The sequence below is a fragment of the Cheilinus undulatus genome, linkage group 21, assembly GCF_018320785.1.
Source record: "Cheilinus undulatus linkage group 21, ASM1832078v1, whole genome shotgun sequence".
Lineage (NCBI taxonomy): Eukaryota > Metazoa > Chordata > Actinopteri > Labriformes > Labridae > Cheilinus > Cheilinus undulatus.
The window spans coordinates 4698291-4842469 of record NC_054885.1 but is presented as its reverse complement, the minus strand read 5'-3'; the positions used below and the strand labels follow the sequence as shown (position 1 = coordinate 4842469).

General features: G+C 40.8%; 4 protein-coding genes across 6 annotated transcripts; 1 reads left to right on the top strand and 3 right to left on the bottom strand.

The window, feature by feature from the left end:
• Positions 1-10690: 10690 nt before the first annotated feature.
• On the bottom strand, positions 10691-35129 carry smarca4a (SWI/SNF related, matrix associated, actin dependent regulator of chromatin, subfamily a, member 4a). The gene is made up of 34 exons (XM_041817227.1): positions 35016-35129; positions 29578-29841; positions 28573-28705; positions 26773-27231; positions 26502-26600; positions 26097-26352; positions 25635-25761; positions 24929-25102; positions 24491-24664; positions 24233-24400; positions 24092-24142; positions 23865-23995; positions 23697-23760; positions 23495-23607; positions 22409-22556; positions 22151-22314; positions 21993-22059; positions 21798-21908; positions 21220-21462; positions 20897-21010; positions 20670-20777; positions 20487-20573; positions 20348-20394; positions 20096-20262; positions 19848-20011; positions 18838-19065; positions 15568-15645; positions 15275-15493; positions 14929-15191; positions 14733-14838; positions 14540-14641; positions 14296-14428; positions 13677-13816; positions 10691-11363 (listed from the first exon to the last, which is right to left on the bottom strand). The coding sequence occupies exons 2-34, from the start codon at positions 29797-29799 to the stop codon at positions 11331-11333; spliced, it is 4893 nt and encodes a 1630-aa protein (XP_041673161.1). The 5' UTR covers positions 29800-29841; positions 35016-35129; the 3' UTR covers positions 10691-11330.
• Positions 35130-40316: 5187 nt separating this feature from the next.
• LOC121529534 (galactose-3-O-sulfotransferase 2) lies at positions 40317-44505 on the top strand. Its single transcript, XM_041817465.1, has 3 exons — positions 40317-40447; positions 40553-40867; positions 43596-44505. The coding sequence occupies exons 1-3, from the start codon at positions 40329-40331 to the stop codon at positions 44503-44505; spliced, it is 1344 nt and encodes a 447-aa protein (XP_041673399.1). The 5' UTR covers positions 40317-40328.
• Positions 44506-49738: 5233 nt separating this feature from the next.
• LOC121529091 (cysteine protease ATG4D-like) lies at positions 49739-58887 on the bottom strand. Its single transcript, XM_041816781.1, has 11 exons — positions 58736-58887; positions 54134-54364; positions 53822-53911; positions 53548-53721; positions 52862-53150; positions 52700-52764; positions 51755-51882; positions 51124-51202; positions 50949-51025; positions 50573-50692; positions 49739-50379 (listed from the first exon to the last, which is right to left on the bottom strand). The coding sequence occupies exons 2-11, from the start codon at positions 54324-54326 to the stop codon at positions 50206-50208; spliced, it is 1389 nt and encodes a 462-aa protein (XP_041672715.1). The 5' UTR covers positions 54327-54364; positions 58736-58887; the 3' UTR covers positions 49739-50205.
• A 2985-nt stretch (positions 58888-61872) lies between these two features.
• On the bottom strand, positions 61873-142319 carry LOC121503682 (microtubule-associated serine/threonine-protein kinase 1-like). Of its 3 annotated transcripts, none has more exons than XM_041778201.1 (27): positions 142025-142319; positions 117207-117238; positions 92042-92136; positions 91737-91812; positions 90993-91065; positions 87003-87163; positions 86594-86669; positions 85714-85923; positions 83546-83647; positions 80615-80747; positions 78998-79065; positions 76173-76249; positions 75843-76051; positions 75284-75422; positions 75056-75188; positions 73785-73950; positions 73579-73680; positions 71545-71667; positions 71324-71433; positions 71075-71235; positions 68299-68558; positions 67633-67857; positions 67291-67520; positions 67014-67136; positions 66770-66903; positions 66501-66688; positions 61873-65222 (listed from the first exon to the last, which is right to left on the bottom strand). In XM_041778201.1, the coding sequence occupies exons 1-27, from the start codon at positions 142061-142063 to the stop codon at positions 63652-63654; spliced, it is 5016 nt and encodes a 1671-aa protein (XP_041634135.1). In that variant the 5' UTR covers positions 142064-142319; the 3' UTR covers positions 61873-63651. The 3 variants fall into 3 exon arrangements, with proteins under 3 accessions (XP_041634135.1, XP_041634136.1, XP_041634137.1); XM_041778202.1 differs by having other exon boundaries at positions 117207-117235; XM_041778203.1 differs by lacking the exons at positions 117207-117238; positions 142025-142319 and adding an exon at positions 112842-112923.
• Between the last annotated feature and the right edge of the window lie 1860 nt (positions 142320-144179).

Sequence of the window (144179 nt, the reverse complement as noted above, 5' to 3'; positions counted from 1 at the left end):
AGGTTTCCTAAGCGAATTTGAAATTTATCCATGCAATAGATATAAGAAACTGTCTATCTGGCATCCGGTTACGTCTGCCATCTTGCAATGCTTTAAGCTGATAGTCAGAGAATGATCAGACCAATCAGCGCCATTTAAGGAGAAAGAGGCGGTAGCTACGGGGATGGTTAAGATGAAGCCTGTAATCAATGGCTGGTGAAGAGATTGGTGTGAATGCAGCTGTAGTGACAGTTTGATCAAGACTGGAAAACATCTTTTTTTAAAAAGGAGAACCACACTAAAGGCCTTTCTTGGTGGAAAAAATGCTCTTCTCCTGACCAGCTTCAGCTGGCTCCACTGACAGTGAAGAATCGTGTATTTACATGGCAAAGGCTGCACGCTGACGTCTACAGCTACGGCTTGAGTTTGTCAGTCTATCAGCGTAGATCGACAGCCCCCTAACAGAAAGGTTTACATAGTTTATGTTTGAATAATCCAGATGCTTCTTTTCAGAACGATTCCTAGAAGAGAGGTGATGTTTTACGGCAGTAAGAAGCTCATAGAGGATACATTTCTGCTCAGTCATACAGCTAAATAAACACATCGACCGTGCTGTTCACGTTCAGATAACAGCGACCTCCACTCAGACCCCAGGATGGCTTTTATTGTCCAGGTCAGATATTATCACGTTTGGCCTTCAATGTGCTCCAGATAAATGTACACAACACAATTTAAATGTCAAAAGAGGCCTAATAAACCCACAGGTGTGTGTCCAGTCGACCTGAACACCTGAGGCATCAGTCAGGGTGAAAACAAACATCTGGAGGGTAATGACAGAGTCCAGATTCCTCTGAAGATCTGCCTCACAGAAGCACGGATCAGGGCCAAGGCTGACACGCTGCAGTTGTAAAATATGAAGAGTCCACGCCAAGAGTGTGTTAAACAGATATACGGCATGGATCAAGTTCACTTTAGAGCTTCTGGGTAAGTGGAAGGACCGTGGAAAAAGACTCAGAGAGCACATTAAAGTTCCTAACTGGAAACACTTCCTGTGTTAAAGCACCTATGAGGAATTTTTAGCTGGTTATGAAACGGACTGAGATGAAAACATATGAGCTACAAAAGTAAACCAGACCTGCATACACACTGAATATTTCATCAAGCCATCTTTGGAAGCATCCACAAATGAGATGCATTAGCTCCTACATTTATTTCTATTGACAAAGAAGAATGTGTTAAGATTTTATGACGAAATATCTCATGTCTGTCTGAGTCAGACGTATCGTTCTCTGTGCTGTGGAAAGTAAGCTAAGCCTGTTTCTTCTATACTGCCTCATCTGACACCGACTCAGTGACACACATTAAAAACTGACTGCATAGAATTGATATATTTTCTTCCTGATGCTCTTGTTTACTTTTATGGGTTATTCAAAGGCATCAGTGCTCATTTAAGTCAGTTTCACAACCAGGTAAAACTTATTTGACTGAATGAACACAGTTGCTCTCTAGCATGCATGCAAATATTTACATCTGACAAAGGATCTATGAAGACATTTTCTCCTATGTTGTTGTTTCTATTTTTCCCTCTCTTTGACTTCTCTTTCTCCAGATGTCTCTGCAGATGTCTAGTCAACATGATTCTGCTTCTGCTTGAGGTTTTTGCCTCTTTAAAGTTTTTTTTCCTTGCCACTTTTACTTTGCCACGATGCAACTCTGCAAAAACTCAAATGGAAGCTTGGGAATTTGCAAAAATCCAGAAACACAATCAGCTTTAATGGCCAAGTATGAGACGCAACCTGGAATTCAACTCTTGAATACAACTGAATTATGATTAAAAATGCACAAGCTCTTATCAGGTGACTCTGTGACTGTTGAGTGGTCATCATTGTAACAGCCTGGGGGACGAAACGATGTCTGTGTTGTTGTTGTTGTGTTGTTTGTATCTTGCCATAAATACACTCCTGATCAAAAGACCAGCTGAAAAATTGCAAGAATTAACATTTTGCACTGTTGGATCTTAAGAAGGTTCTAAGTAGAGCTTCAAAATGCAAAAAGAAGAACTGGGAATGAGACAAAAAAACTGAGTAAGGAATTTAACAAATAAATTCAACAATTAAACTGAAATAAAAGTTTAAGACCAGAGCTAAAAAAAAAAACCAAACCTCCCAAAACAGACATAAATGTTTCAAAAAAGGACTCAGTAATGAGTAGCTCCACTGCTCTTGGTGATCACTTCAAAAATTTGTTTGGGCATGCTTGATGCGAGTGTTTCCAGGAGGCGAAGAGCATCCACTGTCTGGAACTGATGTCCATTTTTGTAAGCTTCCATTGTCATCCATCCCCAAATGTTCTCAGTTGGATTTAGATCAGGGGAACACGCAGGACGGTCCAGAAGAGTGAGGTTATTCTCCCGGAAGAAGTCGTTTGTCAGGCGGGCGTTGTGAACAAAACCCAGACATTACCAAACAGACGAGGGCCCTCAGTCATGAGGGACGTCCGCTGCAACATCTCCACATAGCCAGTCGCCGTTTGATGCCCCTGAACAACCTGAAGCTCCATTGTTCCACTGGAGGAAAAAGTACCCCAGATCATCATGATGATGCTGCATAGAAAAAAATCTCAAGTGGGATCTTCTTGTCATGCCAGTAACGTTGGAAACCATCAGGATCGTCGAGGTTACATTTTTTCTCATCAGAGAATAAAAATTTCTTCCACCTTTCAGTGTCCCATGTTTGGCGCTCCCTTGGAAAGTCCAAACGGGCAATTTTGTGGCGTTGAAGGAGACGAGGCCTTTGAAGACGTTTTTTGGTTATTGGGCTGCAGTCGTCACCAGTAATGGCCTTAGTTTGGCAGACAGTCAATTGGAACCGCCGGCTCAGCGCTGGTGAAATTTTTTTCGGTCTACCACTTGACTTTTTTGTTCCAGAACTCTCAGGATCTTTTAAAAAATCCAAAATGACTCTTCTACTGTGTCCAACCTCAGCAGCGATGGTGTGTTGTGAGAGGCCTCGCTTCTGCAGCTCAACAATCCGACCACGCTCAAAGACAGAAAGCTTTATAGCCTTTGCCATCAGAAGGTCATGATAGAAAATGGCATTGACTCCACATATACTATATTGCCAAAAGTATTTGCTCACCTGCCTTGACTCACATATGAACTTCAGTGACATCCTATTCTTAATCCATAGGGTTTAAGTCCACCCTTTGCAGCTATAACAGCTTCAACTCTTCTGGGAAGGCTTTCCACAAGGTTTAGGAGTGTGTTTATGGGAATTTTTGACCATTCTTCCAGAAGCGCATTTGTGAGGTCACACACAGGTTGAGGTCAGTACTCTGTGCAGGCCAGTCAAGTTCATCCACACCAAAGTCTGTCATCCATGTCTTTATGGACCTTGCTTTGTGCACTGGTGCACAGTCATGTTGGAACAGGAAGTTCACTGGAACAAAGGGGCCAAGCCCAGCTCTTGAAAAAACAAGCCCACACCATAATCCCCCCTCCACCAAACTTTACACTTGGCACAGTGCAGTCAGTTCTCCTGGCAACCGCCAAACCCAGACTTGTCCAACAGATTGCCAGATGGACCTCCCTCTAGAGCCCAGTGGTGGCGTGCGTTACACCGCTGCATCCGATGCATTGCATTGCACTTGGTGATGTATGGCTTGGATGTAGCTGCACCTCTTGGAGGTCTGTAGCGATCGACTCTGCATAAAGTTGGCAACCTCTGCACACTATGCACCTCAGCATCCGCTGACCCCGCTCCGTCATTTTATGTGGCCTACCACTTTGTGGCTGAGTTGCTGTCGTTCCCAATCACTTCCACTTTGTTATAATACCACTGACAGTTGACTGTGGAATATTTAGGAGCGAGGAAATTTCACCACTGGACTTGTTGCACAGGTGGCATCCTATCACAGCACCACGCTGGAATTTACCGAGCTTCTGAGAGCGACCCATTCTTTCACAAATGTTTGTAGAAACAGTCTGCATGCCTAGGTGATTGATTTTATACACCTGTGGCCATGGAAGTGATTGGAACACCTGATTTCAATTATTTGGATGGGTGAGTGAATACTTTTGGCAATATGGTGTATCTCAGTACACTTATCTTTTGCCACACTCACCTGAAAAGTCCTGATAAACATTTCTCAAGATAATAAAACCTTATTTACTTTGATAAGTAACTAGAACTACCAGCTGGCAGGTACACCCATGTGATTGACACAATTGCTGGACAATAAAATCTTGAATTTCTTTTATGATTCTTACCTTTAGTTATTTCAGTTCCTTCTTCTTTAGTATCTGTTATCCTGACGTTTGTGCACATTATGGCTTAGCTGTGAAAGCATCCACATTGTTAACATCACCAAATCAGGACTGATTTTTTTCATATTATGAATTTAAATTAGATGCTCATCTTGAATTGCATGCTTATGTTTGAGTTTTTGCAGTGTGCTGCAGGTGCTGATCTCACGGTTGATTATTGTATATTTGTAGATGATATAACAGAGTACGGTCTAGACTTGCTCTTTTTAAAAGTGTACTGAGAGAACTTCTGTTATGGATTAGCTCTACACAAATAAAGATTGATTCCTCTTTCATGCATCCTTTCTCTCTCCTGAATTTACACCCATTACTCATAGCTGTAGATAAATGAGAGGGATTAAACTGTCTGTTCATCTAATAAAACCTGTAGATAAATCCAGTTTATCAAACACTACCAGATACTGTATGAGCCTTTCACAGAGGGAGGACCCGCCCACATGCAACCCCAGTGTACGGTACAATCGGGTTCATTTAATAAGAAGTGACATGGAATTTTCTGGCCTCTGCAAAAACTGGGTCCTTTGGGTGACTGACTTTGAATCATGAGAAGTGTCTGAACTGTGCCGAGGTTAACCTCTAACTTCCTGTCGGGATGGGAGCCCCCATCCTTCCTTTAACCCATTCATAAAATGCTGATGAGAAGATAAATGCAGGAGTTCCTGGAGTATTCCTCGACAGAAAAGAGTGCGAATAGAAACTAAAGTGCATGTGAGGTGAGTTTCCTCTTACAGAAAGTAGGACACACCCCTCTACTATGACTGCTGGATGACTTCTGCTCAGTCTCAACCTCCTCACCCCGATCTCTCCAAACACTTTCTTGTTCTTCTAGTATGCAGCCCCCCCCCCACGCATCCACCAGGGCCCTTTTCACATTCACCGCTGCTGCTGACAAAACAAACATTGTGCTGGGCCGGCTACAACGGATTTTCTGTCTCTGTATCTTCCCCTTAAGGTCAAATCAGGTTCTCCCACAAGCACTTACGCATGTTCCTGGCAGCTGCTCAAGAGCCGCCACGCACAGCATAGAGCGGGAGGGTTCGGTTTCTGCAGCTGACTCAACTGACTGAGACAGATTTCTGGCTTCATGTCAATATTTAATATTTCTGGGGTCAATTACAGTGTGTTTGGTCATTTATGCAGAAAACGGCACTCACCAGCACAAGGGTGTAATTCTGGACGGCCGTGCTGTCATTGTGGCTCACGGGGAGTGGCTGCAAGAAAAAGGAATGCTGCTAAGTAAAGAAAATTCATCACCTTGGCCCTGACAAAGAAGATAAGAAAGAATCTGTGCGGGAAAGATATATAAAAACAAACATCAGTGTGCTTTAAGGAAGGACAGGTCAGCTATAGTAGATTTTATGACCAGAGAATATCAGAACTGACTGGTCCTTGAATTTTTTTAGATCTTTGCTCAAGCCGGAGTAATAAATTAGGGGTGAAAAATGTGATAAAATGTTTATTGTTCATAATAAACATAGCAGTGAGGATGAGGAGCAGACGAGAGATCACTAAGCAATTGATGCGTGGAACTTATTCCTGATCATCGATCTGTTAACAGAGACTGCAGTCTGCACTGCTCTTCACTCACTTGAGCTGTACTGAAAAAAAGATGATCAACTGAAGCTCATGCTTTTTCTCATCTCAACCTGTGCACAATTACATGCCATGCTCTTCCTCTCTCACTCGTCACCCGCTGCCTATTTCACTGTGTGCTTGTGTGGGCTGGCAGTGCCACTTTTTAACAGGTTTTCTCCCACATTATTTCAAAAACACACTTGTCCATCTATTTTCCATACCACTTATCCCGTTCGGGGTCACGGGAGGGCTGAGCGAGAGGTGGGGTACACCCTGGACTGGACACCAGGCAATCGCAGGACTGACATATAGAGACAGAAAACCAGGCACGCTCACATTCACACCTACCGCCACTTTAGAGTCACCAATTAACCCAACGAGCATGTGTCTGGTGGTGGGAGGAAGCCAGAGTACCCGGAGAAAACCCACACATGGGAGAACATGCAAACTCCGCATAGAAAAGCCCTGACCGGGAACAAGGACCCTTCTTGCTGTGAGGCAGCAGTGCTAACCCCTGTGTGCAGCCTCAAAAACACACATTTAAAGAAAACAGTGGTACAATGTTTAGTAAATGAACCACTTGGAGTTTACTTTATTGAAAAGGCTTATTTACAAGAAACATGACCAGCGGACCTGGGATGCACATCCTGTAATTTGTGCAGTGGGTCTGCACCGAGGAAAGTTGTGCTTAAATTACTACAAGAAAAATAGACAAAAACTCAAAAATCCAGGTTAAAATGTTATCATTCTGCAGTCTGATGGAACAATTTTGACTTTCTTGGCATGGGCCTGAGGAGAGGGGCAGAGATCCTGGCCTGAGCTGGTCTCATGCTTGGGCAGAGATTACAACCTCTAGTTCAAAAGCAGCAGCAGGTGATACCATGCCATACCTATCTATGGTATGACCTGAATTTTCTTATAGACCCGATGTTTCTATATCATACTCTTACAGAATTTTCCACTTATAGAGTAAGTCATCTCTGTGTATGGACCACACAGGCGTTCATTAAATTAATGTTTTTACCGCAGAGAATGAACTTAAATCAGGCCTAAAACCTCATTTGAATCCTTATCAAGCAGCTGTTAACACTAAAATGTCGCAAAACAAAACCTTTTGTTTTCTGTTTTATAGCTTGTTCATGTTAGTGTAACAATTAGCCCTTTTTAAAAGGCATTTCTACAAAGCTCTTTTACAGCAGCAGGTTATATCTTAGCTATGCAACACAAAGTTGGAAATTATCATAGAAATATAACTGTGGCTTTGTGCTGTTTCAAGACTTTCTCAGGACATTACAACTGAATCTGTCCATCTGAAAAAGATCTTGAAGAACACCAGGCCACCATTTAGAAGACGCAGCATCTCTGTTGTCTACAAGTTGGTCAAACTATTGAGTTTCATAAGGGAAACATGCAATAAGTCCCATAATATATCAAGGACATCTGCATGTGAGTAAGCCACACTTCAAAGAAAATTGGTCTGCAGAGAGAATTATGGGGTTACTGCTCCTCTTAAACCAAGCCAAGGTCTGAGAAATCACCCACAGAGCAGATTCACAGTAGATAGAAATCCTCATGTTTGTTCAGGTGTCGGGTCACTTGCCCCTAGATACTAGCATACTCACGTGCAAAAAGTAGGATGTATGTATGTCAGGGTCAACGAGGGACCTTTATGTAGAGAGGGTGGTGTTGGGAAACGGAGATCAGAAGATAAAAGATCAAAAGGAACCGCCGAGGATGCTCCTGTAAATACCCTGGAGGAAGAAAATCATATTTCTCTCATTAAAACACACCCTCATACTGAGTCAGCTGTAACCCAGAACACTGAAAAAATGTCGCTGAAAAGATGGAAAAACTCAAGAAGTTGAAGTAGAGTGCTAACAACTAAAAGGTATAAACATTTGAAACAGATTAAAGTAGATCTTATGTTTGGTTTACCTAACCATTTAGCTAAAAGTAATGGATAATTATTTAACACCTTTGGCTAAAAAGTAATGCTAGTTCTAAACTTGACCAAACTATCTACAAGGAACAGTAACAACATCAAATTTAACAGCTAAGGCAGTTAGCTAAGAATAGCCCTCTGAAATAAGGTAAATACTGACCAACCTTGAGTGCAACCAATAAATGTAAAAGGCTAATCTGAAGCACTGGATGATCCAAATAAAAGTTAAATGGTAATCATTCAGCTAGAGGTAGTTTGACGGTCAAAAAGTATAAATCACTCAGCAGTTCTAAAACTATTCAAGCTGTTTTCTTAAATAGTAAACCGTAAAAATATGCAACTTTCAGTTACTGGCAAAGCAAGCATATAGCATTGGGATGTTAGCTTAAGTGAGGCAAAGGTGGCTAGCTAAAAAGCAGTCAGTACTTTGCCCAGCTTAGGTGATAAATAGTCAAATCTATTAACTTAAGTATCAACTCAACCCAACTTAAAGTTATTCACAAAACGTTGAAAAAGCTAGCTTAAAGGACGAAAGTGTATAAGAACGCAATTAAACAGGCAGTTAGCTAAAAGTAGTTAAATGGCGTAAATAAAATAAATCAACCTTAAAAGTACAAAATATAAATGTTAGCTGGCTTAACAGTTAAACTTAATCAAGAAATTGATGAAACTAGCTTATAATATTGTGGCAAATAGCTAAAGTTACTCAGAGTTTGTAAGCTAAAATGTTCGAGTTTAACACTTTCCCTATTTAGTCTTACCCGTCAGCTAAAATAACAATCAATCCACTTTATTTATATAACATAACATAAATAGCTAGCTTTAAGTTACTAAAACAAATGATGAAAAGGCGAGCTTGAAGTAAAGACTAAAGTTTTACAGAGAAAAATTAAAGACAGCTGAAATGAATGTTTGCGCAGAATAGAAAATATAAGTGTTTGCTGGGTTTACAGTTAAAACTGATAAACTGCTTAAGCTACCATATAATGTGGTTAGTTGTTAGCTTAAAGCACAATGGTTGAACACTGTCTAGCTAAACTTATAAATCTAAACTATTAGCTGAAATATTAGATTAAAATAGCTAGCAGTAAGTTGTCCATAAAATGTTGATAAAGCTTGATGACGGACAAAAATTTTAAAATGATAATAAAGTGAACAAGCAGTTAGCTAAAAGTAGTTAAATGGCTTAAGTGCATGAATGGGCATAAAAGTGGGATAAAAGGGTACAACTTCACCAATAAACTACTGAAACTACTGTAAATTATTGCAGTGGTTAGCTAAAGTTAGGCACAAGTGTTTGGCTAAAAAGCAAAATGGTTGAATATTTTATAATCTTGACTTTTAGTTTACGAATCAGATTAAGATAGCTAGCAATAAGTTATACATAAAATGTTGAAAAAGCTAGCTTGAACGACAAGTTTTACAAACAAAAGTAAACAGGCATTTAGCTAAATGTAGTTAAATGGCTTCAATGAATGAATTTTAGCTCAAAATACAAAAGGTAACAGCTTGGTTAATAGTTAAAACTTTACCAAGAAAATGCTAAAGTAGCTGGGGAAGCAAGGGTATAACATTGTGGTGGTTGGCTAATGTTAGTCAAAAGTGGTTACTTGAATACTTTGCCTAGATAATTGATGAATAGTTGATAAGTACCAGATACAAATAACTTCAAATTATCATTAAAATGTTGAAAAAGCTAGCTTGAAGTAGGGCCAAAAAAGTTAAAAGAACAACAGTAAACAGGTAGTTACTAATAAATAATATCTGGCTAAAATACAAAAGATAACTGTTAGCTTGGTTAAAGGATAAAACTATATTAAGAGCTGTCTGTAGTAAGATGGTTAGCTAAAATTGGTTGTTATCTAAAAAGCATTGCCTTAAGTATCAGATAAAATTCCTAGCCTAAAGATAGTAAGCATAAAATGTTGACAAACTTGTGTTAAAGAACTAAATTCAATAGGTTGAAAAGTTTAATTTAAACATAAATTATGTTAAAATAGCCCAGTAAACTTTTAAAACACTGTAGCCAAAATTATTGATGAAAACTTGAAATAGCTTGATTGATGCGCTGTTAAAAGCTTTAGGTTATTTGTAAATGTTTGGGATAGTATGACCAAATAATATATCTAAATATAATAGATTTTTATTTCTTTAAGATTTAGAAATATTTAGCTATTGCTACAAGTTGGACCCAACTGCAACACTGGCAATAGGGTCAAATCTGACACAGTTGGAGTTATAACAACGCCAGAAATTCAACTTTAAAATTAATATGGTAAAATGAGGACATTGTTAATATCTGTTTCTAAACCACAGCAACAATAGGCAGCCAATTTGGGTGTTTTCTGGCTTTAAATGAGGGTAAATTCCTGTATTCTATCTAAATTGTATTATGTTGATGTTTTACTTCAATTTGAATAAAAAGCAGGCTTATTTGTAGCAGGTTTTGGTTGGAAATACAGCTAAAGATATGCAGTTTTTTATATTTTTTACATAATTACTCATTAAAGAAAACGCATATTTTCATAATGTGGTTTTGAAACAGCTACTGCCAAAGTTAATGAATAAATCTGGTGGTGTCACACTGTAAGTCCCATTTTTTCTTTTGGTATCAAAAGATTTACACTCTCTTTTCCTACTCTATGATTTACCATAAAAAGAACTGTAAGAACTAAATAAGTTCACTAACTGTAATAGAAGTTGATCCTAAACCATCATTAGCAGCAGGGATAAAAGGACGCTGTAAGATATTGAAGAGCCTCGTGTATAACATTACCTGGTCTCAGCTGCCCTCTAGTGTCTGAATATGATCAGTTAGTTAGCAGTGGTGTCATGGTGCATTTTGAACCCAACAAAGAGAAGACCACAGCTCAATCATGAGATGCCTTTATTGTACTTTTTGGAATCCAGTGACACTGACACGAGAAAATGGTCCGATCCCTCCCTCCCCCAAATCATACACAACCTGAGAGGGAGGGGCTGCAGGGTGGGATGTACCGTGATCCCGCTTGTAGTCTTAAATTAAACACAGAGATAATAGCGAAGACACATCCAGGTGCATTTTCGACAGACACGCACGACATGCATTCAAAAAGGGACTTCAGTTACACAGATTTCCTCCTGGTTCACATGTCTCAAAGTAAAAGACGACATAATGAATACCACTTTAAAAAAAACAGTTCGATGTCTTTATGGCCCACGCTCAGTCTAGAAGTCAAACTCTGCCGATTTTCCACTTACAGGAGAAAACAGAAAAAGGTAAAGAGACACTACTATTCATAATGGGGGGGAAATGGTTTAAATATGCAGGTGGACTTCATATTTTATTTTTTTATTGGTTTTAATAAATGGTTTACTTTAATGAGAATACAATAGTCCCACTAAAAATCAGCTCATCTAGGTAAAACTAGGCCTTTTCCACAAACCGTCTCCCTGCTGTTTCTAAGTAAAATATAAAGTCCAGTCAAGGGTCTCAGGGGGCTGTTGGTCCAATAAGGAGTGGGACTCACTTTAGTCCTCCTCGCTACCACTGGCTGAACGCTCCTGGAGGAAACACAAAACAAAGATTTAAGTTCACTTTTTATCATTAGAACACTGAGGCTGAGCAAAGACAGGAAGTCCTTTTGCTTTTATACAATTTAAGAATGCATGGTATCAGGTTTTTGAAGATATCTTCATTTCCAATCTTGTTCTAGCAAACAATAACATGGACTAGGGCTGGGCAATTAATCCAAAATCAGATTACATAGCAATATGGCCTGCTGCAATTTTCAAATCACAGCAGAGATGTTAGGCATTATAGATCATGCAATCATCCACAGGCAAGTTTTTTAGAATAGCCTACAAAAACCTACAAAAACATAATCTAATATTGTGATGGTTATAATATAGAATGATTTATGCTTGTGTTTGTTGGTAAAAAAAACAAACAAACAAAAAAACATAATATAAGACACTAACGAAATAATCACATATCAAATCGCAATTGCAATACTGGGGGGAAAAAAATCACAATTAGATTATTTTTCCGAATTGTTCAGCCCTAATATGGACACCAGTACACACCACGATTATTAGTCTACGGAAAATAGGCCAGCAATCATTTAATATAGTCGTTTATTTTTCCCGACTAAGAGCTCATATTTCAGAGGTTTTCTACTGATATTCACAGAAAAGCAAAAACAGAGGCCAAGCTGAAAAGAGGAAAACTGTCACACCGTCCACGAGTCACGCCGTTTCTTCCACATTTGTTTTTGTGTATTGACATAACAGCCCTGATGTCTTCCTTTAATTAGTGGCTGTGTAATATGGTGGCTTTCAGTCAAATCCATTCAAGGATGCCATGCTTCAGCAGCAAACTCGTCAGATTGTGTATAATCAAAACAAAACAGCTCAAAGTAATACCATGGACACACCTGACTAAGTCAGCAGTTTGCACAGCTGAGTGTTGAGCTGATACACTGATCTTATTTCTGACATTTTTACAGGTATAAATGTGGGCTTCTTAAACAGACTTTATCAATCCTGCCTGCTTTGGCAGGTATGTTAAAAAAAAAACGTTAAAGATGGGGAGAATGTGGGCTTGTTCTTTTTGTCTATAAGCCTTAGGGAAGGTTGTGTGCATGTTATGTTCTTTTCATTCTTTATTTTTTTGATCATTTTGAATTTGGCAATCAATTTTGGCAAGATCGTTATTTTTATTTGGCTTGTTATTTCCAGCTCAGCTCCTACAGTAATTTTAAAATATACTGTTTACAAGGGAGAGTTACACTCATGCTGTTAAGCACAAAAAATGCCCCATTTAAACCCATTCAAATTGCAATTTTTGATCTCACTACCATTAAAGCATAAAACATGCATTTTATTACATCTGGGTGTCAATCTGGGCTTTTGCCTTGGAATTTACCATTTTCACTACTCTCCACTACATGGCGCCATTTTTACAATATTTGGCATATGTAAAGAAAACATGCAAAAAATGATTATGCGTAAAAATCACCATGTTACTGCTATCATTGACAGGCTGTTATTAATCAACACACAAAAAATACTCTGCATGTAGTATATTGAAAATAGTTTTTCCAAATACATACTGCTATCATGACCAAAAACTGGCATTCAACAGGTTAAATCTTTAATAATTAATCAATATTTGATTTCAATCATTAGGTCAGTTGAGGGTGAAAAAATAGCTAAATGAAAGTAGAATAAAGTATTAATGTATAATTTTTTAAGCTGCATTTTTTGCACTCAGCAGCTCGAGTCTATCATTAAAACAATCCCTAAGAGTTCAAACTTGTGTCATTGTTGATCCTGCTGCTGTTTACTTTCAAATCCCCTCTGTCTCTGCACACCTCCACCACAAACTACACCGCATCTTGAGCCCATGCAGCAGCAATCATGCGCATGTGCACACCTAGTTAACATGAAGTACCTCCAGCATTTTGACAAGGTTGCAAACTATTTGGCCAAACTTCTTACAGGAAGAGTAAATAAAATGTAGTCTAAATAAGTAATATATACAGGGACAGTTACATTTATCCAGAAACTAATTTCATCTCACTTGAGAGTGAAAAACACAAAAATAAAACATTTTCCATGAAAGTATGAGATAAAAAAAAGGGCAAAAATCCACATTTGATGAGCTGGAGCCCGCTGGTGTTTAAATAAATCCATAACTATGGATGTTTTATAAGGATAGCAGCTATAAATCTTTTTGTGGGCTGTTAATTTTTATTTCAAATAACAAAATGATCTGCTTATGATCAGCTTGTTTAACAGAGAAGAGGACGAGTAAAGCTTGAGGTTAGAATGCTCAAACAAATTTGATTCCTTCAGTGATATTTTGTGCCTCACCTCCTCCTGGTCCTCCTCGCTGTCGTCGTCGCTCACCACAGGTTTAGCTCGAGCACCGCGGCCTCGTCGTCGTTGCCCCTTCACTCCTCGCTCTCCCTTCTCCTTCCGGCTCAGTTTGATCTTCACCTTCACTGAACGAGCTGGTGGAAAGGAAAATGTTCATTTACGATGTTCGCTGATGAACAATTTTGGGGATGAGTATTGTTCAGGTTTTTACAAATGCATATGTTACATTGATCGGTTTTAACGGTTCTGGTGCCTCAACAGTGCCTGTACTGATATGTTTAAGAGGTGGAATGCTGCTGGAAGTAAATGATTCAGAGATATATCTGCCCATGGGATACAAAAGGACCCAGGGGTCACTCAGTGTGACTGTGTCCTTGGTAGGAAAATGTGGGCAGAGCATGGATGTTATTTCGGACAACATAATGTTCAAAATAATGTCCGTACTCTGCTCAAACTAAATAACTCACAAATCCCATCACCTGTTTTCATGCCTGTGTTGCATCTGTGTTGCAAGTCTGTTTGACAGGTATCAGATAATTTGAAACCAGATCTGGATAGGCATCCCTTCTGATAATGTATAGGCATCCCTATTGATAATGTCTCTAAGACTCACATTCAGACTCTGAGCCTTCGTCCTGCTCCTCCTCCTCTTCTTCGCTCTCCTCTCCTTCACTCTCGTCCTCCTTCTCGATCTTCTGCCTCACGCTGGTGAAGACGGACTGCAGCACGATGGAGTCCTCATAGATCTGAGATATTAATAAAAGGATCCATTATACAAACTGACTTCTTCTGTGAGTTACTGATTGAGTATTTAAACTTTTTGTTTTTATCCGAGCATGTGCTCCCGTTTTACTCACCAGAGATCCCTCCAGGTTGAAGGTCTGAGCGTTCTGACACAGCAGCATCACATCCTTCTCCAGGTCGTTGAGGCTGCGGTACTTGTGACTCCGGATCCTCTCCTGAAGGACGAAAAGCAGCCATCAGAAACAATCAGCTTTCATTAGGTCTACTCAAACATGCAGAGCAGGAAGTCCTCTTTTTTCCCCTTACCTTGATTTTCCTGAAGTCGACGGGTTTGCGGATGAGCTCATAGTACTCAGGCAGCTCCTTACGAGATGGCAGCTGGATGAAGACTTCGCTCAGCTGTCTGCCATTACTGCAAGAAGGAGAAAATTACAGTTCATGAAGCTGGCTTGATATCTGGCAGCACTGTTTCTACGATATAACTCAGAGGTGTTCTACTCACCCGTCTTTGTATTTGATAACAGCATCAACGATCTTCTTCATCTTCTTGGTCAGGGACAGCGGGTTGGGTGAGAGTTTTTCAGCCGGAGGGCGGCCTCGTTTCTTCGCCTTCTTCCCCTCATCGTCTTTTTCCCGCCCTCGCCCGCTGCTGGAGCTTGGCGTGGACGGCCCACCATCGTGGTCTCGGTCTCGCTTGCGTTTTCTGGTTGTCTTTTTATGACGCACTTCCTCCTCAATATCCTCCAGATTCCCCTCCTCAATGGCCTGTAGAGGAATTATCACATCATTTCATATTGATTTATTTACACTTTCTTCTCTATTTTCAATTATTTCTGACAACATCCCACCTTGAGCCACTGTTTCTCTGTGAGCGAGTCGCTGTAGTCCACTTCCTTACGCTGACGGGATCCTCTGCCAAACATCTTCTCCTCCTCCTCCTCACAGGTCAGCCTCTCCACCTCAGCGTCGTCTTTCAGGATCCAGCTCGGCAGGTCATCCTCCTCCATCAGACGAGGTTTCCTCTTCGGGTTACGGGCCTCCTCTCGGCGTCTGTCCAGATCCATACGCTGGAATAAAAACAGCAGGTTAGTGCCATCCTTAAGAAAACGTCACACACTGTTTATGTAGAATTAATCCTCACCATGAACTGCTCAAACTCCTCTTCACTCCTGGCGATCATCTGATTGACGGTCTCATCGTCAGGAACCTCGTCTTCCTCCTGCAGGAAAAAAAGACAAAGTGAGTAAAAAGAGACTAACTTCAGATTCATGAGGCACCTCAGAGCCAAGTCTCTGAACTAATGACTCTACTGTACCCACAACCAACAATAATTCAATGCAAATGTTGCTTTAGCGTACGGAGGCACTGACAAATATCAATTCTAAGTCTGTATTGCATAAGTTAAAGTCCCACTCCAGTGTATTTCAGCATTTTTAGTACATTTAACCTTAAATCCACCATCATGTGAGATCAAAATAACTCCACAGGAACTGACTGAAAGCTTTTTTTTTAGTTTACTGTACTAAACGCTCACTAGTTTATCTTACAGTTGTGCTAAGAGAAAGCATCTCTAAAAGAAACACAACATGCCACCATCCAAAAAGAAGAAAAAGATACCAAGATATTCAAGAACAAATGGGAAACAAGGTGATTGAAATCTATCAGTCTGGAAAAGGTTACTAAGCCATTTCCAAGGCTTTGGGACTCCAGCGAACCACAGTCAGAGCCATTATCCACAAATGGAGAAAACTTTGAACAGTGGTGAACCTTCCCAGGAGTGATCGACCAGCCAAAATGACTCCAAGAGTGCAACGATGACTCATCCAGGAGGTCACAACAGAACCCAGAACCACATCCGAAGACCTGCAGGCCTCACTGGACCCAGTTAAGGTCAGAGTTCATGACTCAACCATAAGAAAGACACTGGGCAACAATGGCATCATGGGAGAGTTCCAAGGCCAAAACCACTGCTGACAAAAAAGAACACAAAGGCTCATCTCACATTTGCCAAGAAACATCCTGATGATCCCCAAGACTTCTGGAGAAATACTCTGTGGACTGACGAGACAAAAGTTGAACTTTATGGAAGGTGTATGACCCGTTACATCTGGAGTAAAAATAACACAGCATTTGATCAAAAGAACATCATGCCAATAGTCAGACATGGTGGTGGCAGTGTGATGGTCTGGGGCTGCTTTGCTGCTTCAGGACCTGGACCACTTGCTGTGATTGATGGAGCCATGAATTCTATCAGAAAATCCTGAAGGCCAACGTCCGGCCATCAGTTCAAAACCTCAAGCTCAAGCGCTCTTGGGTTATGCATAAGGCTGAACGATTTGGGAAAATAATCTAATTGTGATTATTTTCACCCAATATTGCGATGCAATTTAATATGCAATTATTTCTTAACTCCCTCATGTCATGTATTTTACAACGAAAACAAGCAATAATTCATTCTTAACTATAACTAAGACAATATTCGATTAAACTAGGCAGAGCAATTTCTTTCTAAACTGTTTTTTTTTTTTTTTTTTTTTTAAGATTTTTGGGCCTTTTCCTGCCTTTCTTAGAGAGGAGGACAGTGAATAGATTCAGAAACAGGGAGAGTGGGGAGAGACATGCGGCAAAGGGCCCCCCGCCGGATTCGAACCCGTGCCGCCCGTGTACATGGTGCGCGCTTTAACCACTTGACCATCTGCGTGCCCCCTAAACTGGTATTTTGACATAAATTTCAGATTAAAGAAATATTGAACCTTCTGCAATTTGAAAATTGCAGCAGGCTATATTGCAATTTAATCTAATTTGCGATTAATTGCTCAGCTCTAGTTATGCAGCAGGACAACAACCAGAAACACACCAGCAAGTCCACCTCTGAATGATTAAAAAACCACAAAATTAAAGTTTTGGAGTGGTCCAGTCAGGGTCCAGACTTAAATCCAATTGAGATGCTGTGTTGTGACCTAAACAGGCAGCTCATGCTGGAAAACCCTCCAATATGGCTGAGTTAAAACAATTCTGTGAAGAAGAGTGGGCTAAATTCCTCCACAGCAATGAGAAAGACTCATCACCAGTTATCACAAACTCTTGATTTCAGTTATTGCTGCCAAGGGTGGCACAACCAATTATTAGGTTCAGAGGGTGATTACTTTTTCACACAGGGCCAGAAAGGTTTGGATTTTTTTCCCTTAGTAAATAAAATCATCATTTAGAAATTGCATTTTGTATTTACTTGGATAGTCTTTGTGAGATATTAAAAGTGGTTTGATGGGGGTGCGCTGGTAGTCAAGTAGTTAACGCGTGCCGTGTACGCAGGGGACCTGGGTTCGGATCCAGCCCGTGGCACTATTTCCTGCATGTCTCTCCACTCTCTTCCCTGTTTCCGACTCTATCCACTGTCCTATCAGTCCACGAGTCTGTAGTAATAACGGCTTTAAGGACATGCTGTTAGAGGCTTTTAAACCGGTATGACAAACGCCATCGCCTCACAGAAGCCTTCTCCTGCAGCAGATTTTAACAGGGCATTATTTTTATTATTAGCAGGCTTATCTTCTCTACTCGGGTATCATCACAAACAACTAACTGATGCTAAAAGGGCAAACTGATCATTTTACTATGGAGCAATGTGTCCCTTGAGAGTTAACATAGCCGTCATTAAGCCGTAATTGTTGCTGTAACCCAACCTGCTGTGCTAATAAAGTCAGAACTGTGGCTGGAGAGGTTAGACCAGTTCTTGTACCCATCCCTCCCATTAACAGCCTGAACAAAATTGGCTTTGGACCAAAAACCAGGGAGGTTTTCAGGCCTGTGGTAAGGGAGACTCCACTTGGATTACTGATTATTAGCTACTAAAAAAGAGCAATGGAGCAGAGGGAACAACATCACAGAAACAGCTGCAGTAAAACTGCATGACCAGGAGGCATGGATGCATAAAAATCCCCCTTAGTACTAAAAAATCCTCCAACTATTTGTTAATTTAGCACAGCTTGAATTAATGTATGTTTTAAGAGGTTATTACTTAGGTTTTGCTGGAAATACCGTCTTGAGTGGGACTTTAATATGAGCACATTCATCTATTAAAAGGTTATCTAACATTTAAAAACAACAACAGCAGAAAGAGGAAAAAAAGGAGGAAAAAGGGAGACAAGTTCTATCATTAGTGTTGAAGATGAAGCGTCATTAACCATCAAACATTTGTGTAAAAGCAGAAACATAAAAAGGATAAGAGCTTGGATTGATGAAAACTCACAAATCCTGAGAAAAGAGGGAAAAAGGACAAGAGAGAGATAAAAAAGGAGAGAATGAAGAGGTGGGGCAGCGCACAGGCAGATGTGGGTGGGTGTGTGATGTGGGAGCAGGTTCAGATCACACCCACCCACGCCCCCCTAGTGCGGCAGCCTCCTCGAGCCCCGACCTCATCCTGCTCCTCGTGCTCCAGAATGGCCTGTAAGAAGGCGCGGCGCTCGTATCCTGAAGACTTCTGGTCGAACATGCCGGCCTGGATGACCTTCTGGTCCACGTTCAGTTTGTACTTGGCCGCCGCCAGGATCTTCTCCTCCACGCTGTTGACGGTGCAGAGGCGGAGCACGCGCACCTCGTTCTGCTGGCCGATACGATGGGCTCGGTCCTGAGCCTGCAGATCCTGAAGGGTACAGAGAGGATGTGTTAGACGACTGATTGACGGGGACCTTTTCACAGTAACGATGATGTTATTGGGACTATAAACAGCTCTACTCCCTTAAATATATAGTTTAATACTTGCTTTTTAAAGCTGGCAACAGCTCGGGCGCCTGTAGGGCTCTCCCACACATTTTAAAAAACTGTGTTCTGGTCTTGTTATCCCTTTAGTGCAAGGATAGTAGGGGTGAGGGAAATTTGATACAATCTAATATCACAAGTTTTTGCATGGAGATTTTGAATTAATTTGCACCCACCAAATTCTTTTTTAATTCTTTGCTAATATGAACTGAAGTCTATGATACTGGAAAATAAAATCAACAGCTTTTTCCAGCACTGTGGCGCCCTTTGTCCAATGAGGTCAGCAGCGGCGACCACAATAGAGCAGGAGAAAGTGACAAACATGAGGGCTTGCCTCACTCGACACCACCCAGATATATATAGATAGCTTATGGGGCGAGGGCAAGGCTAATGCTAAATCAGCTAAATCAACTAAACAGTTGAAAAATGGTATAGATCGCATTATAAGGTATTACACTACTGGCACTACATCAGAGAAAACAAAGTAAATTTATAAGTCAGTGTGACTGTGCTCTTGGTAAAAAAACACAAGAGGACACTGCTCTCAGAAGGGGAAATTATCACCCACCACCAGCCCATAAATGATTTGAGTCTGGTGGGTTTGCATTTAAGGCTAGAAAATCTATAAGAATCAAACCCATGCAGCTTAAATTTGCATGCAGGTACCTGATGAGGGTTCCAGTCGCTGTCAAAGATGATGACGGTGTCAGCGGACTGCAGGTTCAGACCCAGACCTCCAGCCCTGGTACTGAGCAAGAACACAAAGTACTCAGAGGCCGGGTCGTTGAACGTCTTCAGCAGCATGCCACGATCCTCGGCCTTTGTGGTTCCTATCAGAGGACAAAAAAGTTAAGGGTTAAAAACGTTCCACAGGTGATAGCATTCACCTCATAAAAACACTCTGCAGAACTCACCGTCCAGACGCAGGTACTTGAAGTTACGGTAGGCAAAGTAGTCCTCCATGATGGTCATGAGCGAGGTCATCTGACAGAAGAGCAGCACTTTGTGGTTGGTGGCCCTCAGCTTGGGCAGGATGCGATCGAGGAGCTCAAACTTTCCGGAGGAGCGGAACAGGTCAGGACTGGACGGAGAGAAAAACTTGGTGAGACACGAGCATAAAGGTGAAAACTAGTAAGAAAGACAGCAACGTTTAAAAGTTCACATACCCACTCACGATTCCACCAGAGTAACCAAGATGTTCAGAGAAAGACTCCTGCAACACACAGGATTGGATATATTTATTTTCTGCAACAGTTTTTACACTTTTAGTGTCATTCATTAAGTGTTTGTAGTCTCTGTATTTACCTCAATGTGCTGGAACATGTAGGGGTGGTTGCAGATCTTTCTGAGCTGCATGATAGTGTTCATCAGGGTCTTCGTACCGCCTTTACCCTGAAAGTTCAAATGCAATATGAAAATCTGCTTCTTCAGCTAAACTCTACTTTACATCTAGCAAATGTAAAGACATTGCGTTAGTCTCCTCCTCACCTTCTTGTCTTTTTCCGACCCGTCTGTGAGTAAGACTCCTTTGGCCTGCATGTGTCTGTACAGAACCCTCTGCAGAGCCGACATGTCGCATTTTATCACGTACTCCACCTGGAAACAACCAAGGAGAGGAAACTTAGGACATTTATCAAACAGCAGAAGGAAACTTGTGAACTCTGGTGAGCAACTAGTGAGAGAAAAATCACTGAAAGAAATCATGTAATACTGACCTTCTCAGGCAGCTGAGCCTCCACTTCTTTCTTGAGTCGACGCAGGAGGAACGGCCGGAGCACTTTGTGTAAACGTCGGATGATGAGGATCGTCTCCTCTTCATTCAGGTCGACCTGACAGACAAAGAGAAAGAAGAGGAACATATTCATTTATGTTAATAAAAGGTATTCAGACAAAAGCATGGAAACAAAAGCATCTTTTTTAAGCTGTTTTTTGGCCAGTGAAAGATGGATAAATGTAGGGAAAGAGGGGGAAAGGTGGGGGCCATAACCACCATCCCTCCAAAATCAAACAAAATCCCCTTGAACTGCCTGTGACTCACCTTCTCTCCGGTCATGGCGAACGGCGCGTTGAACCACTGTTCGAAAGTGCTGCAGCTCTTGAAGATGGTGGGCAGCAGGAAGTTGAGCAGGGCCCAGAGCTCGGGCAGCTTGTTCTGCAGCGGGGTTCCTGTGAGCAGCAGACGCCGCGGGGCCAAGTAGTGTGTGTTCAGGACCTGAGTAAGCTTACAATGATGGTTCTTCATACGGTGGCCTTCATCCACAATCATATACTTCCATCGCAGCTTTGGGAGAAAACACAAGAGTTAGAAAGAGACAGAAAAATGCATACAAGAATTGAGTCGTGCAAAATTCTTACATTTTCAGATACTTCTACACTATACTTCTCAACTGTTCCTTGCAAACCGAAGGAAGAGATGACACTTATCTGATATGTTGCCACTGTTTGGTGCAATTACAGTCTGCAGGGGCTTATTTGCAATTTTTCATAATCAAGAATGAGAAATTGCACCACATTTGTTGGCTAAAACTTCTGCTTTTGTTGCTGTGGAATCAAAACAGGAGCCAACATCATCTGATTTCTACTTTTATGGTATCAAAGTTTAAAATAGCTCCCTACCTTTGCCAGCACTTGTTTGTCTTTAATGATGTATTCATATGTGGTGAGCAGGACGTTGAACTTTCCGCTGCGCAGGATGGGGACGAAAGCACGACGAGCAGCTGGAGACCCCTGAAATTAACGCCACTGTTATTAAGTCTTCTATACAGATTATTCACTCAGCACATCATTAGACTGGATACGAGAAGCACTGACCTTGTAGGAGACTTTGACGACGGATGGCGCCCACTTATCAAACTCGTAGACCCAGTTTGATAAGGTTCTGAGAAGAACAGAAACAAAAAAACTCACAAATCTTGAAGTAGAAGAGATGAGTACAAAGAGGAGGGGACATGCAGGGAATCGAGGCTTACGAGAGAGGTACGATGATGAGGAAAGGCCCGTTGAGGCGCTTGTACTCCATGAGGTAAGTGATCAGGGCGATGGTCTGGATCGTCTTCCCTAAACCCATCTCATCAGCCAGGATGCCGTTCAAGTTGTTGTTGTAAAGCGACACCAGCCACTCCAAACCTTTGATCTGAGCAGAGAAACGACCAGATTTTAAAGTCCTGTCCTCATAAACATTTCACTCCTCTTGTTTTTCTCATCTCAGCTTGGTTTTGGTGTCCTACCTGGTATTGCTTGAGCTGCCCGTTGACTAGCAGTGATGACTGTTTCTCCACTTTCTCTGTGACGGCGTGAGCCACGGCGTAGTACGACTGCAGGCCTCGGTTGAAAGATGCACTACCGTACTCATCGTCCACATCCTGCTTGGCATGTCTGCAGGAGAAAAACCCAATAAGAGTTTATAAAGAGGATTTAAGAAAACTAAAAACTGTCTGTTACATTATTTTCCTCTGTTACAATAAAAGAGGAGGAGCAGTCTCACAGATCTCAAAAAAGGAACAAAAACAACTTGTTTACAAAAGAACAGACAGGAAGAGACATAGCTGTGATTCTCTAGAACAGTGGTTCTCAACCTTAGGGTTGGGACCCCCTTGGGGGTCGCGAGACACTAAAAAGGGGGTCTACAGATTTCCTAAAAAAAAAACCTCAAAATATTTTATAAATTCCACTGTTGCCACTTTACACCAATTATGCCAAATTTTAACCACTTTTCATAATTTTTTCCCATAAATTTTAACACATTTTTGCTATTAACACTTTTTAAACCCTTTCCAACATTTTTTCCTGCCTTCTAAACCAATTCTTGCCACATAAGCCAAATGTTGCCTTTGTTGACCCATTACTGCTACCGCTAACGCCATTTTACCACTTTTTAATGCTCATTTTTGCCTATTTTAACCACATTTTACTATCTGATATGCCCATTTTTGCCAGTTGGACCAATTTCTGCCAATATCTGCCTATTTTTTCTTTCTCAGTTAGCACTATTTTGCCAGTTTATATTAATTTTTCTTCCAATATTACCACCTTTCCCATCATTTTTTGCCATTATTAACCCCTTTTTAAAATTTTTAACCCATTTTAATTCTTATTTTTTTAACAAATAGATTTACATTTTTAAGAAGGCTATATACTACACAAATGATTTTAAAAAAGAGACTTTTTTCATTTTTAAGAGTGGTAATTCTTCAGGTTAGGGTTAAAAGAGCTGAATCTCTGGGGCACAGTAACTCTTTCAAATACTCCCACCCTCACTGTAATTCTTAGAGGTTTTTTATTGCAAACAAAGAATTTCAGAGGCTGTTTCTTACTCGATGATGCACCGTACGTCTACTTCAGACACCTCCTCACTGTCAGGGTCGGGGATTTTCTTCTTCTCATCTGTTGGAGCCGAAGACGGCTGAGGGTGCTCATCGTCATCCTCCTGACAGGTGCAGTAATAAGAGATCAAACAGTTAGATAGAAATTACACGGGGAAGTTTTTACACTGACGCAGATCACTGAAGAAGTTACCTCCTCCTCTTCTTCATCATCTGAGCCGCTGTCTTCACTGTCTGAGCGCGGTGCTACTTCATATCTGCAGAGGAGGAAATGTTTAGACAAGGTTGGTGACACTTTACTTTAAAGCTGTGAATTCAACATGTCACTAAATTATTTTTAAAGTGCAGAATCGACTCGTACCCTGGGTTCATTTCCAGCCAGGTCTCCAGCTGTCCGGCTTTAGGAGCATCCATGCCTGTCAGGATCTTTCCACTGTCCACGTGAATCACCTTCACAGGCAGGTCGCTCATCTGGCTGGTTTCATCTAAAGGCTGAGAGAAGAAAACACAAAAGATATTATTAATCCCTACTTTTAAAGACATTTCTTAATCCTAAAGCTTTGTCTATAAAGCCAATTTCAGACTCACCTCTCCATCCGGTCCCAGACCAGCAGCACCACCCTCCACTGCCTCCGGCTTCTGAAAATGGGAAATATTAGAAAACATGAGTACAAAACACAATTCAAACCCACAGAAAGCACTCATTAAACACCCATGATGAACACCTACCTTCTTTTTCTTCTTCTTCTTCTTCTCTTTGAGAGCCTGAGCAGCTTTGTGAGCTCGTACCAGCTCTGTAAGGTTCGCCACATACTCATCGGTCTGCTGCAGCAGGTACGCCAGACGCTTGTCTTTCTTTTGGTCGATGAGTTTACGGTAACCTTCTTCATCTTCAGCCTGAGAGGACGAGAGCCACAGAGGTGTTACAGGATTGAACTAGACGTAAATAACCTTAACTCTGAAGGAAGACATAGATGGGAGTCTCACCATCAGCCTCCGCATTCTCTCCTTTTCAATGCGCTCGTTCTCTTTCTTCTGCTCACGCTCTGTGTTGGCGTGGTAGGTGGCGACAGCTTTGGTGGCCTTCTGAATCTTGGCGGTGATGGAGCGGTGGTACTCTTTGAAGTCCTTGGCGTGCTGCAGTATGCTGTTGAGGTATTCCTGTAAACAGGAGCGCACAAATACACCTTAGTTAATCAAATCTGGAAGTTATGAGAATAAACTCAAAGGTCCTCTATTTTTTGAACCACTGATTTTCTTCTGTTTTGCTTTTAGAGACCGTAAAATTATATTGAAAAATTTTTTAAAAATGCACGATAAGTATGGTACAGATTTTATAAAGTGAACTTAGTAAAGGATGGTTGTATCCTGAAACCTCTCTTTTCCTTTGCAGTAGGAAAAAAGGGTTCTTTCTCTGCTGTGTACCTGGTGTTTCTGCCGACGTTTGCGCTCCTGTTCGATCTTCTGCTGTTTCTCCAGCTTCTCTGTGATTCGGGCTTCGCGGAGAGACTGGCGTTTGCTGCGTTTGTAAGCCTTAGCGTTGAGGGCAGTCTCCAAAGCGGTGTCACGGCGCATGCAAACCACGACTTCCTGACGTAGCTGGGGGGACAAAAAAAGTCAACAAATTAAAAACCACATGACTCAGGTGTTAAAAACACCCACAAATCTTATTATCCGTTTGGAGCACTTAATATCAAAATTACACACACTAAAACTTATTAAGAAGTTTTTTTTTTTTTCAGACATCTTCAGCATCATTGGGAAGGCCCAACGGCTAGCTTCAAGAGGAAACACAACTAAGAGGCAACAATTTATGGTTCAAAAATTATTTAACTTTTGATAAACTGTGTCACTTCTTGTTGCGCCGATCTGGAAGGCTTTTTAACGATCACATTCAGAGAAAAACTGTCACACAGCCACCATTCTTTGCTGCTGCAGTGGGTCCTTTGGTTCTTCTTCATTAAAGAAAATTCAGTGCCTCCAAATTTTTACAACTTTTAATATTTTGATGGACTTTTTACTTAAAAATGTTTTCAAAAACATTACAACTAACTCATTCAGTCATAGAAGGTTGAATTTGTGCTCCTATCTATTAGTTCCTTGCAGGTAATTGTGTAAACGCATCAGTTACCTGTCTCTGGAAGTTTAGCAGCCTCAGAGCCTTCAGCTCGATGCTTGCCTTGGTCCGAAGGTCGTTGGCAAGAGAGCCGGGCAGATTTTCAAGCTCCTGGATGCGGTGAGCGATACGAGCCTGTAGCCTGAAAAAAAGTTTAATAAAAAGATTTTTTATTTCAGCATAAAAGCCCAGGCAGATATCACTGAACCTGCACTTCTCCAACTTAAAAATACCATAAATTATAGAGCTAAGTACAATCTCTCACTCTTTAGAATAAGAAGAATTCCAGTTGTATGTTCGTGATTTTTTAAATTTAAATATTCTAAAAGACTGGCAGCAAAAATGCAGTGAACTTAGATAACTGGTACACATAAAGGTATTAATTTCTAAAGCTATAACATTATAAATCATTGAAAAAAGTTGTATAAATATAGACACTGTGATAAAACTAAGAAGGACAAGTCCACACTGTCTCACCTGTACTCTCTCTCCTGGAGGATCTCCACTGGGTCCAGCCCGCGGGGTTTCTGGATGGGGGTGATACGGTTCTGTTTCTGGTGAAGCATCATGGGAGGAGGCTGAGCCGGCTGACCGGGGGACTGCGTCTGAGGGGGCATGACAGGGGAGGCGGCAGGAGGCACAGAGGGGGGAGCGGGAGAGGGTCTGCCTGTGGGTTGAGGAGGGATCAGCTTCTGAGGAGGGTTGGAAGGAGCAGCAGCGTTTACCATGGGTCCTAAAAGAGACAAATAAAGAGGGATGAGCAATCATAAGACAGACACAGAGCTGCACAAATTCCTGCAAGTTCTGTTTTTTTAATAAGATTGACCTCATATTTTGCAGAAATTTAAGGGATTGCACGTCTGAAAAAAGGCTTATTCTTACCTTCGGGCCATTGTTTCGGGGGTCCATTAGTTGGCTGGCCTTGCATACCTGGGGGGACTCCTGCAGGTCCAGGAGGTGCCATATTTGGACCCACCATACCTAAAACAAAAAGAAAAGTTAAATACAAGTTCTGCTTGCACGCTTGCACATCCTTAAACTCTTAGGATTTGTATTTTTTCTGTTAACAAGCTAAATCTGCAGGTTTCTTGATGCGGGCTGCAAATTTCCCTCAGGATAAACATTACACTGATTTTAAATCAAAGTTTCTCACCATGTGGTCTGTTGTAGTTTCCCTGAGCTGGTCCTGGTCCTGCCCCCGGTCCACCTCCTGGCCCTGTAGTTTGAGGCATGTTGGGCATTGGCTGCTGCTGCATCCCCGGCATGGGCCTCTTCCCCTGCACGGCCATCTGCAGGTGTTCAGGTAGAGGCTGGCTGCGAGCTAGCATCTTATAGGCCATGATCTGAGCTCTGAGCTGGTGCAGCTGGTTCTGGTTAAAGGGGGTTGGTCCACCTGCACCTCCTGGTCCGCCTCCTGCACCTCCGGGTCCACCTGGACCCTGTGGACCCCCACGATTAGGCTGACCCACACCCTGGTTAGGATCCCCGCTTCCTTCCATAGGGCCAGACCCGGGGCCAGAGGGGCCACCGGGCATCATGGGGCCAGAGGGGGGGCCGCTGGCTGGGACTGGGCTGGGTGCGTGCTCGGAGCCTCCCAATGGAGAGGGGTAACCTGGGAGGGCAAAACGAATGTATCATGGGTATGCATGAAAAACAACAAGCCCACAAGATATGAAACATACGAGATGTGCGTCATAGCGTCATTAGAAAGGCACAATGGAGAGCTTTAAGAGGAACAAAGAATCAAGTGGCTGGGATTTATGGCTCAAAAGTTATTTAACTTTGAATAACACTTGTCTCATCTTGCCATTTAGGACAACACCAGACTTAGAGGGTTAATACAAAACGCCACTTTTCCTCTCGCCTACATTCAAGATAAAACTGTTTTAAGATAAAACTTACTGTTTGTAAAGGGGGGATAACTCACAGGGCAGATAATTACATTTTAACAGATGTGGTGTGAAGAGCAACTGTGCAAAGCTGTGCAATGTCTGGCCATCAAAGGACTCCATTATGATGACAAAGGACCAAGACTTGCATAACTTTGCTTTCCTTTAGGTCCTACTAGACTCCTTCATACAACAGCTGGTGTTTTTACGCATACCAAAAGCTCCAGTTAAAGTTTTTACCTCAAATTTACCCAGGATTTTTCCTGTCAGGCACGTTTTTACCAATGTTAATCATGATTTTCTGGCTGCTTCTCTTACTCATGTTTAGTTTCCCCTCAAAAAAGCCACAAATTTTCTAACAACCGTCACTAATGGGGAAACTAACAAAAACTGCATGGATAAAACAAAATGAGGCTCTGTCTGCCCTGAGGTTGTTTAAATTAGATTTGCACATATGAAAAAATATCATGGTAAAGCACTTGAAAGTAATTCATACAATGGTTGTTAAGTAAAAGAAATTTGGTTCAGGGCTACTCTTTTTGGATTTCCACAACAAAAAAAAGTCGAAATTTATGTTAATTTGGCCACAAGTATCACTAATTTTTTTTGTGTTGGTCCTGGGGGGCTCAAAGGAAAAAGGTTGGGAACCGCTGTCCTAAACCATCTTCATAGCATTCACCTACGTTATAGATGTTTCTACGTAGCTCTTTCTTCTTATCGCTGCATTTAAACTCTGTGGTTTGAGGCTGCAGCTGCTTTTGTTGCCGTCTGAAAGGGGAAACCCCTAAACCCCGCCTCCTGCCGTCTGCTCGCGCCGCCAAACAAGCAGCAACACAAGAGAGAAACCGGCTGGATGGGTTCAAACTCTGCACACATATGCTCTGTACAATGTGTTTGCATGGCTACATTATCTCTCACTCTGTGTGGAGACTCTCAGGGACAAAAAGGGAGATCCTGAGTTCAAATCTTACCAAAGTTATCAAGGAGAAACGCCGACACCACATTGTATCTACTTCTGCCTTTTCCAACTTAAAATAAGGCATAAAAAATACAGGATATTTTACCTTGGGAATGTTGGTCCATTGGGCTTGGAGGGGGTCCCATCCCACTGTGCCCCCCTGGTCTCATCCCCATGCCCTTCATCCCACCGTAGCGAGGGTCATCGGGCATTCCCTTGTCATGCATGGCTTCCATGGGCTTAAAAAAAGACAGAAAACAAGCCTACATTAAATACACAAAACATAGACAATCACGTATTAAACATACAAGTGCAGGATGGCATCGAAAGCTAGCAGCTGCAGAAAAGTATTAAAGCAATGGCACAAGAAGCTTCAGCTTTATTGTCCTCATAGTCTATGTCAGTTTATGAATGGCTCAGTGCACATGTGTGGGTGGGAGAGCGAGTGAGGACAGAGAGACTGGAAGTACGGGAGTCCAGTCAATAGAGCGTGTGAGTTACACTGATGATACCAGGATCGGGGCAGCAGAGACTAGTCAGCAGTAAAAGTAAAATATATGTGCAGTTTGAGCCCTGCATGTGCAAATTCAATAAATGCACCAGCTCTTCAAGTCGGACTGTTGTCTTTTTTCAACTTGCTGTTGATGAGTTAGACACAGGAGTTGGCCCTGAAGTTGTCTGCAAATTCAGACCAATCAGTCTCCCCGTTATCTGCTGTTTTCCTGTCCTTTACCACGGTCAGAATGCTAAAGCGGGGAAACGAGACAACAGAACTCAATCTGTGATTTCATTGGAGAGACAAAGCAGCTGGCTTTTCATTCTTTCTTGCATTTACTTGTGATGGTGACCATGTTGCATTACGAAAAAAGGTCAGCAATTTCACTTTGGTGGCAATGAATATACCTAAGTTGCGTCAATTTAAGATTTTTTCTTAGGAGGGGAATGAATGACTACTAGTTCCAGCAATATAGAAGCAGGTATCAAAATATTTAAATACTAAATACTTATATAATAGCAACCCTACGTCCAGCATACTCACAAAAACTTAGAGCAAAAGAAGGACAAAAACATAGCTGAGTTAATAAATCCATAAAAAAACAGAAGTTAGTACTTTGTGCATCTGGTGCATGTTGTCCTGAGGATATCCTGAGGGTCCCTGTGGCGGGTGAGGGTGTCCAGATCCCGGGGGTCCTGGACTTGGTCCCATCATGCTGTGGGCTGAGCCCGGAGAGGGGCCTGGGCTTGGGCCCATCATGCCTCCTGGAGATGGTCCCGGGCCTGGGGAGGGACCAGGCCGAGGTGTCCCTCCCATAGGAGGGTCAGGAGTGGACATCTCTCAGGGGGAATGGGAAGTGTGTGGCAGCAGGAAGAAACCCTGGAAGAGAGGGGGCGAGAGAAAGATCAGAATACGACAGTGAACAAACAGGCATTGATGTCATTTATTTTTATTTTTTTAAATGTCCTTTCTAAAAGTTGCTGTTGTTACATAGCAGTAGGCCTCAGAAATATGAACCAAATATCTTGATTTTTTTTTTTTTAAGATTTATTTTTGGACATTTTTGTGCCTTTATTAGCTAGAGGAGGACAGTGGATAGAGTCGGAAACAGGGTCAAGAGTAGGGGTGAGACATGCGGTAAAGGGCCTCAGGCTGGATTTGAACCCGGGCCGCCAGCGTACATGGGGAGTGCCTTTAACCACTAGGCCACCTGCTCCCCATATCTCCATTTTTTAAAGCTGAATTCTTGTACATCACTTTTCCTGATGACATATGAAAAATAACTATTGCTGCACAGTTTGGAAACCTAAACTTAGGAAGTTAAAATCTCAGAAGTCAGCAGGCCGGGTGAGGACCATTTCTAACAGGCAGGTCCTGAGGGCTAAGGCTAAACTGGATTGTTCAAATCATCCACTGCAGAGTGAGTTTGACATTCTGCCCCCCAGTCATCATTTTAGGATTCCTGTGAGGAAGCTAAAAGACTCCAGGTATCATTTATCCAAAGTGTAATTCATTTCCTTAATGACAAATTGCCAGTAGGCTGCTTCTCCTGCACTATTATTGCTCATTTTCAAATCTCAACATCACTCTTTGTATTACTTGATGGTAGTTTCCACTGAGCTCTGGAATTATTTTATTGTTGACTTTGACTACAATTCTTTATTAGGGATGAATAAAATCATTGTCATGATATTGGTGATGGCAGATATAAACTTGAAAAGCTAATAATTACAGTAAATGTACATCAACCATAAACACAGGTCTATATAGTTAATACAGGCCTATAACAGCTGTAAATATCAGTCATGCACTAATAAGTTAGTGACGTTTTAGGCAGGACCAACAGACCTATGTCAGCTTAAGTCTTTTCATTTCTTTATCCCCATTCTTTAAATTCTAAAGAGTACTTTCTGGACTAAAATTTTAGGTCTGAACTACATTTATAAACCGATTCTGCTTGCAATTAATTTTGTGATGAAAACTCAGCTACCCTCAGATAAATTGTTGCCAATTTAGTCATAAAAGACAAACTGTTTGGGTTTTATTTTGGCCTCAGTGCTGTGTGGAAGATGAGGAAGAACAAATATTGACAAAACTACTCGTCATATTCTTGTTAAAATGTTTAAAATGTACTTTTGTAAATGTAAATGTACTGTATTTATGTAGCCCTTTACAACACCCCAAAGGTGATAAAAGCGCTATACAAAAAAATCATACAGCATTAAAAACACAGCATAAGACAAACCCATAAAGATAATAAAAAATAACGGCATTTATAAATACAGACTAAAAGGATAAAACACTCACTGCACTACTGGGTATTAAAAGCCATCCTGAATAAATAAGTCTTCAGTTTGATTTGAAGAGGCTCAAGTCAGAGATAATACGCATATCAGGGGAGATTATTGACAACATAATAACACACTGGTCACTTTCTAAATACGCGGCTATATTCAAGCAGGGATGCATGATACTGGACTTTTGTTAGGGATGCACAACATCATCAGTGTGATATCCATATCAGCAGATATAAACATTTCTGCCACTATGTACAACTTATATTTTGGCAATAAAAATCAGCCTGTATCAGCTGTACATATTGACTGTTTTAACAAGTAAATTAGTGGAGTTTTAGGCTGAACCAACAGACCTACGTCAGCTGAAGTCTTTTTCTTTATTCCTTTTCAAATTTAAAGTGTGTTGTCAGGACCAAAGTCATTATAGTTCACTAAAACTAACTAAATATCTAAAACTAAAATGTAAAAACCATTTTAATTAACTAAAACTACATAAAAACTTAGATTTAAAAGATGAACACTAACTAAAACTAAATTCTCTGCTTAGAAAATTAACTGCCCAAGCCTGGAGAGAGTGCAACCCCCTGATCTGGTTGGAGAAGACATCACACAACGGTAATTTATGGTCTTAAGTTGTATACAAACATCAAAATTGAAGAAACAAAATGAAAATAATGAGCCCTTTTGGATCTGGCCCCCTGACAGGTTTCCAATACTGCCAAAAAAACAAAACAAAAAAAAAAAGTAACTAAACTAAAACAAAGATTTTTTGCAAAATAAAAAGGAAACTTAACAAGCAAACCCAGCTAGAAAAATAACAATAACTGAACTAAAATGTAAAACAGAAAGAAAAAATAAATTTTTTTAAAAATATATAAAAAAAGACAAAGCTATCATAACCTTGGTCAGACCTGATTTTTGCCGATATCCAATATTTACAAACTCAACAATACTCATTTATATTAGGGATGCACAATATTGGATTTTTGCTAAAATACAAATGCTGATATTTACAAAATTGCCAAGTTGTATCTGTGGAAGTGACATTATTGAAACTAATTCTCCAAGTTAAAAATAACAGCCTTGCATAGTGATTCCCTGAGAAAATCCTGACAAGGTGCTTAAAATAACAACAAAAACACATTCTTCTCTCCTACAAGACAGTAAACTTTCTGTAGTTCAGACCTAAAACTTCAGTCCTAAGAACACATTTTAAGGTTTAAGGATTGAAAATGAAAACAGAAACAAACCAAAGCTGAAGTAGGTTTTCAGTTTCAGTTTTGCTTTAAATTTGACAATTTCATTTGTAAAATTGCTGGCAGGGTTCAAACACACTTTTAAAATCAAATTTAAGACTTTGCAAGACCTTTTTAAGAACTGAACAAAGAAAAATTAACACCACTTTTTGCACAGCAAACATTAAAAAATGAAAGGCATGTCAGATTTCTCAGCACACTTACATTTTCTGATTTAATTTACTGTTTATGAAATGTAAAAATGGTATAGGAGAAATATATTTGGGGGTCACAAATGCCCAAATCTGATAATTTCTGGCACATTTAATGTCTCTTATCTAAAGGTATACCATATATTGGTATTTATCATAACATCTTTCCAGCCAATATTAGGGCTGCAACTAATGATTTTTTTTTTTTTTTTTAATGTCGACTAATCTATCAATAAATTTTCCGATTAGTTGATTAATCACGGTTCTTTGGCATACTATTTTGGATACCCATTTTACATAAATAGTAGCAATTTAAATAGTAGCAGTTCACCTGCCTTGCAGGTTACAAACAACTAAAGGATGGCTTTCTTTAAAGTGACTGGTATGTCCACAAAAATAAGCCAATAGCCCATCCAAAGTCCAAAAGTACAAATAAAGCTTAATGTCAACAAATCCAACTTCCAGCCCAAGTGACTGAACAATAGATTATAATTTCTGTAAACTGCAGTGCAGGAACGTGAGCATGTTGACATGTTCTGGTGTGAGGCTGGCTTCCTTCTTTGAGTAGTGAACTGCAAGTACAGGTGAGTTTTTACTGGCTGGGATTTGAATTTACCAATATCAAAAACAATAATACGATGCGTCAACGCTCGACTAATTTTTATAGTCGACACAAACGATTATGGCGACTAATCGTTGCAGCCCTAGCCAATATAAGGGGGCCATGTATATTATTTTGGTGGGCATTTTGTTAGGCCTGAAAATTATAACACAGACAAACAAGTATGCAAAAAGTATGATTTAAAGCACATAAAGCTGGACAGAAAAAAATGACACATCTTAGCCAAAGTGCCATTTAAAATTCAAGACCTCTCACAAGTAAAAATCAGACTTTTTATGCCCTTAAATTGCAAAAGCCAAATTAAATACTTTTGAAGAATAAGCAGGAATCTTGTGCTGGTATGCAATCGCCAAAATAACAGCTGTAACTATGGGCAGAAATTTTCATGTCTGCTGAAACCAATAACTGAGGAAATATCTGCTGATACTGATGAGCTGCATGCATCCTTAAATGCAACTTTAAAAAAGGCACACCACATTTATCCAGGTTGATTCTGCGTGTTGTAATATCCCAGTTCATATCATACAAAGAAAGGATATCATGTAGCCTTAGCACCTTCCCATAACATCCATTTATTATACCTATTATACCTAAAAGTCGTGAAAATGCTGACAACCTTAAACATAGTTGGAGGTAAAGTGAAGGCAACAGATCAGACAACATAGGTAGACTATACCTACATTATGTAGATATACAAACAGAAAGAGGTCATTTAAACTACCTTATCATGGGTCAAATTTGTACTATAGGCCTACAGAGGACTTTCAATGTGTTTTCTAAAAGCTAATGTACTTCTCCATACTATCAATAATCAAAATAGCCGTGGTTATAGCGTTTTAAAACATCAGGAGTATAGAAATATCAAACATGCTAATAACCTTTATTTAAACTACCACATAATGGCGAAAACTTTAGATATTTAACATATAAATGTCTCTTTATATAGCAGGGCACAGTATTTACTCAAACACGCTCAATCTTGGGCAAAAACTGATATTAAGCAGGTAGAAACTCTGTCAGAAGAGACGCTTCAATGTTTACATTCGCAAACACAATACAGTTAGGTTAGCTTCTGTTAGCATTAGCTAGCGCTAGCCGGGCCTAGCCGGATTTAACAGTCATCGTTATATTTTCTACTTTCACTCACTTTAAACGCTCCATACTGTTCTCGTGTTTACATTAACACCAAACGAGTCCACTGGTATTCGTTTAACCTTGGAGAAGTCAGTACAGGTATCAAAAATTGAAGGTAAGGCTACAAAGAACCCCAGACTCAAGCTAGCCGGCTAAGTAAAAGCCCGTGTTAATAATAGTGAAGCCTAGCATGCTAGCGGGCTAGCCCAGCCGGCCATGCTCTTCCAGGCCAATTAGGCAGAAAAAATGTGCCGATAAGAGAGGAATTTGTCCAGATGCGGCGACATGTGAGAGGTCAGAGCATCTCTCATCGCCACAGATGATTGATCCACCTCGCCTCCCGTACCCTTGGCTCGGTGCTCCGCTCTAAGTTCATTTCCAAAAACAATTTTCATTCATTGCACACTGCCGCGCCACAGCAGCGCTACTGTAATGTCGGTCTGAGCTTTTTCCCAGCGTAAAACACCTCGAAAAGGATCACCAGTTCCCTCAAAAACACCACCAAACACCGGTTAAAGTATCTGCTTTTCGGCACAATTAAGAATCGACTTACACAGGCAGTAAAAGGGGATGTTTGAGTCCTCAACGGTTACAGCGTCTGTAGGGTTTCCTCCTAGCCAGAAACAAAGACCGATCAGCCCAGTCGGTTTTTTTCCTTCAACCCCCCCCCCCTCTCTCTCTCTCTCTCTCTCTCTCTCTCTCTCGGTAGATTGTATCGCAGGGAGCCGGCATGAAGCGACTCAGCAGCGCCCTCATCCGCCGGTTCATCCTCTCTCCGCATGCCCAGTGAAGGCTGCGCCTCAGTGGGGGAGGAAAGAGCGAGGAGCCGGCGTGGGGGAGGGGAGGGAGAGTCAGTACAGTTTAGTTATACATGCTTTATTCGTATGAATATTATTACCGAGGAATATAAGACTGAATACACAAAAAGAGCAGTATGTAGCCTTTGTTTGGGCTTATTTTGTAGTAGGCCCAATGACTGTTAAATAAAAGACAACCATGCAGAAAAAAATGAACATTCTTGTTAACTTATTTAATTTTTTACCTTTAACTAGGGCTGAAAAGTAACCAATTATATGTAATTATTACAATTGTGTAGCTCTTTGTGTACCTTTCATTTTCTAGTTGTTTATAAATCAGAACTTTTAGATTTACTTAAGTATACTTTTGGGGAAGTTCTGTTCTTCATTAAATGTTAGTTAACAAAAAATAAATAAATGATTAAAAGAGGAGGTCCAAGTTTTAATGAGGATCAAGGGTGGAAAAGGCTAAAGAATATTATATTCAAGTTAAAATCATTACTTTGATTATAAGTAACATAAAGTAAACTGACTGCTCCATATATAGAGTGATAGATTAATAGTACATTAATACTTATTCTATTTTCAATAGCATGTTTAATTTTATTAAAATAAATAAAATGTATTTTTTAAAGGTGTAATAATGATAATAATAACAATAATAATAACAACAAAAATAAAAATAATAATCACCATAATGATAATAGTTATATAATAATAATAATAATAATGTTGTTATAATAATAATATTAATAATTATTATAATATTTCAATCAGCCAATTTAATTTTAATTAAAATCTAATATTATATTAAATTTAGTCTTCTCATGATATTATATTTCATTTATTGTATTATTTGGATTAATAATAATAATAATAAAAATAATAATATAATAATAATATAATATCTTATTTTTTAAAAATGTATTATTATATTTTATGCATTTTTTAATAATCGATATACATAATAATAACAGAAACAACAACAACAATAACAATAATAATCATGATAATAATAATTATGATGATGATGATGATGATCATAATTACAATTATTATTAATTATTACTATTATATTTTAATCCTCCAATTTAATTTTAATTTATTTCATTTCAATTCTATATTTTATTTTATCTTTATCATATCTTAATTTTTTTAAATTTTTTTATTATACTTTATACATGGTGTTTATTATTGGTATAGATAATAATAATAATAATAATAATAATAATAATTATAACAACAACAAAAAAATAACAACAACAACAACAACAATAATAATATTTTATGATTCATTTATTATTTATAATTTTTTTTTAATATATAATTTTTTGGTTTTCCTGTAAGTGAAAAAAGACTCTTGGCCATATTGTTGTATTAAAGCTAAATCTTTTCAATAGAAACAGTGCGCCTACAAATTGCAGATGTGGGGGTAAACTTTGGCTCAGTCCCATTTCTAACTTTTTACCTTCAGTGCCCTCTGGTCTCTTGAAACAGAGTTACGAAGGGTAGTGATGAAATCTTTTCCTCCAAAATGGGACGACCCTTCAAGTTCCTGACACACTGCTGATGGCACCAACACAAACAGATGTGACAATAAGACGAGTCTTAAATCTATGTTCTTATAATGTTATGTTTTCTTATTGGAGACAATCTGGAGCAGACAGGGAAGATTACGTGGAGATTTTGTCTTTGCCAGAGAATAAAACACAGTCATTGAAGAATCCTGGTGAGCATTATTCAAAACTATCTAGAACAACACAAAATCCCACCTGTTACTCTGACCAAGATAAGACTGAAGCCAAGAAATATGACTTTATAAGACACCAAAGAAAGAAAACCTCACATATTATCATGGACTTGTGTTGTTGTTGTCTTGGAAAGCTATGGCAACCAATTAAAGACTAATGGGTTTCACCTGGCCTGACCTGTAGTCACAGTTCCAGAGGCTGTGAGAGCCGTTCATTCTCTGTCAGACCTGACTGCAGAGGCGAGGAGACACAGCTAGAGAGGCGCTGGTCCTCTGAATGTGGGGGATGACATGATGGACCAAGGACCTATCATTACTGGACTAACGGTGGAGGAGTTGGGATCAGTCGTACTGTCATGGCATCCACTGGAGCGAGGATTTCTACTTGGGTTTCTACTGCACATGCACCACATGTACCACATGTAGAGTCACATGCCTCGGCCTGGTCAAGTTGGACAGTTAAGTGGACTTTTTGGACCCAAACGTTTTTATTATTGTCTTTTTTTAATAACACTTTATTTTTGGTTTTGTTAAATTCTGTGGCCAGGTTTCAGTTTTTCAGGATGAGTTTGATATAAAAGCCTTAAAATGTGAGCAAACTTGGTAGAAGTTGGTGTTAAAAGTTTGGGTAGGGGGACACTGAGGGGGTTGATGTAAGGTGCCGATCCGGGGTCAAACCAGGCAGCACACCTCTGACTGCTCTGAGCTCTGTGTGTCCATATGTTAAACACTCTTTGCACACTCACGTGTGTTTGTTTGTGCACACGGTTGTGAACTCACACGTTGATTGTCTTAAGCTGCTTTTCCACAGAGCTGGACTTGGCTCCACTGAACTCTACTCTGAACTGGTATTAGTGCCGGGGGGAGGACCGTGCTTGGGAAATCCCTCCACCTCCGTCTCCATTCAGAGCATCTTCCTACAGCTTTATATGAATACAGGGTCTCAAAAACAAGAAACCTGGATGGACAAGCACCTTCATCACAAACACCCTTCCTCTTCTGATATTTTGGCTCTGAAGGGAAATAAAGGGTGCCAGACTGAAGCGCTTTGGTTTCCTTTTCCAGGACTACTTGAGTTTTCAGGTTTTTGAAATTGCTGTGTGTTATTAGTGCCCTGATTACAATGGAAAGAAGAAATGCCACTGTCAAACCACTTTTTTGCCCTGATAATTTGCCACTTTCATCAATTTTGCACGATTTATGCCAATTATACCCAAATTAACACCTTTTAACTACTTTTCATCACTTTTTTCCATTCCATCTTTGTCACTCAACTATTTTTTGTTAGGTTAATCTCATTTTGTAACTTTATTCCCACTTTGCCCTTACTTAATCCAATTTAAACACCTTTTCAACACATTTTGCCACTTTATTCCAATTTTTGCCTCTCTTTTATCCCATTTCACCACCCCTCTGCCCATTTTGCCTCTCTTGACTCATTTTTGCCACTCTTTAATCCTATTGTTGCCACCTTTTCTTCCTATTTTGCCACTTTAATCCCATTTTCCCACTTTAATCCCATTTTTGTCACTCATAAATCCCATTTTTGCCATTTTAATCCAATTTGTGCTACACATCAATCTTATTTGTGCCATTTTATCCCATTTTTGTCACTCATAAATCCATTTTTTTGCCATTTTTATCCCATTTTTGCATCTCATCAATCCCATTTGTGCCATTTCAATCCCATTTTTGCATATCATCAATCCCATTTGTGCCATTTCAATTCAATTTTTAACCACTTATAACCAAGGTTTGCAACTTCTATCCAATTTAACTCCTCTTTAATCCAATTTCACCACTTTTCTGCCCATTTTGCCATTTATAGCCCATATTCCACTCTGTAATTCCATTTCTCAACTTCTCTGCCATTTATAACCCATTTTAGCCACTCATCTATCCAAATTTTGCCACTCATCAACCCCATTTCACCACCTATTCTGCCCATTTTGCCACTTGTAACCCATTTCAGCCACTCATCAATCCCATTTTTGCCACTTATAACCAAGTTTTGAAACTTCGATCCCATTTTACCCCTCTTTTATCCCATTTCACCACCCTTCTGCCCATGTTGCCTCTGTTGACCCATTTTTGCCACTCTTTAATCCCATTTTTTCTATATTAATTCCATTTTTGCCATTTTAATCCCACTTTTTTACACATCAATCCTATTTGTGCCATTTTAATCCCATTATTGCCACTCATAAATCCAATTTTTTAACCATTTTTATCCCATTTTTGCAACTCATCAATCCCATTTATGCCATTTGAAATAAATTTTTAACCACTTATAACCAAGTTATGCAACCCCTATCCCATTTTACCCCTCTTTAATCCCATTTCACCGCCTCTTCCTGTTTTGGTGTCATTTGGAGCAGCTCTGCAGCCACTTCAAAACTGTACAAGTATTTCAAAGTTGTAATCTGTTTCGATCGTTTATTTTAATTCAGATGTTACTGATATTTCGCTTCTTCTCTTCTCACTCCTGTGTGCCTTCTGTGTTTGCACACTGCCCTGCAGTCTCATGCCCTTATATGGGCATAAAAGCGATGTTTCTCCATTCCAGTTAGGATAAATGTGCACATGCTTCCAGCTCACAAGCACCATCTTTTTTAAAGAAGGTCCTACAGTTTTCTTTTTTTGTGTAATAGGTTTGCTGTGATTTGAAGTCTAAAAGTTGAGCATAAATGTGCAGATTAGGGATGCAGCTGATCTGACTGACAGGTGGGTGCTTGTTAACTATCAGCCAGGAGGCATGTGCTCCACCTCACCTTCATGTTTTTGCCTTTTTGAGTTGACTGAAGTTTATTTTGGGGCAGCATTTTCAATATGGGGACTGCCATCATTGGTATTTATCACACCTCTTTGGAGACCAGTGAGCGAGAGCCACCAGTGAGGCCATGCCGAAGTTGAACAGTTTGTGTCTCAAATATTGGAAATAAAGATTTCTGATCTTCTAGCACAAAAATCTGAGCCTTCTTTAAAGTTATCAAGCATGTCATTCCTCATATCTATTGATCATATTTGTAAATTTAAAAACCACAAACATCACATTCACTCAAACCTCTAAAGCACCCTCTATAGTTTATTTAATGTGGTCTATATTTACACACCTATTTGTTTTTCTCATGATCAGCTGTTATTTACCGCTCCAAGCTGGACGCTGTTTGACAGGCTGACTGATCAGCTTAAGGAGGCGAGGTCAGAGGTGTGTCCGTGGCGTTAATCTGAAGAGTGGACGCTCCATCGCTCTTCACAGAATGCTGGCGGAAAGGAAACCGGCAAAACACCAAGTCTGGTCAAACTGGACCGCTGAGACATGATCATCCACCAGCTGGTCAACCAGCTCTGGAGATACCGGGTCACAAGTCTCCTCCTGACCTTAGGAGTTACCTGTCTGCTTATATCTGTGGGTACTTACCTGCTGCAGCACTCGAGGTAAGTCACCTGTTAAATAAAACTGTACTCTCTGGCAGTTAGTAAGTGTTGCTACTATTATAAGACACTCTCTTGAGTTTTTTATTGTGCATTTTGTTTCCAAAGCCGCCATGCTCACCACAAAGGCTGGAACAAGAAGCTCGTGAAAGATAGAGCACCGGCAGCCAATCCTGGCTCCTCAAGACATGACAGCTCTTACCCTCAAAGAAGTGAAGCTCATCCTTCTAACGACCAGGCTCCTAAAGATGGCAGCCTTTATAGTATCATGAGGCCAAGGACACAAACTCCTCCTGTAGTCTTCCTCAAAACACACAAAACAGGAAGCAGCACTGTCCAGAACCTGCTGTTCCGTATGGGAGAGAGGGACCGGGCCACGTTCGCTTTCCCTCACCACAGCTACCAGTTCAACTACCCAGATAAGTACGGAGGACTACAGCCACCATGTTTGATTATATTCCTTCTTATATTCCTCTGTCACACTCAGACTGGGAAGCTTAAAATAAGTATTGTAGGGAATTATCAACCTCATTCCCAAAAACGTCAAGCTTGTTTTATGAGTGCGAGTGCGCTGCTCAAGCATGGTACACTTCCTTGCTTCTGCACAGTATGATTGCTCATGCATGAATAACATAAGATATCCCAGGAGTCAGTACTGGGCCCACTGCTTTTTAACATGTACGACCCCATTTCCAAAAAAGTTGGGACACCATGTAAAATGTAACTAAAAACAGAAGTCGATGATTGCTGTATCTCATAAACCTGTATTTGATTCACAGTGGAACATAAAAACATATCAGATGTTGAAGCTGAGAGATTTTATCATTTCAGGAAAATAGCAACACATCTCAAAAAAGTTGGGACAGGGCGATGTTTACCATTTTGTACCGTCCCTTTTCTTTTAACAACATCCTATAAACACCTGGGAAGTGAGGAGACTGGATGCTGGAGTTGTGGGAGAGGAATGCTGTCTCATTCTTGTCTGATGTAGGATTCTAGCTGCTCAACAGTCTTAGGTCTTGTTTCCTGGGTGTTTTCTATTGGTGAAAAATCTGGACTCTTCTCCTGTGAAGCCATGCTGTTGTGATGGATGTGGTATGTGGTTTAGCATCGTCTTGCTAAAATAGTCAAGGCCTTCCCTGAAAGAGACGTTGTCTGGATGGGAGCATGTGTTGCTCTAAAACAGTGTTTCTCAATCCTGCTCAACGAAAGAGCCAAATTTTTGAAAAATACAGTGCTTTACAAATTTATTAGACCACCACCTAAAGTAAGGTTTATGCCACAGCTGCCCTAAATTAACAGCATTGGTAATTACCAAAATCATTTTTTAAGTTTCTGTAGTGGTTAATACACCAATATGTAGAAGCTCTTTAACCCAACTGATATTTTAATTGCTAAAATATAATTATTATTGTTATCCATGAATTTTCAAATTTACTGATTTAAAAAAAAAGAAAAAATAGTAAAGCACATTATTATTTCTTGATTAAAATGTCAAATTATAGTTATTTACTGTCATTCCTGAACAGAAAAATGAGTTTTACTGGTTGAATGTTATGCTTGATTCATTTCTGACTTCTCAGAGAAGCCCAGTGAGCTGGCTCAAATTTGGGTGAATACAGTTTGAAATTCCTCATTCCTGTTCAAAATGGTAAAACGTGGAGAGCTGACTGAAAATGAAAGAGTCCGCATTAAAGCACTTCATGATCTCTGAGACAAATATGACAGGTGGTCTAATAAATTTGTTAAGCACTGTACATTTGCAAGAGCCACAATCCAAGGGGTAAAAAATGGCAAAAAAAAAGGTTAAAGTGGCGATAAAGGTAAGTCAAAGGTGGCAAAATGGTCAAAAGTGATTTTAAAAAAGTGGCAAAAATGGGGGAAAAGCAGCAAAAGCATAGAAAAATAAATTGTGAAAATTGATTTAAATGGGAAAGAATTTGGGGGAAAAAAAAGCAGCTAAGAGTATCAAAAATGGGGAAAAAAAGTGGCATTTAATGGCAAAAGGCAGATTAAATGGGCGAAAAATGGGAAAATCACAAATAGCAAAAACCAGGTTTAAGTGATGAAAACAGATGAAAAATGTCAAAAAGAATTGGCAAAAAAGTGCAAAAAGCAGTAAAAATGTATTAAAAGTGGCAAAAAGGCCCACGCCATAGGCACTAATGCAACCCCATACCATCAGAGATGCAGGCTTTAGACCTGAGCCAGGAGAACAAGCTGGATGCTCCCTCTCCTTTTAAGTCCACAGGACACAGCATCCCTTTTTTCCAAAAAGAATTTCAAATTTTGGTTCATCTGACCACAGAACAGTTTTCCATATTGACTCAGTCCATTTTAAATGGGCTTTGGCTCAGAGAAGATGGCCGTGTTTCTAGATCGTGTTCGCATGTGGCTTCTTCTTTACATGATCCAGCTTTAACTGTCAGTTGTGGATGGCACGGCCAACTGTGTGGACAGACGATGGTTTCTGGAAGTGTTCCTGAGCCCATGCAGGGATTTCCAGTACAGAATCACACCTGTTTTTAATGCAGAGACGTCCAAAGGCCCGAAGATCATCAGCAACTGATGTTGACCTTCAACCTTGTGCTTGCTCACAGAGATTTCTCCAGATTCTCTGAATCTTTTGATATTATGGACCGTAGATGCCTATCTTTACATCTGAAAGACTCTGCCTCTCTAAAATGCTCCTTTTCTACCCAGTCCTGTTACTGATCTGTTGCTAATTTACCTATTTAGTTGCAAAATGCATCTCCAGCTGTTTTTCATTAGTACCACTTACTTTTCCAGCCTTTTGTTGGCCCTGTCCCTATGTTTTTGAGATGCGTTTCTGTCATCAAATTCAAAATGAGCTAATATTTTTCATGAAATGGTAAATGTCTCATTTCAACATCTGATATGATGTTCGTGTTCTACTGTGAATAAAATATGGGTTTATAAGATCTGACAACAATGGCATTACGGTTGCACAGCGCCCCAGCTTTTTTGGAAATTGAGTTATACTACCTGAATTAGAGCAGGGTCACATTTTCACATTTGAGATAATGATTAAGTCTGTTTAGCATTTAGCATTAGCCTCTTTCAGCTAACTCCCAGTGTTTGCTCTGTTTTATGATGGTAACCGTTGAAACGGTTCTGATCTTGGTTCCAGATTCAGAGCCAAATTCGTGGATGAGTTACCCGATGGCTCCTTCCAGTTTGACCTCCTCTGCAGCAACATGCGTCTGGACATCGATCAGCTGAAACAAGTGATGCCAAAGAACACCATCTTCATCACCATCCTCCGTGAACCTCTACGAACGTTTGAGTCCGTCTTCTCCTACTACTCCTCCTCGGTTCCTGCTTTCATTCTGGCCAAGAAGGTGGCAGAGATGACGGGGCACAAATCTGCTCTGTCTCTCTTCTTAGAGTCACCTGAGGCATTCTGGGACCCCAAAGAGCCTGGAAACAGCCTGGGGAAGAACCCTATGAGCTTCGATTTGGGCCTCGATGGCCAGCGGTGGAACTCTACGTGGCGGACTGACCTGGCTCTCCTTGAGGAGACGTTCCAGCTGGTGATGATCGCCGAGCACTTTGACGAGTCCCTGATTCTTCTGGGATCTCTGCTCAACCTGGACATGGAGGAATTGGCATACGTCCGCCTCAACACTCGCTCTCCTCAGAGTGTTATTCCCTTAGATGATGGAACTAAAGACCAGATCAGCTCCTGGAACACCTTAGACGTGCTTCTGTATGACTTCTTCCTCCAGATCTTCCTGGAGAAGGTGGAGAAGCACGGTCTGGAGAGGCTGAACAGTGAGGTGGCTCTGCTGAGAGCAACCACTAACAGAATCAGGCGGAAATGCTTGGCTAGGACCGGGGTGCATCCTGAGGAACTCGAGGATCTTGTAAGACCTTGGCAAACTGATACAGTGACTATTTTAGGATATCAGATACAGAAGAACCTGACCAGGCCGGAGCAGGGATTCTGCACTCGTCTAGTTCTGCCTGAACTTCAGTACCACGCCCATCTGTATTTCCAGCAGTATGGTCGAGACATGAGAGCTGTGCCTACAGAGTAATGCATACATTTAAGTCAGTTTTCACACATGCACTCCGGAAAATTCCTTTGAAATTTCAGGGGAATCAGCCAATGAAACTCTGAGGCTGTTCCTTCACATAGCGAGAGGTTTTCTCTGACGTGAGGAAAAGAAGAAGCTGCAGGATAGCTAGGATGGTGACAGAGTCTGACGCCATGCTGGTGGATTTAGTTTTTTTATCGATGCTGCATATATTTGGACATATTAGTCTTAAAGAGTAAAAGAAAACAACATATGGTGTAGAAGAGTATGCAGCGACTTCATTACATGCATTAAAATTCCACCAGTCATGCACTGGTTGCAGAATAGAAATGTCATTACCCCTGTCTGATTGCTTGCTCTGAATTTCCCCAAATATTTCAGGAATTTTGCAAAGAGGTCTGCAGAGAAAAACAGGAAAAAAGGTAAAACTCAAGAGTTGTGTGCATGTAGGGAGCTGTTTTTTTTTTTTTTTAATGGAATCCAATTTCTGCCCGTTAAAACAGAAAAATGTTAAAGTGAGGCAGTCTTAAAAAAGAAAAGAAAAAGAATTCTAGGTACAACATCATAATTATGAGATAAAAGTGGAAATTAGGAGGTAAAAATAATAATTATGACTTAAAAAGTCGACCTTATGAGATAAAAGTTGAAATAATGAGACAAAAAGTTGAAGAATATGAGAAAAAAAATCAAAATTATTAGATAAAAGTCATTATCATGAGGTACAATGTAGAAATTATGCGGTAAAGATCATAATTTTGACATGAGAGTTGAAATTATGAGAAAAAGTCATAATTATGAGATACAACATGGAAATTATGAGGTAAAAGTCATAATTTTCACATTAAAGTTGAAATTATGAGATACAGAGTGGAAATTATGAGATTAAAATCATAACTTTGACATATAAATCGAAATTATAAGATAAAAAGTTCAAATTTTGAGATAAAAAGTTAAAGTTTTAAGATAAAAGTCATAATTATGAGATACAACATGGAAGTTATGTTGTAAAAATCATAATTTTGACACAAAAGTTGAAATTATGCAATAAAAAGGTTGAAATTATGAGATAATAAATAAAAAAGATGACAGAAAAATTCAACATTTTGAGATAAAAGTCATAATTATGAGATAAAAATTCATAATAACGAGAAAAAAGTCAAAATAATAAGATGAAAAGTCAAAATTATGAAATAAAAGTCAAAATAATGAGATATAAAGCAGTGAAAACCCCAGACTAGAGCCAGCAGGCAAAAATGACAACAGAATGACTCTGATTAAGTCAGAAGCAGAATAAAGGAGGAGCTGGGGTGGAGGAGAGTTACAAAAAGTGCCTTGCATAGGGAGCAGTAAAGAGGCTAGACTAGACTAGCCAATAGTGCTTAGAAGCAAATCAGCTGGACGTCAGTTGACGAGGGTCTGCGTGAGATCAGCTGATCATAATTATATGGCAGGACTTGACTCTGTGGCCTCTCTGAACTAACGCTATATCCCTAATTTGAACAAAGATGGAGGCATTTCCTTAAGAAAGAAAAGCACATCATACACGTTACAAATTTTTCCCTGGTGCACATGCGCAACCCACTAATAATGGCTTCATGGCCCACTATTGGGTTCTGACCCACCTGTTGAGAACCACTGCCCTTTATGATGCTATAAAGCACTTACTTTTACATCAGTGCATTTAGACAGGGGCCTCGTACTCCAAGAGGCCTGGAGGCATAGTGCATCAAATGTGAGGTCTACATCAAAAATGATTCCATCAATCAAGATATTGTTTTATGATGCATTCAGAATAAGAAAAGGTGTACGGAGTGAATAAAAATGCACCATGATAGAGTTTGAAAGTCCAAAAATAGTCCTTCGAAAGCTCCAGGACCTCCTGCTAAGTCCAGACCTTTCTAGAAGCCCCATATTTCATCATCACTGCAAAGTAGATCAATACAGAAAGGGCAAATCCAAATAAAAGTGTGTGGGAAAATGGTGCAAAATAATAATCGTGGCAGAAAAGCAAATAGTAGGACTGTAATGTGCATACTTTAAATGTTTTTTCAATCTTGCCTAGACACATACTAATATGTGGAGGCTCTGAGGTGGTACTAAAGGTTCTCTGGCTTTTCTGACTGAAGGGTGATGCTTAAAAACATATTTCTAAAACCAGTTAGAATTGCTTTAATCAAAGTGCAGATTATTTTGACTGTTTGCACAGGTTGCATTCATGCATACAGCTGATGGTCTTGCAGGATATGCCTGCACCAACCACCTCTGTTTTTTTTTCCTAAAATCGGCTTACCCTAAATTAACAGAAAAAGTACTAGAAGGCTGGCAGGAAAATTCCAGGTTAAGTTGGAGTGAAAGATTAATCTGTTTTCATTCAGCCTATTGTGAAAACTTCAGGAGTTTTCAGGAGTTTTATGCATGTGTGAGAACGCCATTTATTTTTTATTATCTACATTTGTGGAGTGTGATTTTTTTTTTTGGCATGTGACCGTCTTGATCTGCCTTGTTTCTGACGTTAAAGATGTCATGGTCATATAGTTTCTTGCCTAAAGCATTTCTCCTCTTTGGCCTTTCTTCTGGGATAAGACTGATTTATCCAAACAGATTTCACTGTTATTTTTGGTATATTTCTTCTTTATTTTTTGAAGGTTTCTTTGATGCATTCTTGTTTGTATGTTTCACTCTGTAAATAAATTTGTCTTTGACTAAAAACGTCTCTACAAAATGTTATTTTTCGGCTCTAAAATTCTCTAAATGTGTTCTTAGAGATGAGCACGCTATGTTCTTTTTATCGAACTAAAATAGTTTGTATTTCTCGGCCCTTACTTCCGCAGCAGCTCTTAAGCCTGTAAGCAGCAGCAGGTTTGAAGCTGGCCCTGTTCCAAGTTCACACATTAGTCCTCTCGTTCTTGTTAGCACTAAGCAGCTCTTATTTAACAGGGATCGTTCACAGCCGTGCTATTCTCTATTGGTGTGAGAGCTTAACAAATGTAAGCATGCCAGAATCCTGATGAAAGCAGATTTAATGTTTCCATGGTCATCGCCTTAATCCGACATATACGTCTCAGCAGATGGCTGCTCACCGATGGGTTTGGTTCTGCAATCAAGTGTTTGCTCACGGTGCATCATGGTGGCTGTCTAATTTTAAAATGCCTGCCTTTTTATGAGGAGAATATTAAAGTGAAAGATTGCTAGAGACAAACAGTTCCAGGGGTGGACTCGGGATGTTTGAGGAGCAGGAGGGTTAGACACCTGTTGTATATGGCGAGACACCACCAGACCAAATTAGTTTTCCTTTATGCACTCTAGAAGGAACTAAGAGGGCTTTTTGCCTACTGGGAGAGCACTTTATCATGTTCGCCCACTGGCATGAAATGTTTTAGCCACTGAAAGGACAACCTAAAAGGCACTTTATCGTGTTTGGCCTCCAGTTAGGGCACACTTGTGGGACTTGGTAATATTTCACCTACTGTGCTGGCACTTTATGGTGTTTTAGGGCACTCTAGAGGGCACTTTATCATGTTTGCCCTCTTGAAGGGAAACCCAAGAAGACACCTTAATGTATTTGTCCACTTGAAATGCTTTAAGCCCACTGGAAAGGCACCCCGAAGGGCACTTTGCTACAATTTGTTCACTGAAATTACAACTAAGAGGACACTTAATCATGTTTTCCCCAATAGAAGGCACTTTATTGAATTTTGCTGATAGGGATGGCAGCTAAGAGGGCACTTTATTACATTTTGTCCACCTAAATGGCAACTAAAAGAGCACTTCATCATGTTTTGGCCACCGGAAGAGCACTTTTTCAGCTTTTTGCGCGCTGAAAGGGCAATCTGAATTGCATGTTGTCATGTTTTTCCACATAAAGTGAAACCTAGAAGGCACTTTATCATGTTTGGCTACTGAAGGGTAACCTTGCACACTTTATCGTGTTTTTGCACACTGGAAAGGCACCTTGAAGGTTACTCTGTCATGTTTTTCCAACCAGAAGGTGCCTTAAAGGGCAGTATCATTCTGCTCACTGGTAAGGTACTCTTAAGGACACTTTACTCCATTTTGTCCACTGACATGGCAACTAAGAGGACACTTTATCAGCTTTTGCTCACTGACAGGGTACCCTGGAGATGTTTGACTACTGACAGGTAACCTTGGAGGGCTCTTTATCTAGTTTGCCAACTGGAAAGGCACCATAGAGGGCACTTTATAATTTTCCACTAGGAGAAGACCTTGGAAGAGCACTTTACCATGTTTTGTCTATCAGAAGGGCAATCTAGAGGCTACTTTATCACATCTTGCCCATTTGAAGGGCAGCTTAGAGGATGCTTTGGATCATTTTGTCAACAGGAAAGGCCCCATAGAGGGCACTTTATCATGTTTTGACCCTTTGAAGGACACCCTAAAAGGGACTAGAGAGCACTTCATTACAGTTGGCCTACTGGAAGGCACTATGGAATGCACTTAATCAAGCTTTCCCCACAAGAAGGCACTCTGGAGTGCACTTTATCCTATTTTACCCAATGGAAGGGAATCCTTGATGGCACTTTATCGTGTTTTTCCCACTTGAAGGCACCCTGGAAGGCCTGCTGTTGTACTTGGAGGGCACTTTTTCATGTTTTCCCCTCTGGAACACACTATTGAGGGAACTTTATCTTGTTTTGCCACAGGAAGGGCACCCTGGAGAGAACTCTATCATGTTTTGCCCAAGGGAAAAGCAACCTGTGGCATTTTTATCAGGTTTTTCCTGTAGGAGGGCACCCTGGAGGGCCTGGTATTGCAATTTGCCCACTTGAAAGGCACCCAAGAGGGCACTTTATTATATTTAACCCACTGGAACCTACCCTGAGGGGCATTTTACTACATTTTGTCAACTAAAAAGGCACTTTATTATGTTTTGGCCGCTTAAACAGTACTGTATTATATTTTTAAGGCACTTCAGAGGGATCTTTGCCAGGTTTTGACTACTAGAAATACACTCTGGGGGTATTTTATTGTATTTTGCCCACTGGACAGGCACCCTTTAGGGCACTGTATCTAGTTCTACCTAACTTATGGGCATCCAAGAGGGAACTTTTGCTGTGTTTTTGAGCATTAGAGTGCATTAGTAAGTTCATTTTTGGTTTTATGGTTTTCATATTTTTCATTAACTTCAATATAGAAACCTGCAATTAAATAAATATCAAATTCTGAAAGGCTTAGACAAGACTAAAAAATAAAACTGTAAAAGTGTTCTTTTTTCTTAAAAACTGTTTATTTGTAGAGAAGACAACAAAAATATCCCAGCTCATATAAATCAATTCCCAGCAAGAATCTATTAAGTAAATCTAATTTGTTCTCTAGTTAAGTTTGTTCTGAGCTTCTTGTGTGAGTCTCATATTTACAGAGATCTAATTTAACAGAAGCAAATCCTGACTTTAAAAAGAGACTCCTTATGCCCATGTTGGTCCCTGGAGAATATATTTTATCTTACTTTACAAAGACTAAGTGCAGGCTGGCAGATGCAATTATATTTCCTGTTCTTAAAACAATAAATAAAAATACATAGAAGCAATAAAAATAAAGTTTCATTCATGTTTTCTGACGACTTCTGCATAGGAGAGGTTCCTGAGTTTGGATGATAAGAAGGATTTCTATCTGCAAATTCTCTTAGTTTCACTGATTGTTGACTTTACTTCTTTTCTTAGAGCAGCACTGATCTCTTTTTAGTCATAACAGAACAAACTCGTCCATACTGTTGCTCGGGACGACTTTCTTATGCTCACTCTTCCTCTGGATGTACGTGATGTTGTTCATGGACATTCTGCGAGCGTCCTCTTCCTCCTGACTCCTTCCCTCCACAAAAATAAACATGGGGTACGTCTCTGCAGATGTGGAGAGAGCCTGAGGAGAAACAGACAGTCAGGACAGATTTAGTAGGGATTATTTAGTCAAAAGAAGTCATGCCCCATGATATAAATATTTGACAATTCTGCATTTCTTTCCAAAAAATGTCAAGTCATTTGACAGCTTCGTCACGCAATATTTGCAGGTGAAATGTTCTCTTTAAAGAGAGCCAAATAAACCAGACACAGACCTCATTCACAGCCGAGCACATTGATTCGAAGTCCTTTTGTCCTTTTGCATAGAATCCGATAGTACAGCTGGGATCCATGCGGGAGAAAGACATCTTTCTGGGATGCTTACAGTGAAACGACTGCAGAGAAAAACAAGATTTGCAGTCATAAAACAGGCTGATCCAGCTTTAGAAATGTCAGAGTGAAGAACTCTGCTGTCTGCATTCACACATGCAGGTTGCCTAGGATTTAAATTCAGGACATCTTCAGCAGGTTTGTGCTGTGTGAAGAGAGCTCCAGTAACACTGATTACTGATTTAACAGCTGAGTGAATCCAGCCGTCAGAGGAACTGAGACAGAGAGTGAAAGCAGAAGAGAATCTGAACTTCCTCTTACCTCCAGGGGAAAGTTTTGTTGTGTCGTATCGACTGTGGGCCGACAGTAGTGAGGATCCAAGTACAGCAGATGATCGTCTTCAAGAACAGAGCCAGAAGAAGAAAATAAAAGGGTGACCAAGCTGAGATCCATCAGCTTATAATCACGATGATAATAACAGAGTGAACTGACGTACCCTGGAAGCCGACGAAGAACAGCGAGTGCTTTGGTTTTCCTCCGATGATTCCGATGCAGCTTTGTAACGTCAAAAGTTTCTGTGGAGAGAAATGTCCACGTAAGACGACCTTTCTGAGCTGTTTCTTAACTTCACAGATCCCTGCATGGTTGGTTTAACCTCCTGAGACTTGAGCTTTTGTTTGGAGTGCATTTTTAGTTTCCCCCAGTTATGTGTGATCAGAAAGTTTGATAAGTTTAAAGGCACAGACTTGTCTTTGAACAGGAAGTAGTTCAGACCAAAAATGATGTCCACAAACATCCTGAAGGTCCTGTTTCTGCAGAAAATACAGCACTGGATAGATTTTAGAGTATCTGTAATGGATCTGATGGTCAGATATGGTGTCAGGCATTAAGAGGGGGATGGTGGAGCCATCCTTCTGGTTAGTTTGATACAGAGGTTTTGATTGAAACTTTGATTTTCTTGGAAATTTTCTTCCCCAAAATTTCACTCAAGTTCCCTAAAATTTCAAAGACATTAACTAAAATTTATTCTAAATATATTTACATAATCCACAAATGTTTCACTGAAATGACTCGGCGTGCACAGAAACATGCTTATTTTGAATGCATGATAGAATAAAGCTGCTTACTTTGACACATGTGATGTAGGCGGGGTTGAGATCCTGTCCTCCGAGTCGCACAGGAACCAGAATGATGATGGACGTCCAGGACTGAGGAGGAGGTCGCTCGCACAGACGCTTCACATCCTCTAAATAGACTGATCACAAACATAAAAAAATCATAAGAGAAGATTCTTTTACGTGGATGTCAGGAGTCTGTAGTTAACCTTTTGTTGTTGTTGTTGTTTCACAAACATAAAAAGAAAGCCAGAAGAAGCCAGCTGGGAGCCGAAAGACCGTCTCTTCTCAGATTTTCCCCTCCTGATGTCATGTGGGGAGTTAGCCCCGCCCCCAGGTTCAGGAGGAAAGTTCCGCCCTCCTCTCCTGAGCTTCCGCTTAGCTAGCAGCTGAGAAGAGGATCAGGAGACCCACATCCATTAAACCACACCCATTTCATAAGAGGGGCGGAGTCAGACAGCTCAGCAACATTTAAAGTCACAGGCACAGAAACAGCTCGTTTTTGCAGACATGCAAAATCTAATACTGGAGTGTTTTTTCAGCAACAAACTTCAAAGGTATGTTTTAGGGACCTCTGAGACCAGTATTAACTTGTCTAAAAAGGGTAAACCTTTCCCCTTTAATGCTTACCAGCACAACAATACCAATTTTACCTGGTTTAAAAAAATAAACATTTAAAGATAGCTGCATTATCAAGTGGTTCTGATTCAATTTGAGCAGAATTGCCCTTTAATTTTCTCAGAAAGTCTAGAAAAAAATCAGGGTCATAGCCAGAGAAATTTAGAATAAGTCTCTACAAAAACAGTCTTGCCACCTTTCGAGATTTTTAAAAATAAAATACTAAAAATACCACTTTCAATCTTATTTGTGTGCATTTTGCCTTCAGTTTTTTCCAATATGTCCTCCCAGCAAACTGTTCCAGAAGAGATCAAACCCTCTGATGAAAGAAATACTCACTGGTGCAATCTTGTGCAACATACACCACCAGATTAGGAACATCTGCAGACGCAGCCACAGCTTTCCTGAAACAAAATGAAACGTACCTCAGGGTGTTAAAGCTCTATAAAAGCTGGAGAGGTTAACTGTAAACTAGAGACCAGTTAAGACTTCAGGTCTTACCGGAGGATGTGAGCAGCGATGGATGGTCCGTACCAGTCCCCAGCCTTCTTCCCTGAACTTTTCCCCAACTCCACCAGCTTGTGAATCCCAAAGGGGGCAGTAGGTTGGTCCGTAAACCACTTAACCACCCGTCTGTGTGTCGCCTCCATCAGTCTGTCCAGGTACGAGTCCAAGCTGTGTCTCCGGGTCTTCTTTTCCATTTCTTCCTGTGAATACAGTGCTCGTTCTGTGCTGTTCAGCAGGTCCATATCATCTTTGACGGCGGGTTTGCTTGCAGACCAAGTCCAACCTCAAAGCAACACCAAGAAGTCACAAAAGAAAGCAATCAAAGTTGGTTCTTTTCAGCCTGTGACCCCCAAAATAACTGTCATGTACCCGGGACCCCCACCTTCCCTGGAGGTGGTGATGTTGAACAACACATCATGTACAAATTTACATTCTAGGTATAGTTTTTGTTCATTATAACTACATTTAAGCATCTTTCTCACATAATAACCGCCTTTATTTTAAATTGAACTCCTTTAAATAATATTTCATAAAGCAATGGACACAAATTACCACTTTAAATCATATTAGAAGTCTCTTTGTTTCTATGGACCCCCCTGGCAGTCCCAACCCCCACTTTGAGAACCACTGAGCTATAAAACATGATTGGAGTAACTACAGAGTGAATGTTAGTGTTTCACCTGGTGGCATCATGTGCAGCAGCAGACCCTGAGCCAGCAGCATCTGCCCCGTCCTCAGGACACACCCCCAGCCGCTGTCGGTGGTCAGAGAGACCCCTGATAGAGGAGGGAACCCCCGTCTGTACGTCAGCCACAGGAGAGACGTGAAGCAGCGGCGGAAGCGCTCTCGCTCACCTGACACAGACACAAGAGGTGGATTTGAAATGGTTTTGGGGTCACATGACAGAGGTCAGAGTTGTCAGGATGTTGGAGTACCCAAGACTCAAGGCCTCACCTTGATCCTTGAGGTCGTAGGACTTCCCCAGCATGATCACAGGAGAGCTTTTGCTGAATTTGGATTTCTGTTTCAAGGACCAGCCTGCAGCTATAAAAGAGAAACACAAAGAGTTTCATTAACAACAAAAATAAACAACAAATACTGCACTCAGTACATATTTATGAATAGGGCTAGGCAGCACAAGCTTCCTATGACACCCCGTTTACATGAGATCTTAAAACCGACGGGGTTTGAAAGTTAAGGGCCAGTTGTAAATCTGACTGATATTGCCCATCTTTTGTTCTAGTGTGGATAAGAACTACGTCAGACCATATTTGACACTGTTCCACGCTGACACCAGCTTAGACTTGAGTTTGCCTCTGTCCTCGGCCTCCTCGTCCACCCGGCTCTCCTCCAGGTGCTGATCCCCATTCAACTCAGCGGGGAGGAAGAGCCAATCATCCGTCAGCTCATCTTCAGGGGACTGGCCCTCAGAGCCTCCCGACGAGGAGCTGGGATTCATAACAGGCGTGAGAAAGCGCTCCTTATCTCCATACTGGCCTGCCCAGATAAAAAGGGAACATAAAACAACGTTACACAGGACGCTGATGGATGACGCACTCATGCACAATAAATGCTTCAGTCTTAGAGCCAAGCCCATGTTGAGGGCTTTAATGTGAACTGCAGCGGAGTTAATAATTCTCTGTGAGCGTAAGAGAAGACAGAGACATGTGACTACACCCTGTGACTTCAGGAATTTCAGATATGTTGCAGCAGAAGGGGAGCTGCAGCGCTGTTCTCACCCACATTCAGCCGGCTCCCTCTAAAACTCCACTTTAGTGTATAAAACAGGATTACTGCCACATGCATAGAACAACCAATCACAAAGAGAGCATGTAGTACAACTGATGGGATGATTTTAGGACATTTTCTAAATGTTTTAAAGCTAAAAATACATTTTCAGACAGTCAGGTCACTGATTTGAATGCTACAAGCCTTGTTTACGTTATTATTTTAAATAAAGCAGTGTAAAGGTCAGATTAGTGGAGTAACTGTGATTATTCACCAGAAACAAGCTATAGAAGCTACCAGTAGAAGATTCATTCATTCACACATTTATTCAAAGCATTTTCTAATTACTGAAGTGGATTTTTCATGTCATATTTCTCTCATAATGTGCAGCCTTTTCAAATAATAAACAAAGACAGTGATGGATGTGAATTTTAGTCCAAATTTCCCAACCAGCGTTATGCCACTTCCCTCCAAAAGTCATCACAAGACCGATCTGTGAGACTGGTTGTGAGAAGTCTGATGCAACGTGAAAAATGTTGTTAAAATTCAGTCATCGAAGCTTGAACTCCAGGTTTTTCTTAAATGCGCTCTTTCTAAGAAGTGTATCAGAGGATTTCCAGGATAAATCTTACTAAGAGTGTTAATCTGTCTGTTAGAACTGGGGTAAAAAGCTAGTGTTTTTCTCTGAAATGTCAGAGCACATGTTAACAACATAAGTAGAAGTAGCTCAATCTTTAAACTTGCGGCAAGGGGCCCCAGGCCGGATTCGAACCCGGGCCGCCTGCGTACATGGGGAGTGCCTTTAACCACTAGGCCACCTGCTCCCCATTGTGATGACTCTCTTGTAACCCGCCGCCCCCAAATTTTTAAAAAGGGAAATTTTGATCTAATATAATACATAATTGTCGAGCTTTATTTTTTATCTGTATATTTGTGACCGATTTGTTCTAATCATGCTATTAGCTAATTGAGTCATGCTGTCGTATTTAAAGGAGACATATTTTACCCTTTTAAGACAAGCTTATATCAGTCTCAGAGGTCCCCAAAACATGCCTGTGAAGTTTGTTGTTGAAAAAACACTCCAGTATTGGATTTTTGCATGTCTAAAAACCCCTCTGTTTCAGCCCTGTTTAGAACGAGCTGTTTCCGTATCTGTAGATTTAAATGGTAAATAGCTGTCTGACTCCACAGCACACATTTTCTGAAAGGTGGAGACAGAGAGGGTGGAAGGGAATGGATTTCTCTGGTATTTGAGGGGATTGTGGACAGGCCAGGAGCTCATATTTTTGTTAGAAAAGCCTGAAAAAGTGATTTTTGCATAATATGCCCACTTTAATTTTAGTTGATGAAATCAACACTGAAATGCAAACTGTGTGCTGTTCCTGTCTGATGCTTTCCACATAGGCTTGTAGAAGGGCAGAGGGATCTAAGAACAGCGGCACCATTAGATATAAATAACAGCAATAAGAGCAAATTAATAACCGCAAATAAAGAAAAACATTTATAACCGTAAATCCTGTGTTTCTAGCCAAAGTGGTCCTGACTGAATTATCTTAATAGATAAAGAAAAAATCATGGAAATGAAAGGTGAAAGCTCTCTGCATACTCTGATTAGGTTTGAATTTTGGCTCTTGGAAAAGTAATTTTTCAACAGTTTGGCTTTTTGGTTGAGTAGCACTGATTTAGATTTATATAAACCAAAAAAGAGGTTTCCAACTACAGGTTTCCCTCTTTCTTTTCTATTTACCTGTAAAAACACAGAGGAGAATCTTTGGGAATTATCATCATGGAAACAGGAGAAACACTGACGTCATGGCTATCTTTATGTTAGTAGTTCTCAGTCTGATCAACGTAACGGTGACATTTAAGTGCTGGTTTAGAGAGAGAAGATTTATTATTGAGCAAACGATGTGACCTGCCGGATAAACTCTGATCAGAACGGTCAAACATGAGAGAAAATGTCGGCATTTTTGAAGCGTTCAAGCAAAAGAAGTCATGAAAAAACATCAGCATCAGTGTTGGCACGGCTTAAAATGTTATTTTAGGGATCTCAAATTACTGAGACGTGTAATTGTGATTAACTTAAGAATTTTTGTAGCTAATTACAGATTATCTCCCTGTTTTTAAAATCCACTATTTTTTTTGTTTGTTTTTTTTACATTTTTGTTGTTCTCATTGTATCAAACATAATACAAAAACATTACATTTGTGTTTAGAAAAAAGGAGATATATTGAATTTCTACTGTACTCTAATGGAAGATGTGCATAAACTGGAAATTTACAATTGCACTAAACCAAAGGTAGCAGCATCCTTTCCTTGTAACACATCTGAAATCACAAACATTAAAAAATGTCCTTTTTCACAGATGAACAACTGGTAATCAAAATCTTGCTGCTACCCGCTGCGTGTCAGAGTTTTGTTCCTGCTATTCCACGGTATTAAATATTTAAATTATCATTGATTATCGATTGTAGGACATTTATGAATCGATTCAGATTCAGAATCATCCTCCTCCACATCACGATGCATCTAAGAACAGATTTTTCCTCCCACCTCTAAGGGTATCTGACTTCCTGTTTGGTTACAGCCCTGCTTTTGTTTTGAAAGAAAATAGGGAAAATGAGTGGATTGGAGGTCATGACATGAATTTTATGATGGAAAAAGGAACTTGTCATGGACTGAGAGGGAAATATGTAAATGTTTGATATCACAAGGTTAAAATGACTTTTGGCATGAGCTATCTGAGAGTTTCCAGAGTGGAATTAGACGTTAAGGAGCAGTGGTGGCCTTATTTAACGTCACTGTGGAGGCAGGGAGACTCTGCAGAGACAAATAAAAGCATGCGATTATTCAAAAATAAAAACAATGCACAAACTGTGGATCTTAATCAATCACAGTTAATGCTGACAATCCTACTATTTTGAGCATTGGTATTAGTATAGGATGTTCACAAGCAGAGCATCTCTGATTTGAACCCATCAATAACTTAAACGGTCTGACCTGCATTCATTAATATGGATACTTATATTGATATTCACTGGGCTTTTTAGGGGGAGCCCAGCCTGAACAAAACAGGGCTGCAAAGGGGCAAAATATACTCCTAACAAAGCAAGGAATCTTTTTTTAAATACTGCAATAAATTTGTACTTTAGTGAGGGTTTTATTTAAATACAAATTAACATACTGTAGCACTAATGAAACACCTGCTGTGTGAGGAAGCATATTTTTGTCTGGACTGAGCAGTTTCTCGTAATCACTGAAATAAATTTAGACTTGTGTGAGGTGTTGGATGCAAATACTCAGACTGTGATGACAATAAATCTGTCCTTTTGTCTTATTTTTTAACAAAAGCTGCCTTAGAGAAAAGAAACCTCTCCTTACCAAAGAAATTAGGGATGCACGATATTATCGGTATCGGCAGATATCAAAATTTCTGCCGATATTTACATCTGATATTTTTCCTGTGTATTTCAGCATTTATCGACTTATACTTTTGTCCGTATATACTAATAAATCAGTGGAGTTTTAGTCTAAACTAACAGACCTATGTCAGGTGAGGTCTTTTTCTTTATTTATCCTAATTCTTTAAACTCTAATGTGTTTTTAAGGACTAACGTTTGTTTCCTTGGTCATCCTTAAAACATAAAGTGTCCAAAAGGACTGAAATTATTTGTCCAAAAAGCATATTTAAATATCGGTATCGGCTAAAGTGAATCGGTAAATATCGCCATATCGTGCATCCCTAAAATAAATTGAGCTTTTAAGACGGTGTGAAGCTGTTTGTCTTCATTTAATGGACCCATTTCTCTCTTTTGCTCCTGTCGTATAATATAGCTGTTGTTTTTCATTTCTCTTAAAATTTTTGAAACCTTTTAATCAGTAAAATATCAGAAATTTAATGATTTTAAAGCTCGTTCTGTGGAAATTTTAACAAATTCAGTTTACAACACATATCAACCACGATAACACGCTCCCTTTATTTACTAATGCAATCAATTAAATACCTAATTTAAAATATATCTGATCAAACTAATAAAATTGTCATTGTCTTGTATCGATACTGACTTCTACGCATTAAAAATAGCACTTACTGCAGCTTAAACAATGGCGACAGAAGAAATGACGAAGAATGAGTTTACCTTGGTTCAAGCAACGCCATCTTCTCTTCTTTAAATGAAGAATATCGTTAAATAAACTCCTCTCAAGTTCCTGGTCTGTTTTCGTGTCCTTAGTATGAAAGAAAAGTACACAAAACCACCGAAAGAGAGAGCAGCGCTTCACTTCCTGTTTATCCTCATTACGTATTTGCTCTGCTCTGATTGGTCCGATGCTGACCAATCAGAGCGAGCCCAGTGATCCTGCTTAAAAAAAACCACACAAAGCATGTATTTCTCTGCGTTTTATTACATTTCTGCACTATGGGATTTTTTATTTTTTTTTGCATTGATTTCACAACAGTGGCTTTGAAATATTCAGCAATGAAATGGACAACAACAGTCAGAGATAGTTGTTTTTTTCTCTTTTCTTAAAAAAAGGCAAACACTTGGACAAAGATGGCTATGACAGCAACATTACAACTTCAGATTTAATGGACTGACAGTGTTTAAACTGCACTTTATAGGGGTCGCCACAAAGATCTGGAGGATTTCTACGTCTAAATTTAAAATGTATAAATGGCTAATGCAGTAGTAAAGCAGATTTTCACCAACTGAGATGTAAAAAATGTTCAAATTAAAAAAAAATAATAATAAATAGAACACAAAGACAATAAAATAAATATTCAGGACAAATAAATAGAAATATTCAATGCAAAATAAAGTGCAATATTCTTATATTACACACAGACACATGGATGTTCAATCTCCAAATATTGGGTTAATGACTGATAACCACAATTTACATATTGTTTGAATAAAGACAGCAAATAAATCCAAAAATGCTTTGATATATGGAAGCCCTTTGCAAACATGCATGCATACAATTATTTCACTGTCTTTGCTGGGGATAATGGCTAATTTTGGGTTGTTTTCTAAAGATCTTGACCTACTTATTTTGCTTGTTTTTCCATAATTAGGCAACAGTATCTCACAAAAACCAACAAAATTAACTTGTAATCACTGGAATGTGGAGCAAAATCAAAAGCATGGATGCATATCCTTAGGGCTTCTGTATTAGAGTGTTCATTAACAGGATAATAATGCATGAAATGTAAAGATGCAGCCAAAATGTACACTTGCCTCTCATCTTCTACCTCTGGACTTTAGGAGTTGTGTAATATTGTCCACTAGGTGGCAGTCTAAGACAAGTCTGAGATCAGAAATCCTGACTAAAAATGCTCTCAGCAAACATATCTACCTTTAAACCTGTGTGCAGTCTACTCTACTATCTCACATGAGGAGGGTGCTCCGTTTGAAGAAAGCGGGCACTGTTGGATTGCATATTATCTTCAACATTTAAGTGTAAACAAAACAAATCACATCATCTTCAAATAAAAAGACTGGCACTTTCTGTCACATGTAACATCAAATAGAAACTACTTCTGCATAAATAGAAAAGAAATGAGCATTTCCAGAGTCCAGTGTGACTTCCATTTTGGTTCTTTACACACAAATGCCTAAAAATATCATTGCACGTTTCACTATGATAAATGGAGAACATTTAAATGTAATTGCTCGGTTTATTGCAACCCTTCTTCCTGTTTCTTCTCTTCTCTTCTTCAGTGTAAACGTATTTATCGGGGACACCAAAAGAGGTGGCGTTATCAGCACATTGCATAGTGTCCCTGTGCAAGTTCGTCTTCTATTCCTGTCTGAAATTCAGCCCTTTAACAGAAAATCGCCGTCTTATTCCAATATCAGCAAACGTTTTGGTGTCTTGGTCTGGTCTCTTAGCCAATCAGAATACAGCATGTGTTTGTTTGGATGGGAAAGGAGGTGAAGTGACGTGTGTGCCTAATGCCCGTTCACAACAGAATCCAGCTTGTTTACACGTATTTAACAGTTTCTGAAAAGTTGTTCACAGTGATCACTACCTTTAGGTCTGCTTTAGATTCTTCTTTTTTAAATATTCTTTCTTTTTTACAGTGTCAGACATGCATTAAGACATTTTTCTCTATATACAACAGACATACAAGACATACACGAGCCTACGTTATGAAACCATGAGCACAGATTTTCCCTCTTCACATCATCGGGGTTGTCATTGCAGACTTTCAAACTTTGATATGAGTCTAGAAAAATCAAATAAATCAGATACTGATATTGGGGATTTGATACCACGGCCTAACAAATTAAAGTCCCGGGCACCCAATTTTAGGTAATTTCTTAGTTTTAACGTGTCATATAGGCCTGAAAAACTCCTGCACACCATCTAAATCAGCAGTTCTCAATTGGTCTGACATTAGGACCCACCATCTCACCCTTAATGACGAATCACAACCAAAATTTGTTAAAATATTCAATCATAACTGCTCGATATTATCATGATGACACTGGTATACGCAGATAGGAACATTTCTGCTGATTTTAACAGACATATATCGGCTGTTAGTCTCAGCCTAGCTGCAAAATTGTCAGCATGTATGAAGAAAACTGTGACATTTTAAGAAGGACCAACAGATCTATTTCAGCTGAAGTCTTTTTCTTCCATTCTTCTCTTCTTTAAACTTGAAATTCTGCGTTTAACCTCCTCAGACCCCTGCATGCACACGTGAGGACATTGTAGTTTAGCTTTTCTACAACATAGCTATCATTTCTGCTGTTAGAATATTTGAGATAAGCGCCAGAATATCCTTTAAAGTTTAGGTAATTTTCTTAAAATGTTGGGAGAATTTGAGATGAAGAGTTCATGGATTTTTCAGAGATTTTGGGGAATTTTCTTGGAAATTTTCAAGTATTTTCATGGACTTTATGGAATATGACTGTATGTTTTTGGAACGTTTCATCGTAAGTGTTTGGGGTAAATTCACTTAGGAAAACTGTTAATTTATTTTGAAGTATTGGGGCATTTGCTCAGAAATTTGGGAAAGTTTTAGGTTGAATCAGATTTGTGAATTTTAAGCATTTTTATGGGACTTTATTTTGATGTTTGAGGGAATTGGTATTGAATACTAAAGGGGCTTTTAGTGAAAATTTGGGATATATATCTATACTTTTTTGGGGAATTTGCCTGGAAATTTTAATGTATTTTCAAGGATATGATTGTACATTTTTGTAAAGTTTCACTGGAATTTTTGGGGGAATATGCTTTGCAATTTTTTTTATTTTTTCCCCTTTAATTTGGTAAATTATGTTGAAGTTTGGGGGTATAAGCTTTGACATTTCAGTATATTTTCATGACTTGAGACTTGAGGCTATGATTGTATCTTTTTGGAGAGTTTCATTATAAGTGTTGGGGTAAATTAGATTTGTAAGTTTTGAGCATTTTTATGGGAAAATGGTATATTCCTTTTTTAATTTTTTGGTGAAATTAGAATAAAATTTTGGGGGATTTTTCATGAAAAAATTAGGAAATATATTTGTAATTTTTTTGACAACATGGGATGTGTCCTTTGAAAAAAAATCATGGAAATTTTATGGAATTTGAGTGGATGTTTTAGAGAGTTTGGTTGGAAATTTTTAAGAATTTTCAAGGATATGGTTGTATGTTTTTGGAAAGTTTAACTGGAAATATGGGGGAAATATGCTCTGCGAATTTTAGTTTTTTCCCCATTAATTTGGTAAATTTATTTTGAAGTTTGGGAGCATTTGCTTAGAAATTTTGAGTGTATTTTTGTGAAAATTTGGGAAAGTTTGGGAGCAAATTAGATTTCTGAATTAAAAGCATTTTCATGGAAATTTGGTAAATTTATTTTGATGTTCGGGGAATAAGCATCAAATTTTGGGGGAATCAGCATTGACAGTTTTATGTATTTTCATGGATATGGTTGTATGTTTTTGGAAAGTTTCACTGGAAGTTTTAGGGGAAATATGGCTGGCAGTTTTTTTCCCTTTAATTTAGTAAATTTATTTTGAAGTTTGGGGTATAAGCATTGACGTTTTGGTATATTTTCATGAAAATTTGAGAATATGATTTGTTTTTGGAGAGATTCATTGTAAGTATGGGAGTAAATTAGCTTTGTTAATTTTGAGCATTTTCATGGGAAATTTGTCTAATTGTTTTTCATTTTTGGGTGAATTAGCATTACGTTTTTGGGTGGCTTTTCATGGAAATGTGAAAGATATATTTGTAATTTTTTGGGAATATCATTCAGAACATGATTGTGTCCTTTGAAATAAAAAAATAATGGAAATCTAATTAAATTTGATTTGATATTTTGGTGAATTTGCTTGAATTTTTAAGTATTTTCATGGATATGGTTGTGTGTTTTTGGAGCATTTCTTGTAAGATTGGGGGAAATTTGTTCCATCATCAAATTGTTCATGTGAATATTCAGGCATTATGATGAAGTTTCACTTTGAGGAATTTTTAAATAAATTATGGGTTTGTTTTTTTTAAAATACTTTCTGAATATGCTGAAGAAGAGGGCTCCACTGAGTCCAGGACATCACATTGAGGTCGGTTCTCCCAGGCAGGACTCTCTAACTGTGTGGGTAACTTCACTCATGGTGCCAAAGTGCTGAGTGCCCAGAGACACTCTGGAAAAACTGCAGATTATGTCAAAAATATTCTGAATGATTGAGTAGTGTTTGCCTGAAACTACAAACGTTTTCTATCATCACATTACGGTGCACGCAGTGATGAAGACGATGTGCAGGAGTTTGACGCTACCATTCCTCTCTGACGGATCTTTCTCACAAAATGGTTGCAGATTTTTAAAGTTTCTGCATCTTTAGATCCTTTCAGCCTTTATAATAATGGTGATTGTCTTTTAAGCCGGTGGTATCAAAAACTATCAAACACGCTGACAACCCTCGTCTACAGCTCGTCTATTTGGTCTTTTCTTCAGGCGTTTGAGCTTCCCTCCATGAGAGTCATGGTAATTGTGATATGTCAGTGTGATGCTACAGTAGAAGGCATTACATGGGAGAGTTTGACTTGTTTTAAGCTCTTTTTATCACCAGTGATGCTTCGAGCTGCGACTGTTCCCTTTTTCATTCTGGTTTCCGCCCGCTGAGGTCGCTGCCTGAGCCCCTCGGCGTCCGCTTCCAGACGGAGCCTCTGCTTTTCCCGCAGCGCCTCCTCTCTTCTCCTCACTTGATTTAGAGCTGTCTTTCACTTTGGCTCCCTCCTGTGACGCCCCCTTCATGGGCCCCAGGACTGTTTTGGCCACGCTGGTGAGCTGGGTGACGAAGCTGGCTTTATCCCCCGGAGGCTCTCGAGACTTTGTGGAGAAAGGAGACGCCGCGTTAGAGGAGGGCGATGCCGGGTTCTCCTCCAGGACCTCCAAGTGGGGTTTCTCCTCTTTGGAGGCACGGTAACTGCTCGATACTTTCTCCACTTTTGGTCTGACTGTGGTGTGGGTTTGGGCGTGGGTGGGGACTGGAGGTGCAGGTCCTTTCGCCTTCTCACTGCCTCCTTTCTCAGAGCTTTTGCGCTGCTTAGACGTCTCTGCAGACGATGCTTTCTGCACGATTCCCTTTTCTGTTCCTGCAGTGGTTTTACTTTTCTCCTCCATGCTCTCTGGAGGTTTTGGTGCAGGTCCGCTGTCTGTTTGCACGCTCTGCTGCTTACTTTCTTGCTGTTGGCCGCTCTTCGATGAGCTTGGAGCTGAGGTTTTCTCGCTGAGTTTGCTCTTGCAGGTTGTTGCATCAGAACTCAAGCTGCTTGCATTTTGAGGTTTGTCTCCTGCTTTTGGTTTAGTCTCTGCAGCAGTTGGACTTGGCTTTTTCTCTGCTGCAGCAGCACCGCCGCTCTTTGAGACTTCAGCAGTGGTTTTACTTTCAGTAGTGTTGTTCTTAAGTTCAGGTTTAGTAGCCGTACTCTCTGTTTTCAGCTCTGGCGGTGACGTTTGGGTGTCCTTCTCCTTCGTTGTAAGCAGCGTGTCCCGACTAAGCGGCGACTCCTGCCTCCCCATCCTTCTAGCTGGCTTCAGCCCTCCGATCTCCCCGCCCATAGGAGGAGACGGGGAAGAGGAGGATGAAGGAGACGGGGGAGCTGGCCCGTTCTCTCCTTCCATCTCCAGTAGACTCTGCAGGCTGTGCTCACAGTGGAAGGACTCCCTCCTGTAGTCTCCATGTGAAACCTCCAGGCTGTGCTTACGCAGCGACACCCCACCTGTTAAAGGAGACGGCGAAGACGATGAAGATGAGGAGGAGGGAAGAATGGGTGCCCCAAGCTTTTCTGCAGACTGAACCCGCTGCAGCAGGGGAGACCTGGGCGGTTCTGCGCTCTTAGGTCGGGGGCGAGCGACAGGAGGAGAGGAGTGCAGCTTGGCAGGGAACATCTGCGCGGTGTTGGAGCTCCCGACGGTGTGGCCGCTGAGAGGAGGAGGAGAGGAGGTGGTCGGCGAGGGCGTGTGAGCAAGTGGGGATAGAGGGATGTTGCCGGCCGATTTGCAGCGCGCAGAGCGGTACTGGCGGTGGAGTTTTGGAGACAGGCCGTGAAGCGAGCTGGGCCTCATGTGGTGGGAGGCTGCAGGGGAGTTGGGGGTGCTGGAGGCCGGGGAGCTGCTCTGAGAGGAAGTGCCTGAAGAGAGAAGAAAAATATCAGACCCAGTATAACATGACTTGATTTAATCTAAAATGTTGTTTTAATGTGAGTTTTTTTGTGTATAGCTACAAAGCTTAATAGGTACAAAGCTTTGTTTGCTATGTAGCTTATTTGGCTATGTAGCTTTGTAAGCTTCATGGCATACATAGCCCAACGTGAGCTTAGTTTTAGCTGTTTAGGCTTTCTTAGCTTTGTTAGCTATGTAACTTAATTAGCTACAAATCTTTGTTAGCTTTGTAGCTTATTTGGCTATGTTGCTTTCTCAGCTTCATAGCATTGCAAGCTACATAGCTGCTTTGTGAGCTTAGCTTTAGCTGTGTAAGCTACGTAGCTTTGTTGGCTGTGTAACTTTATCAGCTACAAAGCTTTATTAGCTTCAAAGCTTTGTTTGCTATGTAACTTTTTGGCAATGTAGCTTTGTTAGCTACATAATTTTTTAAGCTACATGGCTAACATAGCTGCTTTTTGAGCTTAGTTTTAGCTGTGTAGGCTACGTAGCTATGTAGCTTTATAACTTTATTAGCTACAAAGTTTTATTAAGTACAAAGCTTCGTTAGCCATGTAGCTTACATAGTTGTTTTGTAAGCTTAGCTTAAGCTGCTTAAACTACATAGCTTCATTATCTACATAGTTGACACAACTGAAAGAGCTGTGTAAGCTACAGTTATTGGGTACGAATGTTTTCATAGGCTTCATAAATTATTTGCCTATTCGTACATTTCAAGTTCTGTAAACTTTCCATGTGCAAAATGTGCACTACACAAATTACAGCAAGGAATTATGGACAGCATCCAGTGAGTAGCATGCCTCTTCCTTTTGTCCAGGTGGTGGTGAGGTGACCAATTTTTGTATTTTCTTTGTGTTTGGGTCAATAATGCTGCTGTTTGGGAAATGAAGGGTGAGAAATTCTCTATCACTGAAGCACAGGTTAATTCTAATGAGGTTACATCTGCTGGTTCACATCAACATTAATATTAAGATCAGTGTCAGCTGTGGTCAGTGTTCTGGCACTGTAATGTTAGTTAAAGGCAGCCATGCTGTGATCAAGTGAACTCGATATTTCAGGGATTAGTAGAAGTCTGTTCGTCACTACTGCTTATTGTATGGCTTTGTAATGCATTAAGTTTAACGATGACTATAATTAAAATAACACTGGAAAAACATGTAGGTGGCAAATGAAAATTAACTTGTCTTTAGTAAACAGCAGTAAGAAGCTTTTCCTGCCTGCAGAAGATATGCTGAAAAACTACTAACCCAGGTAAGGGGATTCAAGAGCTGAGCGGTAGTTCTGGGTGGGCGATCGGGCAGAGAGGTTGTGGGTGGGGGATCCTGGAAGACTGTCTCCGGATGAGAGTGACCGGTTTAAGGAGGAGAGGCTCCGGCTGGTGTGGAGGAGGTTCGACTGCTTGGTGATCTTCCTGAACAGGGAGCTACGCTTCTTACTGCAAACACAAAATCAGAGGTACGTTAAGAAACATGAGGGGAAAAATGTCTTAAAAAGGATGTTTTTTGCTGTAACGCACTCTTGTCCTTCCTTGGCTCCGGTTCTCTTGGTTCGTCGTGCCATCTTGGATTTATAGCTGGACTTCCTGGCCGGACCAACTTTTATAGACGTGTTCTCAAACGGAGTCGTAGTCACCGTCACCTTGTTCCCACTCTGCAGAGAAGACAGAAAATATAAATCACATTATCTAAGAGAAAATGTGATCTATAGTGTTCCATAGACATTTTAAATGTAAATAGGTAAAGGTATGAAGGTAGCCGCACCTTCAGGATGAGCTCCACCACCTCTGTATGGACCAGACCGTGAACCGACTCGCCGTTCACGTGGGTGATGAGGTCACCGGCGCGAAGACCAGCATCTTGAGCTGGACCTCCATCCTCCACATGCTGTTATTGAAACAAAGGGCTCACTTACACTCATATATGGCATTAAATTGAAGGTTTTTATGTCTGTTATTATGGATAGTTATACTAAACAATACTGTAGTATCAGTGTAGGCAGTAAGATGAGACGTAATTCTCTGACTCTTCACTCACTCACCCAGACCATGTGATGAACACTGTAGACGTCGCTGTCTCCCATGTAGACTCTGATCGCTCTCAAAGTGAAGCCGTACTTCTTCCCTGAGCGGTGGATGGTGATTGGAGAGTGAACGATGTTGACCATCGGAGAGTAGTCTCTGCTGGGGGATGAGTCTCTGGAGGACGGATTGGACGACAGTGAGCGAGGAGACATGGGACTGGCGAGAGGGGAGGCGCCATGCTGCTCCACTGAGGAGAGAGAAGAGAGTCAAGGTTAGGTCCTTTCTTTAAATGATCATGGTTTATTAAATGCTGAAGACCGTGGCGTTCAGCTCAGCCGGGTCATAAACTTTTCTCTAACCTGCAGGAATGATGACGGACAGAGCCGTAGCAGACGCAGATTTGATGACTTTGGTTCCTGGTCGGGAGCTTCGTTTCTCTCCCTCGGCTGAGAGCTGATGGTGGCGGACTCTACGTAGGACCAGGTCTGTGGTCGCCCCACGGGGCCCCTGGGGATCAGGGAGCCCAAGGATCGAAGCACTGCCATGTAGAGGCCCTGGAGGATCAGCCGGTCTCAGGAGCTTATCTAAGACACAGGGACAAACATGCATGATAATCTGGCCATAAATAATGATCAGATAGAGGTTAAAGTGACTTAATTTTATGAAAACTACAACCCTGTTTCAAAAAAGTTGGAAAATTGTGTAAAATGTAAATGTAAAGAAAGACAGAATTCCATTATTTTTTGGAAATACATATGTCCAGTTTAATTTCGATGCTGACAGCTTGTTCCAAAAAAGTTGGGATGATGGCAATAAAAGACTGAAAAATATAAAATATTCTTTAAAAACTCATCCTAGAAGATCTCGCAGTTAACATAATTAACTGGCAGGATGAGATGGTAACAAAAGAGTGCCTCAGAGAGGTAGGCTCATTCTGAGGCGAACATGGAGGGTATTTATAACTAACATAAAAACAACTCGTAACCATATTATGGCCTGGAAAAAGGTTACAGGGTCTAACTTACCTCCTGCTGTGAACCCGTTGCTCTCTTTAAGAGTCTGTTTCTGGTCCCCTTGAGCCATAACAGCAGCCATGGCTCCCTCCAGTGACGCCCCTCTGGCCTTCACCGCGGGCTGCCTACCAGGGATAAGCAGCTCAGAGTCGACCTCTAGTGGAGAGGCCAGGCGGTGAGTGTCCATGAGGGCGGAGAAGCGTCTACGGGCTCCAGACGGAGGGCTGGAGTCGCTCTCGAGGAAGGAGGACTCTGAGCAGGACAGGCGCTTCCTGGAAAAGCAACAAATATGTTCTTATCACTATAGATAGAACCCCAATTCAAAAAAGTTGGGACGCTGTGTTAATGTAATTAAAATCATTATGCAATGATTGTCAGACCTTATAATGATGTTGAAGCTGAGATATTTAACCATTTCATGAAAAATAAATGAGGGCGGGGCTAGACTGGTCTAGTGACTATAAAAAGTATTTGTCCTGTTGGCTGTTTTACCTTTTTTTTTTTATTTTATAAATCAATCAATCTTGGTCATTATATTTGGCTGCATAAATATTCAGCCCCTTCAAGTCAGTATCTTTTAGAGTCTCCTTTGGCTGCAATCACAGCTCTGAGTCTGTGTGGATAGGTCTCAATCAGGCTCAAACATCTGGACCGTACAATTTTTACTACATTCTTCTTTGCTAAACTGCTCAAGCTCTGTCAGGTTGTACAGGGATCAGGAGGGAACAGGCCTTTTTATGTCCAGCCACAAATCCTCTATTGGATTGGGGTCTGGGCTTTGACTCAGCCACTCCAGGACATTCCCCTTGTCTTTAAACCATTTCTATGTACCTTTTGCTGTATGCAGGACCGGAAGCATCCCCACAGCATGATGCTGCCACCACCGCGCTTCACAGTGGGGATGGTGTATTTGATGTGATGTCAGTGTTTGCCATCTTGTCTGATAGCAAAAAAAGAGCTCCATTTTGGTCTCATCAGACCAGAGAACCCACATGCCTTTTGGTGAACTCTAGTCCAGATTGAATCTCAGTTTTCTCTTTGCCATTCTCCCATAAAGACTGTCTGGTGAAGCGCACCGGTAGTCGAGTGGTTAAGGCGCGCACCATGTATGCAGGGGACTCAGGTTCGAATCCGGCCCGTGGCACTATTTCCTGCATGTCTCTCCCCGCTTTCTTCCCTGTTTCTGACTCTATCCACTGTCCTCTCTCTAATAAAGGCATGAAAAAGCCCAAAAATAAATCTTTGAAAATAAAAAAAGACTGACTGGTGAAGAACCCAGCCAACAGTTGTTGTCTGCAGAGTCTCTCCCATCTCAACTGCTGAAGCTTGGAACTCTTTCAGAGAGGTCATAGGTGTCTTGGTGACCTCTCTCTCTAGTCTCCTTCTTGCACACTCACTCAGTTTGTGAGGACGGTCTGATCTAGGCAGATTTACACATGTGCCATATTCATTTATCTCTTCATGACGGATTTAACTGAACTCTGGGGGATGTTCAGAGCCTTGGAAATTTTTTTGCATCCATCCCCTGACTTAGACTTTTCAATAACCTTTTCTCTAAGTTGCTTGGAGTGTTCTTTTGTCGTCATAGTGTAATGGTGGCCAGAAATACTGCAGTGACTGGACTACTACAATCACTTGAAACACATTCACTGCACTCAGGTGATCCTCATTTTTCTAACTGTGAGACTAGCACCTCTGTTGAATTGGCTCAGTCACTTTAAAGGGGGTGAACATTTATGCAGTCACTTATTTCATAAGATGTTTGTATTTAATCGAATTACTTTGTTGAAACTTTGTCACTTTGACATTAAAAAGGTTTGTTTTTGTAATATTTTCATGTCAAAAATGCCAAATTATTTTTGACCATGATTGATTGTCTCTTCAGTCAGTCCTCAGACCAGTGTTAATTTTGGCAGCAATTTTCAATTTTAGTCTTAGTTTTAGTCTTTCGATAAAATGTCTTTTAGTTTTAGTCACATTTTAGTCATTTCTACCCTTTTTAGTTTTAGTCGAGTTTTAGTCCATAAAAAGTCCTCCCATTTTGGTCTTTAATTTTAGTCCAAGCATTTATTTTCATGCTTAAATCTGGTATCAAGTCATGGTAGTGTGTTCTATACATCCTGCCAAACTAGGGGTCCCTGCTTTCTACATCTGAGAGGCAGAAGAGATACAGATGATTTTGACAGATTTACCCACAGTGGAGAAATATCACTAATTTTGAAGGTCTGACGAAAATTGCATTACATTATAGTCAAGTTTTCGTCATCTTGACATAAACCAAACTTACTTTTTGTCACTTCTAGTCATCACAGATCTATTTTTGTTAGTTTTAGTCTAGTTTTTGGCATGGAAAGAAAGGTTGTCAATGAACATAAGTAGTCATAGTTGTAGTCGACGAAATTAACACTGCCTCAGACACTTATAGAGTATTCTTTCAGAGAAAGGTGATGTAACACAGCTCCTGTCCCAACTTTTTTGGAACATGTTGCAGTCATTAAACTTAGAATGTGTGTACATTTCCAAAAGATATAAAAACAAATCACCTTATTCAGTTTATAGTCACATGTTGCAGTGTCCCAACATTTTTGGAAATTGGGTTTGTAACATGTTTGTTTCCAGAACTAAACACCCTTTCTACACAATAGCGGAAATGTAACTTAAGGCCTTCAAATATGCCATAATTAACAGTTAAGAGGATGATAACTTTTGCCGATGTTTCTGAAACTCTCCTATTTCAATCTTTCAATCTAAAACAGTTTCTGCTCTATTTCTCCTCCTCTGCACTCACATCTCAGGCGATCCCGTCCTCCAGCTCTTGTCTCTGAGGGTGAAGCTGCCTAAGCTCTCTCTCTTCGCCACTCGGTCCTCCCTCGGGACCTTGTGTTCTCTGAGAGTCACCCCGGGGTGTTTATGCTCCAGCTGGGACAGATGCTCCATGCTGCTGTACACCTGCAGGGCCACATAATGATATCATTTGTACATATTGATAAATGACGTGTAGTTAAGAAGAAACCAGGGGGTAATGCTGGAATAAGACCTTGCTGAATCGAGGGGAGCAGGAGGAGAAGCGGTGTATCTCCACGGGTTCATCGTCATTCGTGTCGTCCTCGTCGTATGAATGCACGTGATGATATCGCTCCGATCGAGCTGTGGAGGAAAGATAAGTCACGTTAGGCTGATGCAGGGATAGCTATGACTCAGGAGTCCCAGAGCTGTTTGATGAGTAAGATTCCCAGAGCTCTGTGACTGGAGACTTACTGTCAAAGTAACTGGTGTCTTCCTCTGACTCCAGATGGGGAATGAACTCTGCTTTCTGTCTCAGCAGGCTGTTCCAGTTCACCTCAGTGAAGAAAGAGTGCTGCTTCACTTCAAAAGCACCACCTGGAGGGAAGAGAGAGAGAGAGAGAAAGGAGAGGATATTCAGCCTGAGCGCTGCTGGAGGGGCTCCTTAACAAAAACACAAGTTGACTTATTTGAGTTAACTGAATCCATGAGGCTAAAGGCAGGATGACGAAGGACGTTCAAGGTCATATTACAAACCATGGAACCATGTAGGCTACTCTAAAACGAGGATTTAAACAACTGAGAAAGTTCCCAGGAGTATTATTACATTAAACAAAGGGCGAACTCGCACTAGGTAGTCGTTACTGTACCCGAGCATATCTGACCCCAAAAGTCAGGCCTGTTTTATGAGTGTGAGTGCGCTCCTCAGGCACGGTACACTTCCTGAGCTCTGGCCCTGATTATCAAGGAAGAGATCTGCACAATATGGCTGCTCATGCATGAGAACCCCTCAGATTACATAGGATACCCCAGTCGTCGGTATATGGCCCACGGCTCTTTGACATGTTCAACCCCAATTCCAAAAAAGCTGGGGCGCTGTGTAAAATGCAAATAAAAACAGAAGTCAACCCATATCTATTCACGATAGGACATAAACAACAAATCAGATGTTGAAACTGAGACATTTTACCATTTCAGGAAAATATTAGCTCATTTTGAATTTCATGGCGGCAACACATCTCAAAAAAGTAGGGACAGGGCCATGTTTACCATTGTGTAGCATTGTGTAGCATTCCTCTTCTGGAAGAGGAATGTTGTCCCATTCTTGCCTAATCTAGGATCCCAGCTTTAAAGGTCTGGGCTGCAGGCAGGACTCTTCTACTGTGAAGCCATGGTGTTGTGATGGATTTGGTATGTGTTTTAGCATTGTCTTGCTGAAATAGTCAAGGCCTTCCCTGAAAGAGACGTTGTCTGGATGGGATGGGTTGCTCTAAAACCTCTCTCTACTTTCCAGCATTGATTGTTCCTTTCCAGATGTGTAAGCTGCCCATGCCATAGGCACTACTGCAACCCCTTTAGAAATGTGGCAGGATAACAAGCTGGGTGGTCCCTCTCCTCTTTGGCCTGCAGGACATGCCATCCATAGTTTCCAAAAACAACTTCAAAATTGATTCATGTGACCACAGAACAGTCTTCCATTATGCCTCAGTCCATTTTAAGTGAGCTTTGGTCCAGGGAAGATGGCAATTTTTTTTGCATGATCCAGCTTAAACTGTCATTTGCGAACGGTGTGGTGAACTGTGCTGACAGATAGGGATTTCTGGAAGTGCCCATGCAGTGATTTCCAGCACAGAATCATGCCTGTTTTTAATCCAGTGGCCCCTGAGGGCTCCAAGATCACGAGATCCAATATTGACCTTTGTCCTTTCCCCATAATCACAGAGATTTCTCCAGATTCTCTGAATCTTTTGATGATTTTATGGAAAGTAGATTGTGGGATATTTAAAGTCTTCACAGCGTTAGATGAGGAAAATCTTTCAGAAATCATTCCATGTTTTCTGGATGCCACTTTTTGTTGCCTGGTGAACTTCTGACCATCATTACTTCTGAGAGACTCTGCCTCTCTGAAATGCTCCTTTTACACCCAGTCATGTTACTGATCTGTTGCCAATTAACCTGATTAGTTGCAAAATATTCCTCCAACTGTTTTCCATTAGTACCACTTACTTTTCCAGCCTTTTAGTTGCCATGTCCCTGCTTTTTTGAGAGATGCTGCTGCAATCAAATGAGCTAATACTGCTCATGAAATGGTAAAATGTCTCAGTTTCAACACCTGATAAGTTGTTTATGTTCTATTGTGAATAAAATATGGGCTTATGAGATTTGACCATCATTGCATTCTGTTTTATATATATTTTACACAGTCCTCCAATTTTTTTGGAACTAGGGCCATATTTAAACGAGGGCCCTGCAGGCTTCAGGTAAGAAACACAAGTAGAGGTGACTCACCTGTGCCCAGTCGAACGAGTGGATTTGTCTGCAGGAGGGAGGAGATCAGATTCTGAGCATCAACAGGAAGAGCTTCCTCTCCTTCAGGCCAAACGATGTCATCTTTAAAACACAGCAGAGAGAGGATGAAGAAAATTAAGATTCACACCCTTGAAATCCACATAAATACTCCTGCATTCTGTGTGATAAGACGTTTGATATCTCACCTGTGATCACCTGTCCAAACAGCTCCTCTGGAGTGTCTCCAAAGAACGGCACACAGCCCACCAGGAACTCATACAGGATGATCCCCATCGCCCACCAGTCCACCGGCTTCCCGTAACCCTGACGGAGGATCACCTCTGGGGCGATGTATTCAGGAGTTCCACACACCTAAAAGAAAGTCAGGTTTATTAAAGATTGGAGCACTTTTTATGACTAATCAGAGCAGATGAGGAGGAAAACTGTCCTGCAACCTGTGAAAGGTGTGCATGCTACTCCCATCCAACAACAGCAAACAGTCAAAGACAGAGATCAACATTATAATCTAAGCTGATGCACAGTGCTGGTGAGCTTTGAGCTTCCTGATGTATGCTTTTACCACTGGTATATTTCTGCACATTAGAAGACAGCTGACCAAAGACAGAGGCACATGTATAAGAAGCATGCATGCATTAGTCCAGCTCATTATAGAGATACTAAGACGAGATGAAAGCCTCGCTGAAGGTTTCATGTGCAAATAGGTATGCAGTGCACATGAACAGATCTGTGTGCTTCATAATTCCATATGCAGGAAATAATGAGGATTAAATTCAAAGCATGAGCTCTGAAGGACAGGCTGGAGCACAGGATGACGATTATAATAGGTAAAGAATGGCTGAAGTGTTAACCATCTCCTTTTTAATGCAGCAGGTACACAATGACTGTGAATATCTTTGCATGGAAATGAAGACTTCAAAGGAGGTTTAATGTTTAAAATTCACTTCAGTCACGATATCGAGTGACGTGATCTGCAATGCAATACAAGCAAAAGAGGACAATTGGTGCCATAATTGCACATGTGATTTTTAAATGAATTTCACATATTTAAATCTACTTTCAGCTTGAATTAAGGAGGTCAAGTAGCACAGGTCTATTACGACTGGCTATGCTGACCGTTTTCTGATTTTAAAAATGTGTTCTGTGATCAAATGTGGTTTCAGCAAAAAAATATGGAAGACATCTGAAATTTTTGGAATATTTTTTGAAGTTACTAGATAAAAGGGCACCGGGGGGCAATTACACCCCCGGGGTAAAAAAAGAACACAGCAATAGTACCTACTTCAATGCCACTATAGTACATACAGTCATGGACAAAAGTATCGGCACCCCTTCAGGGTTTCCTTCCAGTGGAAAAATATTAAGAAGCACCCTGACCAAGCTCCTGGAGGTTCAAGGTTCAAGGGTGTCCTAACTATCCCTGTGAAGGGTAATTTAAAAATCATCTTTTTTCTCCTACCTGTTTGTCCAGGAACTCTCTGGTGTCCTTCTCGATGTGTCCCTCGTACAGGTTGGTGGTCAGACTCATCAGACCCATCTTAGACAGACCAAAGTCTGTGAGCTTGATGTGACCCATGGAGGTGATCAGAAGGCTGCGATAGAAACAGAAAAGTCAACTTTAAAACACACCAACTAAGACATTCAGGAGTTCAATGCCCCAGTTTTAGGTGAAGTTTTTCAGTCTTACTTGTCAGGTTTGAGGTCACGGTGCACGATGCCGTAGTTGTGTAAGTACTCCAAAGCCAGGACGGTCTCTGCGAAGTACATTCGAGCCATTTCCACCGGCAGGGCGCCGATGTTCTTCAGCAGAGTGGCACAGTCTCCTCCTGCCAGCACAAGTCATTTTTCTGTTAGAGCTCCCCGCTGACATTAGCAATTATCAGGAATGTGCCCTGGTTCCTCTTGTCCAAGAACATTTTAGTTTCCACTCAGAGCGGTGAGTAACTCTGCACAATCATGTCATCTCTGTGACCTTAATCCTGGCGACCACGCTGACTGTTCTTTGAGTCATTCTTTAAAAATATTCAAGGATTTCTGATGTTCAAACTAAACTTTCAGATGTTTTTAATGTCTGAGCAGCTTTTAAAGAGTCAGACTGTTCTGTTTTACTCATAAAACTCAGTCTGTAATAAGGCAAGCAATCCAATTTTCTTAGTTGATTCTTACATTCAGAAGAGCAACTAAAGGAGCAGTCTGTCAATTCCACTAAAGCATCCACTCCCATAGATTTGTGGCTAATATCTCACCTTCGACGTACTCCATCACCATGCAGAGGTGTCGCCGAGTTTCAAAAGAGCAGAACATGGAGACGACGAAGGGATTCTCAGCGAAGGTGAGGATGTCTCTCTCCACAAAGGCCTGCTGGATCTGATTCCTCAGTATCAGGTTCTGCTTGTTGATCTTCTTCATCGCAAAACGTTGACGGGTCTCCAGGTGACGCACCAGATACACAGCACTGCACACACATACAAAGACACTATTTAACTCTACTGCTTTAACAGTAACATTCAGAAAGTTAAAATCAATCACTCCCAAGTATTTTGACTACAAATACGACTTTCTTCTGCTCGACTCACCCATAAGCTCCGTTGCTGATCAGCTTGATGGTCTGGAAATCCGCCTCTCCAGGTGGTTTCATTGCTCTGATTTTACCCTGAGGATCAAAAAACAAGCATGTGAGGAAATAAGTCACTTTGATGGACTTTAATGCTTTAAATCAGTGGTTTTTAAATGGTATAGTCCAGTGTTTCCCAGGCTTTGTTTGCTGTACGTTAGTGCTTGTCAGTCAGCCTTCTGCCCCGTTCTCAGCAGGTTTATTAACCTGGTCCGTGCTAGCATGGACTTTCTGTTCTACAAGCCAGGAGGAAGCAGCTTCACCTCACTACCATTTGCCTTCTTCACATGCATTTCTTTTGTATTAGCCAAGCATCTTTCACTGTGACTTCACTGCTTTTGCCCTCCTGGTAGAGCCTTGTTTTGGGTTTTCTCACGGTGGAGAGGGTGAGGGAAATTAAGACCCCAAAAACCCAACGATTCGCCTTAAATATCCTGGTTCTGCAAACTAATGGATAGTGCATATAGAGGTCCATTTCTGCCACTTAAAAAAACAAAAATGTGGAAGTTAAAAGTAGAAATAAAAAGTAAAATAGTAGAAGAAAGTAGAAATTATGAGATTAAAAGTCATTTAGTTAATTGGGACTTTTTATCCCGTAATTTTGACTTTATATCTCATTATTATGATTTTTATTCCTTATTTTGTCTTTTTATCTCATAATTCTGACTTTTTACCTAATAATTTCAGCTTCTAACTGATAATTTTGACTTTTCCCATAATTTCGATTTTTTTCTTATCTCATAATTTCAACTTTTATCTTGTAATTTTGACTTTATCTCTCATTAATATAACTTTTTTTCTCATAGTAATGGTTTTATCTTATAATTTTCACTTTTTATCCCATAATTATGACTTTTTATTTCATAATTTTAACTTTATCTCTCTTTAATATCACTTTTTACCCCATAATTATCAATTTTTATCTCATAATTATCACTTTTTATCTCATAATGATGACGTGTTATTTAATAATTTTGACTTTATCCCTCATTAATATCACTTTTATCTCCTAATTTTGACTTTTTGTCTCATAATTGTGGCTTTTTTACACATAATTCCAACTTTTCAGCCATAGTTGTGACATTTTTACTTTTACTTTTAATTTTGACTCATCTCATAATTCGATTTTTTATCTTATAATTTTGACTTAATATCTCATTATTATGATTTTTTTCCCTATAAATTTGTCTTTTTATCTCATAATTATGACCTTTCATCTCATAATTCCCTTCTCATCTCATATTTTTGACTTCTTATCTCATAATTATGACTTTTTGTCTCATAATAATGACTTAAGGTTTTTTTTTCATGGATTGCCACACTTTCTCATTTTTTTCTTTTTTCTTTGGCTGAAATGAGCTTTCATACAGGCATCTTAAAGGCCCCTCCCTACAGTGGGCCTGGGTAATCAGTACCTTTACCTCCCCCTGTGCTACGCCTATGCTCTACCCCAACTATGTAGGCAGCTGGGCTCAGGATGTCTCTGGGTTACCAGGTGGAATCTCTCTTTATTGGTATTTTGTTGAATTGTCCCAGGACACCTCCAGGAGGGCGGACCAGTGAGCTCCAGCATCCTACCCAGTGTACCCTACTGGATGTCCATCACATAATCAAACTGTTTCCTCACCTCAAACATAACCCACACTGATAAATCACTGATTCTCCTTCCTCTGTGGCTGTTGATTCACATTTAATCTCTCTGTAAATAAATCTACCCAGCCTCATCGTTCTGGTCCACACTTCCCTCCCCCTCCTTCATTATTTCGTCCACTTAGCTTAATTTTCTCAGTTGGACGTTGGCCTAATGCTCGATTCATGGCCTCTGAGGGGGAGTGTTTCCTGTTTTCTTAGCTCTTCAGCACAAATTAGCTAAATTAGATGAATAGAAGAATTTATGCCAAGTCATTTATAGATGACGCAAACATCTTCAGAGAAAGCAGCGTTAATACCGGACACGTCCACAGCCTCTCTGAAACACTGATGCACAGACTGGTATGTTCAGAGGAATGATGATGATGTTCCAACTATCAGTAAAGGTTGGAAACTGCCCGAGGCCTCCAGATACAGTCATTACAGGTATGCATCAGATATGAGATATATGTCAGAAATGTATTTTCAATGATTAAGACAGGGGTTTTGAATGTAAATATGGTACCAAGAGTGGATAAAATCGCACCAAATACATTTTGATTATCCAGAAATGTCCCTGAGATGATGACCCCTGACCCTATCAGCAAAATCCAAGCCCCCTGTTAGACGAGGAAGGACCTCTTTTTGGTCTCAAGATTTCTAAAACATTCCCTTCATGGATGGTTAACCATTAGAAGCAGGTGAAACTGAGTTCGAAAAAAATAGCTCTAGGCTCTCTGCAACAGCAGGTTTCTGCTACTAAATATGCGACTCTATGAACATTAAAGACTCCTCTTTAGTCCTCTTCACTCTTGCAAAAGTTTTTCCCCCTGACTTTGGCCTGAAACGAACCTGCTAGACCCTGAGTATCTCCCTCTCCCCCGCCTCTCAAGAACAACAAAGTCCAGATATTTTCTGGGTTTGTTACCCTGAAATTTCCCTGGAAAGTTCTGGGTTGCATGCATGAAAACGGCTTTAGTCGTTTTAATCAGCTGCTATGTTTGCATGTGTGGACCCCAGGAAAAGCAGCTGCTAGCTTGTTAGGGACCGAGGGGAACAAATTTACCATTAACCTCTACTAAAGTTTAAAAAAAATGAATAAATGAGTAAATGCTCTGCATATAACTCTGATAAACAATAGATTTATGATCATCTCACCTCTGCTGAGTCGTCTGTTTCAGGAGTTAGGGGTCCCTCGCTGTCGTAACTGTCCAGGTGGACCATCTCTGAGAGCGGGAATACAAAATAGAGATAACTTTATTCAAACAGCACTTTTAGGAGCAGGAACAAAAAGCAACCATTCATAGTGGAATATGAATTTGAATATCATCTTTTTTGATTTGATTTTATTATTTTGTGTTTATGGGTAGGGATTCAACATTAGAAGTCTAAAGAGATCCTGAAAATGTTCTTAAGTAAGGTAAACCAAAGGTTCCCAGCTTTTTTACTTTGACCCTTCTGCTTGTATCATTAAAAAATGCTGAGGTCCCAGGACCCACATGAGCAAACGTTTGCATTGCTGTCAAAGCTTAAGTCTAAGTTTATTCATTTTCATTATTATATGTTAATATACAATATATTGTCAAATAATTTGTAAATATGATGAATTTAAAGATTAATGAATGAATGAAGATGCATTTAAATACAAATCTCTAAAATATAAATATACACATGTATATAAAATATACGTAAAGACACGATCCAAAAAAATTTAAACTAATGAGAACTTTACCACAAATCAAAAGGGAGGTGTGATTCAGCAACATGATGATAGTAAAAGAGGCAAATTATAACATTAAAAAGCAAACAAAGAACATAAACATATAAAAATGGGAAAAAGAATGAATATATTGGAATAAAAATAATGAAATTGGAAAAAAGAATGAAAACATTAAATAATAACGAAGAATAAACATATAAAAATGCGAAAAAGTATAAATATACAAAAACTGGACAATAAAATAAAATAAAAAATGGGAATAAAGAATAAAAATTCAAAAATGAGTAAAAAAGACAAAAATTAAAATGGGTAAAAGAATAGAAATATAAAATGTGGAATAAAAAACAAAAACATTAAAATCCAGGAAAAGAATAAAAATAATAAAATGGAAAAAAAAAAAAGGATGAAAACATTAAATATGAAACAAAGACAAAATATATAATAATGGCATAAGAAAATATTAAGAGGGAGTAAAAAATAGAAATGATAAAGTGGGAAAAAAGAATAAAACATTTTAAAAAATTATCAAAGAGAAAACATAAAAAATGTGAATAAGAAATAATTACATTTAAGTGGGAATGAAGAATAACAACAAGTATTAAGATACACAAATGGGAATCAAAAATAAACATATTAACATGGGAAAAATAAAAAAAATATATAAAAAAATTGGAAAATAAAATAAAATAATAAAATGCTTATAAACATTAAAAATATAAAAATGGGAAAAAGGAAAATTCAGAAATGGAAAAAACAATAGAAATATATAATTTGGAATAAAAAATAAAAACATTAAAACGGGAATAAAGTATAAAATATAAGATGAGAACAAAGGATTAAAAAAAATATAAAAATGGGACTTAAGAATAAAAATATGAACTAATTGGAGTTGGAGAAACCACATAAGACCTACTACAACAGGCTGATAATGTTATCAGTTTTACTTGAATTATCATTTTTTATTGTATTTTTTTTGACATTTAGTAGTTAGCCTGTAGACTGAGGTTTGAAGCAGAACAACGTCAAGAGAAGACGTCCACGTCTTTGTCCCTCACCTTCGATGGGGTCTCTGGTCAGCCCCAGCTGGCTGATGATGTAACGAGGGATGTCCGTCTTCATCAGGTGACCCTCCTTGGCGTGATCCTCGGCCGCCTCCAGCAGATGGTAGAACTCCTCGGGGTTAAACTCCTGAAAAAGGAGGGAGAGAAATGAGACACGATGACGTCAAAGATTCAGAGCTGTTTAATTAACAATGACTGAGTCAGACTGAAGACTGTCACACGTTCATCCTGTTTGTTCTGCTGCACTCATCAACATGATCTTAAAATCACAAACACCACCCCAGATTCTCATCTAACTGTCCTAACTCTGAATGTCGGGGAACCAGGGCTTAAAGTCATAGTTTCTATCATTTATGTTTTGTTGATTATTTTTGCCTATGCTGTAATGTTTTCAGGGCTCCTGTCAGTTTGGAGCCCTCAGAGTCTTCTTAACCCTCCTAACATTATGGTGCCCTGGGTTAAATCCTGACTGGTCACCAGCCAATCACAGGACAGACATACCAAGACAAACAAGCAGCTGCGCTCACACCTATGGGCAATTTAGCTTTACCAATACATGTGTACCCTTTGGAGATAAAGTGCAACAACAGCTCTGACCTGGTAAAACAACAAAGCTAAAGTTTAGCATAAGCAAATCAAATCAAATCAAACTGAATGAGACAGAATAAACTGGATCGAATTGAATTGACTTGGACTGATAAAATACAACCTAATCAAACCAGTTAGAATCAAATTTAAACAAACCTAATCAGACCTGTTAATCAAATCAACAGAGCCAGACTGAAACAAACCCAAATAGATCAAACCCAAATGAATCAAACCCAAATGAATCAAACCCAAATGAATCAAAAGTAACCAAACTGAACTGAACTGAACAAACCTGAATCAAATCAAACCAAACCGAACTAAAGGGAATCAACTAAACTTAATGAATCAAATCATGTTGACCGAATCAGACTCAACCAAATCAAATCAGATTAAATTAAATCAAATCAAACCAACTGGAAAAGACCTATTTGATTCAAACCAAAACTACTGAATCAACCAAACAAGACTGCATCAAATCAAACCAGGTTAGGATTAGAAACCGAATCAAATCAACCAAACCAGACTCAGTCAAACTAAACCTAATCAAATCAAATCAACAAAACCAGACTCAGTCAAACTAAACCGATTCAAATCAACCAAACCAGACTCAGTCAAACTAAACCGATTCAAATCAACCAAACCAGACTCAGTCAAACTAAACCGATTCAAATCAACCAAACCAGACTCAGTCAAACTAAACCTAATCAAATCAAATCAACAAAACCAGACTCAGTCAAACTAAACCGATTCAAATCAACCAAACCAGACTCAGTCAAACTAAACCTAATCAAATCAACCAAACCAGACTCAGTCAAACTAAACCGATTCAAATCAACCAAACCAGAATCAGTCAAACTAAACCGATTCAAATCAACCAAACCAGACTCAGTCAAACTAAACCTAATCAAATCAAATGAACCAAACCAGACTCAGTCAAACTAAACCTAATCAAATCAAATCAACCAAACCAGACTCAAACTTAACCTATTCAAATCAACCAAACTAGAATCAGTCAAACTGAACCGAATCAAATCAAATCAGATCAACCAAACTAGACTCAGTCAAATTTAACTGAATCAAATGAACCAAACCAGACTCAGTCAAACTTAAACAAATCAAATCGACCAAGTTAGACTTAGTCGAACTAAACCGATTCAAATTAAATTGACCCAACTAGACTCAGTCAAACCAACCTAAATCAAATTCACTAAACCAGACTCAGTCAAATGAAGCCAATCAAATCAACTGAAACGGACTGAATCTAACCAAACAGAAACTAAACCAGATCAAATTGAATTAAATTGACTGAAGCAGACCGAACCCCGCCAAACTAAATCGAAACAAATAAATGGAATCAAATCAAATCTACTAAACAAAACTGAACCAAATCAACCGAAGAAGACCAACCAGATAGAATCAAATAAACGGAAAAAGACTGCATCTAACCAAACCATACCAAATTGAATCAAATCAACTGAACCAGACCTATTAAAGATAAAAAAAGAGATCCACACCCCTACCAATCAACCTAATGAGCATGTCTTTGGACTGCTAAAGAAAGCCCTTAGAGAACAAAGGACCTGTCCAACTGGGACTTGAATGATGAGACTACTGCTGTGAGGTGACAGCACTGACCACTGATCAACCGTGCAGCTCCATCTAGAACCATATTAAAGTTTAAAGTTCTGGTGTCATGACAGCCCCACATCCTCCTGATCTAAAAGAGGCGTCTGGAGATTCTTTTTTTGGAGCTGAAAGGTCTTTAACATCTCTGAGACTCTCTAATGGAGATTCAGCGACGTGCAGAAAACGAGGAAGAAGAATCAATTTTCAGCGCTGCTGTTTCAGTTCTGGCTCATAATCGGAGAAGTCGTCAGCGTGGCATGACTCATCAGGACCGTTATGAAACACAGTCACACTCGGCTACTTTGAAAAACACCCAGCGAGACGACACACTTCCCCGCTCTCACACAAACACACACGCTGGCATCCTCCGGGTTTAAATGACACGGCGTTCACGGCGTGTGTGAGTCAGGCTGGAAGGCGGCTGGCAGCGGGAGGTTGCTGTCTGGTGTTGGAGAAAATTTTAATCTAAATGCAAATATCTTCACCAGCAGCAGCAGACAGAGAGAGACCTTTACTGGGTCCTCTCCCCCTGCTGTTTGATACACCACAGAGCTTAAATGCTCATAATAAGCTAACAAATGAGTATCTGTGCTCATATTTATCCAAAGAAAATCAATTTGTCTTCATTGACAGGAGGGAGGTGAGGCGTGAAATCTCATTGGATGGAGGATATGGACCATTAATGATGTGTGGGGACGGGTTTGATCTCACCAGACACTCCAGGAGTCGGGCCGGTCTGGAGATGATGATCAGAAGCTTTTTCACCAGCTCTGTGACGAAGGCGACCTCGGAGCTCTCCGAGCGCTCAAAAGCCTGAATGAAACACAAAAAGAGCATAAAAGTGATCAGACAGAAAAATCCCTCGAGCTCTGAGCTCATGGTGGTTAAACAGTTTACAGAGAAAATCTGTAAAACTCAGCAGATTTAATCAAAGCAGAGCGAGGACACCCAGAGAAACCACAGCGATTTAATCAGGCCGCTAAAATGAGACTCTGATGAATCTAAATGATACACAGTATCTGCTCCGACAAATCATGGGCACAATTAGCCTCAATTACCCAGTGCTGATTAAACCTCATCTGTCACAAAAGGCATCAAAAGTGAGAATCAAACGAGCTGAAAATGATCCTTTAAAAGCTTCCTACAGGCCGGTTATTGAGAGGACGATTAGAATTATGGACCAATATCAAAACTATTTGTGCTGCCTACAGTGTTTAAACTCTGTTCAGTGATGAGCTGACAGACTACCTGGCATCAACTCCATTCTGTCTAACTCTTGAGTTTTAGAGAAGAAAAGCACTTCCACTGCTGCCATGAAAGTCATGAACGAGATTATAGAGCAGTGATCATCAACTGGTGGCCCGGGGGCCACATCAGGACCCCTTTAACTTCCCATCCAGCCCCCAGAACATGATCAAATTCAAAATATGTGCAGAGGAAAAATTCTAGAGGAAAATGTTGGGATATTTTGGGAATGTTTTTTTAATTTTAATTTTATTTTCTTAATAAACTCCCTACAGCTATAAAAATGACTCCAAAAACAACTGACATTGAAACTGTTTAATAAGGAACGACTGTTTCAATTTTAGAAATCCAACTGTTAGCCATCATTAGCAAATATAATGCATAATTAACATGTTTTTATCAGTCGATGCTTAATAAAAAATGGGGATGAGCAATAAAAAAATAAATAAATAGGAAAAAAAAGAATAAAAATATAAAAATGGGAGTAAAATATAAAAGATTAAAATGGGAATAAAGCATAAAAATAAAAAGATGTAAAAAGGAATAAAAATTAGAAAATTAGATGAAAGAATAAACCAAATGGGATTAAACAATAAAAATATAAAAATGTGAAAAAAGAATAAAGATAAAAATGGGAATAAAATATAAATTTATAAAAAAAAAAATTGGGAATAAACAATAAGAATATACAATGTGAAAAAAAGAATTAAAATATAAAAAATGAGGATAAACAGTAAAAATATAAAAATGGAAAAAGAATAAAAATAAAAATGGGAATAAAATATAAAGATATAAAAATATAAAAATTTTAATAAACAATAAAAATATAAAAATGGGGAAAAGAAAAAATAAAAATGGGAATAAAATATGAAAATATAAGTATATAAAAATGGGTATAAAAGAATAAAAATACAAGAAGGGGAAAAAAGCATAAAAAAATAAAATTGGAATAAACAATGGAAAAAATGGGAATGAGAAAATAAAATAGAAAAATAGAAAAAAAGAATAAAAATATAAAACTGGGGAAAAGAATAAAGAATAAAAATGGGAATAAAATATGAAAATATAAATATATAAAGATGGGAATAAAAAATAAAAATATAAGAAGGAGAAAAAAAGAATAAAAACATTGGAATAAAGAAATAAAGAAAAATACAAAATGGGAATGAAAAATTAAAACATGAAAAAAGAAATGGAAACTTTCTGTGTTTTTTGGGGAGTGCAATTTTCCTGCCTGGGTTTTTTTCCTTATCACTACACAGCATTCAGTATTAGTGTCAAACCAAGTGATAGACAACATGACAGCCACAGAAATATCTAGATAAAATATCTCAGTTGCCCCCTTGTGGCTGGCTTCGGTATAGGTACTGATCTCACTGTTGGAGCCAAAAAATGTTGTATATTTGAAAAAAAAAAAATATACATACAAAAATATGTAAATTAGACATTTTTAAGTATATTTGAAAGTTGGTCTCCCATACTACCTGTTAGGAAAAGGCTGGCCCTTAAATGTAGTTGACTCCTGATTTACAGGCTTGAAGTCCCTTCAGCTAAACCTCGCCTGTAGCTACCACCTCTTTCTCCTCTGTGACTGACTGGATTCTCTCTTAACAGATGACATTCTCCTAACTCACATCATGGAGAAGCTTCTCCAGGTTCTCCTGCAGCTCGAAGAAGTAAACGGATGTGATGAGTCCCTCTCGAGCTTTGGCCAAACAGTCTCTGGAGAGCTCGGCGATCTGATGGTGGATGAAGCTGAGGACGCCATCGGCCAGCGGGAGGACGTTTTCAGGAGAGAACGCCTGGATGAACTCGGTGAGCCGCCCCTCCATCTGAGTCGTGGCCTGATGGAGAGTAAAGATGGGTGCATTACAGATAAGACAGTTGAGCTTTGGACAGTTATGATGTTAAAGATGGAAATATTTCTGTGAGCACAGAGAGGAAAAAGACGAGAATGGTGAGACTAGAGAACACAGATTAGATAGACTAAATTGCATGTAAATATTGAGCTTGTTAAGTGTTGCTCTGCTGATTTACTGACTTTAATACAATGCCATGTTTTTATTTGACTCATGAGAAAAGTCCCAAAGAGCTTTCACCTCCTGTGAACCTAAGTCTGGATTGTTATCACTGCGGAAGCTTCCTTTAACACGACCTTGGTGTGCCAAGAGGGACCAAAAGGAAGAAGAAAAAGAGGAAATGTCCTTTGTTCAACTGCTGAAGTATTTCTAAGTGCAGTGAATAACTGTAATACTCAGTGACAGGGCCAACTTATCGCGCCTTGGCAGTGTAGAATAATCGTGTTTGTTCTGGTTCAGCAGCCCCCACGGCTCCTGTGCTTGGGCGTGTGATATCAAACGCTCATGAAAATCTGAGCATGTTTAATCTGAAATTATGTCCCTCTTAATTTCTGGAACATCTCTGTTCTGACGTGATAGGATTAGGCAGTTATTAGACTGGTTAAATGCTGCAGGAGCAGACAGGTTTGTTCAGCAGCAGCTTTGTTTGTTTCACCTTTGGGAAGCGCTCTTTGTAGACATGGTTCATCATGACAATCTCATTGTCGTAGGAGGAGGAGGATCGGCCCGGGCTGCTGGGAGAAAAACAGGGATTCAATTCAATAAGATTTGTCTTCAACTTTATTCACTTTAACAGAGACTTTATGAATGAACAGTTATTGCATTAAAGAAGTTAGTGTGCTCTGTATCAAGCTCCACTTGATACTGAAGCTCAGTGTTGTCTTTGTTTATTTTTATCTGAATCCCTTTTATTACGTATAGTTGAGATAATTTGACTCCCAAACAGAAAAATGGAGGTCATGTTACATAAAGTCAGTAACAGGATCAGGCAGGACAGCCCCTGTAAATCAGCTTTAAAAAGAGGACGATGGAGCGCTAATCTCGCCGCTGCTGCTGCTGCTGACCTGAGGCTGCGGGAGCGTGGGCGCATGTGGGGGGAGCAGCGGCCCCCGTCGTCGTCCGTGATGCTCTCGGTGCTGCCAAAGTGCTTGGATAAGAAGTGGAGCTCGTCCATGGTGGGCTGGAAGGGCAGCTGGTGCAGCCGCTCCTGAGACGAGCTGGAGGACTGGAGAGAGAGGAAGAGGAAGAGGAGGGGGGATTAGGAAGGGGAAGAAAACAAGAAGTTCTTATAACAGAAGACAAGAAAAAGTGCCAAAATGTTAACGGCTGAACTGAACCTGATAAAACTGCAGCATATTTAAAGCAATGACAAAAAGCTGTGATTAAAGGTGCAAAATGGAGTTGGCATTGTTAAATTCACCAATTTCACCACAGAGGACTCAGGTTGTCATTATACCAGATTGATAAACTTTGATATGATACTAAAACTGCACCATTTTCCAAATTATTATGCAAATGATAATTTCTCTGATTTTCCTAAATAGTCAATGCAAAAGACAGTCGGTATAGTTTTCAAGTCATCAACCATTAGAGCATAATTCAGATTTTATTGAACAAATCTCCCAAAGATAACTATTTTTTTTAAATAAAAAACTCCAAATGCACTGTTCCACATTATTATGCACAACATTTTATAGTTTCTAAAGAACTTAAAATGGTCATTTGTTGAATTAGCAGCATTAGGAGGTCATATTTACTGAAATCAAAGCTATTTCAATCAAAACATTTTAACAGGCCAAGTTCCATGTTAACATAGGAGCCCTTTCACAATCCTGGCCTAAATAGTCCAGCCCTCAGGACTTCCCATCGGAGCAAATCTGGCCCTAGACTCGATATGAGTTTGACACCCCTGCTCCAAAGGTTCTCAACAGGGTTGAGGCCAGGGTTGAGTTTCTCTCCTTTTATGCCCTTAGCAGCCAATGACACAGAGGGATTCTTTGCAGCATGAGATGGAGCATTGTCATGAATGATGATAATGTTGCTATGGAAGGCACGGTTCTTCTTTTTGTACCATGGAAGAAAGTGGTCAGTCAGAAACTCTTCAGGGACCCTAAAGGGGCCTACCAGCTTTCTCCCCATGATTCCAGCCCAAAACATGACTCTGCCCCCTCCTTGCTGAAGTCGCAGCCTTGTTGGGACACGGTGGTCATCCACCAGCCATCCACTACTCCTCCATCTGGACCATCCAGGGTTGCACGGCACTCACCAGTCAACAAGACTGTTTGAAAATGAGCCTTCATGTATTTCTGGGCCCACTGCAAATGTTTCTGCTTGTGAGCATTGGTTAGGGGGGCTGAATAGTAGGTTTATACATGACTGCAAGCCTCTGGAGGATCCTACGCCAAGCTTCCAGCAGCAGAGATCCTTTCTCTTTCCCATATGGCTGAAACCTGTGGCCTGCTTAATAATGTGGAACGTCCTTCTTCAGTAGTTTTCCTTTAATTGGGCTCACCTGGTTAACTAATTATCACAGGTGTGATTGATTTCAGTGATCCAAAGAGCCCTGAGACACAAAACCATCCATGAGTTCAATCGAAAAACAAAAAACTGAAGGTTTGTGACAGTAAAATCAAATTTGCATAATAATTTTCGAGTGCGGTGTACACTGCAGTGGCAGACTTGGGATGGTTGAGGTGCAGGGGTAAAAATAATTAAAGGGCACCTGTTGCATGCCGTGGGCAAAAAGTTGTCATACATTCAAGGCGAGATGTTTGCACCTGCTAACTCACCAAATACAGGTAGATTTAAGCAGTGGTTGGTAACGGAAAGTCTCTCACAGTGGTGGGTTGAATTCATCAGAGTTACCCACTAGTTACTACACTGATTCAGAATCAGAATCTCTTTATTGTCCTGTGAAGGGAAATTAGTTTTGCAGCAGGGGTACACAAAAGACAAGGTACACAATGACAACATCAGCAGAAAATCTGAAAGTCAGACAAATTAAAAAAACAAAACAAGACAAAAAAACAACACAATATAAAAAACACCATACACATACACAAAATCGTTAACTAAAGTTCAGTCCAGAGCTCATACCAAAAATGGAAAATTACTAAAAGTGAAATGTGTGGATGTGCAAATGAGCAATAATAGTGCAAGAAGAACAGGAGCAAGCTAAGGGCTAACTGCCATTAAAGGGATACTTCAACATTTTGGCAAATTCGCCCATTGCCATAATTCCTATAGTCTTAGTAATAGGTTCGTTAGCGTGGTGAATGTGCAGGTCACAACGTGTCCACGAGAGTGTTTTGGAGTTGTTGGATTGTGTATTTGATGAGTTTGATGAGGGGAAGCCAGAATACTGTCTGCTTACATTGAGTTGGCACAGCAGGTCTGAACTCAGCAGCGGCGATCTGAAAATAGCTTGCACCGACAACTGAAGGTAACAAACCTATTACTAAGACCATAGGAATTATGGCAATGGGCAAATTTGCCAAAATGTTGAACTATCCCTTTAGGTAAATAAATTGCACTGGGGATAAAAGAGACCTGAAGTCTTTTAGTCCTCCTCATAGGAGCCTGATGGCCTGAGAGCAAAAGCTCAAACTCGTTTTCCAAGTGGATGATTAGGACAATCCAGAATAGCATTAGCCTTCCTCAAAACCTGTCTGTTATAGATAGACATTACCCCGGCCTGCTGACGTCCTGAGATTTTTCCAGCAGTTTTAACAAGACTACAGAGACGATCCTTATTGGACAGGTTCAGGTTTCAAACCATGCAACAATACAAAAGGTTAAAACAGATTCAATAAAACTTCTGTAAAAGAAACATGGAACGTTCTCATTTTCCTCAAAAAGAAAAATCTTTGTTGAACCTTCTTGGAGGTAACATCAACATGGGGTTCAAAACACAGTTTATTATCAAGGACCACACCCAGATATTTGTAGCTCTCGACCATGTCTTTAGTTTTCAACACGTTCAACTCAAGAGAAGAGTCATCACACCAAGCTACAAAATCATCTACAGCAGGCCCATGGTCCTGCTCATCCTCCTGAAGACTAACAATAACCGTATCATCAGCAAACTTCAAGATGTGTCTGTTACTGAAGCTGCTACAGCACTCATTAGTGGACAAAATAAAAAGGACTGACTAAGTTTGTGACTTAGATGCTTATTGCAAAAAACTTGGGGGAATTTTCCCTTAAAAGACTGCAAAATAGTTGACAGTAGCTGCATTTCCATTACAGTTTTTTGCAAAATAAAAGTGATATTTCTTAAATTTCAACTTTGAATGTGTTTCCATTGAAGGGAGATTTGGGCATGAGCCTTGCATTTCTCCTAGAACCTGAAAAAATGTTGTCTCGGAGTGAAGTGGTCATGTGACACCATAGGTTATGTCCTGTGAGATGTTAATATGGAAGAAGTGTTTCCATTGCACTTTTAGAATACATTTCTATATCAAAACATCTGAAAAACCTCCTCATGAGAGCGTAAAAACTTTTTTTTAGCTATATTTAAGTGGTTTATCGAAAGTCATGTGTTTCCATTTCCAGTTTTTGCTTGATTATGGCAAAAATCATAATCACAATCATTTTGATTGGCATTGAGTCCACCTTTAGAAAACATAATTACGGGGAGCAGGTGGCCTTGTGGTTTAAGGCGCTCCCCATGTACACGGGCGGCCTGGGTTCGAATCCGACCTGAGGCCCCCTACCGCATCCCTCTCCCCCACCCTTGACCCTGTTTCTGACTCTATCCACTGTCCTCCTCTATCTAATAAAGGCACAAAAATGCCCAAAAATAAATCTTAAAAAAGAAAACATAATTACTGATTTTTTTTAACATCATCTGCAACACATGCACACATCAAACAGAATGCAAAAAACAAACACTGAAGCTTGAACCTTATGATAAATCCTACAGGCAAAATAACGTGTCAGAGAAATAATTTATTTATGATTAGCGTGTTTTGATTATGGTGATCATTGAACATGGAACTCCATTAATTGCTGAGCACTGATTTGTGGAAAAGAAAATGGAAAGTGTTTCTTACTGTTGAGCTTGGAGTGTTGGTGCCATAACCAGACGAAGGCAGGGATGCTAAAGACCAGCGCCGACCGTCAGCTCTGCAGAGAAAAACCCAAGTTTAAGCACTAAAATACAAAGAAAGAAGCAAACCAATGCATTCTGTCTTAACTGGTATCAAAACATCATCATTGACCTCCATTGTTTACAGGTTTGCAGTCACTTTACCTAAACTACACCTGTAGGTACCGCCTCTTCCCTAAAATGACCCTGATTGGTCAGGAACAAGCATTTCAGCTTCAAGGATTGCAACACAGATCCACCTGATGACAGACATGAAATCTGGCCAATCCATCGGCTTTACAAAGTCAATAATGTATAATAGATTAATGTAATTTCTGCTACTGGTTAAACTTTGTTGAAAACAGATCCTAAAATATTGAAACTACCTGTTCATAATGAAGGATTACACAGATGGCCACCTGTTCACTCACTCTACCTGGCAGTGTGATTGCAGCAGCTTGAATAAACACTGTGACTGTGTCATCTTGGCTCTGTTAGACATGAGTCAGCCTGCACGTGCAGCAGGAAGCTCCCTGCTCAGCAGGACGTGAGAGACCTCGAACAACAAAAGATCCACACCTTCGTCTGTTCCCTGATGCTCGCTTTTTCCTCCCTGAGGCTCACAATGACTTTACATCCTCTGCTCTAATTCACACTTCTGACACATAGAAAACCAAGAGTTTTTAATAGATGTAAGTCAGAGAGTGACCTTCTAGAGGAGGCGAAGGAGAAGTGTGCCGGGTTGCTCGGAGAGAAGTTGCGTGGGCTGTCCAGAGGGCTGCTTCCTGCTGGGACAAAGAGACAAAAACAAAGGATTAAACACAAGACAGGTGGCACAAAGGTGTAGAAAGCAAGATTTAAGGAGGGCTTTTATGCCTTTATTTATAGAAAAGGACAGCTGGAAATAGGGATGAGGGATGGAGGAATGACATGCAGGAAAGAAGCCCTGCTTAGATCCAAATATACAGGAAGTTTTGGAACATGACGGAGTAACAGGTGATTTCTGATACTTACCGAGGTGTCCAGGGAGTGGCAGAGGAGAGTGTGGGCGAGGCAGTGTGGGAGATGTGGTGGTCAGAATCAGACTCTTCCTGTTGCTTGTTCGACAGCTATGAAGAAAAAAGAGAAAGATACTCAGGTAAACAACAGGGCACAAAGCAATTACTGTGAACGGCTTTGTGAAGTCTGTTTGTTGCTCTACAGGAACATGTGCAGAGAATCTGACTATGTATAAGCACATATACTGTACAGCTTATATATGTGAATGTAGGGCTCGCTGCAGGAGCACGACGGAGATAAGGAGAATTCAATTTCCTTTAGTTATCCATCCCTGCCTGCCTGCTCTCGGCTGAGATAAGAAATGAGAAAGAGAGAAGAACAAGAAGAGAGAGAAGTCAGAGAGAAATCGCCGACTAGAGAGAATTAAGGAGCGAGATGGGAATCATTAGAGATAGAAACGAACACAGGAGAGACACCAAATTCTCTCTGACCTGGGTTATTTACTGTAAGGGTTCTAAAAGGTTTGAAGTGAGTCACCTCACACATTTATATTGGCCATGAAGCCACTGTCACTAACATACTTTAGGCATGTAAAAGTGGAACCAACACTAAAGTAAAACAACTGCAGTTCTCCACCTGGTCTCTAGAGACTCAGTCTAAAGGTGAGTCAATCCCCATTAGGTCCCATATCAAACTCTGATTTTACAACAGCAGTAAGCATGTTCAAAGTCTTCAGAGAGGTGACCGACAAGAAAAGGTGGATCTGAACAAGTATTCACAAATCTCAGTCACATTTTAGAGCTTTCAACTGTAAATATAAGAATCTTTGAATCTAGTTCAGCATAGTTATAGCATCCATCCATCCATCCATCCATCCATCCATCATCCATCCATCCATCATCCATCCATCCATCCATCCATCCACCCATCCATCCATCCACCCATCCATCCATCCACCATCCATCCATCCATCCATCCACCGACCCATCCATCCATCCATCCATCCACCCATCCATCCATCCACCCAGCCACCCATCCATCCACCCATCCATCCATACACTTATCCATCCATCCATCCATCCATCATCCATCCATCCATCAGCCACCCATCAATCCATCCATCCATCATCCATCCATCCATCATCCATCCATCATCCATCCAGCCACCCACCCATCCATCCACCCATCACATCCACCCATCCATCCATCCATCCACCCATCCATCATCCATCCACCCATCCATCCATCCGTCCACCCACCCATCCATCATCCATCCATCCATCCATCCATCCATCCACCCATCCATCCATCCATCCACCCACCATTCATCATCCATCCATCCATCCATCCATCCATCCATCCATCCACCCATCATCCATCCATCATCCATCCATCCATCCATCCAACCATCCATCCATCCATCCACCCATCAATCCATCATCCATCCATCATCCATCCATCCATCCATCCATCCACCCATCCATCCATCCATCCATCCACCCATCCATCCACCCATCCATCCATCCATCCATCCATCCATCCATCCATCCACCCACCATTCATCATCCATCCATCCATCCATCCATCCATCCGTACATCCATCCATCCATCCGTACATCCATCCATCCATCCGTACATCCATCCATCCATCCGTACATCCATCCATCCATCTGTACATCCATCCATCCATCCATCCATCCATCCACCCACCATTCATCATCCATCCATCCATCCATCCATCCATCCGTACATCCATCCATCCATCCGTACATCCATCCATCCATCCGTACATCCATCCATCCATCCGTACATCCATCCATCCATCTGTACATCCATCCATCCATCCATCCATCATCTCTCTCCTAAGCAGTGTTCCTGATCCTCTTGGGGGATCCCAAGGTGTTCCCAGGTGGATAAATAATTCCTCCTTTTGGGTCTACCTTATGATCTCTTCCAAGCTGAAATGCACAAAAAACCTCTACAAGAATCCAACCAGGAGGTACGCTGATCAGAATCACAAACCACCTAAACTGACTCCCTTCAATGTGAAGGATCCTTGGCTCTACTCCAAGCTCCTCGTCCTATCTTTAAGTCTCATCAATAAGCCCGTCAATCCCATGTTCCATTCTGCCATCACTTATCAACAAGATCTGAGATACTCCTTCATTTGGGGCGAAGGGTCACTCCCAACCTGGAGAGGGCAATCTACCAAGTTTTCATATATTCCATCTTTCATATTTTAATAAGTGAAAAAACTCAAACTTTTGAAAATCTTTGGAAATTAAGCAACATTTCAAGCAAGGAGAACAAAGGAACTGATGTTTGTCTGCAGGTTTTTGATGTTTAAAAAGAAGAAATGATCCAATATTTGTTGTTTATGACTTCTGTATTTGCTACTGTGGAATCTGAATGAGTATAACTGTTGTTTAATTTTACTAAAACCACATCGAAGTTTATAAATGAGGTATCATGACAGCATTAATATAAATAAAAAGCAAACACTACAAACAACATCTTTTCTGTTTTATATAGAGATCGGTCGGTCCCCCGTCTACCTCCACACTCAGACACCGTCACATGGGTTCACATGTGAGCAGCACTGGCTCCACACACACATCACACACACACTGCGATCACACTGCGCTCACACCTTCATTGATGATTGCAGGAGTGAGACACAGGACTGAATCAGGATCAACACAGTGAGATGGAGATGGGCAGGCAGACACAGTGGTGTTGTCATTAGAAACATTTAAGGGTCTTTTATGCTTCTCATACATTGTTCTAAATATTTAATCCGGCATCTGAATAAAAATTGATCTCCCTCTCACTGAGCCTGTAAGTACCGTCCAATAAAAGCACCTCAGAAATCACAATAAAGTCACGAAACAGATCCAGCACCGTCTAAGCCAGCACTTTCATTATTCCATCTGCACACCAGACTCGGCGATGCATCAGACCCACATCTCCTCTTATGGATATTGATCACACATGTCAATGCGGCTGGATTTATAGTGCGGCATTGATATTTACTTTTGTGCCATTTCACACTTTCTCAGCTGGATCAATACCATCCTGACGCTGTTGAATAACCATGAAACCTTTTTCTTTACAGCTGCAGTGATTCAACACACACCCTGCTGTGTATGAGCTGCATGGGCACATACACTATATTGCCAAAAGTATTCACTCACCCATCCAAATAATTGAAATCAGGTGTTCCAATCACTTCCATGGCCACAGGTGTAAAAAAAATCAAGCACCTAGGCATGCAGACTGTTTCTACAAACATTCGTGAAAGAACGGCTCGCTCTCAGGAGCTCAGTGAATTCCAGCGTGGTACTGTGATAGGATGCCACCTGTGCAACAAGTCCAGTGGTGAAATTTCCTGGCTCCTAAATATTCCACAGTCAACTGTCAGTTAAATTATAATGTATTTGTATGTATTTTAAATGTAACTCAAGCTCCACTGAGTGTTATTTAGCATTGCTGATGGAGCCGAGGTGCAGGAAACAGAGACCAGAAGGCAAATTAATAGTTTTATTGTCCTCTGCAGGAGAAAATAAGTGCTGGAAAACATTTCGTGTGTCGCCTCCGTCTGTGCTGCACTCATATCTGTTAAAAAGAACTCAAAAACACGGAGAGAGAGCGAGAGTAAAATAAAGCGAACGGAGCAGCTGGTTATTCTTGGTTAATGGCTCTCAGTGCTGCAGGAAACAATGCAGGCTGGATGTAAACAAACCAAAGCCACGCTGTATTCTTCCTCTTCTGCTCTGCTTCAGTTTTCTGTGCTCTGAGTGTAAACATGTGGGTGCTAGTCATCGTCTGTGTACTTCAAACATCCAGCCAGTTTCCAGCAGCAGCTGCTGATGTAGAGTCCAAATTTCAGAGCGGTGCCGGGGGGGGGGGGCCGTTTCTGCTCGATGGTCACTCAAGATCAAGAGTGGAGGGGGAGGAGGGGGGAGAGGAGAGGGGGAGACGCACTCACTGCACTCAGTAAATCTGGATTGTACCGGCTGTTGCTGAGGGCAGAGAGAGGGATGGATGTGCGGAGGAAGAGGAGGGAGATGTGCAGAATGATAGAGTGAATAAATAATGGATGGAGCCACCATCAGAGGGGTTTGGAGCCTTTTTGGAGACTGCAGCTGCAATGTTGGTTTTTAGGGGCCAAAAGTGACCATATTAGGACAAAAAGGATAGAGGTGTAGAGGAGTCAGGGGTCAGCAAACATCGATGCTAAACAGTCTTTAACCTCAGCTAATCTATCAACTGGACAAGTGGATGGTTCAACTTCCAAGACTTTACATGCACGGTGAAGGAGAGCTAGGACTGGAGCTGAATTAGGCCTCTTCACTAGAGTACAGTCCATGTCCCAGTATATAAGAACTGGGGTGGGGTGGGGGGGGGGGCATGACAGCAGCAAATGTAGAACAAAATCATAGAAACTTAACAGTTCTGCACATTTTGGGCAGCTCCCTTGTCGCTGCATACATTGTAGCTTTCTCGGTACGCTTCGGCTCATCGTCTTGCTGGAAAATAAATCTTTTCCTAAGCTGTAGTTCTCTTGCAGACTGAACAAGATTGTCCTCCAGGATTGTCCTATATCTTTCTGCATTCATTCTACCCTCTACCTTTACAAGGCTTTCAGGGCCTGCTGCTGGGAAGCATCCCCACAGCATGATGCTGCCACCACTGTGCTTCACAGTAGGGATGGTGTTTGGCGTCTTGTCTGACGCCCAAAAAGCTCCATTTTGGTCCCTCCCTCTTGACCATGGAAAATTACATTAAACATACAGAAAACTTTTATTGTTGCTGGAAGATGCATTAAAAATCCCCAAAGACTCCTGTAACCACAAACTGGCTGAGACGTTTAGGTCAGTGTAACTCATCAAGGCCACATCCCCAATTAAGCATAACTTTTAGCCTTATTTAAATCATTCAAACAAATGAGTTTTGCAAAATTGTTCCATCTTTCTGTTGGTGTGAATATAAATGAGCCATAGAAAACAAAAACATATCTATACTTGGCTTTAAACATGTTTATTTCTGCTGTAAAGTTGGACGTCTTCATATGAGACCTAATGGGGATTGACTCACTTTCAGAGCCGGCCTCTAGTGGCCACTCATTGAACTGCAGTTTTTCGCTTTTTATCAGCTCTGAAGTTTCCAGCTTGGTTATTAGCTTGTAAAATTGTAACATAACGATGCAAAGCAACTGATTCTGGAAAAACAGGGTCTGCAAATTAATCTGCATGAAATTAGAGGTGCGTTTAAAATGGTAAACATCACCCCCACAGGCTTATGGTAAACATGACCCACTTTTTATCCTCTCATGTATGCATTCACGCTGCACAAACACAGCAGACGGTATAAACAGAGCACAGGAGGGAATATTATTCACCAGGAAGCATGAGCAGATGACACGGCTCGAACAAAGCCAGACAAACAGGAGCCATCGTCCTCTGAGCGTTCACAGTCCAGCCTTTACTTTACAGCTCAGAGGGCACTAATATTGATCACGACACACCAATCATTTATATGAAAGTAGAGAAATGTACCCGGCATAAGAAGAGGCAGAGAGAAGCAGATCTAAAGGTATTAGAGGAGGAAGAAGAGAAAGTACGGATATAAGATACTTCAAAGAGGAGAGATAAAGAGGCGGAGGCGGAGAGGCTGCAAATGAGACAGTGAATGATGAAGAGAGCTGGAAATAAAAGCAGTATGGGTAAATAAATGACTGATACTCCGGTGAATGCAGAAACAAAAATACAACATTTCTGCAGAGTTTTCAAGGTCAGAATCCATTTTAATGAAGCGTGCATCCTTTTTTTGCATTAGTTGAAGTTTGATATTTATGAATTCATTATGTCAGGAGCAAGAAAAGCAGCAAATTTATTCTGTGTCTATAACCCTGGAGGGAATAGAGGAAGAGGGAGCTAAACGCACATGACGGTGTGTTGTTAGGCAGCGTGCAGCAACCAGGCTCTTAATAACACCGACACAGGACTACAGGGAGAAAGAGGAGGCAGGGAATATAACTCAGAGTATAGATGTTACTGAGTTAACTCTGTGATTGTGACAGCATGGGAAATGCAAACTAATCACCTGACATAAGGGGGGAAACGTGGAGTGAAAGGCGTCATTAAGGCAGAGTGGCGTTTAAAGAGCAGGATGGATGGATTTAGTTCTCTTTCTTGCATGTCTCCAAGGTGGCAAAATTGGATGAACTGCTTCAGTCGTGCCTCATAAGTGGACAAAATTGGATGAAATTCCACCTAAGTGGGTAAAACTTGACAAAGTACCTCAGGGGTGTCCAAAAAGTAGATAAAATTTGACAAGTTACCTTAATGGTGCTCCATAAGTGGGCAAAATTTGAAGAACTGTCCCAGTAGTGCCCCCTAATAAGGCAAAATTTAATGAATTACCTCAGTGGTGCACAACAAATGAGCGAAATTCAAAGAACCGTCTCAGCGGTGCACGATATCTGGGCAAAATCTAATGAAGTGCCTCAGTGATCCCCTTTATGTGGACCAAATTTCAAAAATCCCACTTGAGTCCAGCAGAACTTGACAAAGTACCGTGTGGGGAAAAACTGGGTGGACTGCCTCAATCATGCCCCAAAAGTGGGCAAAATTCAATGAAATCCCACCTAAGTGGGCAAAACTTGACAAAGTGCCTCAGCGGTGCCCAAAAAGAAGCCAAAACTTGACAAACTATGTCAGTGGTGCCCTGTTGGTCGACTCATTTTGGTGATCAGTGTAGCTCTGTCAGTTGGTAAAAATTTGACGATGGGCTTCAGTGGCGCCATGTCAGTGAACAAAATTGAACAAAATCCACTTTATGCTTCCCTCTAAGATTGCAAATTGCAACTAAGTACCTTCTCAATGGGCAAAATGTTGTCTAGACCAGTGTTTCTCAACCTTTTCAGCCCGCAACCCCCAAAATAAAGGTGCAAGAGACCGGGGACCGCCACTGTACCTGAAGGGGGTTGAACCATGGGGGTCAAAAAATTATGCTCCAATGTAAATTTAAGCTGTGACATCCATAGCTTACATTTACCCTGAATAATAAGCGCTCTTATCAAAGAAACAAATAGTTTTATATTAATTTGTGTAGTAAATAGCCTTCTGAAAAATGTAAATCCATTTTGTTAAAAACAGAATTGAAATGGGCTAACAATGGCAAAAACGATAGAAAAGGTGGTGAAATAAGCGTTTAAAAGTAGCAGAAATGGGTTGGAAGTGGTAAAAATGAGTTAAAGTGGCAAAAAATAAAAAAATGTAAAAGAAATGGGTTAAAGTATCAAAAATGGGCGTAAATAATGGTAAAAGGGATTAAAAGGTGGCTGAAATGGCTTTAAGGTGGCAAAACTGGGTTAACAGTTGGTGAAATGGGATGAAAAATAATTACAAATTGGCAAAATTTGTTAACTGAAATAGGCAGAAGTTGGCAGAAATGGGCATATCAAATAGTGAAATGTGGTTAATGCAGACAAAAATGGGTTTAACCCTTTACCTACTGCCATAGCGCCAACGCTATGTTTAATATGTCCGTAGTATTATTGCCGTAACTCTGTCAAAGTTTGTCCGATCAGAAAAATTCCAACGGTGTTGGAAAGCTAAGAATTGTGGGCATGGGCACACATATGGCTCATTATGGTACTCGCAACCATATAACGTGGGCATTCATAGTCAAGTTCAAGTACCCCTGGGAAAAAAGGGACCAAAGCACTCAGACTTACAGCCATAATACCAACAAAATATGTCCAAATTGCCATTTTAAACTCAGTAGGTAAAGGGTTAAAAGGTAGTTAATAGTGGCAATAATGGGTCAACGGGGGCAAAAGTATGTGAAAAGTGGCAAGAATTGGTTTAGAAGTTGCAAAATCAGGGAGAAAAGCCGTGGGAAGTTTCAAATGGACAAAAATAGGTTTTATGTGGCAAAATTGGTGAGAAAAAGTGATGAAAACAGGTTTAGATTAAGCAAAAATTGGTGTAAAGTGGCAACAGCATAATTTAAAAATTATTCTTTGTTTTTTTTAAGGCATCTGGAGACTCCCCTCAGAGTCTCAACACCCCCAAGGGGGTCCCGACCCCCACGTTTAGAACCACTGTTATAGAGGGCACAGGTCCAGGAGTGGGGAAAATGTATATATTTATAGTAGATAGAATCATTATAGAAATGTTGATTGCTAACCTTAATGTGATACACTTTTCTACTCTGGTGCCCCACCGCATACAGCAGGTGCCCTTTTTATCATTTCCGCCCCTGACCCTCGGACGTCCTGAGGCCACCACTGGTTTGGTTGCCTCGTCTGACATGGTGCCATCCTGAAAGGCTGAAAACTCTCCTGGTTTGATCCAGCTGTTAGTCAGAAACATGGCCGCTGTAGGAATACATGGACTCTGACCACATTATGACTTTGTTTAGGCTTTTGAATCCAACAGAAGCCGTGCAGCAGGTCACGCAGGCAGCAGTAAAAGCCAAGGACGGAGTCTAAAACAGTCGTTGTGAGCGCCCGAGGCCAAACACTGTCCTCCCTCAGCTCCATCACGTCTCCACTCAGCTGCACTGAGCATTGTGTTAAATGTCAAAAAACCCCGCTCGGGCTAAAACACAGTGACCAGGAGAAAACAACGCACAATCTGACCCTTTTTGTTTTTGCTCTTTTCTTCCCAGAGCTCCCAAAACACCCCTGACAGCACCTCACAGCCTCTTAGCAGGGATAAAAGGACTATTTTCCTTTTGTTCTTTCTCTGTAATCTTCTGTCTCAGCGCGGAGAACAAACAGCGGCTGACAGGAGCAATTTCTATCATGCACGGGTAAATTTAGAGCCGCGGAGGAGCCAGGAGTGTTTTCCCGTAAAAGAAGTTCAGAGGAGGAGACATGAGGAGGACGATCAAAGAGAATAAGAGTGGAATTACTTAAAGAGAAGAGGAGGGAGCGGCCACTTTACTGAATCAGGAGATAATAGGAGAAGTAGCACCTCAGCCTGTGTGGGGATTGAATGCTGCGTCCTCTAGAGAGGAGCTGGAGCACTTAAACCCAGAGACTCTACAGTCTGACTCTGGAGGCCAACACCGACCTGCTTTGGTTCGAATGTAATTGTTTAAGTGGAGTGTGAGCACTTTGGTGACACAGGAGGACTGTTTTAGAGCAGAAAACAAAGATATGACCCAGTGAGAGAGAGGTGTGGCTGTGTTTGTGCAGGAAAACAAGAATCAGAGGGTTTTCAAAGGTCGAAGGTCTCAGTGTATCGAATTGGTCGATGGCTTAGTGTTTTTTATAATCCTCCCTGACTCGCCTCGCATCTCCACGCCCTGCAGAATGCCGAGTGCAGAGTTTTTACGGGTTTTCCAGCAAAGTCTTTGCGATTTGACATTGAGAAACATTCTTCCGAAACGGTTCCACAGTTTTTAGACAGATTGGTAAACCTCTGCCCATCTTTACTTCTGAGAGACTCTGTCTCTAAAATGCTCCTTTAATACCCAGACATGTTATTGACTTGCTGGCAATAAACCAAATCAGTTGGAGAATGCTCCTCCATCTATTTTTATTTTGTACCACTTACTTTTCCAGCCTTTTGATTCCCCGTCCCTACTTTTTTGAGATGTGTTGCAGCCATCAAATTCAAATGAGCGGATATTTTCCATGGAATATTAAAATGTCTCAGTGTCGACACCTGATATGTTTACTTATTTTCTATTGTGAATAAAATACACGTTTACAAGATTTGACAATCATTGACTTCTGTTTTATGTTTGACGCAGTGTCCCAACTTTTTTGGAATTTGGTTTTACTTCATAAAAGGATTTAACAGGATCAGCCACAGCTGGTTATAGCTGCTCGTTTCATGTAAAGAAGAAAATATCTGTCCTAAATCAAAGATTGTTTAAAAGCGTTTAGTAGTGGTGCTACAGTAGCACTGCATTGCTACATTGTAGCATAGAAAGCCCTCCTGGCAGATCTGGTCGTTTAAAGTAGCACCTCAGGCTGCGTGTTTCCCTGAGTGCACTGATGTCGTCTTCAGCATGTGGAGAAACACAAAGTTTGACCGGCCCGTCCATTCAGGTTAACGCTGCAGAGAAACGATTAGACGGTTAGTGTTCTTGGCGGGAGTTGATTGCAGCTAACGGTCAATTAGTGAGTAAAAAGTTCACTCATGAAGATTAACGAGACGGTTAAGGCTGGGATCTTAGCTCGCTCGGCATGGAGGAGAAAATGAAAGAATGAATGAGCAAGAAAGGAGAGATGAGGAGCGGAGAGAGGCAGCGGAGGCTAGCATGCGTGTCTGTGATGCTCACGTAACCAAAGTGAGCTGGTCCCTAATGGACGAGCAGACAAGGATATCACCCGAGGGCCCTGCGCTCTGTCTCAGTGTCTCCTCCTTTCACCTCCTGCACAACCTTCACTTTCATTATCTTAATCAGTCATCGCCTGTCGCCTCTCTCCTTCCTGCCTGTTTGGCGTGCTAACTTTTAAAGAGGGAAATGTTTTCAACCATCATCGACTTTAGAACACAGAAGGGCGGGAGATCTGAATATTTCTAAGATGGCCAGAAAAGATGTGTTCCTGGATTTTTTTTTTTTCTGTAAAGCAAAAACAAATGGTTATCACGATATCAGAATTATAAACATTGATATGATTCTAGTAAAAAATACACCATACTGTAACCCTACAGCAACAAAAAAGAAGTCCACTGAACTCAATGGAAGGCATGTTTTTGTTTTAATTGTCAAAAATCCCACAAAGTGTCTACTGTACAAAAATATATGCAACAGCTCCGTATAAAGGCTGTCAAAAATTTGTCATACTTCTAAATACCATATGCTTTTATAAAAAAATCAATCAACTGGGAGCACAGATGGTCGAGTGGTTTAAGGCCACTTTAAAAGATCGCTATGAGGCAGCAGTGCTGTGGGACTCTGTCTGTGTCTCTCTCTGACAAGGTGACTTCACTGTCACTCCTCCGGAAAGCCCCGTCCTTTTCCCTCCCTCCTCTCAGAACCAAACTGTTCACTTCATGTGCATTTTTTAAATTACGGAGGTGGGCGGGGTTAGCTCTGAGCCAGGGGTTCACTTTCACTTTAAATGATTTCCACTTATTGATATCTTATAAAGGGGCAGACATATAAAATCTAGACATTCTGTGTGAACATTCTATGTGTGAACATTCTATGTGTGAACATTCTATGAGGTTTGTGGGACTTTTTACATTCCGCTTTGATGATGTCATTATGGATCAAAGGAAACATTCCACTCCAAACCTTACTGTCTAATATACTAGTAGACCTGAGATATTTCAGTCACACATAAGCACTGGATCAACTCGGTCACTTACTCTACTCATCTTCCTGTTCGAAAACTTTTTTGGAAACTGCGATGTCGTCTCAATCTCTGCAGACCTGCAAGCTGCTGGCAGAAAAACAAGCACAAAATACCAGCAAGAGGAAGGCCGTTGGAGAAGATGGTCCTTCCTCTGTGGAAAATATGGGGATGGAAATGGAAATGGCCGTCCCTGGGGGGGAGCCACCGCAGAAGAAGTGTCGCAGCAGCCTCCTGTACCAGGACTCCACCAACAGAGAGAATAAGACAGTTACCTTTGACCTGACGTCTGACATAAGACAGGTAAGTGGTAACTACAGGGAACCATTCCACCTGGAAGAAGACCTGGATGGTTCACAGAGTGTGGAAGAGAAGGAGGTGGTTGATGACGATGACAACAAGGACGATGCCAACCATGATAACTCCATAGTTGAGCCGTGGTCCTCTTTATCTTCATCATTATCATCATCATCCTCATCCTCATCCTCGTCATCATCGTCATCGTCATCATCATCTTCATCTTCATCTTCATCTTCATCATCCTCTGCCTTATCTGTTGAGGAACAACCAGAAAGCCTGTTTGTTAACACCAGCAGAGCACAAAATACCGGCAAGAGGAAGGCCGTTAGAGAAGATGGCCCTTCCTCTGTGGAAAATATTGGGATGGAAGTGGCCATCCCTGAGGGGGAGCCACCACTGAAGAAGTGTCGCAGCGGCCTCCTGTACCAGGACTCCACCAACAGAGAGAATAAGAAAGTTACCTTTGACCTGACGTCTGACATAAGACAGGTAAGTGGTAACTACAGGGAACCATTCCACCTGGAAGAAGACCTGGATGGTTCACAGAGTGTGGAAGAGAAGGAGGTGGTTGATGACGATGGCAACAAGGACGATGCCAACCATGATAACTCCATAGTTGAGCCGTGGTCCTCTTTATCTTCTTCATCATCATCATCATCATCTTCATCACTGTCCTCATCATCCTCATCATCAACATCATCATCATTATCATCATTCTCTGCTTCATCTGATGAGGAACAAACAGAAAGCCTGTTTGTTAACACCAGCAGAGCTGATTTTGAGGGGAAATACTGCCAGGGAAACATGATCGGGGTCGGAGGCTTTGGCTCGGTCTACGAAGGAGTTCGCAAGGAAGATGGCAAACCAGTGGCCATTAAATATGTCCATCTGAAGCCATCTGAAATCCTACAAGAGGGAAAACCGTTTAAAATTCCCAGGGAGATCACCCTGTGGCAGCAAGCCACCAGTGGATCGGAAGAGTCGGCCGCCGTAGAGCTTTTGGATTGGTTTGTCCTTGGAACGGAGGTGGTCATGGTCATGGAGCGACCAACTCCATGCTCTGACCTCCTGACTTACCTCACCAACCACTTTGGTGTTCTGAGGGAGGATGAAGCAAAGGCATTCATGACTCAGCTGGTCGACGCGGCCATGGAAATGCAACGTAAAGGTGTTTTTCACAGAGACCTTAAAACCGAGAATGTCCTGGTAGAATTACGGGGCGGGGCCCCCCGCCTCAGGATCCTAGATTTTGGTTGTGGGACAGCCCGGACTTCAGCGACCTTCTTTTCATTCAGTGGGACCTTGTCATTCGCCCCGCCTGAATGGCACTCCTTCGGGTTTTACAGGGCTGGTCCAGCCACGGTCTGGCAACTCGGAGCCATGGCCTACATGATGTTGCACCACTCCAAGTTCACGAGCAAGAAATTCATGGACGGAGAGCTGCACATTAGTAGTGACCTATCAGCAGAGTGCGCTGATTTTCTGCGCTTTTGCTTGGCGACCTTCCCCCAGCACCGTGCATCCCTCAAGGAGTTGAAGGCACATGCCTGGCTCCAATAATCCACACCTACTTCAGAACAGGCTACCATCTTCCTTTTTTAGACCCTTCTTCAACTGGGCCTGAGGAGGTCGGTGAACCCAGAGAAAGAACCCATGCACACGAAGGGAGGACATGCAAACACTGCCCAGAAAGGCCTTGTGTGCACCTGGAACCTTCTTGCTGCGAGGAAACCACACTCACCTCTGCACCACCATGCAGCCCGAATTGAAAAATAAAATGTCAAGAGAAAGCTGGACACATATCTGTCTGTCATTAGAGCTGACTGTTCAGCTCCAAATACACATGGACATTCCTCATGTCTTGGTTTGATATGTATTGTTACCTAAATAAACTAAAGTCAAACTAAAAAAAAAAAAAAAATTCATGTTTAATTTTGTGTTACTGTGATAGTAGTTCATGGACAGTACTCCGGCCCTCTCCCTATCTCCATATAACTGATTTTGACTGAACCTAACAGCCAGCAGACACAAATATTTTACGTTTAAACAGACTTACACATTATGTTTACATGCACTAGACGTAATCTTTTCTTTTTGCAACTGCAGACCACATATGATTGTGTCCTATACTTTTTTAGACAATTACACTATAACTTAACCACTAACAGACCTGCACATTTGTAAACCTCCTTTATCACACCTTATACATACTTTTTTGCATCTTTCTATTCTATTTCATATTGCTATTATATTTTTGTTATTTATTTTAGTTCCGTGTCAGCAGAAGTACTACTTTTTTAGATTGCCTCTTAGTATTTATTGATTATAAAAAGCTACATAGGCTAAAACCTCTTGTAATATAATTACTATTAGCAAGTACAGCCCAACTTCAAAAATACCAAAATAACCATTTAAAAACAATAAATGATGCAATATTGGATTCCTACAACTTTTGTCTAAATTGCCATGGGGTCAAACAAGTATGGACACTATTTTTATTTTTGCTTATAATGGAAATTACTCAAAATAATATCAATTTAATGATTAAACTCCATTCAGACTAAGCATTTCAACTAAATTGTTTAGCTCTCAATAAGCATATTACTGTTAGTGGTAATGTGAGGATCTTTTTATTCAGCAGAAGCCTTAGCATGTATTTCAAATCAACTTAAACTGTACAGATGGAAACATTAGGATCCTAACTTTTATTTCATATAATAAAAACCAAACATACTGCCCCGCCCTAGAACACAGCCATCATTTTAAGCTCAGCCTGGACTCTTCCTGACTCTGCTCACTGTTTAAAAATTAAAGGTCATCTGCATTAATTCTGTACTATCTCCCCTGTGTGTCTGGGCTCAGGTGTGTCACAGCAAGAAACCCCGCAGAAATAAAAGCTGGTTCAACTCCAAATCAGCAGGAGGAGAGAGGGGTCCCTGCAGGAGAGCGAGCACTAAATCCACTACTGAAGAGACCCCCAGAGCTTTAATGTCAACTCAGGTTTCAAGCTGCTGACATCAGTGACTAAACAGACCATTTATAAACACAAAGGGATGAGGTACACATATTAATAAAACTGCTAATAAATGCAAAATGATTTATTTATTCAATTATCACAGGAAAATTGTTTTTTAAACTACTGTCCAGGCTTTAAAAAAGAATATAAATGCAGTTTGAAACTCCAGCTTAGTCAAGTCATATCAAAGTTCCTCCTCTGGTACATTTCGACAAAAGAGAACCTGAGAGGACCAAGAATGTCGCCCTGAGGAACGCCATGAGTAAAAAGGGCAACAGTGAAAACGATTTTTCACACCCATGTATAAATGTATGGTTTCTGCTGTTCTCTGGATTCAGACCCACTTTTCCCCTGCTCAGTCTGCTCAGTTACAATAAAATCTTGGAGATGATGGTGACAAAGAAAATCACATCTCCTCATTTAGTGCAAGTCCACTGGATCTGTTCATCTAAATTCTCCTTAATATGAAACCTTTTAGATTCTGCAGGACTCCAGACTAACTATTTTTACTAGGAGCACAGTGGCCCCTAACTTAAAACTTTAGGGGCGCAAGCAGAAAATTTAGGGGCGCACAATGTAAAATGCATTGCAAAGTAAATATTCACATTCCCTCTCATTTTCACTGTATTACTGGGGAGTTGCACTTTCATTACACAGGTCACGGCACATTTTATGTTTCAGACTGGCATTGTGTTTGCTCAAAGTGTCGTGTTTTAATTGTGTAGTGCCAGTATTATTAGCAAATTTCATGTTCCCCGCACAGAGGTTGAGCTGGACATTTTTGTTGTCTGTCATTTTGATGGAAAGGGTCGTAAAAATTCACTTCATGCCATTTTACAACCCGTTATTATAATTTCCTCTTGAATATCTGTAATATGATAGAATTCAATATGATTTTATTAGTGGTGTTTAATTAATGAAGCACCACTTCTAAACTTATCCACCTTATTCCCGGGGCCGCTACTGTAAATCTGAATATGGGCAAAACTTCCAGTGCTAAAGCGGAAGTACATTAAATACATGTATTCTATTACAGCTGCTAACGATTGATGCTAATAAACAACAACAGTTGTTTCGATATGAATTCACCTTGAATTTGTAAATATTAATATATTTTTGTAATCGCATTTTCACATTGTATTGTAAGCTGTAAGTAAATAAGGTGGATACCACATTATTCCTGGGGGGGTCTACTGTAGCTATGAATGTGGGTGGAACTTCCCGTACAGTGAAAGCAAAAACGCGATTCTTCCAAGGGCTTCCAAACAGTGGTTGTTTTAAAATAAATATTTGCTGCAATAAATACTGCTTCATTTTTGTTAAATCGATATGAGCTGAAAGTTTGAAATCATATTTTCTGTAATGTTCAGTGCCTGTTGCTACCTTCATGGTACTGATTGTGACAAAGTTAAACATTTGGATTGTTTGGTTTTATGAATATAATTCCAGCATTTTAAGAGGTATTAGTTTGTGAAATGAACATTTCAGCAACCCCACAAACTAGAAATTTATCTGAAGGTGGTGTCCAAACTCATTTAACAAAACGTGATTGACTATTACTATACTGATATGAAGCTAATAAAGTTAGCTAAATATGATTGTCTAGGTTATCTGAGGTAATGTCGGCACTCTGTACTCTCTAGTAGAGGAGAGTAGTTTTAGTGGGGAGGAAGTAAGCACCGATAGTCCTCTGTTTACAAGATTTACGTGAAACCTGTAGATTCACGCGATAACCCCAAGACTCGCCTCTGTTCACACGTTAGCCAGTCACAGTGGTCATTCACCCTCCGCTCTCACACACATTGGCCCGCCTTCTTCTTCTTTGGTGTTCGTCTTCTTTCTTCTTCTTTTGGAGATAATTTCGGTTAGCAAACCAGTTCATTTGTGCATTATCGCCAACAACTGGGCTGAAGTTTGTCAGCAACAAAAAATATTTAATAATAATAATAATAATAATAATAATAGAAAAAATCAGAAAATTTACCGGTCGCACACGCGTGAGTAGAGGAAAATTTACTCGCACTGTCTCAAATTTTAGGGGCAAAATGCGACCATTTAGGGGCAGTCTGGAGCCCTGTTCTGCAGCAGCTCAACCACTACACACAGGTTCCTTTATACTGAATAGCACACCGGCTTTACATGCATGCATCACATGACACCATGCAATGCGTTCTAAGCTGCAGCGGGTTAAAATGACAAAAGCTGTGAGAGAACTTCAGCTCCTCAGACATATTTTAAACCTAAAGCTAATGCCAGAGAGAGCACTGTCTAAAATTTAGACATTCTGCAGGAGTTTGCATGACTTTTTGTCAATTAAAAATGAGATATTACTCCAATATAGGATGCTAAAGGCTTCAATTTTTATAGTTTTGATACAAAGTTTGGGAGTTTGGGTGCTGCAGAAACGCAAGCTGCTCAATGCATCTGTTGCAGACATACTTAGGTAGTTAAAAGCAGAGCAAGTGAGACTATCACACCTAGGTTATTCTGTAGGAGATGCATTTACTCTCGCATGTATGCGCCTAAATTAGACCAAACTGGACAGAACGTTCCATGCACGCTGCACAGCCTGCCTAGCAGCTTCTGAATCATGCTGTCATCTTCCAAAGGATACCATCAGAAGCTCAGGCTATGGGGTTTATCTCACATGTGCAAAAAGTCAAGCAAAGAGTGTGTACAAAATATACAGAGGTGTAAAGTTTGTCCATGTTGTTACTGGTTGATGTGCTTTTGCAAGATCAACAGAATGCTCCATAGAAAACTTGTAGAAACTTGTAGAAAAAGGGCATGGCAGAACCATCAATGCACAGCCAAATCTTGATGTTGGGATGTGAAAGGGGCTGGTAATGTCCCACCTGCCTTTGTTCCTCAGGAAACAACATCTGTCATCATCACTGACTCAGACTCCAAAAAAAAAGCAACAGTCCTGAACTTCAGACTCATCCTCGGCTCATGTCATCATTGATCGGTAACGTCAGACGGTGAATCAGTGGACCTGCACGTCTGCTGAATTGTCACTGATGACTCGGGTGGGTCACTGTTTTCCTGACCTGATGTGTCATTCACTTCAATAAAAATAAGACCAGGATGAAAACATCCAAGTATCGTTTTCACACATACAGGCTCGCTCCGCTTACGTCTGTAGTCAGAAGACATTTTTATAACTTGCTGTTAATTCTCTATTTAAGGTTATTTTCTCAGCCTTGTTTTTTATTTGACCGGAGCTAGAAGAAGTGAGATGTGGGGCAAAACAACACTACTCAAATGGGAGCAACTCAGCTATCAGCAGCTACCACTGAAGTCTACAGTTGTGGGAAAAAACAGATTACAACCTGAGGAAAATTTAAATACTTGGCACAAAAATGTCAAGATTTGGACCATTACTGGTGAACACTCGAAATGCCTACATACATAATCTACTTTAGTCTCATTTTTAAATCTCAGAAAAACTCCAGCACACTGTCTAAATTGCACAAATAGTCAATGTTCAGTTCTGTCCCTCTCTGAGCCCTATGCAATTATTAACAGTTTTGTCTCTCCTGGACTTTTTGTCTTAAAAACCTTGAAAAAAAAAATCCATCCTGAGCTACACAGTCAAGCTCTGACTTCCTTTTCTTCAGGATGACCTGGCTTTAGGAATATGTGTGCTGCAGTAATGGCACTGGAATTTAAAAAAAAGTTATGGAACTATAAAGACATAAGAAAAGCTAAACAGATACTGTTTTAAACAATAATGGCTAAGACTGTTTTGCATAGACTTGATTTTCCATCTCTTGGTTACCAAAAAGTGAAAAAATAATAATTGGGTGACAGAAGTCTTAAAATTATCCACAGATTTACGAAAAAAGTCACAGCACTTTTTGTGTTCCTGTCTGCAGAGACACAGAGGGGCATGTCACGGCCTCTCTGTGTCTCTTTCTCTCCATTACGAGCTATTCAAGCGTCTCCTGCTTGATCTAAGTGTATAGTTTGACGTGACGACCTAACAGCCTGCCATTGGTTGCCAAAGCCTGTCACAAAACATTGTGGGATACAAAATGGTGGAAAGCATTAGCCGCTAGCAGCAGAACCAATCAAAATGGATTATAAACTGAATTACTGGAGTGGATTTAATCTTTAAAGACCCCAAAAAGTCATGCAAGTTCCAGGCTCACTAGAAAAGTATCCATAAGGATGATGAAGGAGTGGATAGCGCCGTTAGAATGGCACAATGAAGGGCTGCAAGACGAAAAAACATTAAGTGGCAACAATCTATGGTTAAAAAGTTATCAAACTTTTTGTTTCTTCTTCTTGTACACAACAACGTCGATCTCAGAGGGTTAATATCCACCACTGGTGCCATTTGGAGCATAACTTCAATAACTTGAGAACTATTACAGTGTTTCAACAGCTGAAGGTTGTTAAAAAACATTTTGCTAACTTATAAATCCAAAATAACTATCTTAGCTCTATTTTTCTGAGTTAATTGAGCACATTTTTAGTTTTAAGTAAACAGTCCTCAATGATTCTAAGTTTTTTTTTTTTTTCATTGTTCCCAGAATAATACGTTTGCACCATGAGTGAAGTTACTGACTCAGAGAAGGACCGCCTGTAGGGAGCAAATATAATATGCAGTGGGTGGTATACTGAACATGATGGAAGAGGACTTCCTGGTTCAGGAACTTGACGCTTGGCATCCCTTAAATTGGACCACCTGAGGTGGCATTAATCCTAAAGATTAATCTTAATTAGATTAATCTTCAGGATTAAAGTCTGTGATAGAAATAAGGGAAAATTGCGGTGGATGAAGACCACATAGCTTTATGAAAAGTGCTTAATCATGTTGTTTTGACTTTAACAGAATTCTTAAATGTAGGAAAGTTTCCACAGTGCAGTTTAATTTATAAAAGTCAGATTAACCCAGCTTAAATGTACAAGTAATGATTACTCAAAGAACCTATTTCAGTCAGGAACACTCTTGTCATAAATTTTACAGAAAAACAGTTCTAGATAGTTAGAAACCTCCAGATGGATGGATACATTTATGTCCTGCTATATATCCTGCTATAAAGGAGGAGGCTGGGGTGGAGGAGGTTAAGCTGCAGCAGCAGCAGCGTGGTGCATCAGCATTAATGCAAGAAGGGATTAATGAGATGTTTGTCATATTTAAATACACCACTGTGTTGAGAGAACGAGCTGTGATTGGCTGTGGGAGCTGGCAGGTGATAACTGGAATCAGCTGGCCATCAGCTGATGATGACCACCCTGTCCTGCATGAACTAACACTCAGCTTCATTTCCACCACTTAGAAACTTTGATGTGATCAATTTCAACAAACATTTTTAGCAGTTTCTTGCTACTTCTTCTCACACATCTGTGTGCCTTCTGTGCTTGCACACTGCCCTGCAGTGTCATGCCCATATATGGGCATAAATGGGGTGTTACTCCATGCTTATTTGGAGGAATGTGCATGAGCTTTCAGCTTACATGCACCTTGCCTTCTCACACAGGTGAAAACCATTTTAGAAACTTTCTGAAGAAGTCAACTGAAGAGAAATCTTAGAAAAAATGCTCGTGAATAAGTCCCAAACAGCAGAGGATAATGTCTAATCCACAAAAATACATTTGCATAGGATTTCAGAGTTTGTTGCTGTGGTATTCAAACATTTATGGACGTTATTAGATTTTTTACTGGTGTCATATCCAACATTTAAATCCTGATTGCAGGACAGCCCTACTTTAAACTTACAAATGAGCTTCCAGGCCTCAAAAGCATGATCCTGCATTGATATAAACATGGTAAATGGATGGTAATTATCCCTTTATATGATGCATTAAAGTACTTTAAATTACATGATGCACTCACTCTTTCATGCACACATTTACACAACAATGCAAAGCACTGTAAGGCGGCTTCTTAGCCAATAATTCACACACTCTCACACCCTGCAGCTACGACTTCAGGAGCAACTCAGGGTTCAGTATCTTGCCCGAGGCACCAAAATATCTGCTAAAAATGACAAAGACGCTGACATGCATGCACAGCAGAACCAAACTTTCACCATGAGCCTGTCTGTCATCCTCCTGAAGATCCTGAAGTTTTACAAAGAGAGAAGCTGAGATTTAACCATAAGAGAGACTTTAAAATGACAGAAACCAATCCCTGAAGTCTCCGTCTGCATCTCTAGTTGTACCTTTTGGTGCGTCGGAACATGTTGCCGGTTTCTGGGCGTAGCTCGAAGCAACAGGAGCATCAAGAGCCGAGGGAGAGCGCTCAGAAAGAATCGGGTCTCATTGCAATTCAGCGCAGAAGTGTTGCTCCTTCAGCATTCAGATGTGCGTCTGTATGAGTGCATGTGTGCGAGTGTGGCTGAGATCCAAAAGGAGGAGAGAGGAAGAGGAGAGGGAGGGAGACAGGGTGGGTCCGTCTCTTAAGAGAGGACAAAACAAAACAAAAGGCAGCAGGGGATTGTGGGTCATTTTCTCAAGGCGAGGATGCTTCAGCGCAGGGTGAAATCAGCAGACTGGTTTGAGTATTCTTTTTCTGTGCTCTCGATGAAGATGGAGAGTTAAAAGCTTTTTCTCTGCAGGCTGACGTGAATGAAGAGAGCTTGACTCAGCAGAGAGTGAAGAAATGACTAAAGGACAAGGTCATGTGGGCTGTTACATAACCATGAAGCAGATGTTTGAATGGAATAAAAAAAAGCATGCAGATGACGGGGAAAACGTCACGCATAAACACGTAAACATGCTCTGAATGGAGGTGTTTACTGGCGGCAGGATGGACGAGAAACTCAGCACATTTACAGAGATATATCCCAAAAGAAAACAAAACTGATGTGGGATTGGCTTCACTTTAGATTATCAAATAAACCTCCTGATAATAGCATGATAAAGATTTGATTTCCTTTCTTAGAACTGGGCTTTAAATAGCAAAGAGCACATCCAAGGATCCAGATATCAAAATGTCCTGACTGGATTGGATTGAAGCTTTGCAAGTCCACATGCCAGATATGTAAAGAAAATGCAGGGTAACCTTTTATAGCCTGATGGCGTCTGACTAAAGGAGGTGAGATGTGACTGAGACAGTAAAAGCAGCAGGAAGCTGTCTTGTGGAGAAAATGGGGAGTTTGATTTGAAGAAAGCAGGAGAGAGATGGAGAAGAGAGCATGAATCACATAAAAACAAAGGTCTGTCTGCAGCTTCATTTCATGTCTGATTACCCGTGTGAGTGAGGATGAGGAGGCTGCACACGATGATGGATGGTGCAGGAGATGGGACAGAAGAGGAGGGTGGAGACGGAGCTGCTGGGCTGTAACCGGACTCAGATATGCTCTCATTCATCGAGGCAAAGAGTTTATAATGAATCACATTAGAAGCTTTATTAAGAGATTATTGATCTTTAATCTGACGCTCTCCTTAGAATAATCATGCATCCTGCTGTGATTTGGACATCCATGTTTACTAAATATAAAGCTGATCATGCTTATTTACTTTCTAGATGATACAGCTGATACTTCACCAATGATTTGCACTAATATAGATCTGTATGTGACGAGTGCAACACTGCTTTTGTATTGTTTGCATGCAGCACTTAGGAGAAGAACCGAATGTCTTTGTGCAGCTCTGCAACGACAACAAAAGCATTCAATGATTCATAAAGAGGTCTGTTTTGTGTGTCATGGGTGCAGCATGCAGCATGATGCTGCAGCTTTGTGTGACTGTCTGAACCAGGGTGGGGCTGAATGACACAAACACAGGCACAGGAGAAAAGCTGGGACAAGATCGAGACAAGATCCTCCAGGATTCTGCAGACTTTTGGGATTTTCACAACATAAATTTAGCAGGTAGAGTTGTTACACTGCAAAACGCAATGTACGGTAAATGTTTTAAAGCTCTTATAAAATTGATGCAAATCAATTCAAATCATTTTTATAATATTCTTTGTAAAGACACAAAGCTGGTGCATGATTGCTGCATGTAAACAAAAGCTATCTTCTTGCATGCTTGTGTTTAATCTCGTTTTTTAAACTAGTAGTGCTTTGATTCTGTTTACATTTTCCCTTGATTATGCATTTTGGACATTCAGGTTCCAAGTGACGCTATTTCCGCACTTTTATCGTAAAGGTCCATATCAGGAAATGAGCAGACCACCAGCCCAGACCACCTCTGTATGCAGTCTGAGCTATTGAATATCAAGGTCCATGCAAAGCATTCAGGATAACCTCTTAATAGGATGTGTTAAACAGGTATAAATCTGTGTTAATGCACTGTATAAACAGGGTCAAAGACACTTGACCACCACTCTCTTCTCTCCTGCAGCTGCTCTGAGCTCTAAAAGCCAGCCTGTAAATCGGCCATCAACACCTACAAGTCTTTTAACCTCCTGAGACCCGACCCATTTGTAATGCATTTTTCTCACTTATTTAGGACCAGTAGGACCCGATAGGTAAAAAACCTAAGCTCTGTCTTTGAACAGGAAGAAGTTTTGACCAAAATATGATGTCTGCATATGTGGACAACAGGCTTATCTGACAATTTTATTTTATAAATATATAAATAGAACATAAAAATCCCTCTAAATTCTCAAATATTTTAAAGACACTTCCAGAAATTTCTGTAAATTCCCCAAATCCCTTCAAAAAAAACCCAAAATGTCCTTGAATATTCCGCAAATTTTCAGTAATTTCCTTCTGGAAAAAGCCTAAAATTAAACATAAAATTTTTACAATAATAAGTTCCTCCTAAATTCCACGGACAATTTACCCAAAAATTCTCCAAACATCCAAACAAAGCCCCTTAAAAATTCCATGAAAATTCAAGAAGATTTAAACTAAGTTCCCTATCCGAATTTCATATCAAATTCCCAAAATGTTAAAAAAAAAACATCCAAGTTCTCACGAAAGTTAAAAAGAAAACAATAGACATTACCTCTCTGTGAAACTCCAGACAACCCAAAAAAATCCCCAAACTTTCAAGCAAAGTCCCCAAAAATTCCTTGTAAATTCAAGAAAATTTGAAGTAAGTTTCCTATCTGAGTTTCCTATCAAATTCCCAAAATTAATTAAAAAAAAATCAAAATTCTTATGAAAGTAAAAAAAAATAATAATAATTAATAAATAAACAATAGACATTCCCTCTCTGAAAAACTCCAAACAACCCTTTAAAATAACCAAAATTTCCTCAAATATTCTTAAAAAGTTTCAGTAAATATTTCTGGAAAAGGCCTAAAGATAAAATGACATTTTTACAAAAAATTCCAGGAAAATTCCTTAAACATTTTAGGCAAATCCCCCCTTAATTTCAAAGCAAATATTCCTCAAAATTTCTAATAAAATTCCCCCCAAAAATATTAATAAATTCCTCCTAAATTCCATGGAAACCTTCATCCAAATATCCCCTAAAACATCCAAATAAAATCCCTAAAATTCCATTAAAATTCAGGAACATTTTGAAACAAATTGTCTACCCAAATTCAATCAAATTCCGAAACTAATAAACAAAAACAAAATTTTAAAAAATCCAAATTCTCATGAAAGTACCAAAAATAAAATTAAACAATAGACATTCCCCCTCTGAAAGACTCCAAAGATCACTTTAAAAATAACCTAAAATGTCCTCTAATAGTCCCAGAAACTTTTGGTAAATATTTCTGGAAAAGGCCTAAAAATAAACATGAAATTTTTACAAAATTCCAGGAAAATTCCTGAAACATGTTAGGCAAATCCTAATCAAATTTCTCCCCAAATACAAATAAATTCCTCCTAAATTCCATCGAAACCTTCACCCAAATATCCCCCAAACATAAAAAAAAATCCCTTAAATTCCATGAAAATTCAGGAACATTTTGAAACAAATTCCCTCCCCAAATTCAATCAAATTCCAAAACTAAAAAAAAAAAAAAAAATCCCCAAATTCTCATGTAAGTACCAAAGAAAAAAGAAAAAAAAAAAAGGTTAAAATTTCTTTGCTGTAGGAAAGCCAAAATGCGACCATGTCCTCATATTAGCACGCAGTGTCTCAGGAGGATATTGTGATCCCAGGAATTTAAGGTAAATAACATTTTTATCCAATAAATGAATGAATCTGCAGAACAGGAGTTTCATAAAACAAACACGTCACATCGCTGCATCAGTTTTTTGGATTAGGCTCTACTGATTGCCTAAAGAAAAGTCTCTCTAACAGGAAAGCATCAGAGAGGATTTTAAAGAACAATGGATCGGTGGACCGAAGCCAAGAGGGCTGGAAATAAATCCAACAAGAAGCTGCTACAGAACAGAGAAACAGCAGGAGGTCTTTATAGTGAAAGGCTGGAAAAGACAGAGAGGATTTCAGCTACAAGGTCAGCCTCCAAACACCGCGGCTCGTCTTCATCAGACCCAGACAGACTCCCTATAACCTCATCTTCATCCACACCAGGACCAAACCCTCCTCACCAACAGCAGACATCCTCAGAGCTTTAAAAACTCAGAGAGCCAGTCACACGTGAGATTGTTTTTCTCCATGGAGGGAGTCGGTGAGTCCCCGCAGAGGAGGGGGTGAACGGAGGTAACACTCACCTGCTGTTCTTGCGAGGCAGGGGCAGATCCTTCTGGAAGAAAGACAGAGAGAGAGACAGAAAGGAGATCAGGTACAGGAACATCTAAACAGAAAAGATTATCACTATTATTCTCCCACATGAGAAACATGACAATAAACTCCATTTAAAATTCAAGGTGGACCACAATAATCACTAAAACTCTCTTTTGTATGGAGGTTTGTCCTTGTGAGGAAAAATATAGCAGTGTCAAAGATATACTCCAATTCCCAAAAAAGTTGGGACGTTGTGTAAAATGTGAATAAAAACAGAAAACAGTGATTTGCAAATCCTTTACAGCCTTTATTTAGATGAATAGTTATTGTGTTATTGTTTTAGGGTTTTGTTTTATGCATCCTGCACCAGAGATTCAGTAACATGAGGTCCACACGTGCTCCCTCACACATGCAGAGAAAATCTTTAACTGAAGGTTAACCTAATAACGGCCCGCTCCGTGGTTAGGAGGCGGTCGATTCAGGGCTAACAGAGGCGTAACGACATTAACCTGCAGGCGTGAGGAGAGGGCGTGAAGCAGCTAATTACATCTGCTACTATACGCTGTAACAGCTCACACCTGAGACTCACAGAGATAAGACGCCTCCACACCTCTCACCCTCCTGTTTACAACCTCCCTCTCTCTCTATCTGAGTGTGCAGTCTGTTTGTAAAGAGGCGGGCTGTGCTAGCATGAGATCTGGCTCTGCTCGCTCTGTTTTCATGTGGCGCTGTGAGTGTTTGCTGCAGCTTCAGCCAAATGTTCTCCATCCATCTGTAGCCAGGAGAGGAGAGGATGGACGGAGAGAGAGAGAAAGTCAAAGGGAGAGAAAGAGAGCTACAGAGAGCAGTGGCACTCAATCGACTGGTTGAATGTAGTTTAAAAATGCTGATATCAGACATGGAGGAGGGTGTTTATGCTGCAAAAATGTCAAACTTCCATTTGATTCTGGTCACAATCGATAAGATAAATCCGTGTTAGTAACCTGACATACCAGATAGACTGTCCCATGTAGCCATGAAATGAGATATGTCTCATATTCATCTGGGCAACAGTCTAAAGATAGTGTTTAAAGACAGAACCAGGAGTGTATGACAGGATTCATGGCTTCAAATTAAAATGAAGTGAAGATTGAGCCCAATAGAACTCTGTGGGGGCAGGATGGAACTGCTCGGTGGTTTTCTGGCGTGCAAAAATAAGTTGTTTTTTTGCACAGTCGGCTCAAACTTCGACGATCTTTAAAGACACCATCCAAGAGTCAGACCGACGAGATCAGACACACCAGAGCAGAGGCAGATCTCGTCTTGTCATTTTAATCAGTACAGCCTACATCATTCAGCTCTTTCATTGTTTTACCAAATTATTAACAACCTTTAATATCAGGCCAGGTGTGGAAGCGTAATGCAAGTCCATCGTTTTTGTCGAACCTTGGTCCTGCACTGCTTGGCCTGCTGATAACCCATACCCCATCTCTCCAGGTATCTTCCCAGCTGTTCCCTCCATAATGCATGCAGCATCTGGTCCATCCCACCAGGTCCTGGGCACCCAGTATGTGGTGAGCTGGATCAGGCCTGAAAAGCGCACTAGTTTCCTGTAAAAGTGCAACTACCGCTCCCCTATCTGGCAGCTGACCCTTCCCATCCCTGAGCATGCCAGCCAGAGCTGGCCCAAGGCGCAAGCCACATAAGTGGCTGCTTGGTGGTTATAAGGCAGCAAAAACATGGCAAAAAATGAGTGTAAAAGTGACTAAAATGGGCAAAAATGAGAAAAAATTGTCAAAAAGCAGCAAAAACATGGCAAAAATGAGTGTAAAAGTAACAAATGGGCAAAAATGAGAGAAAAAAGGTCAAAAAGCAGCTTAAAAAAAGCAAAAAAGAGTGTAAAAGTAACTTAAATGGGCAAAAATGTGAGAAATGGTCAAAAAGCAGCAAAAACATGGCAAAAAAATACATGTAAGAGTGAGTTAAATGGGCAAAAATGAGAGAAAAAGGTCAAAAAGCAGGCAAAAACAGCAAAAAATAAGTGTAAAAGTGACTAAAATGGGCAAAAATGTGAGAAAAATGGTCAAAAAGCAGCAAAATATGGCTATATATATATATATATATATATATATATTTGCGGGGGTTAAATTCTGGACCTCACTAATTTGAAACCCTGACTACAGCCCTGACCATCCCCCCCGATTGTTTTTTACAACTCGACTACTGCGTATATGTACGTCATTTAAAAGCCAACACTTGAGTGCCGCTGACATATAAGCCATATATGTCAAAGTGTTTTTTCGGCGGCTGGCACAAGGGGGCGCTCTCGCGCTCCCTGTGAGTAATTTTGGGGCTTCTGGGATATGTAGTCTGAAAACAGAAGACGCTAGATCAAAGCCACTGAGCTCAAAGCATGAGGTGGAGACGCCGGGATGGAGGTAATCTAAGCTCAAAGTTCTACAATATTCAGTATCCGCACAAAATGCCCCCCAAAAACTGAGGGATCAAGTGGCCAGTTTCACCAGTGGACGCTGGAAGAAACTTTAAACTTTTGCGTGAGAAATCAGTAACTCACTGAAACCGACAGCGAATCCAGGCATCAGCGTGTTCCTTCATCTGCCTCGGCCGTCCAAGAGGCTAAAGAATGCCGCCAGGTCTCCCCTGTACGTCGGAGAAAAAGGCAGCCACTCGCCAGCTTGATACATACAGCGACGACACTTCAGAGATGGACATTTCCGAATGGCTGCCGAGTGAGTGGAGCGGATCTTGTTCTCCGTCCCAGAGCGATGGAGGTAAGTTAACGTTAGGAACCCACTGATTATTCAGCCAGATTTATGGAATGAAACCATCACTCATACGTTCACTCATGTGATTTCAGAAGCAGATTTGAGAGAAGAGCAAGCCCCATGCAGTTCTACAACACGTCTGTTGGCAGAAAAAGAGGTAAGAACAAAAAAATTCTATATTATAGATTATATATTATATATCTAACATATATATTATATTACTTCTATAATTTACAGGCAGTGCCAGGGGACACGTGAGCAGGAGAGGACGTGGGCGTATTGGGGATCCCGTGGCGGCAGGCCAGTTGTATTGTGCTGTATTTGTATTTATTTTTATTTATTTTACAATAAAATAACATTTGTAATACAACTTTCAGATGTCTTTTATGTCATTGAAGGCAAAATTATAACATTCAAATCACTGTTCTGCTTGACAGACTCACAAAAATGCATTGTTCTCAGCTTTCTAGAAAAAAAGTGGTCTTTTTGGTGAAACTAGCCTCTATTCAGCTTCAAATTAATCAAGAACGTAACAAGCTGCAAACAAACGTTTTTTTCCATGATGAAATAGAGAGTTTCTTCTTTCATTTGAGCTAGTCTGTGTTTTCAGAGTCATAGTACAAAATATTCTGTGGGTCTTGAAAGATGACTCAAAATGGCCAAAACGCTGGCATAGCCACTTGCCATTTTATAAAAGGGCTGGCACTCAATGAGTTTAGGGGGCCAGCCGGCTCACAACCGCCAGGCGCCCCCCTCCAGTGGCATCCATAAGCACAGCCAGATCAGTAATAGGAGTACCCAGCAACACTAGTCTCGCCAGTGCCAGGGCGCCTCACCTCAGACAAGGCAGTGACAGCAATCCCAAGCCAAGCCAGCTCTCTGGACATCGCAGGTATGCAAAAGTCATCCTAAAAAGCAGCCACGTTCCAGGCACCGACCCAGGAAGACTGCCTCAACCGATGAACCAATGGACAACACCTCAGCACCACCAGCGATGATAAACCTAAGCGTTCAACGCTCGCTGCACAGGGATTTCCTCCTCATCCGGCAGGGAGGGTCCCATGGGCTTTACCCGTCCACTTTTACATGACATGCAGATCGTCTTACGGCTTCAGCGGAGTACCATGACTGCACAGAGCTTTCATAGGTGTTTACATGCAATGTAGTTTAAGTGTGTGTGGATGCAAATCCAGTGCCTGGAGGCTCGGGGAGCAAGGGTCGCTGAACCCCTTTCAGCTAGCAACCCTGACATCAGCATTGGGCGCACGGTCTTGCCAAAGAAGTCGTCACAAAGGAGTCCAGCCGACGCCTTTGGCCATCAGTCAGCATCCAGGCCCCACAAGAGTAGAGAAAGACCAGGAGGACCAAGGACCCAAAGACTTTGACTTTCAGCTCCAGGAGAGCCACACCACCTTGCCCAGAAAATCCATTGCCCCATATGCAAGGCCAAGTTAGTGGTGGATCTCAGCCTCACAGTCAGTGGATCGATGGATGCCAATGAACCTCCACACTCTACTTATTCACAGACACAGATTTAACGGCATCATCCAAGGCATCTGTAAAAGTCTGAGTCTTTGTTTTGGTCCAGGAGACGTGCATTCCAACTCTCCCCTCTCAGCACTCAGCAAGTTGAGAGCCCCCACCAGGACATCTACAGTCTCCACAACGATCATGGCATCATCAGCAAAGTGACCTGGACATTGCTAAATTATACTCCAGAGTTCCCTGCCCCGTTACCCGCCCCATTATCCAATCCAGGAGGATCATAGGAGCTAAGACAAATCCCAAGTAATCCCATTCTGGGTTCTGTTAAAAATTGAATCCTAACTCATGATTCATTGTTGCAAAAACCTGCAGCCCTGACTTTATGTAGAGTATAAGGCAAGGCTGCACCCAGTGTGCAATGTCAAATGTCTTATAATTTAAGTCACTCGGTCGTCTGGCTCTAAAACAATCAACCCGGCCGTAGGTTACACGGGTTACTCCTCTATCGGACTGCGTGCCTCCAGGGTTTACATGTTAACAGAGATAAATCCTTCTCCACAAGGACGACTGAATATTCAACCTATTGATCCCTCTTCACTTTGTCCTCCATTGATCAGGATATTGACCCTGAGCTGTCAGACACGTAGGAGATGGTTAACAAGAGCCTGAGGCGGTACGACAGCTTCTCACTGATGGGGAGGGTTAACCTTTCTAGCAGGCCTGATTAGAGCCGACTGTTGGTGGTTTTTTACAGCAGATAAATACACCGTTACTGTATCTGGAGGCTGAGTCAGATCTAACAGCAGTTTACACTGAAAGACTTCAGCAGAGATGACACAAACATGCCCTCTTTTTAATAGAATCTCTCTTATCTAAATGCTTTCTCAAAGACTACATGCTTTTTGTGAGTCGTTTGAAAGTAGACTCAGGCCAATGAAGATGTATAAATTAAGATAATAAGACTAATGTTAGTCAAATGTTTAGGGATGTTACAATATAAGGCCCATTCAACTGGCTTAACAATGCAAATGCTGTAGTCAGGTTTATAAAAGACAGTTAGCTTCAGAGCAGTTACATCATGCAACTGATGCAGTATTTTATTCTGATCAAAATAAAACAAATTCAAACTCTTTTTGCCTTCACCAAACACTCAAACTGGGAAAACATCATCATAAACTACCTCTGAGTCCTGGAAATTTTGACAAATCAAGGCTAAAGAGTTTAAAAAGCTCACAGAGTGCTTGATTAAAAGCCTCTGACCAAAGAATGATGGAATAGAGTCAAACAGCACTCATGTATGGGCTGCACACTGTAGGAGTGAAGTCGGGACGGACTGTGACAGAAACCCGTGAAGTTTCTATTTTAGAAAGTCTCACACACTGAGGGTGAAGTGTCTCCAGTCATATTCTCTAGCTCTCCCCCCTCTTTCTCCCCTGTACCTCTCTCTAGCTAGGTTTCCATTACTGTTTTTCGCAAAATAAAAGTGATATTTCTTAAATTTCAATTACGTAAAATTGCGCTTTGAATGCATTTCCATTGAAGGGAGTTTTGGGCATAGGCCTTGCAATTCTTGTAAAATCTCATCTTCCGTTAATCTGCTGCAGGGAAGCTTGACGCTCAAAACCTGTTGCGTGTTGGTACGGTTTTGGTTACATCTACAGTGGTTGCCTTGATCATTCTGAACAAAAGACGAAGGCAACGAATGATAGTTCAGAGGTAAAGTCCGTATATATGGTGAAAGCCACCCATAAGGGTATAAGTATGATGTTAAGAAAAGTCTCGTCTCTTCTTCTGTCTACACGAACCGCGCAATGTTGTCTCAGAGTGACTGGTCATGTGACACCGTACGTCACGTCCTGTGACTTGTAAATGCGGAAAAAGTGTTTCATTTACACTTTTGCGATATATTTCTATATCGAAACATCTGAAAAACCTCCTCATGAAAGTGTAAAAACTTTTTAGCGATATTTTAGGGTTTTTTTGAAATTCAGGTGTTTCCATTACCAGTTTTTTTATCGCGCTATTTCAATTGTGCGCATTTCCAAGTGTAATGGGAACCCAGTTTCTGTCTCACACAGACAAACAGCATCCCCTCTATGTCAGCTGCAGGTCCGCGGATAGGAATATTTCCTGCTCTTTTATTTCCCACATCATAGCGGGGTGCATCAGAAAGTCATTCCAGCCGTTGTCATGGTAATTTAGGACGTTGTCTGACAGTTTACAAGGGAAACAATCCCCCAAACTTGTTTATTCTGTTCGCATTTCTGCTCTTACTGTGAAGTGTCTGGAGTCGTACGACTAAAATATCAAACGTGCCAGAAATCCTCACGACCAGTTGGGAACAGCTCATCAGGTCGTAGTCAGGCCGTGGTCGTACGCCCCTGTACAAGACACGACAAACGACACCCGTTCCCACTGAAAGTCGGCACGACTTCACAGTGAGCCGTGCGGCTCTAAATTTGTGGCTGAATCGCAGCAAAATCGCAGTGTGCACCCAGCTTTGGGGACAGTCTTTAAAAATAAATAAATAAATAAAAGGATTTGTTAAGTTTTTTAGAAAAACCTCAACATTCAAACCTCTTAATTTACAAAAAAAAAAAGATTTTTCTTCATTCAAAAGCTGTAAATGTATGTTAACCAAAAAATAATATTTTTGAGATTATAGAGTTGAAAGTCCAACCACTATTTTCAGTTTTGTTTAGTGTCATTTTTTGGCTTAACGTTGTAGTAAATATCCACCTTATTCCTAACCCCATGGTACTTTTCGTGAAATGTGGGAGCAACTCCCGGTCCTATCTACCTAAATGGGACTTTGCACAGAAACAAGAGGCTAAACGTGGAGATTAAAATATGTAAACTTTTTCTGCTACACCTCAAACAGGATACTATTCTCATTTCTCTGCCCTCAAAGTGCAGAAATTCCCTCAGATGAGCTAGACTAGCATATTTAGCTAACTTTAGCTTCATATCAGTGCAGCAGTAGACTATCACGTTTTGTTACAGGACTCTGAACACCATCTTCAAAACACTTCTCTGTTGAGTTTGTGGGGTTGCTAAAATTCTTGTTTCAGCAGCTAGCACCAGATGATTATTTTCAACTAAATAAAAACTGAGTGGATTTTATCACGGCTGCTGCCGAGAGCAGGGAGAAGCTGACACTTTAATCTCATCTCTATTCTTCATTCTTATTGGCCGTCAATTCTATTAGCTTATAATGATACAACACTGAAAACAAAGAGCTTTTCTCAGCTGCAGACACCAGAGCATCGACCACAGATTACGGGTTTGGTGGTTGGTGATTCGATGCATTTTTTCCAGTCTACCAATCACATATATGGACTGAAACCTGTGCAGTAATGATCGGTTTCTCATCAGTCAGGGCTTCTCTAGTAAATCTATGACACTGTGTTCAGTTCTGACTGTTTCCTGAGTATCTTCTGACCTTTAGACGAGTCGGCTAGTCTGGATTTAAATATGCATAAAGACCAGGAACACCCCTAATTCATCTCCCTATTAGGTGGAAAGACAAAGAACTGAGACCAAACAGCAGAGAGAAAATGAGTAAATTTCTACAGTTTGAAGGTTTTTTAAAAGGCTGACTTCTGTAGATAAAGTAAATTTAAATCAAAGGCTCCTGCGTCTCTTTCATACGTGGATCCAGACCTGCAGACATCTGTTCTCCGTCTGAGTGAAGTCTCTCTGAGGAGCTCTCTAACGTTCAGGGACGTCTAGACAATAAAAGAAGCAGTTGGCACGTGAATCAAAGAGCAGTCCTCTGAAATCTGCCGTCTGAAATCAGAAATAGGAAACGTTAATGCATCTCCGTGAACAACAATGATAAAGTGTGCAGACTGTGCAGAGGGATTGTGGGTAATATTTCCCTGTACTGCTGTAGTTTAATTATTAAATCCTCCTGTGACGTCGCCTTTATTAACCCCACGAAAACCCATTAAAGCAGCCCTCTGTCATTGTCACTGGACTATTATAGATGTAGAAACGGTTCTGATGAGTTTCTCCTCACAATCTCTCATTTGATAGAAGGTCAAAGAGACGCCGCTCATTTTACTCGTGTTCATGATGAGTTCATTTTCTCTGTCGTCTAACTCTGAGTGTGGAATGGTTATAAGAGGAATAAAGTCAGAAATCCTGACAGTTTTAATGGTTTCATTGCTTCTCTATTCAGGGCCGCCCATGAGGGAGGATAACGGCTTTCCTGGAACCAAGGCAAATGGGGGTCAGCAAAATCATGATCCACCGTAAAAGTAAGCTGTGATGACAGCTGTCTACCTGAATAGCAACCACTCTTATCAAAGCAATAAATAATTTATTAATTTATTCATGCTGTACTTTATAGCCTTCTTCAAAACGTAAACCCCTTTTCTTAAAACAGAATAAAAATGGGTTAAAAAGTGGCAAAAATGTGTTTAAAGTTGTGGTAAAATGGGTTGACAGAAGTAAACAATTAGTGGAAAGTTGCAAGAGTGGCTTACAATTTTTAAAATGGTCAGAAAAAAAGGTGAAAAGGGCGTTCAAGTGGCAAGACTGAGTATAAGAAAGAATGACATAATGTTGAAATCTACGAAAATTGCCATAAGGGTGATGAAAAGGAGTTAAAAGTGACACAAACGGGTCAAAAGTGGTAAAATGGCAGAAAAAAGTGATGAAAAGCTGTTTGTCTCTGGGTTTATCAGGGGCTATTCTCTGGGTTTATCAGGGGCCATTCTCTGGGTTTATCAGGGGCCATTCTCTGGGTTTATCAGGGGCCATTCTCTGGGTTTATCAGGGGCCATTCTCTGGGTTTATCAGGGGCCATTCTCTGGGTTTATCAGGGGCCAGTCTCCGGGTTTATCAGGGGCCAGTCTCCGGGTTTATCAGGGGCCATTCTCTGGGTTTATCAGGGGCCATTCTCTGGGTTTATCAGGGGCCATTCTCTGGGTTTATCAGGGGCCATTCTCTGGGTTTATCAGGGGCCATTCTCTGGGTTTATCAGGGGCCCATTCTCTGGGTTTATCAGGGGCCATTCTCTGGGTTTATCAGGGGCCCATTCTCTGGGTTTATCAGGGGCCATTCTCTGGATTTATCAGGGGCCATTCTCTGGGTTTATCAGGGGCCATTCTCTGGATTTATCAGGGGCCATTCTCTGGGTTTATCAGGGGCCATTCTCTGGGTTTATCAGGGTCCATTCTCTGGGTTTGTTATTGGCCCAGCCAAATCTGGGGGCGGGCCTGTCTTCTTTACTGAGCTGAAAGTAACAAATGAAAAAGTGAAAATCTGGAGTATTAGGTTTTTTTTTAACATGGTCCATCAGATTTGCTGGTTGTTGGATTCAGCAGATCCAAAGTTGAAACTAAACACCTGGCTGAAATTACATGAATGTATATAGTGGAACCCCCTCCATGATGATATTAGCTACAGCCGGAGGTAAATGATACTTCTATGTCAGCCTATATCTGAACATCCTGCAGGTAGGACCGTTATCACAGCATCGAATATGAGCCAGAGGAAAACGACTTTGTGCCAGGAGACGATCACACCAGCCTGCTCGCATGTCTGACTCACAGTTTCCCTCAAATTAAAGATGTAAATCTGATCTCCGTCTTGTTATCCGGCTCCTACCACACAGGCTCTGCAGCCAGCTCTCCTCATCACTTAATTCTCCCGTGGTATAATTAACGTGTCAGAACGCCTCGCTGTATTGCACAATGCATGGCTTCATTAGCCGCGTCATAGCATTTGAGGGGATTGTTTTAAAAAAGAGGAGGCTGACGGGGAGCTGCGTTTAGAGCTTAATGCTCTGTGAGTCCTGCTAACGACGTCTGGAGGAGGTGAGGGATGAAGACAGACGGTGGGCTCCGTCACAGACATGACATGCTCAGCGATCACAGATTAGAAGGAACACAGTATTTACTCCTGTCTCTGACAGAACGCTGCTGCTGCTGCTCTCTTTATGAGGGTTTGGTGTTTGGTGAGAGGGTTTGAGCTTATACTGACTTTCCCTTTACTCCTGTTAGGACTAAATCTATCCAAATCCTTTTCTACAGGCATATTCTCATACTATTTTTCCTATTCCCACACCAAATTTGACACCAAGACAATACTGATCGCCCCAACAAAGCTGGTGTGAATTTTAAACATTTTTGCAATCATGATTAATTCCTACATTTTGACAAGTAATCACAATTTTAATCACAGTTTTATTTCAAATTTTCTTGCATTTTGAAGCACAAACTTTTAAGTCCATACTGTTGATATGAATCAGTTTTTCACAGCCTGTCATAAAGAACTATGCAGGAGCGCATGTACAAAATGACTCACTGACTTCAATGATGGTTAATGTGGCAGCACTTTCACTTTATAGACATTCATGCTTTGTTGATTTCTCAGTGCATCCCAGAGATTTTCTCAAAAAACTGTTTTTCCAGATGCTTTTTCTTCGGTATTATCTTACTAGATCACTAGAGACCTATGAGCTCACACGGGACGAGAATGTAAACAACAGATGCTTTGTCATTCATTTTAACATTATTCCATGATTCTATTGCTTCGATGGTGAGTGAGTACATTAGGCAGGGGTTCTCAATGTTTGGGTCGGGACCCCATTTGGGGTTGTGAGACACTGAGAGAGGGTCTCCAGATGCCTTAAAAAAAAACTAAGAACATTTTTTAAATGACACTGTTGCCACTTATATCAATTCTGTCAAATTTAAACCAGTTCATCACTTTTCCCTACAAATTTTATCAATTTTAACTCATTTTTGCAACTGAAAACCCATTTTTTGTCCATTTTAAACCCTTTCCACCACTTATTTCTGCCTGTTTTTGCCACTTCTAAACCAAATCTTGCAACTCTCTGCCTATTGCTGGCTCTGTTTACACATTATTGCCACTATTAACCCCTTTAAACACTTTTCAAGCCACATTTCTCGATTTGATTATACCCATTTATGCCAGTTTCTGACTTTGTCTGCCTCAGCTAACCCTTTTTTGCCAGTTTATGTCAATTTTCACCCCATTTCACCAAATTTCCACCTATTTTTGCCACTTTAACGCAATTTCAGCTACTTTTGAATCCACTTTTACCACTAAATAAGGCAATTTTTGCCTTTTTATGGTTATTTTGCCATGTGTATCTCATTTTTTGCATTTCTAACCATTTCTGCTACTTTTAAAATCCAATTGCACCACCTTTTCCATTATGTCTTGCCAATTTAAAAAAACTATTTTTATTGTATTTGAATTCTGTTTTCAACAAAAAGATTTAGATTTTTAAGAGGACTACTTACTACACAAATGAATTAAAATCTGTTTCTTTGGTAAGAGTGGCTATTATTCAGGATAAATATAAAATACCACGGCTTAACTTCACAATGGACCATGATTTTGCTGGGCTTCAGAAATCTCTCCCATTTCCCCCCCTTATGGACAGCCTTGTCTGCACATGACTGTTCTCTGAATGTTCATGGCTGTGTTCAGCCACCTTCAGGTACAGTGGGGGTTCCCGGTCTCTGGCACCTTTATCTTGGGGGTCGCAGGCTGAAAAGGTTGAGAACCGCTGCATTAGGGAGTTAAAAGGTGCTACAAAGGATGTGTGACTGTGCAAAGCAGATGGATTTGCCCGACTCTGTCTCTCTCATCCAGCTTGAAAAAGCTCCGAACCACAACATTTGTGCAGAACCAAGCTTTGTTTGGGCCAATCAGCTTCATTTGAGGAGAATGAGGAGGTAGCTATGGGCGAGGTTTAGTTGTACTCAGCGTTGATGGCTATAACTACCTCCACAGCCAGGATTAGTTCAGATATAGCTCTAGCATAGTGTCAATTTTCCCTTCATGATGTCATTTGGGGAGTTAGCCCCGCCCCCAGGTTTAGTTGGCCCTCCCTCCCTGAAAGTTCCGCCCTCCTCTCCTGATCCTCCTCTCAGCTCATCTCACCAGATGAAAGGGTGCCACATCCATTTCCTGAGAGGGGCAGGATCAGGGGCGGAGTCAGACAGCTCATTAATATTTAAAGCTACAGACACAAACAGCTTGTTCTGAGCAGGGCTGAAACACAGGGGGTTTTAGACATGCACAAATCCAATACTTGAGTGTTTTTTCAGCAACAGACTTCATGGGCATGTTTTAGGGACCTCTGAGACCGATATAAACTTCTCTTAAAGAGGTCAATTATGTGACCTTTAATACTGATACACCATGCTTCACCTCCTCCACCCCAGCCTCCTCCTTTATAGCATAAAGCTTGTTGCACCCTCATATTCAGATTCATGCTACTATGGATTAATTGCTTTTGAACTAATTGTATTGTGTCCAGTGCACACTGCCATAAATGTATCTGTCCTTAGGGGGGTGTTTAGCCAGGCGGTCCCAAAGTCAAAGCATGCTGCTTGAAAGGGGGGCTTAATGATGCAACTTGTCCTAATTTATAATGTGCATAAATTCTTTAGGCGCCAGAGTAAAACAGCTTCAGATTTGCATTGAAGATAATGACAGTAGAGAACAGACTTACTGTACATACTGTAGGATATTTAAATGCCCTTGGCTGTGTTTAATTATCATTTTTCCTGAATACCAGATGGAATAAAAGTTTGTCTTTTTAGTCTGAAATGTGTTCCTGACCTATTTCTGTCACAAGACGTTCCCTTTGACAACAAATATCTCCGTTAATGGTTCAGCCATAGCGTGTCTAAGCTACATGTGTGATCGTACTCTCAGGGGTTTCCTGGTTCTCTGAGTCACTGTCGTTCCGATAACAAACTCGACCTGAGGCGGAATCATACAGAGATGAAGATAACGTGTTAATTCCAGGCATTTCCACCAGCTAGATTTACATAATTCCATGTTAAACCCTGAGAAAAAAAACATAATTTGATGGTTAGGAATCATGACGGCTTTAGCTGGTTTTCTCGTTAGAGTTAATCCACCATCTCGGCATTTATTAACCGTATCACACTAGGGATGAGCATTTCCAGTGAAATTAACTTTCGGAACAACAAAGACTTGGCAGTTTCCCAGAGCTGATTCTTTAAAGTGCAGTTATAATCTGCCTTTTGCTATATGGCTAAACCTTAAAAGCTTGTCTTCATGTCGTCCTGTCTGCAGTAAAAGCTCGGGTAATAATGAAATGGCTTTAAACAGCAGCGTCCCTCTAAAGCAGCTCTGTCAGGATGAACCGGACAGTCCAATCATTCTGCGGACGAGAGAAATGGAGGAGAGTTTCAGAGGTCGGAGATGAACAAAAGGGATCAATCAGAGAGACAGAGAGCAGAGCTGTCATCGTCTGACCGACCTGTCTGAAGGAGACTGATGGAGGAGAAAAAGAGGACGGCTGATGGTCAGGGATGGAGTATGAGTGTCAGGAATACTGGATGGTCAAAAGGTCTAGTGGTGCAGCCATTTATTTATTTCTGATACGAGAATGTCACTCCTGTTGCCGGCGAAAAGGCATGAAAAATAGTCACATTCCACATCTGACTGAGGAAATGAGTAAGAACACTGCTTGGTACAGCATATATCGGCTCAGAACTACAGATTTAGCTCAGTTTGGTCATTATTAGACTACGGTTTGTCCCAGTAAGGATTGGGCCGCATCTAAAATCTAATATCATCAACCCTCTGAACCCTAAGCTGTTTTAAACGTTTCGTCTCACCTGGACTTGTCTTGAAAAGCTTGTAAAATCTCAACCCTGCCGTGCACAGTCAATCTCCAACAGCCTTTTCTTCAGGATAATCTGGGCTTTAAAACATAATCACCAAAAGGTGAAAAAATAGTAATTCTGAAAAAAAGCAGGGAGGGCCAACTGAACCTGGGGGCGGTGCTTACTCCCCACATGACATCATAAGGGGAAGATCTGAGAATGGCTTGTTTCAGCACACATTTTCTGACACGGGGGGGGGGGCTGATTCTTGGGGGGGATTGTGGACAGGCCAGGGGCACATATTTCTGTGACCTTTAAAACTACAATTGTTCCATCACAAGCTTCTTTATGTTTAATATACATTTAGGTGTGATTTAGGTGTGCTATTATATTAATCTTATAAAACCTATGCAGCAAAAAAAGATAAATAAATAGATAGATAAATAAATGTTAGGCCATATCCAACCTTATGTAGTGATGTTGCTTATATGTAGCCAACATATACTGTTAACCAGAGTCTCCTTCATATGATTTATGTAAAAAAAAAAATTCGCATACTTTTTTAATAACATGCACCCTGCCATCACATTTCAGGTGCCAACACGGAAAGACGGCCACCAGCTGAGCTGAAATAGCTCAGAATTAGTCGACAACGCCTCAGCACCACCAGCAACATTCAGGCCTTGTCCAGATGAAAACGATATGTTTCCGTTTTGTTTTGAAAAATGTTTCCACAAATATGGGATTATTCCAGGAAAAGTCCCCGTAAACTGAAAACGCTCTAGTGCATATGCCAAGCCTGCCAATGCCGAAAGTCTGCCTCCTGCAGTTGTAAAGCAGCGCAGTGATTTGCTCCAGGCATGTCTATGATTTCAAGCTTATCTAATGATAAATAACTTTGGAGCCAGACATCGTAGCCACTTTTCCCTCTTGCAGCATGCCGTTTAAACAACACTATCCATTACTTCTAGGATGACTTTCAGGGGCGTAGGAGTAACTTCACACCAGTATCTCCAATATTGAATGAATTTTTTTGGTTGTCTTTGCCGCTAGTTTCCACAGCACGAACACAACCCTGAGTTCCACCATTGTTGTTCTGGCTGGACCCGCATGTGGCTTAAGTGGGTTAGCTAGCTTGTTGAGGATGCTGCCTGGGGTGGAAACTGTCAACAGGCATGTGGGGGGAATTTCAAAATAAAAGCTTAGCTTGAAGCATCTATTTAGATCTGTGTTTTGAGTTTCCATTGATCTGATTGGATAATTAATCAACCAATCAATGTATTGATATATATAGATGAACCGTTACACCTCTACTCATGCGGCAGCGAGGGCCCTAAAGGCTTCGCCCACCACCATTATGTGGCGTGCAGCTTGTTTAACAGCTGTAGTGTCAGGAGTACTAACCCAGCGTGGATCTTTAACTCATAGGTGTTTATGAGTGATGGAGTTTAACGGCGTGGGGGTGCAAACCCTGTGCTCCGAGGCTCCAGAGGCAAGGGATGCCAACCCCAATGCATTAGCAACTGCCGTAAATGCACTTTTACAGGCGCTTTCCTGGGCCTGCTCATCACATACTGGGTGTCCAGGACCCGGTGAGTTGGTCCAGATGCTTGTGGCGACTGCATGCGTCGTTGAGGGAGCAGCTGGAGAGATAGGGCATGGGCCTGGAGCAGGCCTGGATCATAGCCATCAGGAGGCCAGAGCAGTACAGAACCAAGGTCAACAGGGCGAAGTGCCACACCAGCATATGCTCCCATACCTGACCTGACCATGTCATCAATGATCAATAAATTAGTGAATGATCTGCCCCCTTTCAGCTACTTCCTACTGGACTTTCCTTTTGGTTGAACATGCTTTTAAGCTTCTTATATTTCATATATTCCCTTCACTTTTTGGTACAAATATAATGCATGCCAATGCAAGTAACAACACCACTTCTACTGCGCTTAGCATGTGCAGCATTTGACTTCTGGATAAAAGCCAAGCATGCAAACGGCAGAATACACACAGAGCTCCCAGTCCAGGGTGGGTCCAGTTGAAATGTACACACAAAGAGCTAAATGATCTCTGTCTTTGGGAAACATGCTTACATGCATTTTAAAGGTCCAGTTACAGTCAGGCTTGTGCAGAAAGAAAGCAGGTATTATGAAAGCATGCCCCAAAAATGCACATTTAGTAAAGGTTTACACATGCAGACGTCAGCAGTAAAAAAAGGAATGTTGCACAGAATCTGCATGAACATTAGAGTTTTGATTTTTCTTTAAAATAATAAAAACAACCAAATGAATCCTGGTAAATGACAACAATCTATAAAAATAGTCTCTGTATGGCTCGCACATGTGCCAGAGTCACATCAGTGAACCTCAAAGCTAAACGCAGCGTCACAGAGTGCAGCAGGACCTCATGTTAGTCATGTTGCAGCAAAGCATCATGGGTGCAACCCCTGACCCTCACTGTGAGGGGGTAGGGTGTGTCACCATATGGTGCTGCGAGATTGTGTTTTTGTGTGTGTCAGAGGGAGAGAGAGTGACGGTTGGGATGATGAGACCCGGGGGAGTTAGGAGGCAGAGCACGCGCAGCCAATCACACATCAGCACGAATGCGGGCACGGGTAGAGATGACACATGAGGTTTTAACGTCCAGAGGCATATGTGCATTCAGTTTCTACTGTCTTATTGTGAAAATGACACAAAAACTACCCAGAGATTGTCTCTGCCTTCAGATCTCTTTTTTTTAGTAGGGGATAAGTGTCATGAATTTGTCTTATTTAAAAAGATGAAATATTCCTTTATTTCTGCTTCTTAGCAAAATTATGCCACATATTCTTGGCACATCTTACCAACCCTGTGAGTACAGTTAATTTAATAAAGTTTCACTGAAAAATGGGCATTTTAAGAGCGTTTTTGGATGCATTTTTAAGTATTTTTAGATGGAATACAAGGGCCACCTTTAAAGGGAAGTACCGTAGATTTATGATGTAAAAGTAATTTCATAGTCACGTCATAATGTTGCTATAGAGACGCAGTCAGTGACCTAGACCAAAAGAAAAAGTTGTTATCAGGTATTTCTAAACATAACAAGGGTACAACTTCCTGATTCCAGTGCAGTAGTCTGGTTTCTCTTTTGTTGTGACCCTTCAAAATAAAACATCCCTTTTAAACTACAAGTCTACACACTTTCTCTCCAGCGACACGCAGCAAATCACCGAGCCGGCCGTGCCTCTATCCATAAAAAGGCGGTGACTTTGTGAGTCTGACTCCATGATGATTAATTCCCTCGGAGCTCCTGTCATACATCACAGAGGCACAGCGGCGAGCTGAGCGGCGAGGATGATGAGACATGAAACCATCAGCACACCTCGCTGCTAATCCTCGGCTGATTCCTTTATACCCTCTTTCCGCTCCCCTATCTCTCTTTTTGACTGTAATGGGGGTCAATTTGTCTCTGAGCGGCTTAGAGGTTCAGTTTAAACCCCCGCTGACAGATATTTATTTATTTATTTAAAGGAACATTCCCCCACATTCACATAGAGGAACGTTTTCTCTGATGTTACGCTCACGGGTTACAAGCCTGAGTGCTTTAATAACGTGGTACTACATTCAACGTCTGTCCGTCAAAAACAACCCTGATTCAAAAAAAGTTGGGACAACCTCATTAACCCATATTAAATTCACAATAGAGCATAACCAACATGTCAGATGTTGAAGCTGAGACATGAATAAAGCATCCCTAGCATCACCTCTTCTTTTAACAACAGCCTGTAAACATCTGGAGAGTGAGGAGACCAGCTGCTGATGTTTTGGGTGAGGAATGTTGTCCCATTCTTGTGTTATGTAGGATTCTAGCTGCTCAACAGTCCTGTGTCTTCTTTGTTGGATTTTCCTTTTATGATGCGCCATGTGATTTCTCTTGGGGAGAGGTCTGGATTCTTTTATTGTGAAGCCATGCTGTTGTGATGGATGTGGTATGTGGTTTAGCATCGTCTTACTGAAACAGTCAGGGCCTTCCCTGAGAGAGATGTTATCTGGATGGAAGCTCTAAAACCTCTCTCTACTTTTCAGCATTGATAGTTCCTTTCCAGATGTTAGAGCTGCCCATGCCATAGGCACTAATGCAACCCCATACCATCAGAGATGCAGGCTTCAGAAATGTGCCAGGATGGTCCCTCTCCTCCTTGGCCCAAAGGACATGGCGTCTGTGGTTTCCAAAAGGAAATTCAAATTTTGATTCGTCCGACCACAGAACAGTTTTCCATCTTACATCAGTCCATTTTAACTGAGCTTAGTCACCATTTCTGGATCCTGTATGGCTTCTTCTTTGCATGATCCAGCTTTCACTGTCATTTGTGGATGGCTTGGCTAACTGTGTCACCAGTAGGGCTGGGCAATTAATTGCAAATTAGATTAAATTGCAATATGGCATGCTGCAATTTTCAAATCGCAGACAGTGCAATATTTCTTTAACCAGAAAAGTGTCAAAATATCAGTTTGATACAATCTTTTTTTCTTTTTTATGCTTTATACCAGTGTTACTCAATCCTGCTCAACCACAGAGCCAAGATGTTGAAAAATACCTTTGCAAGAGCCACAATGTAATTGGGGAAAGTTGCAAAAACAGCTTGAAGTAGCAACAACAATAAGTTAAACATGGCAAAATGCTCAAAAAGCAACAAAAATAGGCAAAAATGGTGAGGAAAAGGGTCAAAAAGTAGCAAAAAATGGGTGAGAAGTGACAAAAAAATGAGTAACAGTTGGCATAAAATGGCCCAAAAGTGGCAAAACTGTGGCAAAAAAATGAATGAAGAGACTAAAATGGGCAAAATGCAGTCAAGAGTGGCAAAAATGGGCAAAAACAAACAAACAAACAAACAAACAAACAAACAAACAAAACTGGAAGAAGTGGTATTTAATGGCATATAGTAACTTAAATGGGTGAAAGTGGGGAGAAAAAAGGGTGAAAAAGGGCAAAAATGGGATAAGAGTGGCAAAAAAAAAGTGGCAAAATGGGCAAAAAAGCCTTGAAATCTTCAAGTATCCTTTTAATTTTTCTTACGAAAATCTTACTTTTCATTCTCGCGCATGTATTTTTCTTCATCAAAATGAGAATAATACAAGAAATGATCATCCCCTTCAATAAAGCAATTGATATCAAATTTGCTATACAAGCCAAAATTGCAGTAAGATTTTTTTTTCTAAATTTAGCCCTAGTTTAACTTATCTTGTACTAGTTATAATATAGAGTGATTTCTTGCTTATGTTTGTTGAACAACACAAAAAAATGAAGAACCTAAATAATCGCATTTTAAATCACAATCGCAATCTTGCAGGAAAAAATTGCAATTATATTATTTTGTAAATCATTCAGGCCTAGTCGCCAGACAGTGATTTCTGGAAGTGTTCCTGAGCCCGTGCAGTGATTTCCAGTACAGAATCATGCTTGTTTTTAACACAGTGCTGCCTGAGGGCCTGAGGATCGGGGCGCCCAGTTTTGACCTTAAGCCTAAAGTGGCTGACATGGCATTAAAGTGGCAAAAATAGGTGGAAATTTGGTGAAATGGGAGGAAAATTGATATTAACTGGCAAAAAAAAAAGGGTTAGCGGAGGCGGAAATAGTCCGAAACTGGCAAAAATGGGCATATCAACTTGTGAAATGTGACTCAAAATGTAGTAAAGAGGGGTTATTAGTGGCAATAATGCGTCAACAGAGCCAGCAATAGGCAGAGAGCGGCAAGATTTGGTTTAAAAGTGGCAAAAACAGGCAGAAAGAGTGGTGGAAAGAGTTTAAAATGGACAAAAAGTGGGTTTTCAGTTGCAAAATGTGTTAAAATTGGCAAAATTAGTGTAAAGTGGCAACCATGTAATTCAGAAATGTTCTTAGTTTTATTAAGGCATCTGGAGACCCCCTCTCAATGTCTCGTGAACTTGAATGGGGTCCCTACCCCAGCGTTGAGAACCCCTGGATTAGTGGCCAGTTAGTGTATGTAAACAGTAAGCTGGGTCTAGGAGGTCTGTGTCAAACATGTTTTTAAAGAATATGTTAAATATGTGAGTTATCCAGGCCTCATACATCAGGTGCTGAGAGTATTTTACTGAAAATACCCGTACCAACTAATAATTAGACAAATATGGACACATTTTTCCTCACAATGGTGTCAGAGAGCAGTAGGGTACTGAATCAGTATTTACTCTTCATGCTGAGGAAAATGGCTCCTTAGAAAATGGTCAATATTCATTTCAAAGACATTGTGCACAAATGAATCAGAATAAATGCACCACATGCACACAGCCCCACAGGAGGCTGCTCATCTCTGCTCAGCACACTTGACTGAGTCACACAAAGATGGAGGGGAGAGGGGGAGGGGAGGGGAGAGGGGGTGGGGGTGTACGAGCCGTGGTTGAACAAGCTGGTCTGCTACGGATGCACGCCGTCATCTGAGCTTAGCTGACAGAGTGTGAGTGGGACAGAGAGACCGTTACAGTCGTCATTACACACTGATACAAAGACGCACCGATCATGACAGTCATGGCTGATAGACAAAAATCTGATGTTTGTTAGTGCAGACTCCAGCTATGCTGACTTTTTCTCTCAAAACAGATTTTGTTGTCCACAGGATGACTTTTCTGAATCAACACTTTGGTGAAGTCAATGCTGAAGTAACAAGAACTGCAGTCCCTAAAGTGTCCACTAGGGGCTGCCTCCGAAAGAACCAGAAGTCACATACACACCCATGTTAAAACAACAGAAATAAACATGATTACAGCCTTGTTCTAACATGAATTTGCCCTGAATGCTTCATGTTTTCATGAGCACACAATCTATGGGAGGGTGATTTTTTTTTCTTTTTTGGTTTTAAGAAGGAAACAAGTGACGCATAGTTAAGGGTGTGGCTGATATAACAACAACCAGTAAGCTGTAACTGTCTGTCAGGAGGCCTTAGACCCACCTCAGCTTCACCTCTTAGTCTGTTTACGGTTGATCTGGACTTAGTGCCAGTCCACATGTAGGCAGGTATTTCTGAAAACCACATAAGCTGTTATGTAGCGGCTTTAGTGCTTGAACTGATTCAAATCTTTGCTCCTTTGTTCTCATGAAGTCAGACCCACCAACTGGAAGAATCCTTTGCTTTTTGACTATCACATTACAGTCCTACTAAACTGAGGTTCTCCTGTGCATTGTGGCCTTGCTAACTGGACTTTTAACATGCTATTACAGGCACAGCCAGTTTCTCTACCACTATGTTGATGAAGAGAGACGCCTGAGGGAGTACAGAGGTCAATGATGACTTCTGACCTGTTCACTGAGCGGCCTGAGAGGGTTTTAAAGAGAAAAGTGACATTAAGGAGCAGTGGGGGACTTATTTTACACCGCTGTGGCCAAGGCTGCCCATAATGGGGGGGGTCTCTAATGAGGCTTTTCCGCTACGACTCTTGCCTGCACCAAGCCAAACCAAGCCGTGCTGATTTACTTTCCATCACCAGTTTGGCTGAGCCAAGCTGCGCTGAACCGTCCCCAAATCAGCCAGCTCTAGAGCGGGGCGAAAGCACGCCACAGTGACATCACAGCAGTTTTTCTTCATTCGGAGACACCTCACGTGATCAGAAAAGTCCATCTTGTTGGACAGATATTTGTCTCTCTCATATGTATAAATGACAAACAAACTCACTAGATATCTACATTTTGAGTAATTTTGAGTTTATAACCTCATCAGGAGGCCGCCATGTTTTGGTCCACTGTGATGTTACAGTGCCGCAGTGCTCCTTGCTGTTCCTATGCAGTCATCTCAGAGACGCTGCTCGTCTCAAGCCTGGGGAATTTTAAGATTTAAGGTCTCTCTATTTTTTCTTGCACCACGAGCGGTTATCAGTCAAACTAGACAAGAAAATGATAAATACAGAGCCAGATTTACCTTGTAACAAATATTTATGCCCACATCAGTAGAATGTTTGAAATCTGTTTCTTGATGACCCAGATAAAGGCCACGAGCTAAAATGTGTCTGTTTAAGAAAGTTGTTCCCCAAACTTCTACTATTTATAGAGCTTTCTGTTTCCACACAGTTCAGGTAAAGATAAACACAGAATGAAAACACTTCCGGTTTGCGCTTTTCAAAGTAAAAGCCCAGTTTCGCATCTCTTTGGAGAAACTCTCTTCCTTTGTACATAATGCTTTTATTTTGAAAAGCTACCAGCATGCTTCCACTACCCACTGAATCCAGTCACCTGTAGGGAGTTTTATTAAGGTGAAACAGGAGGAATGACAGAGCTTTACAGCAGAGAGACACAGCCAACAGGCAGCAAACTTGTGTCTGGTATGGAAGCTGTTATAGCAGCAACAGCTGCAAGCAGCAAAACATACCGCCAGTCTGACACAGCGGTTAATGCATAGGAACGGCGAGGAGTGGTTGTGACGTCACAGTGCCAGTGTGGACAAACATGGCAGCCTCCTGGTGAGTTTATAAACTCAATTCGCCAGTGAGCAACATGCAAACAGGTGAATCAAGGTTAGATATCAAGCATATCTAGTGAGTTTTTTAAATTCGATACACATATGAGAGAGACAAATATCTATCCAACAAGATGAACTTTTCTGATCATGCAGGTTTCTTTTCAAAATACCTGCTGGATTCCCAGTGGGAGAAGAAGGAGAACTAAATTAGGAGCAAGGTGTCAAACTGAGTACAGCCAAGCTGCACCATGTAAAAAAGCCCCATAGGACTAGATGCACAGAGGACCATGTCCAAAAAGTTTCAAGAGGAGGCCCATTTGACCTTACTGTTGTGTTTTAACCAACTGAAGCTTGATGTCGGTGCTTAAGGCATAATTGTCAGTTTCACTTTGCGTTTTCTCCTGTCAGCATAATGGATAGAGCCTGAAACAGAGATGAGAGAGTGGGGAAGAGATGTGCAGGAAAGAAGCTGCAGGCTGGACATGAACCCAGGCTGCCTGACTCCATGGGTGCAACCTAACCGCCAAGCTATCTGCGCCCCTGTTTTACTGATGTTTGCAAACAGTACAGGGGTTACACTGCAGGGCCACATGTGTGCTAAAAGGGACAATAAAGCATGCATTTAGTGCAGTTAAAAAGCAATAATGCACTGGTTGTGGCACTTCATTATATCATGATTAATGCATTAATGCTGACAGCCTTAATAATACTCATAAGGCTAACTAGCAGTGGAGGTTTGATAACTACAGTCATGGACCAAAGTATTGGCACCCCTGGATTTTTCCAGAAAATACACCATTTCTCCTAGAAATTGTTGCAGTTTCAAATGTTTTTGGTATACACCCGAAGAAAAAAGACAAAATTGACATAATTTTCCACAAAACTCAAAAAATGGGCCGAACAAAATGATTAGCACCCTCAACTTAATATTTGGTTGCACACCCTTGGGAAAAAAATAACTGAAACCAGTCGCTTCCTATAACCATCAACAAACTTCTTACACCTCTCAACTGGAATTCTGGACCACTCTTCTTTTGCAAACTGCTCCAGGTCTCTCAGATTTGAAGGGTACTTCTTGCAACAGCAGTTTTAAGATCTCTTCATAGGTGTTCAATGGGATTTAGATCCGGACTCATTGCTGACCACTCCAGAACTCTCCAGCTTTGTCTCCAACCATTTCTTGGTGCTTTTTCAGGTATGTTTGGGGTCATTGTCCTGCTGGAACACCCATGACCTCTGACACAGACCCAGCTTTCTGACACTAGGCCCTACATTGCGGCCCAAATTTTTTGATATTCTCCAGATTTCATGATTCCTTGCACACAGTCAAGGCACCCAGTGCCAGAGGCAGCAAAATAACCCCAAAACATCCTTGAAGCTCCACCACGTTTGACTGTAGGTACTGTGTTCTTTTCTTTGTAGGCCTCATTCTGTTTTCTGTAAACAGTAGAACGACATGCTTTTCCAAAAAGCTCTACCTTAGTCTCATCTGTCCTCAAAATGTTCTCCCAGAAGGATTGAGGCTTACTCAGGTACATTTTTGCAAACTCCAGTCTGGCTTTTTTATGACTCTTTGTCAGCAGTGGGGTTCTCCTCGGTCTCCTGCCATAGCGCTTCATCTCATTCAGATGACCACGTATGGTCCCAGCTGACACTGTTGCACCCTGAGTCTGCAGGACAGCCTGAATTTGTGTGGAAGTTGACTGAGGATGTTTATCCACCATTCCAACTATCCTGCGTTGTCTTTTGTCAGTTTTTCTAAAATGATTTACCCACAGTTTTAAAAAAGGGGGGACAATCATTTTGTCCAGCCCATTTTTGAGTTGTGTGTAAAATTATGTCAATTTTGTCTTTTTTTCTTCAGATTTTTTCTATTGCTCTAATGCACATAAAGGAAATAAACACGTGTATACCAAAAACATTCGTAACTGCAACAATTTCTGGGACATATGGTTTATTTTCTGGAAAAATTCCAGGGGTGCCAACACTTTGGTCCTTGACTGTAAATCTGGGACTGTTAACAGGTATAAACAAACACTTTTTAGACATTTGGTAGCTTTAAATTTAAAAACTCTGATTCAAGACTTTTTAAGGATCCAAATGAATTCAGACCATGAGCAACACCAAGAAAAGAGATAAATGGAGGGTTTTTCTTTCCATTTTTGAATAATGTGTTAAATATTTTGGTGTCACTTTCAACAAAACACAACCCTCAAAGTGGTTAGAGATGTTAGATGAGCCTTTCAGTCTCATTTCCTTGTGGAAACATCGATGAAATGCACTCAGGATATTGACAGGTTGTTCCTATAAGCATGGATCTACATTACAGGCTGATATCTGAGTAATCTCAGCCATTATAGGCGCATAAATGCGGCTGCAGTTTAAGGAGATCATGCCTATCCTAGGGCTGGAAACAAAGGGCAACATGTTGAAGTAGTGAGATGAAAATCACACGATGATGTCCAGCCAAACCAGCTCACCTGCAGCCTCCTGCGCCGGATTATCCCCGAGTCATCCATGGCGTAATGAAGGGGATCCTGACGGGGGGTTCCCCCTTGACAAACGATGTCTCGACCCACCCCCCCTCAATGATCCGTGATCAGACCCAGCAGGACTGCAGCATCCACTAGAGTTTACATCCGATCTGCACAACGGCAGCAGCGTCCAGGCGCACACGGAGCCAAAACGGCGCAAACGCACAGAAAGAACCGGAGAGTTCGGTGTCACGTCGACGAGGAAGTGGAAGAAAAAGGGCCAAATATCATCAGTTCTTGTCTCATGTTTGAGGAAATGAGCCTAATTCTTCCTTCAGCTCCTCTTCTGCCCTCGGAGCTGCCAGTCATGCTGCTGTCTCCGCAGGCTGCGCTCCTTCTCTCAGCATCCTTGACATTTTGCCAGAGGTTTGTGCGCTTTGGAGCTGTCCAGCGAAGCGGCAGGAGGCCTGAGCAGAAACGCAGTGCATGTAGATCAGATGAGACGATGCTAAAACAACTTCTGCCTCTTTTTCGTTAAGAACAACCCCCCTAACAAACGCGAGCTCTTCTCCACGTTTGTTTCCGAAAGGACAGCGTGTTCAAAGCGATTATTTCACACTCTAGTGCCCAGCAGAGGAGCTGCTCCTCATCCTGGAGCTCCTCGGTCGGGCTGACATCACCGATTCTCCGCGGAGCAGCCTGTCCGGTCCGGTAAACATCACCGAGACTCAGAGGAGAGCCTCTTCACCCCTCCTTCACCAAAGTTGCAGCTCAGGTCCGTTGCATCAGTGCAAACGTTGTTGTTCTTCCTCCCTCCTCTTGAAGCTGAAGACTGGACGGGGCGACAGCAGCAACGCGATATTTGTAACCCCTTCATGGGATTCCCTCTCGCCCCTCCTCCTCCCTCGCAGCAGGGTCCCTCCTCTCATGAATGAAGGAGCAGAGACTTCACAGGGTGTCTGAAACCCAGCAGGGCTGTTTGAGCTGATCACTGAGGGGGTTTTAGCCTGAAACATGAAGAACAGTCCAGGTAAAAATGCACTAATGTAAATGGAGGAACTTCAGCACCACGGACAGCGACACAAGACTGAAATCAGGAGAATATCCTGACATTTTAGATTAAAAAAGAAGGCTGAGCTCTTTAAAACCACTTTTATTTATAACATATGTCTGCAAATGTATCATTAAAGGTGCAGTTAATAGTTTTCACCATATATGAAAACATTTTAAATAAGATATTAGATAATAATGTAGTTTAAGGTTGATGTAATTCAAAACTAGATGCCAGGTCTACTGCTCAGTAAAAAGACTGTTTATAATTTAAAATGTCCAGCTTAAATGAGGAATTATTATTTTACTGGTCTTGTTGTACAACCACAATTCCAAAAAAAGTTGGGACGCTGTGTAATATGTAAATAAAAACAATGGAAAGACTTTTAAGATTCATAAACCTTTATTTTCTCCACAATATAACATAAACAACATATCAGAGACATTTTACCATGTCATGAAAAATATTTCATTTTGAATTTGATGGCACATCTCAAAAAAGTCAGGACAGGGCCATGCTTATGATTTTGTAGCATCCCCTCTTCTTCTTCTTTGCTGGATTTTTCCTTTTTTTGCTCCGAATGTTTTCTATTGATGGAAGGTCTGGACTGCAGGCAGGCCAGTTCAGGGCCGGGACTCTTCTCCTGTGAAGCCATGCTGTTGTGATGGATGCGGTATGTGGTTTAGCGCTGCCTGCATGGTTGCTCTAAAATCTCTCTCTACCTCTCAGCATTGATAGTTCCTTTCCAAACCAATGTTGATTTTTTTCTGCAATGTCACAAGATTTATTTCAATCCAGTGTTGCATTAATTTTAATATCGATGGTGGGAGAGTCCGACCACTGCACAAAGCCTTCTCCAGCACATCCCAAAGATTCTCAATGGGGTTAAGGTCTGGACTCTGTGGTGGCCAATCCACGTGTGAGAATGATGTCTCATGCTCCCTGAACCACTCTTTCACAATTTGAGCCCGATGAATCCTGGCATTGTCATCTTGGAATATTCCCGTGCCATTAGGGAAGAAAAAATCCATTGTTTAAGAAATGAGAAGTTACTCTTTGCATCAGCTGGGGTTAAATAACTTGTTGCCAGCTGAAAGATAACCGCTCATG

What these genes read in the sequence shown, in the direction of transcription:
- smarca4a (XM_041817227.1), bottom strand. Translation starts at nt 29,799, where the DNA reads ATGTCCACTCCTGACCCTCCTATGGGAGGGACACCTCGGCCTGGTCCC. An exon ending in TCGCCATGACCGGAGAGAAG is followed by an intron (nt 21,011 to 21,219) that starts GTGAGTCACAGG and finishes TTTGTCTGTCAG; the next exon opens with GTCGACCTGAATGAAGAGGA. An exon ending in CAGAGAAACAGTGGCTCAAG is followed by an intron (nt 15,192 to 15,274) that starts GTGGGATGTTGT and finishes ATTCCTCTACAG; the next exon opens with GCCATTGAGGAGGGGAATCT.
- LOC121529534 (XM_041817465.1), top strand. Translation starts at nt 40,329, where the DNA reads ATGATCATCCACCAGCTGGTCAACCAGCTCTGGAGATACCGGGTCACA. An exon ending in TACCTGCTGCAGCACTCGAG is followed by an intron (nt 40,448 to 40,552) that starts GTAAGTCACCTG and finishes TTGTTTCCAAAG; the next exon opens with CCGCCATGCTCACCACAAAG. An exon ending in CAGTTCAACTACCCAGATAA is followed by an intron (nt 40,868 to 43,595) that starts GTACGGAGGACT and finishes TCTTGGTTCCAG; the next exon opens with ATTCAGAGCCAAATTCGTGG.
- LOC121529091 (XM_041816781.1), bottom strand. Translation starts at nt 54,326, where the DNA reads ATGAATCCCAGCTCCTCGTCGGGAGGCTCTGAGGGCCAGTCCCCTGAA. An exon ending in CTACGACCTCAAGGATCAAG is followed by an intron (nt 53,722 to 53,821) that starts GTGAGGCCTTGA and finishes TGTCTGTGTCAG; the next exon opens with GTGAGCGAGAGCGCTTCCGC. An exon ending in CCTACATCACATGTGTCAAA is followed by an intron (nt 51,203 to 51,754) that starts GTAAGCAGCTTT and finishes TTCTCTCCACAG; the next exon opens with AAACTTTTGACGTTACAAAG.
- LOC121503682 (XM_041778201.1), bottom strand. Translation starts at nt 142,063, where the DNA reads ATGGATGACTCGGGGATAATCCGGCGCAGGAGGCTGCAG. An exon ending in GTGTTCATCACATGGTCTGG is followed by an intron (nt 67,137 to 67,290) that starts GTGAGTGAGTGA and finishes TTTCAATAACAG; the next exon opens with CATGTGGAGGATGGAGGTCC. An exon ending in GGAGCCAAGGAAGGACAAGA is followed by an intron (nt 66,689 to 66,769) that starts GTGCGTTACAGC and finishes TTGTGTTTGCAG; the next exon opens with TAAGAAGCGTAGCTCCCTGT.